Source organism: Homo sapiens, chromosome 6 (assembly GCF_000001405.40).
Source record: "Homo sapiens chromosome 6, GRCh38.p14 Primary Assembly".
Classification (NCBI taxonomy): Eukaryota; Metazoa; Chordata; class Mammalia; order Primates; family Hominidae; genus Homo; species Homo sapiens.
This window is the reverse complement of record NC_000006.12, coordinates 32,590,902-32,735,080: the sequence shown is the minus strand read 5'-3', so window position 1 is coordinate 32,735,080 and position 144,179 is coordinate 32,590,902. Positions and strand designations below refer to the sequence as shown.

The 144,179-nt window shown below is 39.8% G+C and overlaps 2 protein-coding genes, 3 long non-coding RNA genes and 1 pseudogene across 7 annotated transcripts, besides 9 other annotated features; 3 read left to right on the top strand and 3 right to left on the bottom strand.

Annotated features, from left to right (window-relative positions):
- Positions 3,798 to 3,942: an enhancer, noted in NCBI's record as "145 bp 6:32698988 sequence used in MPRA reporter constructs". NCBI's record gives its function as "activates a minimal TATA-containing promoter with rs7751856 allelic activity by MPRAs in C283T melanocytes {active_cell/tissue: C283T}" and the evidence as "EXISTENCE:reporter gene assay evidence [ECO:0000049][PMID:36423637]".
- Position 3,870: a transcriptional cis regulatory region, noted in NCBI's record as "rs7751856 or 6:32698988 MPRA-significant variant associated with a GWAS melanoma risk locus at 6p21.32". NCBI's record gives its function as "allelic transcriptional activity by MPRAs in C283T melanocytes {active_cell/tissue: C283T}" and the evidence as "EXISTENCE:reporter gene assay evidence [ECO:0000049][PMID:36423637]".
- Positions 16,254 to 17,062, bottom strand: LOC102725019 (uncharacterized). Its single transcript, NR_190902.1, has 2 exons — positions 16,934 to 17,062; positions 16,254 to 16,491 (listed from the first exon to the last, which is right to left on the bottom strand). It is a non-coding gene; the product is annotated as an uncharacterized LOC102725019 (long non-coding RNA).
- Positions 17,406 to 17,550: an enhancer, noted in NCBI's record as "145 bp 6:32685380 sequence used in MPRA reporter constructs". NCBI's record gives its function as "activates a minimal TATA-containing promoter with rs3998154 allelic activity by MPRAs in C283T melanocytes {active_cell/tissue: C283T}" and the evidence as "EXISTENCE:reporter gene assay evidence [ECO:0000049][PMID:36423637]".
- Position 17,478: a transcriptional cis regulatory region, noted in NCBI's record as "rs3998154 or 6:32685380 MPRA-significant variant associated with a GWAS melanoma risk locus at 6p21.32". NCBI's record gives its function as "allelic transcriptional activity by MPRAs in C283T melanocytes {active_cell/tissue: C283T}" and the evidence as "EXISTENCE:reporter gene assay evidence [ECO:0000049][PMID:36423637]".
- Positions 19,924 to 20,068: an enhancer, noted in NCBI's record as "145 bp 6:32682862 sequence used in MPRA reporter constructs". NCBI's record gives its function as "activates a minimal TATA-containing promoter with rs3892710 allelic activity by MPRAs in C283T melanocytes {active_cell/tissue: C283T}" and the evidence as "EXISTENCE:reporter gene assay evidence [ECO:0000049][PMID:36423637]".
- Position 19,996: a transcriptional cis regulatory region, noted in NCBI's record as "rs3892710 or 6:32682862 MPRA-significant variant associated with a GWAS melanoma risk locus at 6p21.32". NCBI's record gives its function as "allelic transcriptional activity by MPRAs in C283T melanocytes {active_cell/tissue: C283T}" and the evidence as "EXISTENCE:reporter gene assay evidence [ECO:0000049][PMID:36423637]".
- Positions 28,278 to 28,937, top strand: MTCO3P1 (MT-CO3 pseudogene 1; annotated as a pseudogene).
- HLA-DQB1 (major histocompatibility complex, class II, DQ beta 1) lies at positions 68,424 to 75,614 on the top strand. 2 transcript variants are annotated; one of them, NM_001243961.2, is made up of 6 exons: positions 68,424 to 68,582; positions 70,014 to 70,283; positions 72,833 to 73,114; positions 73,624 to 73,734; positions 74,199 to 74,222; positions 74,832 to 75,614. In NM_001243961.2, the coding sequence occupies exons 1-6, from the start codon at positions 68,474 to 68,476 to the stop codon at positions 74,843 to 74,845; spliced, it is 810 nt and encodes a 269-aa protein (NP_001230890.1). In that variant the 5' UTR covers positions 68,424 to 68,473; the 3' UTR covers positions 74,846 to 75,614. The 2 variants fall into 2 exon arrangements, with proteins under 2 accessions (NP_001230890.1, NP_002114.3); NM_002123.5 differs by lacking the exon at positions 74,199 to 74,222.
- Positions 70,134 to 70,661: an enhancer, noted in NCBI's record as "H3K4me1 hESC enhancer chr6:32632197-32632724 (GRCh37/hg19 assembly coordinates)". NCBI's record gives its function as "activates a minimal SCP1, AML or CMV promoter by ChIP-STARR-seq in primed H9 embryonic stem cells {active_cell/tissue: H9 hESC(primed)}" and the evidence as "EXISTENCE:reporter gene assay evidence [ECO:0000049][PMID:30033119]".
- Positions 74,352 to 75,201, bottom strand: HLA-DQB1-AS1 (HLA-DQB1 antisense RNA 1). The gene is made up of 2 exons (NR_133907.1): positions 75,025 to 75,201; positions 74,352 to 74,726 (listed from the first exon to the last, which is right to left on the bottom strand). It is a non-coding gene; the product is annotated as an HLA-DQB1 antisense RNA 1 (long non-coding RNA).
- Positions 78,564 to 79,252: an enhancer, noted in NCBI's record as "OCT4-NANOG hESC enhancer chr6:32623606-32624294 (GRCh37/hg19 assembly coordinates)". NCBI's record gives its function as "activates a minimal SCP1, AML or CMV promoter by ChIP-STARR-seq in naive H9 embryonic stem cells {active_cell/tissue: H9 hESC(naive)}" and the evidence as "EXISTENCE:reporter gene assay evidence [ECO:0000049][PMID:30033119]".
- On the bottom strand, positions 79,809 to 97,675 carry HLA-DQA1 (major histocompatibility complex, class II, DQ alpha 1). 2 transcript variants are annotated; one of them, NM_002122.5, is made up of 5 exons: positions 97,541 to 97,675; positions 93,523 to 93,771; positions 92,828 to 93,109; positions 92,297 to 92,471; positions 91,397 to 92,129 (listed from the first exon to the last, which is right to left on the bottom strand). In NM_002122.5, the coding sequence occupies exons 1-4, from the start codon at positions 97,620 to 97,622 to the stop codon at positions 92,317 to 92,319; spliced, it is 768 nt and encodes a 255-aa protein (NP_002113.2). In that variant the 5' UTR covers positions 97,623 to 97,675; the 3' UTR covers positions 91,397 to 92,129; positions 92,297 to 92,316. The 2 variants fall into 2 exon arrangements, with proteins under 2 accessions (XP_006715142.1, NP_002113.2); XM_006715079.5 differs by lacking the exons at positions 91,397 to 92,129; positions 92,297 to 92,471 and adding an exon at positions 79,809 to 80,414.
- On the top strand, positions 93,771 to 100,090 carry HLA-DQA1-AS1 (HLA-DQA1 antisense RNA 1). Its single transcript, XR_007059544.1, has 2 exons — positions 93,771 to 94,691; positions 95,840 to 100,090. It is a non-coding gene; the product is annotated as an HLA-DQA1 antisense RNA 1 (long non-coding RNA).
- Positions 97,722 to 97,871: an enhancer, noted in NCBI's record as "active region_24360". NCBI's record gives its function as "activates an Ori minimal core promoter by ATAC-STARR-seq in GM12878 lymphoblastoid cells {active_cell/tissue: GM12878}" and the evidence as "EXISTENCE:reporter gene assay evidence [ECO:0000049][PMID:35858748]".

Genomic DNA, 144,179 nt, shown 5'->3' with positions numbered 1-144,179 from the left:
TGTTACTGACAAAGAATTGGTGGGGATGATATTAAATAACAAACAGAATTGTCTTTGCAAGGTTACCTTATAGGTAACAGAGGGTCTACAGCAAAATTAGTAGCAATATATTTTGTGTTTATGGAATATAAAAAAGTATAATATATGATAACAATTGCACAATGAATGAGAGAGAGAGAAATTTGGAGCATACTGAGCTAAGGTATATTTGAAAGTATATTATACATATATGTAAAATCCTAGGGCAAAAACTAATCCAAAAGAAGGCAGAAAAACAATTTTGAAAATGAACAAATGTTTAATAGAATTAACAAAAAATATCTAGCAAAAGTAATCCAACCATGTTGATAATTTCATAGGTATAATTGGCCTAGACACACCAATTAAGTGATAAAGAAGATCAGACAGTAAAAATGGCACAATTGAACTATAATCCATCTACAAGAAACCCATTTTAAATATAAAGTCATACTTACATTAAAAGTAAAATGAATGAAACTGTATACCATGCAAACAAAATCAAAAGAAAATTAATAAAAACTTGCCTTAACTTCATCTCCCCACTTTTTAACTTTTTGTTGTTTCTATTTATATCTTATTGTACTATGTCTTGAAAAGTTGTTGTAGTTATTATTTTTTATTGGTTCATCACGTAGTCTTACTACTTAGAATAAGAGTAGTTTACACACCACAGTTGCAGTGTTATAATATTCTGTGTTTTTTTCTTGATGTTCTCCTCCCTGTGTCCATGTGTTCTCATTGTTCAACTCCCACTTACGAGTGAGAACATGTGGTGTTTGGTTTTCTGTTCCTGTGTTAGTTTGCTGAGAATGATCGTTTCCAGCTTCATTCATTTCCCTGCAAAGGACATGAACTCATTCTCCTTTATGGCTGCATAATATTCCATGGTGTATATGTGCCACATTTTCTTAATCCAGTCTATCATTGATGGGCATTTGCGTTGGTTCCAAGTCTTTTCTATTGTGAACAGTGCTGCAATAAACATACATATGCATGTATCTTTATAGTAGAATGATTTATAATCCTTTGGGTATATAACCAAAAATGGAATTGCTGGGTCAAATGATATTTCTGGTACTATATCCTTGAAGAATCGCCACACTGTCTTCCACAATGGTTGAACTAATTTACACCCCCACCAACAGTGTACAGCGTTCCTACTTCTCCACATCCTCTCCAGCATCTGTTGTTTCCTGACTTTTTAATGATCACCATTCTGACTGGCAAGAGATTGTATATTTAAAAAACCCCATCATCTCAGCCCAAAATCTCCTTAAGCTGACAAGCAATTTCAGCAGTCTCAGAATACAAAATCAATGTGCAAAAAGCACAAGCATTCTTATACACCAATAACAGACAAACAAAGAACCAAATCATGAGTGAACTCCCATTCATAATTGCTAGAAAGAGAATAAAATACCTAGGAATACAACTTACAAGGGATGTGAAGGACCTCTTCAAGGGGAACTACAAACCACTGCTCAAGGAAATAAGAGAGGACACAAACAAATGGAAAAATATTCCATGCTCATGGATAGGAAGAATCAGTATTGTGATAATGGCCATACTGGCCAAAGTAATTTACAGATTCAATGCTATCCTCATCAAGCTACCACTGACTTTCTTCACAGAATTAGAAAAAACTTCTTTAAATTTCACATGGAACCAAAAAAAGAGCCCGTATAGCCAAGACAATCCTAAGCAAAAATAACAAATCTGGAGGCATCACGTTATCTGAATTTGAACTATATTACAAGGCTGCAATAACCAAAACAGCATGGTACTGGCACCAAAACAGATATATAGACCAATGGAACATAACAGAGGCCCCAGAAATAACGCCACACATCTACAACCATCTGATCTTTGACAAACCTGACAAAAACAAGCAATGGGGAAAGGATTCCCTATTTAATAAATGGTGTTGGGAAAACTGGCTAGCCATATGCAGAAACTGAAATTGGACCACTTTCTTAAGTCAAAAGGACTTACTGAGAACTGACCTCCTTTTCTCCCAGGTTTTTATGGTGACCCCTTTGCATCACCTGACTCCCAGGCTGCAGGTCAGACTTGTCAGTGTGCCTTCTGAGGTGTTAAAGTTCTGGGCTTTGACCTTAGGGCTGATGTCTTGGAGGTAGTCTGTGGGGTTATAGAAAGACATACTCCTGAGGAGTTGCCGCCCCTTTTTCTCCTCCTCCTCATCCAAAAATTAACTCAAGATGGATTAAAGACTTACACATAAAACCTAAAACCATAAAAACCCTAGAAGAAAACCTAGGCAATACCAGTCAGGATATAGGCATGGGCAAAGACTTCATGATTACAACATCAAAAACAATGGCAACAGAAGCCAAAATTGACAAATGGGATCTAATTAGACTAAAGATCTTCTGCACAGCAAAAGAAACTATCATCAGAGTGAATAGGCAACCTACAGAATGGGAGAAAAATTTTGCAATCTATCCATTTGACAAAGGGTTAATATCCAGAATCTACAAGGAATTTAAACAAATTTACAAGAAAAAAAACAACCCCATCAAAAAGTGGTGAAAATATATGAACAGACACTTCTCAAAAGGAAGACATTTATGTGGCTAACAAACATATGAAAAAAAGCTCATCATCACTGGTCATTAGAGAAATGCAAATCAAAACCACAATGAGATAATTATGTCATCTAGACAAAGTAGATGTCAGAACAAGGAATATTACCAGGGATAAAGAGGGATATTATTTAATGATAAGGGGTTATTTCTCCAAAGACACAAAACAATCTTAAGTGTGTATGCACCTAAAAACAGAGCTTCGAAATACATGAGACAAAAGCCGATAGAAATGAAAGGAGAAATAGAAAAGTCAAAAATTTTTTGTATAAGGTGTAAGGAAGGGGTCCAGTTTCAGTTTTCTGCATATGGCTAGCCAGTTTTCCCTACAACCTGTGAATAATGGAGCTAAAGATTTATTTAAACATGAAGATCTTTGTTTTATAAAAAATCACACATAGTTACACATTGTCAGACCTTTTTTAATTATTATTTTTACCAGACATAAGAAGGCAAGTACATATACCTACACATATATGTATTTACGCATATTTGAAATATTATCAGTCTATGTTACGAAGAGCTTTCACATGAATGATCTGGTTTAATAAACAAGTGACCACTGAATAAAAATATTTCTTTTCTAAAGAGTAGGCTAACAAGTTAGCTAATTAAAACCTAGATCTGGGATTGGAGTAGAAGACTAATTAATATCTGCTATCTTCTCCACTTTAGTATCAAAGGAAGGATGTAAGCCCATGATGAGGATTTCTTTGCTGCCTTACCCTCTAAGTTTCTTTTCCTGTTGTCATTCCTCCTAGTGGAGCCTGCAGTGACCATCTCCCCAGCTAAGACAGAGGTCAGCCATCACAATTTGCTGGTCTGTTTGGTGACAAATTTCTTTCCTTGCCAAGTGAAACTCAGATGGTTCCAGAAAAAACAGGAGCAGACTGCTGGAGTTGTATCCATACCTATTCAGAATAGGGATTAGACCTACCAGATTCTTGTAATGCTAGAAATAATACCCGAGCATGGAGATGTCTACACCTACCATCTGGAGCACCCCAGCCTCCAGAGCCCCATCACGGTAGAATGACGTAAGGAGCACTTTATTTATATCATAGATTCAATGGAAAAAAGGAAGGGTGGCGGGGGGTCTGGGTCTTGTCGGGGTGAGATCACTACTAACCTCTGCTTGTTATACATTTTCATATCTTCTCTCCTACACAACAGTATCCCCATATAATTTCTGGACTAGTAGTCATGGAAGACTGAGATCCCATTGTCTCAAGTCAAAATGCACTTGCTGAGAACTGAACTCCTTTTCTCCCAGGTTATTATGGTGGCCCCTTTGCATCACCTGACTCCCAGACTATAGGTCAGCCTTGTCGGTGCGCCTTCTGAGGTGTTATAGTTCTAGGTTTTGACCTTAGGGCTGATGTCTTGGAGATGGTCTGTGGGGTTATAGAAGGACATATCCTTGAGGAGTTGTCGTCTCCTTTTTCCCCTCCTCCTCATCCATCCATGCTGCCCCTTGGGGTCTTTGCCTGCCTGTCATCTCCTTTGCTTGGTGACAGACTACCTCTGTCTCTTACATCCTGGATAGGTCTCCAGGCTTCCAGATGAGGACACTGTGGGGTGTGGGGACAGGCTCTGACACACAGGCTTTCACTTCCCAGGGACACTGTCTGAATCTGCCCAGAGGAAGATGCTGAGTGGCCTTCGGGGTCTTGTGCTGGGGCTGATCTCTCTTGGTTTGGGCCTTGTGGCCCAGCCATTTTTGGAATAAGAAAGGTAAGGCACCTTTGAAGAAGATGGAGAGACTGGTGCTGCGACCGAGGCTTTTTGTTGTAACTCGTCCTGTCTGACTCTATAACGGAAAGGCAGCTAAGGTGGGGATGGAAATAGATCACAGAAATTAGGAACACTGAGAGCTCCCTGGCCTGGGTCATGTCTGCATCATTACAGAAGTGAGTGGTGGAGGGTTATTCTTAAATAGACAGGGCTCTGGTCACAGATAAGATCCCTGCTCTCCTTGCCCAGAAATATGACACACATAAGGTGGAAAAAAGAGTTGAGTGGGTTTTTCTGGACACCTGAACATGCTTCAGTTATTTTGCTGTTCCTGAATGAATGTGGCATGAAACAAAATTCTGGAATATTCTGGAAAAAAAATTCTGGAAAAATTCTGGAACATTCTGAAAAGTCTCTGCTCTAAACTTCAGGGATTATTCCTCAGAATAAGATCCAACCTGTGGTATCAGTCATTCAGTGAGGCTTGGATGATGCCCCCATATCCCCAAATTGCAGAGAGTGCTGCTGAACTTGGCGGTAGGTGAGATGAGAGGCAGTTACAGTTGTTACCATTCCAGTTAGTCCACGACCTATGCATCACCAAAGCATTTCAACATCCTCTTCTGCCTTCCACAGGCCCCTTCAAGCTGATGTTTTGTGTTCACTTTAACAGAGTAAAGTGCACTTCAGATATATTGCGATTTTGGTTCCAGAGAGCACTGCAAGAAAGTTAAACGTATCTTTTGGTTTCCCAGTGCATGTAAAAGTCATGTTTACAATATACAGTTGTCTATTAAGTGTGAAATGGCATTATGTCTAAAAAAGTGCATACCTTAATTAAAATATTTTATGGCTAAAAATACTAACAATCCTCTGAGCCTTTAGTGAGTTATAATCTTTTTGCTGATAGAAGGTTCTTTCCTTGATGTTGATGGCTGCTGCTGCAGTTTGAGGTGGCTGTGATAATTTCTTAAAATGAAAGAACAATGAAGTTTGCTGCATAGATTGACTCTTCCTTTCATGAAATATTTTTTTGTAGCATGTGATGATGTTTGATAGCATTTTACCCACAGCAGACCTTCTTTCAAAATTGTAGTCAATCCTCTCAAACCCTGCTACTGCTTTCTCAACTAAGTTATGTAATATTCTAAATCCTTTGTTGCCACTTCAACAACATTCACAGCATCTTCACCAGGGGTAGATTCCATCTCAAGAAACCACTTTCTTTGCTCATCCATAAGCCACAGTTCCTCATCCATTCAAGTTTTATCATAAGATTGCAGCAATTTAGTTACATCTTCCAATTCCACTTCTAATTTGAGTTCTCTTGCTATTTCCATGACATCTACAGTTCCTTCCTCCACTGAAGTCTTAAACATCTCAAAGTCATTCATGAGGGTTGGAATCAGCTTCTCCCAATCTCCTGTTAATGTTGATATTTCGACCTTCTCCCATGAATCATGAATGTTCCCAATGACATCTAGAATGGTGAAGGCTTTTCAGAAGGCTTTCAATTTGCTTTCCCCAGATCCATCAGAGGAATCACTGTCTCTGACAGCAATAGCCTTACATAATGTATTAAATAATAAGACTTGAAAGTTAAAATTACCCCTTGATCCATGAGTTGCAGAATGGATGTTGCATTAGCAGACATGAAAACAACATTCATCTCCTTGTACATCTCCATCAGAGCTCTTGGATGACTAGGTACCTTGTCAATGAGCAGTAGCATTTTGAGAGGAATATTTTTGTCTGGGCAATGGGTCCCAACAATAGGCTTAAAATATTCAGCCAACCATATTTTAAACAGCTGTGCTCTTATCTGGCTTCGTTGTTTCATTTATAGAGCACAGGCAGAGTAGATTTAGTGTAATTCTTAAGGGCCCTAGTATTTTTGAAATGGTAAATTAGCACTAGCTTCAATCTAAAGCCACCAGCTGCATTAGTCCTTAGCAAGAGAGTCAGCCTGATCTTTGAAGTTTTGAAGCCAGCATTGACTTCTCTCTAACTCTGAAAATCCTAGAAGACACCTTCTTCCAATAGAAGGCTGTTTCATCTCTATTGAAAATCTATGATTTAATGTAGCCACCTTCATCAGTGATCTTAACTAGATCTTCTGGATAAATTGCTACAGCTTCTATATCAGCACTTGCTACATCATCTTGTACTTTGGTATTATGAAGGTGGCTTTTTTCCTTAAGCCTCATGAATCAACCTCTGCTAGATTCAGACTTTTTTTCTGCAGCTTCCTCACATCTCTTGGCCTTCATAGAACTAAAGAGAATGAGGGCCTTTCTCTGGATTAGACTTTGGCTTAAGGGAATGTTGTGGCTAGTTTGGTCTATCCAGATCACTCAAACTTTTTCCACATCAGCAATAAGACTGTTTTACTTTCTTATCATTTGTATGTTCACTTGAGTAGCACTTTTAATTTCTTTCCTTCAAGACCTTTTCCTTTGCATTCACAACTTGACTAATTGTTGAAAGCAAGAGACCTAGATTTTAGCCCATCTTGGCTTTTGACATGTCTTCTTCACTACGCTTAATGATGTCTAGCTTTTGATTTAAAGTGAGAGACAAGTGACTTTACTTAGATGCCATTGTAGGGTTACTAATTGGCCAATTTTAATGTTCTTGTGTTCTTAGGGAATAGGGAGGCCTGAGGAGAGGGAGAAAGAGAGGGAGGATGGCTGGTCAGTGGAGCAGTCTAAACATATACAACATCTAACAATAAAGTTCATTGTCTTATATGGGTTCAGCTCATGGTGCCCCAAAACAATTACAACAGTAACATCAAACATTACTGATCATAGATCGGCATGTAATAGTAATGAAAACGTGAAATATTACAAGAATTACCAAAATATGACACAAAGACACAAAGTGAGGACATGCTATTGGTGAAATGGTGCTGATAGACTTGCTTGGTGCAACCCTTCAATTTTTAAAAAACCACAATATTTGAGAAGCACAACAAAACATAGCACAATAAAATGAGGCATTCCTGTTGCCATCTCTACTCAGTTACCAGGAAAGGTAACGAGGAGCAGGTGTTGACATAAACTTAGCCTTAGTGTCCTGACAACTGCAGAGAGGCCGCAAGGGTGGGAGGGACTGTGTTTCTCCAGGGGTTGTTGTATCATGTGATTGTTTCTTCTGTCTCCCAGAGGGCTCACGCATTGGCTGCAAACATTTTTCTTTCTGGAATCTGTTACCTCTTTCTTGTCTTGTCTTGACTTTACTTTTGTCTGTAATTCCCAGCCCCTCTTCTGTCAGGCCTGTGAGCAAGCCATTTCTGCCAGCTGTGTCACCCATCAGGACATGACTCCCACGGTGACTGAGAAGTGGCTGCCAGGTTGTTGCTTGTTCTTGTCTTTCCTAAATTCCTGCCTGCAAGAAATTTCCTAAATGTTTGCTTACTACCATGATAATGAGAGCTCTGCTCTCTGCTGTCTGCTGTCCCTGTTTGGACCATAAATACTTTCATAAGCTTTTACTACCTTCTTCTGTTTCTGAAGACTGATCATGAACTAAATGTCAAACTTCTTATAATTCAATAATTAGTTTTTCAAAATTAAATAGATTTGTGAGTCACTTGTGTTTCTAATTCTGATTGAGTAGGGTAGTGGTGTTGGTGGGAAACATTGAGCTAAGAAAGGGATCAGATTCTAGAACTTTAGTTCAGTTATGACCCCCAAAGAAGACAATGTCCAGGCAAGGACACTCAAAAATCATGAGTCGCCATACTTGGTCTAAGTCAGATGCTACATAAGAAAGTGAAATGAGATACGAAATAAATTTAATTTTCCATCATCAGTGGGGCTTGGAAGTTGGGATTGTGTGCAGCAGTCTTTCCTGACTTCTGCGATAGTCTGATTAGTTTCACTTATTTGTGTAAGTAGAATTGTTTTGCACCACTCATGGTACCTAATACCGTAACTTAACCAAATGGCACCACAAATATCTTCTGGTGAGTACAATGTGTTCTTCAGGGCAAAAGACAATGATTGTTGATTCCATCCAACCTACCCAATTGTATAATTACCAGTGGAGGTTTTATTAGAAAGTAGTATTTTGGTTGCTTGTAATGGAAACTCTATTAGTACCATCTTAAGGGGAAAAATTAATTTTGGGGTTCATGCAATCAGAAAGTTTCTAGGTGAATTTAGCTTCTGAAAAATGCTTAGATACTGGACACAAATGAAACCTTTTTCTCTCTTCTCTTTCAGTTCCCTCCCTCTCTCTCTCTGACCCTTCCCTCCCCCTTCTGCCCTCATTCCCTTCTCTCAGTGCACTTCTGTTTCATTCTACTCTATATTTCTCTCTGTTTGTCTCTTCCTTTCTCTTCAAATCTCTTTTCTATCTCTGTCTGAAAGACCTCCTCCCCATTAATATATTTGATAGTTTTCTGTCTTTCTTCGATTTGCATTTTCCCTTATATCCATTTCTCTGAATTGCTGTTTCTTTTTCTCTCTGTGACTCTCTCTTACATATATATATGTGTGTGCGTATATATATATGTGTGTGTGTGTGTGTGCATATATAATTTATTATCTGTCTCTTGGGTTGTCTCTCTGTCCAACTCTTTTCCTCCCTGCCATCTCTCTACTGGCCTGTGTGCCTCACTGCCATTTTTTCCCTGTCATTCCTTCCGTCCATTGTCTTTTTCTTTGTCTATGTTTTATGTTTATGTTGTTTATTTCCCTGCATCTTTCAGTCTGTTTCTCTTTGTGTGTATGTATTTCTTGGTCTCTTGCTTGTGTTCTCTGTGTAGGTCTCTTTGAGTTCAGCTTTTTTCCTATTTATTACCCTTATTTTTTCCTATGGAAGTCAAACATTTCCTACATGGCTATGAAGATGGACATCTCATATTTTCAGCTCATCATCTGAATAGCAACAGATCAAACATGTCAGCTCCATTTTGATAATTTGAAGAAAGCTTAGCTTGAGTGGCATTCCAGTTTCTCAACCAATCACTTCAGCCATGGGATGTGGGACTCTGATTAGCCAGGCCTTAGATTTGAACCCACTTCTGTGTCAGGAATACAGATTTTCTTTTTCCTAAACAAAGGTGGAAAAAGAACAAGGCTGGATACGTAATAATAATAGTGGAAATAAAAATAATAACTATCATAATCTATTATACAAGGCTTTTATATATGAAGTCTCTCTCTCTCTCTCTCTCTGTTTCTCTGTTCCTTTTCACATTAAAAAATTCAGAAGATGCACCCTTTAAGTAGAATATGTGTAGTTCTTATACAACTGAAGCTTCATTTGTCCCATTCTAAAATGAGAAAATTCCAAATTATAAAAACCTTCAACTCCAGGAACTCTGGTGATATGAATTTCTCCTTAACTGCTTTGAACATGGCTCTCATTGGTCCTACAAACTATGATGAAATAATAGACGAATCTACCTTTAATACAGGTGGAAATAATAACATAACCACAATGAAACCACAATCAACTATCACTTCTGCCCAATGTGATGAGGTATTCGAAAGGCTAGGTGAAATCTGTTGCCCACTGCTCTTTCATGGGGATGTAATCTCTTATGGAGAAAGAACGAGTCACTAGGACACAAATGCAAAAGCAGCTGGAGTTATGTAATAGGGCACTCCTCACAAACCATCCCCAACATGTGTCTGCTACTACTGACTACTTTGGAGGGAGTCATCAAGGAAAATATGGTTGGCAAAATTAGGGCAGATATCAATGTCATTTGAGATTTGTCATGTCCATGTGAGTCTCTTTGGTTATGAACTTTTTCAGGTATAGATCCCCAAGAGGCTCTGTTATTAAGGTTTTCTAGTGAGGAGTCAATAGCAGCTTAGCTCTTGGAGTCCTGCCCCTATTTAAGGTTTAAATAATCAGATTGGACAATTATGAAATACTAGATCCTACCTATCTACAACTTCAAATGTGTGGGAGTATCTTGCCTTTAGCGTCTTCCACACTTTTTAGTTTACATCACTGGTTTTATTTAATAACAGAAATAACAGAAAGCCATCAGGGGAAGGAGGAATTATCCTTGATTTGTCACATTCTCAATTCCACATTCAGCCAGTTGGTGAATTCTATCAATTGAATGATAAAATACTTCTCAACTTAGTCCATTTTATTCATCTTCTTTGTAGCCACTTGACTTTAAGATACTGCCATTTTCCTCCTGAATTGTTGAAATAGCCTCCCACCTCATCACCCTACTTCCTTCTTGATTCCTACAGTTCATTTTCCACACAACTGCTAGAAATGTTTATAAAACTTAATCTATACCACATCTATATCATGATTAAACACCTCACATGTTTTCTTATAGCATCTAGAATTAAACCTAGATTTCTTACCTGGCTAATCAAATCTTCTGCCTGGCTAATGAAATCTTCTGTGATCTGCTCTTTGCCCATAATACTGAGTTCACTGTCTACCTTTTAACTGTTTCATTTTATTAGTTTGGGTAACACCAGCTGCTATACAGAATAAAGATAAAAATTTCAGGGTACTAGCTAAATAGACATTCTCTTCTTATTCACATAACAGTCCATTGCCAGATTGCTAATAGTCTAGGTATTTTTCTCCATATAGTGACTCAGGGACCCAGGCCCTTCACATGTTGTGATTCTGCTCTTTTACTGGACTTTCTGCCCTCTGCTTCCAATGATGAAAGGCAAAAGAGAGAGGGTGGAGAAGGCACACTTATTACTTAATTCCTTGGTGTGCCAGCAACACACTTTACTTTCAGTCACATTTCATGGTGAGCACTAGTGATGTGACCCCATCTAGATGAAAAAGCGTGAAAGTGGAGTCCTTACTTGGACTGCCATTTCTGAGCAATATTGCTAAGCAGGAGGAGGAGTGAACAAATTTTGGTGGAAATCCAGCCATCTCTGCCACTGACCTCATTTCTGTTTTTTTTTAACATTTCAGGTTTGGTCTACATTAGGGTGGTTTCTTCTGCCCGGAATATTTCTCTACCTGATTGTTATACGTACATTATCTTATTTCTAGCTCTTTATGTTATTTATGTTTCAGCTTAAATATAACCTAAGATTTTCCTGATGACCAAATTTGGAGTTGCCACTCAGTTACTCTTTATTAAATATTAATTTTCTTCATATCAGTTATCACATTTGTGAAAGCCATATATTTAATTGTAAGACCTGGTAGTTGAACAATTATTTTTAAAAGTCAGTTGCAGTTGAGAATAATTAGAATGATTTTTAAATATATAATATGGTAAACATTTTATTTTAACTTAAGTAAATACATGTACAAATGTATATTTGTTTGGCAATATGTTGACATAGAACCAAGGCTTCACTTGGTGAATGTGTCTGTTGTTTAGAGTTTTAGGTTATCTTAAATGCCTAAACAACACCCATAACAAACTTTCTATCATATCAAATTTTAGTTTTTTAAAAAGTTTATGAGAATTTAGAGTGAAACATTACAAAGAATTCTGAATTTAGAAACCTTTTAGATTTCACCCCATTTTCTCCATTTAAAAGTTATTTTACCAATTTCTAATTTAATAATTTTATTAAACAACTTATCTTTATTATTTCCAAAGCATTTATTTAAGAACTTAAAATTTCCCTTTTAAAATTCATACTTAATTCATAATGAAATATTTACTTTTTTAAATATATAATTACAATAACCAGTCAATAGAGATGAACAGGTTTGTGAGCAAATGCCAGCAACTTTTGGTAAACATTAAACTCAACTAATGGAAGCAGAAATATACAGGAAGGCCAAAGAACAGCTGTGAGCTATTGGCATGTCATGGGCATCAGCTTGTTTACTGAAGAAATGAAATATGCCAGTTGAACCAATAAATCAATTCAATGAAATTGTCTATTGTATCTGGTCATTTTGTTGTTCACTTAATTGATCATAATATAAACATATCTCTTATTTTTCTGGTTTCTGTCCATCTATTGATCTACAATTATCTATCATTATCATTTATTCATCTATTTATTTAGAGTATAAAATCAAAAGAGACACCTTGTCTATTTTGTTCAGCAATATTCTAAGTACCTAGAACACTGCTTAATAAATAAATATTAAGTAGGTGCTTAATAAATATTTGCTGGTTGACTACATGATGACTTTTGCTTCAGGAATTCACCTGTTTCTGAAATCTTTCCTCCTTTCTTGGGAATGTTTTGGTACTCCTGTGCCAATATCACACATTATTATTTTATAATATACTTTGATGTCTAGGGTGCCCTCTTCCTCGTTCGTGATTTTCCTTTGCAAAATTTTCTTGGCTATTTTTGTCCATTAACACATATATAGTGGTAGTGGTGGTAATATTTTCATAAGGCAGAATTCCATCATCATTATTCAGTATTAACTTTTGTGTTTTCCACATTTCCCTTTTATGAATATGAAATGATGTTATTTAAAATGGTATTTAAAAAATCTTCAATATCGTATTTTCTACAGAAATACAATGCTTTATCACACAAGACCTTCAAATCAACAATCTCGCTACACACTCTTATCAATTGCATAGTCTACCTTTGAAATTATTTTGTGTATTTCCTTTGTACATAGTTACAACATTTGCTAAAAATGATAGCTTTTCATTCTCTTCAAACTTTATAGCTTCTTCTTTTCCTGTCTCTACTGCATTGGAAGGGACATACAATAAACAGCTAGTAGATGTTATAGCTGCCGTTCTTGTTTTGTTTTTGAGCCTACCAGATCTGCCAATATTGAAGTTCTTATTCTAAGGCTTTGTCTTAGGTCTTTTTAAGCAGAAACAAGAGAAAATAATTACTATCTAATTTCTATGAACCAGAGAAAACATGTCAAGAAGACATGGGTTCTCTATGGTATCCTATTCATTACTCAAAATGTAAGTTTCATATGGATTTCAAATATAGCTAACTCTTTGATGTTGCTCAAGTCTTCCATTCTGTTCTGGTTCTCCATGAAAAAATAAAGAGGCAATCAGTTACCCATTGGGACTCAGTGTGCTGAACAAAAATTCCCAAGAAGAAGATCAATTTCAGGGGCAATTGGGAGGAGGGTCTTCATGTCTTGGCCTTGAGGGCAAAGATGCTGAGGACTCTCTCTGATCAAGGTAATAATGATCACTGAAAACAGACACCCAGAATCCATATTCCTACATATAGTGCCAACTAGAGTAGGAGTTCAAGTCTCAATTTATTTATTTATTACAGAAGAGGGTGTTGAGTTACCATCAAAAAGATTTTATATTCTGTCTGTTCAAGTGGTAGACATGGAGTATTGAATAGCTACAGAGAACAAAATTTACCTTAGTTTATTTTGAGCAGAAAGGAGTTTATTACAGACCTTAACATAGCCTAGAGAATCATGAGGACAATAGAAGGAACTGAATCGGGCAACCAAGGAAACCACCTCCTCTTCTACAATCAGGAACTCACGCTGCTCAGAACAGCCGTATTCGGGAAGCTCCTCCATTTAGTAAGCCCCCAAAATCATCTGCTAAAATCTGCACCAGTAACAGACACCCTGCATGCTGCCTCTTTATATCCATGAAGTCAGTTATCAGACATGAAAATCTCTCCTAATTCTGGCACAGAAAATAAGGCACCCCTACACTGGTGCCTTTTCAGGTCAAAAAAGCCCCTCAGCATGTCCAAACTTTACCAGAATGCCTCTGATTGGCTAAATCTAAATGACATCAAATGCTATCCGGGAAACGTTCTTTTCAGTTGCACATCTTTTGCAGTACAGGAGAAATGCACCGGAAGAGGTTGAGAGGTATGTTTCGTGACAATCCACTACATATGGGAATAGGGACACTCAAACCTTCTCCTGCATTTTTCTTAGTAACACAATTTCCAGATCCAATCCTCTGCAATGGAAACTAGGAGGGATGGCATCATTACAGAATAGATAATGTACATGTCAATAATTTTTAGGCCCAATAGACCTTTTCTACTTAATATACCACCACCACCAACAACAAATTTTTGTTAATCCAGTGCCAAGGAGAAATAATTGACATGCCTGTCGCTTATTCCATATTTTAAGCTATTTTTATGGCTTGCTTTCTTTAATGAGTAATAAGCTCATTATCTCTTTTTAATCTTTCAAGACATAGGCTTTGGTTCAGTCTAGAGAAGCCAGCATTACCACAATGTCCCTTTCAGTCTGCTGTGGCCAGGAAGTTTCCAGAAAATCACAGGGCAATCCAAGTAGCTCTTCTACAATGTGTTTTTCTCTATGGTTTTACTTATTCCACAATATAACATTCTTTTTGTCTCTCAATAAACTTAAGTACACTAACTCCCTATCTGTTTCTCTAACATGCAGATTTGTTCCTTCCTTAGCAATTTTCACTTATGTTCTTGCCGTGTGGAGTGGTTTGCTATGGATTTTGAATAGCTGGCTTTTTCTTAGCATTCAGGTCTCTTTTCAAATAGAGTATTTCTAGAATAACCATTTCTAGTCACTCAACCTAAAGAAGTTCCCTCAAATCACTCCCAATTACTTTTGTTTTTCTCCTCAGAGAGCACTCATTATTATATGATAATCTTTCTTCATTTATTTGATTTCTTTGATAGCAGCAACCTTATTTGTCTCATAAAACATTGTCTCTCTAACTTAGATTATTACATAGCTTATATTATATAATAATATAAACAAAACCCATATAAATTAATCATTAGTACATTAATCTCCATTTTAGTCAGATGACACTGAACTAATCATATAGTAATTAATACACATGCTAAATAAGTAACTACTTCTATTTCAAGCTCTATCTCTTCTTTGCCACACTATCATGCCCTAGTTTCAAATTGTGCAGCAGATTTAGCCTCCTTCCTTCCCCAACCATGATCCTAGCTTTCCACACAACCATGACTCAGCCCCAACTCTACCTAATCCTTAGTGCCAAGCAGCCTCGTATCATCCCTACTTGTCCTTCGAACCAACCACACTTGGATAAGAGTTACCTCCATACCAAAGTAAAACCCAGTGTAAATAAGCCCCTTTCAAACACACACACACACACACATACACACACACACACACACACACACACACACACACACACACTTGGCTTTACAAACAAGATCCCAAACCTTTTCCTTTCATGGTTGGAAGTTTGAAATAATGTAAATAAGCAATTCTGCTCTAATTTCCCTTCATCCTCAGTATCAAACGGAAACCAAACCAAAACAAGTCAAATTACCATAACAGACAAAAATCTTTACATTAAAAGAGTAATTAATAATAAACACTTTAATATATTCTTTAAATAAGAGAAATCTTCGTTTCATCATGTTGGCAATCCTAGTGAAAAGCTGTACTCAAAGTTTAAAGGAAAATTATTTTTTAAAAGACTTCTTGATTTCAGCATCAAGTGTAAAAGGCAAAACCTTGTAAAATCATAAGATTTTTATTTAAACATGAACAATTAGCCAATAAAAGAATCTTTTCCTTATGAATATGAAATGGGGTACAGATTATTGGAGCAACCCTTTTTCTTTATGATATGAGTCATAATTAAAAAATAAACTGCAGTTTATATGGTTTGGCTGTGTCCGCACCCAAATCTCATCTTGAACTGCAGTTCCCATAATTCCCACGTGACTTGGGAGGGTTCCAGTCAGAAGTAATTGAATCAGGGGAGTGGGACTTTCCCATGCTGTTCTTGTAATAGTCTCACAAGATCTGATGGTTTTGTAAATGGGAGTTCCCCTGAACAAGCTCTCTCTTGCCTGCTGTCATGTAAGATATACTTTTGCTTCTCCTTTGCCTCCCACCATGATTGTGAGGCCTCCCCAGCCATGTGGAACTATGCGTCCATTAAACCTCTTTCCTTTATAATTTACCCAGTATTGGATATGTCTTTATTAGAAGCGTGACAACAGACTAATACAGCAGTTATCTCATGGCAGTTTATTAGGAATATCTTATTAGAATATGTTAAACATCTTCTCACACTATTAGTTCCTGTGAGGTCTGATTGTTAAAAAGAGCCTGGAACCTTCCTCCTCTTTCTCTTCCTTCATCTCTCGCCGTGTGGTATCTGCACATGCTGGCTCCCCTTCTTCCGCCACAAGTGGAAGCACCCTGAGGTCCTCATCAGATGCAGATGCTGGTGCCATGCTTCTTGTACAACCTGAAAATCATTAGCCAAATAAACTTTTCTTTATTAAAAAAGAATATATTGAACATCTAAACTGATGCAATGTAATAAAACATATTTAATTTAATCCTATCATCATTTTTTCTTTTCAATGTGTTCTTTGGGGTTAGCCAATTCCTTACCTTGAATGAGCATTCAGGAAGGCTTCATAACCTCTCTGATAATGTTTAAGTAAAAAAAGAAAGGTATTCAATTAGTCCCATTCAATAGTCAAATTTCTATATTTTATTCAAAACGGAGGCCTCACACTCTTGCCTATTCAAGAGTGTTGCAGATGAGAAGCTCACAAACAGTGAAGGTGCAAAATTAGCTTCTTTTGTTTCTACAGCTTGTGCTTCTATTTCTTCTACCTGATATAGTTTCAGACCCCTGCGAGTTGAGGCATGGAGAGCAGAAGAGGACAGTTTTTACTTGCCTGATATTTCATGAGCTTGAATTGAATGCTCTAGGGAAAACAGATGCATAAGAAGACTCCATTGTGAACATTTTCATGAATTCTTTGAGAATCCACACTCCCCTAGTTCAGAGCCCGGTGAGGGCTACTGCATCTCCATTCTCATGGAATTCTCAGTCACTAGGCACTCTGGAATACTAGCAGCCTCTTTCTTCTATGATCTGTTTCTCTTGGAGGCTGCCTTGAGATACTAAGACAAGCAGACCCCAGACCTTTCCCTTACTTTTGGTCTACGTCGATTGCCAAGGAAAGATGAATCTCTTTCCTTCTGGAAGTCAGGCAAATCCTAGTGTAGCTACTTGTTCTTTTCTCTGCTTGAAAATGGTACGTGAGTGCTAGGAAGGCAAGAGTGTGGTCCCTTTAAATGATAGGGAAGCAGGGAGCAGAAGTGCTGGGTAGAGGAGGGTATGGTCCCTGGCTAGGGCTCCATCCCCACGGACCTAGGTGAGAACAGGCATTCCCTGTCCAAATGTTGCATTTCCCAAGACCACTCTGGCCTGCCATGCCCCATCCTCTGCCTATAAAAACCTGAGACCCTAGCAAGGCAGGGACAGAAGCTGCTGGACGTTGAGAGAGAGCACATCAGCAGAGGAACACACCCACTGGGGCTTCAGGAGCTGTAAACATTCACCCCCAGACACTGCTGTGGGATCAGAGCCTCACAGCCTGACCATCTGTATGCTCCCCTGGAGGTCTGAGCAGCGGGCACTGGAGAAGAGAGCCACATCGCACTCCCTGCAAGGGGAACAAGGGAATTTTTTCTGTTTCAAAAACATGTAGCTAAGTTGACTCTTGGACTTCAGCATTCTTCAGCATACCCCAGGTACCAATCTACTGAATTGTCCAAACTCTGGAATATGTATGTACATTAAACTCTCCAAGAGGTCTTTTCATAAGAAGGTTTTTAAAATTTGAAATTCATTATTCACTAAAAATATTTTTGGCTGGGCGTGGTGGCTCACACCTGTAATCCCAGCACTTTGGGAGGCTGAGGCAGGCAGATCACCTGAGGTCAGGAGTTCGAGACCAGCCTGGCCAACATGGTGAAACCCTGTCTCTACTAAAAATACAAAAATTAGCCAGGTGTTGTGGTGCATGCTTGTAATCCCAGCTACTTGGGAGGCTGAGGCAGGAGAATCACTTGAACCTGGGAGGCAGAGGTTGCAGTGAAATGAGATTGCACCACTGCACTCCAGCCTGGGCAGCAGAATGAGACTCTGTTTAAATATATATATACATATATACATATGTGTGTATATATATATTTGAGAAAACTGCTTTGTGCCAGAAAGTGTTGGAGGTACTAAAGATACAACAGAAATAAGGCAGAAAAAATTATTCCTGTCCTCATGGGACGTATATTTTAGTGGTGCAGGAACAGATCATAGACAACATTTTAAAAGGTACATTAGTTAGTGTATTAGTCATCTGTTGTCACAACAATGCTGCATTACAAACAACACAAATCACCAGTGGCAGATAACAATATGCTTATATGTCTGGGTCAGCTAGGTGGCACTGCTAACCTTGGCCAAGCTCACCTATGTATCCAAGGTGGACTCTTCTTCACATGCCTCTCATCCTCTTCTTAGGGCCGGTGGACTTGCCTAGAAATGTCCTTATGGCAATGCAGAAGCAAGCAAAATGTTAGCTCCAATACATACGCCAATTTCAAGGCCCAGAGTGTGTGACATTTGCTAATAACTCCTTGGCTGTAGAGGAACACATGGTTAGGCCTAATGTTGAGAGGCAATTCAAGTCACCCATCCATAATGGGAGAGCATAGTAAAGTTAGATTGCAAAGGGCGTGGATATAGGGAGGGATGATGAATTAGGATCATCATCATAATCTATTAGAGTCCACTTTTATTGCTACAATTTTTCATATTCTTCCAATATGAAAAATATGCTTACCCCTAATCTGGGATCACCAGAAGTCTCATGCAATCATGGCATCAGCCATCAAGTTCAAAATCTCACAATCAGGATGCAGGTCAGAATGCAGTTCTCCTTAATCCAGAAACATACTGATAGAGCTGGAGCCCTGTCATCTCGGACAAACACCGCCACTTTAAATTCCAGCTCCCTTTCTAGCCTCATGCATTTCAAGGAAATCACTTCTCTTCTAACTACAAATAGCCAGAAAGAGCAGACAGTAAAACACAGATAAGAGAGTTTGGGCACAGAGAAAGGTTGGGGGAAGGTCCCCTGGGTAACTGCCAAACTTCACCCCCATACAATGGGCCCTAAAACAGTGGGCCTTAATAAGCACATTCCTTTCCCTTCAGGTGCACTAAGATAGGGAAGCTAAAAGCAGACTCTGGGGATATGCCTGCAGCTGCAAAAAAGATGTATGGGAACAGACACACAACTCTCCCTCCTAGATAAGCACAACAAAGAGACACAGAAGCAGTCCAAGCCTTGGATAAACTCTCCCACTCTGAATCCTTAAAAAACTTAGTCTATAAGAGAGCGTGCCTCTGACCTAACTCGGCCAGAAGGCGCCTCTCAGGTTTGTTTTCTCTAAAATAAGTGTGCCGTGACTGGTGAGCCACCTTTTCGTGTGTTTCTTTCCTCTTTCTTTCTCTTTCTTTCTTTTTCTTTCTTTCTTTCTTTCTTTTTCTTTCTTTTTTTTTTTTTTTGTTTGTTTTGAGATGGAGTCTCACTCTGTCGACTGAGTGCAGTGGCGCCACCTCGGCTCACCACAACCTCTGCCTTCTGGGTTCAAGTGATTCTCCTGCCTCAGCCTCCTGAATAGCTGGGACTACAGGCGCGTGCCACCATACCTGGCTTATTTTTTGTATTTTTAGTAGAGACACACGGTTTCACCGTGTTAGCCAGGATGGTCTCCATCTCCTGACCTCATGATCCACCTGCCTCAGCCTCCCAAAGTGCTGGAATTACAGGCCTGAGCCACTGCGCCCGGCCTCCTCTTTCGTTAATTCTAAGACATACAAGCCACAACAATAGAAACAAAGTTGTCTTTCCATCAGCACTCAATACACAGTGCTGAAACTGGGTCAGGATAATGATAGTAAACATGCCCATTCAAAAACGGAAAGAATGGGGGACTGAACAGTCACTGATCCCTGGCAATTCTGAAATTCCACTGAACAAATGCTGCCTTGCACATCCCCTCTAGGGGTGGACAATATTCCTTGGTTAGCCCCTGACTCCTTTCCTTGGGAGTTTCTCATTAGTCTACCTGTCCTCAGAATTCTGTGCTCTTCCCTTTGAAAAGTACTTCCTTTTCTGTTTCCCTCCTTGGCCACCTTTAAAGAGCACATAGGATGATCGGCACTTTGAACAACTTTCTCAGCCTGTTTCTTTTACATAGAGAGTTGCAGATCCATTGCCCTTTTACATTTTAAACAACCTCAGTCTCTTTCAGTCCAGACTGGTGGCAGTTTTACCAATACAGCTGAATAAAAAACGTTGTGAGCTTTTTATATATTTGATCCCATGATACTCTGAATGCCAACAGCCTCACCAACAATTTTTTGGGAGACACAAAGCTCTTTCTAGACTTAATCACTTAGCACAAAAGAGCTTTAAATTAACTCTATTTAACCATATAGTCATAAATATCAAGGAATATATAGTAAAGAAAAAGATTTACAATCTAAAAAAGAATATGAATGTGGAATCTTTTAGATACGGAATCTAAATAAAAGAAATAAGAGTACATCATCTAAAATTAAAACTTAATGGGTGAATTTAACAGCAGACTGGTCACAGGCAAATGCAGTAGTAGTTAACTTGAAGACAGTTTAATAGAAAGCATCTACTCTGAAGCATAGCACAAGATAAAATGAAGAAGAAAGATATCAGCATCAGAGACATGTAGGCATTATCTAATGGTCAAATATACTTACAATTGTACATAAAAATAAAGGATAAAGAGTGCAGCAGAGAAAACAAAAAGATAATGGCAGAAAATTTTCCAAAACTGATTAACGATGTCAAAACACAGATACAAGAAACTTATCAACCTCAATCATAGACTAGTGAAATAAAACCATATGTAAAAAAAAATAATAAATTGCTCAAAACCAAAGATAAAGAGAAAATGTTTAAATCAGCCAGAGACGAAAGTGTCTTGTCTTTGGAAAAAAAGAACAAAAAAGGTTAAGGCTGACTTTCAATAGAAACTTTGGAATCTGGAGGAAAATGGAATGAAACCTTAAAATACGCTAAGAAAACTTCTACACCTAACACAAACCTAGAATTCTAAAATCAGAAAAACATCCTTCAGCAACAAAGCTGAAGAGGATCTTTCTGTGACGGCCAAGTTGGAATAAGCCCACTATAGTCTGTATCTTACACTAATTATAATGGGAAACATCAGGCAGAATATAAAAGGCAGCTATCTGTGGACCTTGAAAAGTACAAAATAGCATGAATATTAGGGAGGGAAGTCAGAACTTGGAGAAATAATAGTAAGGGAGTGAGTTCCTAGGGTTTTTCCTCTTTTGTCTCCTGGCTTTGACTTGAAGGTAACTCCAGACATGTAGTGTGCAGTGAGAGCAGAGAGAAGAAACTCCAAGAGACACCTCCTCTTTCTGTACAGATTGCAAAGGGGGTCTCCAGAGAGTGTGTGGAGCAATATTCCTTTTTTGGAACTTTACTTCTTTTTTCACTTCTAGTTCTTCCCTGAGTGTGGTCAGAATCAGGAAGCTGTACTAAGGCTGCTGTGGTGGAACCATCAAAAACTCTGAAAGAAACATCCCAAAAGAACTAGGGAAAAGGAACCCTGTGGCCTAAGGAATATGGGGTATTTCCCTTTATATTTTTGCTCAATTTTCTCTTCCCACTTTGCCTCAAGGGAAGCCCCAGTTGTGCAGAATCACATGACAATACTTTGAGAGAAACCAACCTTTCTGGCCAGAGGAACCGGTAAGAGGGACCTATGGGACCTGGAGAGTGTGGGAAAAATCTCAGAGGAGAGAGTGAGAGAAAGGGATCCCTAATTCTATACATGAACCATCATAACTCTCAGGGTCTTGGGCTCCCCAAGCCGCACGAGGGGGACAGTTTCACACCAGCATATCAAAGCCATTAGGAGCTGAACTATGATACAAATATCACAGTCCTAGTGCCAGACTAGTGGCTGAGAGGCCCAGGCACAGGGCAGGCACGAACAGCATGGCAAAGTCTTTGAAAACTATAATGACGTTAGAACTACGGCGCACAGAAAGCGAGATACAGCTTGCATTCTAAACTTGATGAGATTAGTTCTTGCTAAAACAAAAAATTCAACCTTCTCCTAGAATTTTAATGGGACCCAGAGCTCACAGTGTAATACAATCATGCACCACATAACGACAGTTCAGTCAAGGAAGGAACATATATAAGTTGGTCATCACGAGATTATAATGGAGCTGAAAATTTCCTATCCCTATATAATAGCCATTGTAACATTGTAGCATAATGCATTACTCACAAGTTTGTGGTGATGCTGGCGCAAACAAATCTCCTGTGCTGCCAGTCACATAAAAGTATAGCAATACAATTATGTACAGTACACAATACTCAATAATGACAACAAATGACTACGGTACTGGTATATGTATATACTATACTATACACTATATAGACGCCCTCTTTTTTCAACCATTATAAGATCTAGTCTTTGTTTCGGAGGACTGCACCAGCTAAGTGCATTTTATTGTTATTTTAGAGTGTACTCTTCCTTATAAAAAGAAAATTAACCATAAAACAGCCTCAGGTAGATCCCTAAGGAGGTATTCCTGAAGAAAACATCGTTATCATAGGAAGTGACAGCTCCATGTGTGTTTGTGTTATTGCCCCTAAAGGCCTTCCAATGGGACAAAATGGGAAAGTGCAAGACAATGATATTGATGATCCTGACCCTGTGTAGGCCTGAGCTAACGTGTGTGTTTGAACCTTAACTGTTTAGAAAAAAAAAAGTATAAAAAGTAAAAGGTTTAGAAAAAAGTTTAAACAATAAAGATATAGAGAAAGAAAATACATTTGTATAACTCTAAGTGTGTTTGTGTTTTAAGCTAAGTGTTATTACATGAGTCAAAAAGTTTATAATAATTCAGAAAGTTTATAAAGTAAAAAGGGTACACTAAACTAAGGTTAATTCATCATTGAAGAAAGACTTTTTTTCTGTAATTTAGTGTAGGCTGTGTACAGTGTTTACGAAATACTTAATGGTGTACAATAAAGGCCTAGACCTTCATTCACTCACCACTCACTCGCTGATTCACCCAGAGCAACTTCCAGTCCTGCAAGCTCCATTCATGATAAGGGCTCTATACAAGTGTACGAGTTTTTATCTTTGACAATTTCACAACACAATATAAAACAATTTGCTTAGATCCAGATTTGTTTTAGTCAATGTAAAATTCAAGAGAAAACAATTTTGATTAAGCTACTCAAAACCACACTTTCACATTCATGCCTTTTTCAATGCTTATCTGCAGGGGTGAAATCTGGACCAAACATATCCTTCTGAGCTGCAGGATACAAAAGCCTTATTTATTATTTTTAATTCTCTATTTTGCCACTTTCTGTAACTCACTATACCAATGATTCACTTCCCCTCTCTCTTTATTTTCTTCTCAGGGTATTTTGTTTTTCCATGAAATACCTACTTCTTCCTCATTGTCTTGCTTTGTGTCATACACAAGAGGCCTACCACATTCAATTTCCAATCTTTACTAACTTTGATATATATAACTTGCCACAAAACATCACTGGTGATGTTCTTGTTGAGGCTTTGCCACCATAAAACTTCTTCACAAAGAGTCCCATGGTTCAAAAGAAGATATTTTTGCTATTTTTCTCTATCCTGCTCATACACATATGCCTCATATAACCTTTTAATCTTGAACTTAGACTAGGTCCTTTAATGAAGTTGCTATGGAGCAGAATCACCATAATTCTTAACAACAATTAATTTTTTCCCTAAAGTCCACATCTTTGAAGGGAATTGGATCTTAAATTTATATTAGTAAAAAGGATCTTCACCTCTCTTAAATTTAAATACCTCATATGTCTTGAAAGATAAATTTCTCAGAGTAAATTCAATTTGTATTTCTTATCCTGGATTTCTATCCAGAAGAGCAATCAACAACTTGTATTGCTATTCTTCAGCTCATGATTGAAGAGTAAGATTTTCATAATTGAGGATTTAATAGTAGCGTTTCTTTTAGACTGACACATAACTTAAGCACAGAGTTGCATAAACATGTATATAGAGTTTAATAAATAATTAATGACACAGACTAAAAAGCTTATCCAGCTTCCCAGAAGCCCTGTGTGTGCACCTTCTACCTACCATCTTTCCCTTGGAGGAAAACATTACTCTGATTTTGTGCTAATTATTTACTTTTTAAAAATGTGTGTATGGTCTTAAATTTTATATAAATAAAATAATGTATTGGATTTGTTTCTTTCCTTTGATAAATATTGCTTTTACGAGATTCACCACTTTTTTTATGTGTAGTTGTGCATACACACGTTAGGATGGCTATTATTCAAAAGGAAAAAAGAGAATATAAGTGTTGCTGTGGATGTGGAGAAATTGGAACCCTTGTGCCTTGCTGGCGGGAATGTAAAATGATGCAGCTGTTGTGGAAAAAGGTAGAGTCATAACTCAAAAACTTTAAACATACAATTACCATATGATGCCATGATTCCACTTCTGGCCATATACCCAAAAAAACTGAAAGGAGAGACTTGAACATACATTAGTATACCCATGTTCATAGCACAAACGTTAATGGTAGCCAAAAGGTGAAACAAACAAACAAACAAATCTCCATCAATGGATGCCTGGAAAAGCAAAATGTGGTATAAACATACAATGGAATATTATTCAGTCTTAAAAAGGAAGGAAATTCTGAAAATATGCTATAACTCAGATGAAATGTAAAGACATTATGTGAAGTGAAATAAGCCAGTCACAAAAAAGGCAGATATTGTATGATTCTACCTTATGAGACCACCTTGAGTGATCAAACAGAGACAGAAAGTAGAATGGTGGTCACTAGTGGCTGGGAGGAGGAAGGAATAAGGAGTTGTTTATGGTTACAGAGTTCCAGTTTGGGATGAGGAAAAGTTCTGGAGATCTGTGGTGGTTATTGTGTACAATAGTGTGAATATATTTAATGCCACTGAACTGTACACTTAAAAAGGTGAAAATGATGAGTTTTAGTTTATTTATATTTTCCCACAATTAAGGAGAGAAGGAAGGAAGGAAGGAAGGAAGGAAGGAAGGAAGGAAGGAAGGAAGAAAGAAAGAGAAAGAAAGAAAGAGAGAGAGAGAAAGAAAGAAAGAGAGAGAGAGAGAAATAAAGAAGGAAAAGAAAGAAAGAAAATAAAGAAAAAGCTTAATGCTTAGAATTGGTGTAAAGATGTATAAGACTAACAAGTTTAAGCAAAAATGATGTTCAGTGTAAGCCACACTTGGTTCCCAGAGTTTGGGCATTGAAACTGGAGTCCCAAGTACAGATTATATAAGTCATACCCTTAGATAACATTATTTGAGGCCTATGTATGCCATAAAATAGGTCTAAGTGTTTTATATGTATTACATCATGGGTCCTCTCAACAACCTACTTTGTGGTTACTAAAGGATTACATTGCATGTAAATATAAAATACTATATTAATGAAATCTTAGTTAATCTACAAAGTTCCACAAAATAAAAACAGCCTAAATTGTAATGTTGTCAATAATCATAATTTATGAGCTTGAGCACGGAGTAAATTTAGATTGTGTTTTTACTACCACCAAATGATGCACATCCATTTACCTAGTTCACGGTCTCTATCTCTCCTTTCTCATTTATGTTAATCCAAATAGTGATACACACAGTGTTATGCAGCCATAAAAAGTGATGAGTTCATATCCTTTGTAGGGACATGGATGAAATTGGAAACCATCATTCTCAGTAAACTATCGCAAGAACAAAAAACCAAACACCGCGTATTCTCACTCATAGGTGGGAATTGAACAATGAGATCACATGGACACAGGAAGGGGAATATCACACTCTGGGGACTGTGGTGGGGTCGGGGGAGGGGGGAGGGATAGCATTGGGAGATATACCTAATGCTAGATGACACATTAGTGGGTGCAGCGCACCAGCATGGCACATGTATACATATGTAACTAACCTGCACAATGTGCACATGTACCCTAAAACTTAGAGTATAATTAAAAAAAAAAAAACAAAAAAAAAACAAAAAAAAAAAACAACCTGAAAAAAAAAAAATTACCTTCAGGCTGCTATATGTATAAAGTGTATATAAAACATAAATGCATAAAAAAAAAAAAAGAGTTAAAGAAAGAGGAAAGAAACACAAAAAGTGGCTCAACAGTCAAAGACAGGTTTATTTTGGAGAATAAACCTGAGAGGGCTTCTGGCTGATTTCAGTCAGGAGCCCTCTCTCTTACAGACTAAGAGTATTTAAGGGTTTGGGGCGAAAGGCTTGAATGTTTCTGTGTGGAGAAGAAGTTTATTGTGGGGTTGGAATGTCTCTGGTTGGAGGGGAGGTTATCTTGGGGTTGGCATCTCTCCGGTCAGAGGGGAGGTTATCTTGGGGCTGGTATGTCTCTGGTTGGAGAGGGGTTTATCTCAGGGTTGGAATGTTTCTGGGCAGAGGTATCATTTGTGGTTTAAGGTCATGCTGCCATTAGCCATTAGGCTGATGCCCTTTGGGTTGGATTTAGGTGGCTTTTGATCAAGGGGAACTTTAAAATGGTGGTGCATGTCCAAAATGGCGATGCTCCTGCTCTGTCAATCCAGATCCTATAGTTATAAAAGGATGAGGATGGTGTGTTCTTTCTGGCTAATTCCTGCTGAGGGGGGTGTGGAGAGTTTTCTGGTCTCAGATTGACTGTAGGAGTAATGCCGTCTGTAGATGTTTTTGGGTAGTTGTCTGTGAAATGGCCATGATCCTGTTGGTTAAAAATCTTTGGAAAAGATTAATTAGGCAGGGTAAGAAAGTTAGTCCTAGGCATATCATTAGGAGAGGGCCCAGGAATGGGGTGACTCATGCTATGATTTTGTTCCCAAACTAAGAATCTATTTGGTTGTGTTGGTATTCCCTTAGCTTTTCAGCCCTTTCTTTAAGTTTTTCGGCAGCATCTCTTACTACGCCCGACTGGTTGAGATAGAAACAACTTTCCTCACCCAGTTAGAGGCAGATGCCCTCTCTTTCAACCATTATAAGATCTAGTCTCTGTCTGTTCTGGAGGACTGCACCAGCTAAGGAGTCTAGTTGGTCTTGGACTCTTACAAGGCTTCAGGCTATATCTTCTAGAGATCCCTGTAGTTCTGTTGAAAGAACCTTAAAGTATGTGGCTAATCCACCTGCTCCCTCTCTAAGTCCAGAGGTTATACCCAAGGCAGCCATTAAGGAATGATGTGGATGGCTCTCCTTTTCCTAACATATTGGATGGATGGGATAGACAAAGGTTGATTAGGAGGAGCTAGTCCAATGGAAGGAGAAAGATAAACTAGAGAACAGGTTCCGGTCCGGTTGGTGGGGAGACAAAGATATGTGTTGGTGCCACACAAAAAGAACAAGCCTTCATCGTAAATACAGGCAGAGATATGGAAAGAGAATAAGTGTGTTAAAGATTGGATGTTGTTTCTTTCCTGCAGTTCCTTACTCCAGATGGACAAGGAGGAGGCCAGGGAGACATCCACTATAGTAGAGATATAGCAAGAGTTGTTTTTTACACGTTTAATGTGATCGGATGTTGCATCATTGATATTGAGCCATGGAAAAAGGTAGGAACCAGGGACAGCACAAGTTAGTTCAGAGGCATTGGTTAAGGGATAGGCTGTAAAACAAGCCAGATGCAGAAACGTTCCATTTGCTTCAGGTGATAACTTGGTAATCAGCTTGGTTAGTCTGATGGTTAGAGGGGTGTTTAATAATGATAGTGCAGTTGCATTGGTTAGGTGTGAAGGATCCTACAGGGAAATTTCCTTCAGAAGCTGAAAAGCAAAGTGAGGCTTATTGTAAAAGGGGGGTGTGTTTAGTTATAGGCCCTCCAATGCCGGGGCCTTGGGGCTTGAAGCATTGTAGGGAGTTGTAATAGGTTTGAAATAATTTGTTAGCCTGATTGGCCCTGGAAGTGGGATAATCGCCGACCACAGTCGCAGTGCAGTGCTAATATTATCAATTATTAGTGTCTCCGCAACTTCAGTATCTCTTATTATTCTAATTCTACTAACTATTCTCGAGTTTGCTGTTGCTCTTATTCAAGCTTATGTCTTCACACTATTAGTAAGTCTTTATTTGCATGATAATACATAATGACCCACCAAACACTTGCCTACCATATAGCTGTACCTAGCCCTTGACCACTAACAGGAGCTCTCTCGGCTCTCCTAATAACATCTGGCCTGGCCATATGATTTCACTTTAATTCTACCACTCTTTTAACTTTAGGCCTACTAACCAACACACTGACTATACATCAGTGATGACGTGATATTGTCCGAGAAAGTATATTCCAAGGCCACCACACAACAATTGTCCTAAAAGACCTCCGATACGGGATGCTCCTATTTATTACCTCAGAAGTATTCTTCTTCACTGGTTTTTTTCTGGGCATTCTATCACTCCAGTTTAGCACCGACCCCAGAATTAGGAGGACATTGACCCCCAACAGGTATTCTTCCCCTGAACCCTTTAGAAGTATCTCTCCTAAATACGTCTGTATTACTTGCATCAGGAGTTTCAATTACTTGAGCCCATCACAGCCTAATAGAAGGTAACCAAAAACAAATAATTCAAGCAGTACTTACCACGATCCTCTTAGGAGTCTATTTCATTCTTCTACAAGTCTCAGAATATTTCGAGGCCGCTTTATTATCTCTGATGGAATCTATGGCTCAACATTCTTTGTAGCCACAGGCTTTCATGGACTTCATGTTATTATTGGATCAACAATTCTCACCATCTGCCTTCTTGCCAATTAAAATTTCATTTTAGGCCCGGCATGGTGGCTCATCCCTGTAATCCCAGCACTTTGGGAGGCCAAGGTGGGCAGATCACCTGAGGTCGGGAGTTCGAGACCAGCCTGACCAACATGGAGAAACCCCGTCTCTACTAAAAATACAAAATTAGCCGGGCATGGTGGCGCATGCCTATAATCCCAGCTACTTGGGAAGGCTGAAGCAGGAGAATTGCTTCAAATGATCGTCCCTCTTCATCCTCCCAAAGTGCTGGGATTACAGGTGTGAGCCACCACACCCAGCCCAGCTTTGTTAATTTTTCTGTTTGCTGGTTTTCTGTTTCATTGTTGTCTGGTTTCATTTTTATTAATTCCTTCTTTCTTTTATTTGTCTTTGCCACATTTAATCATTTCTTTTTTTTATTTATTTTACTTTAAGTTCTGGGATACATGTGCTCAACATGCAGGTTTGTTACATAGGTATACATGCGCTATGGTGGTTTGCTGCACCTGTCAATCCATCATCTGGGTTTTAAGACCTGCATGCATTAGGTATTTGTCCAATGCTCACCCTTCTCTTTCCCTCCACTCCCCAACTGGCCCCGGTTTGTGATGTTCCCCTCCTTGTGTGTTCTCATTGTTGAGACATGTGAGACTTGGATATGTACTCTCATTGTTCAACTCCCACTTATGAGTGAGAACATGCGGTGTTTGATTTTCTGTTCCTGTGTTAGTTTGCTGAGGATGATGGTTTCCAGCTTCGTCCATGTCCCTGCAAAGGACATGAACTCATTCTTTTTTATGGCTGCATAGTATTCCATGGTGAATATGTGCCACATTTTCTTTATCCAGTCTATCACTGATGGGCATTTGGGTTGGTTCCACATCTTTGCTTTTTAATTCCTTCTTTCTACCTTCTATCTTCTTTAGATTTAGTTTGCTTTCCTTTTTCTACCTTCTTAAGGTAGAAGCTCACACCATTGATTTTAAACTTCTCTTCAGTTCTGATGTATACATTTAAAGAAACTAATTTCCCTTCAAGCACTCTTTCAGCTTTATCTCATACATTTTGATATAATGAACTTCATGATCATTCACTTAAAATATTCTCTAATTTTCTTTGTAATTTCCTCTTAGACCTATGGCTTATTTGGTAGTATGTTGATTAATTTCTGTATATTTAGGGGATTTCCAGGTTATCAGTTTGGTGCTGCTTTCTAATTTAGTTGAGGTATTTTTATTTTTATCTTTTTTGGTCAGAGAACATACCCTACCCAGTTTGCATACTGTTGAATTTCTTGAGACTAAATTTATGATCCAGTATGTTGTTCATCTTGATGGATATTTCATGTACACCTGAAATAATATGTATTTTGCCATTGCATATTCTAGTCTAATGTCTTATAAGTGTCAGTTAGGTTGATTTAATTATTAGTGCTATTCCACTGTTTAATATATTTTCCTGATTTTTTTGTTCATTTCTTTTACCAATTATTGAGAGAAGCATTTAAAAATCTCTAATTACGATTGCAAATTTATCTATATTTTCATTTCTGTCAATTTTTGTATCATTTATTTTTAAGTCATATTATTAGATGCATACATATTTAGAAAAGTTATGTTCTTCTTATGGTTTTTCCATCATTATGACTCAAGTTTTATTTTTATTCCTGGTAAAACATATTTTTAATGAAGATTTTTTTTGTTATTAATATGATCATACTGAATTTATTGTGATTTAGGTATTTGTGGTATGCATTCTTTCTTCTGGTTATTTTTTGCCTATCTGTGTAAAGAGCATGTATCTACCATTCTTTGAACATATTCTTATCTCTGACACCTGACACATATCCATCATTCTTTTTTTTTTTTTTTTTTTTTTTTTTTTTGAGACGGAATCTCGCTTCTGTCGCCCAGGCTGGAGTGCAGTGGCGCGATCTCGGCTCACGGCAAGCTCCGCCTTCAGGGTTCACCCCATTGTCCTGCCTCAGCCTCCCAAGTAGCTGGGACTACAGGCGCCCGCTACCACGCCCGGCAATTTTTTTTTTTGTATTTTTTAGTAGAGGCGGGGTTTCACCGTGTTAGCCAGGATGTTGTCGATCTCCTGACCTCGTGATCCGCCTGCCTCGGCCTCCCAAAGTGCTGGGATTACAGGCATGAGCCACCGCGCCTGGCCGTATCCACCATTCTTAAATATCCTTACTTTCTATGATCATCTTTTATTTTTTTTCTCAAGCTCTAGAATCTGTCATAGCTCTGGGTTCTTTTAGAAGAGTCTGGTTAAAAAGCTAGATCAAGATCTGTGTGTTAAGTGTGCTCATTGCTATGGGAATGTCAAAAGTCTAAGATCCTATTTGTGGACATACACATAAACATCTATACATTTATTTCTATAGCTACTTACTTATATTAAAAACCATATGTCTACGTCTAGCCTTTCTAGAAACAAAAATTATGAAATCTATAAAAATGACTTAAAAATTTGCAATCATTGGAGATCTTTTGAAGCATGCAGAATACATCAGGAGATAAATATTGAGAAAAGGAAAGTAACTAGGTGAGTTCAACGTTTACTGTGAGTTTCCCCTGAGAGTGCTTTTCAGTCTAAAGCAGTAGATGGTAGAACAAAGCTCAAGCAGAAAGATGCAGTCTTACCAGGAAGAGAAGACGGAGGTTGGAGTTTGGTGCCGAAAGAATTAGTTGCTATTGAGGAGAAAAATCCCCAAAAAACATGAAAACTCAAAGAGGGGCCCCTATTCTGCATGCAAATTTCTTTCAAATGCAGAATTTTGGGCTCTCCTCTGTGGTATTCTTATTTAGGATTTTCCACTCAAGTTCTACAAATAGTGCGCCACTGCACTCCAGTTTGGGCAACAGAGCAAGACTCTGCCTCAAATAAAATAAAATAAAAATTGTTTTAAAGTTCCACAAATCTTAAAGACCTAAGTTCTGACATCTTTCTACTCAGTTACCATTAGGAGGGAGAAAAATATACTAAGAAAGGCAAGTAAAGAGGAATAAGAGAAAAAGAACAGATGGACCAAAAACAAAAAGCAGCAAGGGGGTAGACTTAAATCCAGTACTTCAGTAATTACATTAAATGCATATTTCTAAACTGGATAAATAAGCAAGACTTTTGACCATACACTGTCCATAAGAAATGCATTTTAAGTATGAAGACACAGGTTAAAAATATAAGGATGAAAAAATATACACTGGGCAAGAAAGCTGGAGTGGCTACATTAATATCAGACAAAGAAAACTTTACAAATAAGGAATATTACTGGAGATAAATTTTTCATAATGAAAAAGAGTCAATACATCAAAAAGACATATAATCCTAAGTGTGTATGTACCAAATGCTATATACAGCTTATTTTCAAATTCACGTAGAAAATACATAAAAATATACCACATATATTGACATCAAAACATTTCAACGAATCTAAAAAGCAGTGAGAACATTGGACAACGTTGCCAAAAACAATCATTTAAAGACTCTGGAAATTGACCAAAGGATACGAACATTGAGAAGCATTTAGTTAAGAGAATCTAAACTGAATCCTAATAAAAACAGCAAAATCAGTATTATTTTGGCCAGAGTATGCTTTCACCAACTTCCTTCACCTCAACTTATGGTGCAGAATTTCTACCTGTGTGGGAGGACAGGCCATGGGATTAGACAGCTCTTCTTAACCTGCCAGAGGGAGCTCACACACATTTTTTGGAAAAGAGCTCACGCACATGCATGCACACACACACACACACACACACACACACCCTCAAAATAACGTCTTGGCATTTTGTAGAAAACAGCATAGACCTCAGGGCAAATAATTATGGAAGGCTAACATCTCAACTAGCTTGAAGTCATGATGGCAGGCCAGTCAGGAATTTTACCAGGGAGATCCAGAGAATGAGATAGTCAAAAATAGCCTTGCTAAAATCTCATTTATCCCCAGTGGTGTGGAAAGCTGTCTGCATCAGCTTGGTTAAGCCTGCTCAGGAGAGACCTGGCTGAATATAAGGACATGTGAAGGCAGAAAGTAAAAATTGGGACATACCTGTAAAGTCCCGGAACTTTGAAAGCATTTCCCACATCCCACTCAGTTCAATGGCAAAGTGTGGAAGCCTTACTGACTCAATTGTTTAAGCAGAATCTTTCATCAATCATAGGCTGACATTAAGCTATGATGACCAGGGGTGATTGTAGGAAATCAGGCTTAATAATGAAAACAAAAATTATTAAACAAACTTAGCAGAGACACCATAGGCTGCATACTAGGGGGAAACAGACTTGGAAGAACTAGCCCAAGCAAGTCACTAACACAAACAACAAACAGCAAGAGCACTTACTCCTAGGGATTGTGGAATCAGAATTTATGTAAAATATCAATATTAAACAAAAATTACAAGACATGCAAAGAAACTGGAAAATTTTACCAACACATAATACATAGGAAAAAAAGAAGCCAACAGAACTTGTCTCTGAGGAGACAGGTTAAAATGATTTCATTTTAAATTGCTCTCATTCTTGAGCATAATGAAGAAACACTCTTTAAGGCAGGTGAGAAATAACTAAGCAGTTATCAATTAGAGTGTTCAAGTAGTGGTTCTGAGTCTTAAAAAAAATAGGAGGGTGGGAAAGAAAGTACAAAAGAAATCAGATTCCTGTTTTAACTACCTTGGAACACATAAAATTGTGAAAATATGTTGAGAAAGTTCTATCTATACAGCCATCTCCAACTGCTGTATAATAGGTGTGCCGGAAAAATAGAAAAAATATAGGATACAATAAAAAATCGAAGATTTTTTTTTTCTGAAGGAAAGGAAGACTTTAGTCTCTGGCTAGATAAGATTCATGCAATTTAAAGGAATCAAGTGGAATCATGAAAATATACAAATAGTTCTGTAGCTGGAGGGATGAAAATTTTTACTACACAATCAGAAAATAAAATGGTAATAAAAATGATCTATTGGCTTCCAAGAAGGAAATAAACAGTTTACACATAAAAGGACGAGAACCAGACTGGAATCAAATTTCTTATCTGAAATATCAGAAGCCAGAAAACAATGAGAGGGAAAAAAGGCTGCCAACTTAACACATGGGGAAGCAGTGTGTTGGCAGGAAAGGCAGTGTAAGAGAGGAGGTTTGTACAGGGAGATGGAAGAGACAATGGAGAGAAGACAATCTGAGCAGAAGCTGTGAGGAGTAGATAGATAGTAGGGAATGGGAATGCTAACGATGGCGTTATTTTAAAACTAACCTTGTGCGGCATGTTTTAAAATTATCATTCCCACACCCTCATTGCATTGTAAAAATTTTGGATTAATATTTTGTTTATCTTTTGGTGTAGAACTGTGCTAAAGGACACGGATTCTATACTACTGGAAGAAGTTCAAGGTTCTTGTTTTAGGAGGACATGGACAGCTGTAGGGATGTTAACTGGGTCATGTTCACCAGTAGGTGGGGACATTGCACTTTAGAAATTCAAGGTAGCTGCCGCTTTCCCTTTTTTCCTTGCCCCTTGGCAGGTCTGGATTTGAGGGGTCAGGATTCCTTGAGGGTGGTAACACAGCCACTCTTATTTCCCGTACTCTTCCTTCCATGTGCTCAGAATATGATGCAATCTGAGATGCAGTTTTGGATGTTTGAGAAGCAAAGAAGCATGGCTGGAGCAGGAGTTAAAGTCTGCTTTTGTTTGAGAACTGAGGAGCTCAGTCTTTTACATGCTCTCACAGGTAAGAGATTGGTACTATAAAATTACATGCTTAAAACAAACTTCACTGCTGTCATTCTAGTGCAAGCCACTATCCTTTTTCACATTGAACATTCCGCCACCATCTGCAGCATTCTTGATATTTCAGTAAGAATGATATTTACTTTACAATTACTATTTTAAATTTATTGGGATATCAGTATATAGTTTGAAGATTAAACAATAGAGATGTATTTTAATGAAAACAAGAGCCCTTCATGCCATTCCTTTACTCCACTGTCATTATCCCCAGTTCAATGACTTTAACAGTAATATGCGTATGTTTTTGTATGTGGGGGTATTAATTTAGACATCCATTGACTTCCTGTTATGAAACCAGATAATTTAAACCACCAAAAATTAGGTCTCTGACATCTTTCTTGTGATTTTATTATCTTACTATGTTTAGTTCCTCTGTAGGTAATCCCTGCATTTTTTATTTATTTATTTATTTATTTATTTATTTATTTATTTATTTATTTATTTATTTTTGAGACAGAGTCTCGCTCTGTCCCCCAGGCTGGAGTGCAGTGGCGCGACTGGCTCACTGCAAGCTCCGCCTCCCGGGTTCACGCCATTCTCCTGCCTCAGCCTCCTGAGTAGCTGGGACTACAGGCGCCCGCCACCATGCCCGGCTAATTTTTTTTTTTGTATTTTCAGTAGAGATGGGGTTTCACCGTGTTAGCCAGGATGGTCTCGATCTCCTGACCTCGTGATCCGCCCGCCTTGGCCTCCCAAAGTGCTGGGATTACAGGCGTGAGCCACCGCGCCCGGCCAATCCCTGTATTTTTAAACACAGTACTCTATTATTCTGTCAGTTATATTCAAGATCTCTTGAGTTTTCTCCTTGTAGATGAAGCTACTGCTAACCCTATTCTTTCCTGCTCTACTTTTTTCTTTATTTCATATCCCAACTTCTGGCATTTATAATTTATCTTTAATATTTTCAAACCCGATAGTATTTATGGTTTGTTTGTAACCAGGTATTTTTTAAACACGTATGTGCTCATTATTGAGAATATATTTCCTTTGTTGGGCATCTTTTAATTTTTATGAAGATTCTATTTGCAATTTCTTTTCCCTCATATATGTAGTCTACTTTTTAATCATATCCTCAGATGTTTTGAATATCTCAACAATACTGTAAAATTTATGGGATCATACTTATCATGTTTATCCACTTCCTGGTGCCCTTAGTTCTCTAGTTTCAATCTAAAAGAAATGATTTCCAGGACTGCTGAGCAGATGTCATCTTGGGATTCTCTTCATTGTTTTCTTTGGTAGAAGATAATGTTTCAGGTATCTGATATCTTCCTCTTACTTGCTTTGACTACCTAATTTTGCTACGACACACCGTCTGTTAATATCCAAAAAAGGATATTCTGGAAGCAAATTTTTCTAATCTTTGCATGTCTGAGAATAATTTTTATTCTAGATTCGTGCCTGAATGAAATTTTATGGGTTTATAAGTATGGGTCTAGTCAGGAGAGAGAGGAAATCACACAGTAATGTAAAATGAGAAAGATCAATATAAAGAAATACGAATCTTAACAAGAGATCTGAGTAATAAGAGATTGGCTAGAAAGAAGTAAAGAGAACTCTAAATAATATAGCAGTGGCAGATATAATAGTGCATAATATAATATAATACGAAATGGCTACTTCCCTAGTGTATTAGTCAGGGTTATCTAGAGGGATAGAACTAATATGATAGATGTATGTATAAAGGGGAGTTTATTAAAGCGTGTTGACTCACATGATCACAAGGTGAAGTCCCACAGTAGACCGTCTGCAATCTGAGGAGCAAGGAAGCCAGTCCGAGTCCCAAAACCTCAAAAGTAGGGAAGCTGACAGTGCAGCCTTCAGTCTGTGGTTGAAGGTCTCAGAGCCCCTGGCAAGGGAGAAAAATGAAGGGTGGAAGACCGCTAGTCTAGTCCTTCTACGGTCCTCTGCCTGCTTTTATCCTAGTGGTGCTGGCAGCTGATTAGATGGTGCCCACCCAGATTGAGGGTGGGTCTTGCCTCTCCCAGTCCACTGACTCAAATGTTAATCTCCTTTGGCAACACCCTCACAGACACACCCAGGAACAATACTTTGCATCTTTCAATTCAATCAAGTTGACACTCGATATTAACCCATCACCTAGGTTAAGATAGAGCACCCAAGAAGGAGCCTTCTCCAGTTTTCTTTCCAAGGGTGAGGTCAGACCTTGTTAGGGAGGCACTTCCATGGCTCACTGAATGGCAGAGAGGTAGTTGTTGAACTGCTGCTCCAGCGGTAGTTTGCTGTAATCCACCCTCTGGGACTTGTCAGAAATCCTTCCTCTAGGGTGTTGGGAAAGCTGTTCCTGTAAGGTTCATGGAAGTGGGGTGGTGGTGGTCACTCTCTGCTGTAAAACTGCTAAAGGGGGTGTGCATGCCTGACGAAGCTGCTGGGTGTTGCTGGCTGCTCTACACTGCAAAAGCTGGGTGCTGAGGAAGCCGCAAGAGTCTGATGTTGTAGAAGCCAGGTGAGAACTTGCCAAAATTAATGACAGACAACGAATCACCGATTACAAATCTCGGAGAATACCAAGCAGGATTAAAAAAACAAAAACAACCTACACTTAAGTATATTATATTTAAACTTTAAAAAGTTGAAATACATAAATACTGTTTAGAAAAGCAAAGAAGGGTGAGAAAAGTACAAGTTATTACATTTTATGTATTTCTTAAAAATGGATATAACAGGTAGATATTTGTTGATATGTATTACAAAAGTTGGACAACATAGTCATGAAATATATTTAGATACTTTAAATACATATATTAAACAAGGGAAGAAATAAAGTACTACTCAAATCAATAAGAAAGAGTTAAATAACCTAATAGCAATGTTGGAAAGTAGGTGAACCGGCAATTCACAGAAGAACTCAAATGGCAAATAGCGTATGCAAAGATGGTCAACTTTCTCTACAATATTTGACACAGAAACATTATGTCATTTCAGTTTAAATATAATTACACATTCATAAAAATTGGGGAGCACACCTTTGAAGGGTTACTAATAAATTGTCTAGAAACATTGTTCTAAAAGCTGATGTGGTTTTGGAGGACCAAATGTGAATATTCAAAGGCACTTTCATTTGTTGAGCAAAACACCAAGTGGAGAAATTGAAGATCCCTGATTGCGAAAGGATCCAAGTGTTTAGAGCAGAACTGAAATCCTGAATAATGGTTCTCTCCATGTAGCAGGCAGAGAATGTGACTAGTGGAAAACAGAGGTTTATGTAAACAAAAGCAGCCTAGATTTGGACATAAAATTCATCAATTAATGTATCCATTCATTTGTCAAATAATTATTTAGCTCCTACTAAGTGCTATGTACTATTCCAGATAAAATAGTCAGCAAGGTAAAAATGTCCCTACCTTTATGAGTTTTAATTCTAGCAGGAAAGAAAAAATAATCACATAATATACAGATATGCAGTATTAGGTGGTGATTCTTGCTATGAAGATACAAATGAAGAAAGCTGAGTAAGGGGATAGAGAAACAAGGGCTTACCAGTAGTAAATTTCCATGCAAACAGTGGCAGGCTAATTTCAAAATCAGAAATATTTTATTATAGTTTTTCTTGGGTTATTAGTGTCAGACATAAGAAAAGTGCAGTAGATTTACTACCACAGATTTTTGCACTTGTACTTATTTTGAATGAAATGTACTGTCAAAGAACGAAGCAGATGGACTGGGCTTATATCCTGTCTCCTTGTAGTAGAGAATATTGAGTCTGATGTGCAGACCAGCAGATCCTTTGTGTATCACCTGCACCACTCCCTCATCCCCTCCATAAGCTCACATCAGGAGTAACTATGTTCATGTACTGTAATGTGAACTCATCCCCTGGCAACACTTTAGTGGTGTACAGTAAGCAACTGACTGGTCTAGGAAAAGAAGCCCTAGGGCAAAGGAGAGATGAATTGAGAACATCTTGGCAGGGACCATTTTGTACTATGTGAATCTGAAAGCAGAGATATATAAAATAATGAAGATGACAGGCAGAGAAAATTAGAGATAAGAAATATACAGAGGATTTCTTGTATAACACACAGTGTACTATCCTTAGATCAATCCTTTTACATATCTTCTTTGGCTTCTGTGAGTTAGCCCTTTGTTATGATAACAAATTTTATCTTTTTGATCAATCTAACTCAGGCACTTGTGTTCCCCATGATGACATGCTCTCACGATGGCTCTGATTTATTTAACATACAGAGGAAGATCATGAGTGTGGATTTCCGAAATGCAGTCAGTGGACTCAATTACTGTTTGTTGAGTCCATGAGCAGATGTGACTAACAAAGATCTGTGCATATGGGGATTGAAGGGTTTTTTTTGTTTTTGGATAGAGTTGGTGAAGAAATTAAATGAAAGTATACGATATTCCATGGCCAAGAATTTCAAATAATAAAGTGTTTATATGAGATGTTTGGGCTTTAATATGGGAAGTATGTATATGGGATGTGTGGGCTCTAATTTGTTTAAATTGTGTTTATTACTAATATTTGTGGACACATAGTAAGTGTATATATGTATCAGGTACATGAGATGTTTTGAAAAAAAGGATGCAATGTGAAATCAGTAAATCATGAAGAATGGGCATCCATACCCTCAAGCATTTATCCATTGAGTTGCAAACAATCCAGTTACACTCTTGAAGTTATTTTAAATGTATAGTTACTATTTACTATAGTCACCCTGTTGTGCTATCAAATAGTAGATCTTGTTCATTCTTTCCAATTTTTTCCCATTAACCATCCCCATATCCCTCCCTCCCTGATCCCCCACTACCTTTCCAACCTCTGGTAATCATCCTTCTACTCTCTATGTTCATAAATCCAATCATTTTAATTGTTAGATCCTACAAATAACTAAGAACATGCGATATTTGTCTTTCTGTGCCTAGCTTATTTCACTTATGGAACTGCCATGCCTGTTGTTGCAAATGACTGGATCTCATTCTTTTTTATGGCTGAATAGTACTCCATTATATATATGTACCACATTTTCTTTATCCATTCAACTGTTGATGGATACTTTGATATACTGACTTTTTTTTTCTTTTCAGTGTATACCCAGCAGTGGGATTGCTGGATCATATGAGAGCTCAATTTTTAGTTTTTTGAAGAACCTCCAAATTGTTCTCCATAGTAGTTGTACTAATTTACGTTCCCACCAATAGTGTCCAAGTGTTCTTTATTTCACATCCTTCCCAGCATTTGCTATTGCCTGTCTTTTCGATATCAGCCATTTTTAACTGGAGTGAGATGATACCTCATTGTAGTTTTGATTTGCATTTCTCTGATGATCAATGATGTTGAGCACCTTTTCATATGCCTGTTTGTCATTTGTATGTCTTATTTTGAGAAACATCTATTCAAATCTTTTGCCCAACTTTTGATTGGATTATTAGTTTTTTCCTATAGAGTTGTTTGAATCCTTATATATTCTGGTTATTCATCCCTCATCAGATGGGTAGTTTGGAGATATTTTCTTCCATTCTGTGGGTTGTCTCTTCACTTTGTTGATTGTATCCTTTGTGTTCAGAAGCTTTTTAACTTGATGTAATCCCATTTCTCCATTGGTGCTTTGGTTGCTTGTGTTTGTAGAGTATCACTCAGGAAATTTTTGCCTAGACCAATGTCCTGGAGATTTTCCCTAATGTTTTCTTGTAGTAGTTTCATGGTTTGAGGTCTTAGATTTAAGTCCTTAATCCATTTTGATTTGATTTTTGTATATGATGAGAGAAACGAGTCTAGTTTTATTCTTCTGCATATGAATATCCAGTTTTCCCAGCATCACTTATTGCAGAGACTGTCTTTTCCCCAGTGTATGTTTTTGGCACTTTTGTCAAAAATGAGTGCACTGTAGGCTTGTGGATTTGCTTCTGGGTTCTCTAGTCCATTCCACTGGTCTATACGTCTGTTTTTATGCCAGTACCATGCTGTTTTGGTTACCATAGCTCTGTAGCATAATTTGAAGTCAGTAATGTGATTCTTCTAGTTTTATTCTTTTTGCTTAGGATGGCTTTAGCTATTCTGAGTCTTGTGGTTCCATATAATTTTAAGATTTTTTTCCATTTCTGTGAGAAATGTCATTGGTTGTTTGATAGTGATTGTGTTGAATCTGTAGATTGCTTTGGGTAGTATGGACATTTTAACACTATTGATTCTTCCAAGCCATGAACATGGAACATGTTTCCTTTTTTTATTATAAAAAAATTTCTTGTATTATAGAGATTTCTTATTCTCAATTTCCTTTATTATAGAATTATAATAGAATACAGAATTTATTATAAAAAATTCTTTTATTATAGAGATTTCTTATTCCTCAATTTCTTTTATTATAGAGATTTTTCACTTCATTGGTCAAGTTAATTCCTAGGTATTTCATTTTGTGTGTGGCTATTTTAAATAGAATTACTTTTTAAATTTCTTTTTCACATTGTTCACTATTGGCATATAGAAATTCTACTGATTTTATGTGCTGATTTTCTATCCTGGAACTTTATTGAATTTATCAGTTCTAATAGTATTCTTGTGGAGTCTTTAAGTTTTTATAAATATAGGAGCATATCCTCTGCAAACAAGGATAATTTGACTTCTTCCTTTTAAATTTGGATGCCATTTATATCTTTCTCTTGTCTAATTGCTCTAGCTAGGACTTCCAGTACTATGTTGAATAACAGTGGTGACAGTGGCATCCTTGTCATGTTCCAGATCTTAGAAAAAAGACTTTCAGTTTTTCCCCATTCAGTATGATACTAGCTGTGGGTCTGTCATATATGGCTTTTATTATGTTGAAGTATGTTCTTTATATCCCCAGTTTTTGAGAATTTTTAACATGAAATGATGTTAAATTTTATCAAATGCTTTTTTCAGCATCAATTAAAATGAACATTTTATTTTTATCTTCATTGTGTTGATGTGATGTATCACGTTAATTTGTGTATGTTGAACCATCCTTGCATCCCAGCGATAAATCCCACTTGATTGTTATGAGTGATCTTTCTGATGTATTGTTTAATTCAGTTTACTAATATTTTGTTGAGGATTTTTGCATCAATATTCATCAGAGATATTGGCCTACAGGTTTTTTTTATGTGTCTTTGTCTGGTTTTGGTATCAAGGTAATACTGGGCTCATAGAATGAGTTTAGAAGTATTCCCTCATAAAATACTTGTAGAAGTATTCCCTCCTTCTCTATTTTTTGGAATAATTTGAGTAGGATTGGTATTAGTTCTTCTTTGAATGTTTGGTAGCATTCAGCAGTGAAGTCATCAGGTCCTGGAATTTATTTACTGGTAGACTGTTTATTGTGACTTTGATCTTGTTGTTATTGATCTTTTTAGGTTTTGAGTTATTTCCTGTTTTAATCTTGGTAGGTTGCATGTGTCTAGGACTTTGTCCATTTCTTCTAGGTTTTCCAATTTATAGCATATAGTTGCTCATAGTAGCCACTAATGATCCTTTGAATTTCTGCAGTATCAGTTGTAATGTCTCCTTTTCCATTTATGATTTTATTTATCTGGATCTTCTCTCTTTTTTTCTTAGTTTGTCTTGCTAAAGGTTTGTCAATTTTGTTTAACTTTTCAAAAAAGCAAATTTTTGTTTCATAGATCTTTTGTATTTTTTTCAATTTCATTTATTTCCACTCTGATCTTTACTTTTTCTTTTCTTCAACTAATTTTTGCTTTGGTTTCCTCTTGCTTTTCTAGTTTTTAAGATGCATCATTAGATTGCTAATTTAAAGTTTCTCCTTTTCTGATGTAGGCACTTATAGCTATAAACTTCCTCCTTATTACTGCTTTTGCTGTATCCCATGGGTTTTGGTATGTTGTGTTTTCATTGTCATTTGTTTCAATAAATGTTTCAATTTCCCTCTTAATTTCTTCATTGACCCACTGGTCATTCAGGAGCATATTGTTTAATTTCCATGTATTTTTATAGTTTCCCAAATTTCTCTTCTTATTAATTTCCAGTTTTATTCAACTGGGTTCAGAGAAGATGCTTGAGCAATTTGAGAGGCCAAGGTGGGAGGATTGCTTGAGCTCAGGAGTATGAAACCAGCCTAGGCAACATAGGGAGACCCAGAAGCAGTTCAAATGGGATTGAAAACCATGTACCTGTTGCCTGGACTGTAGAGGGCGTTGCAAGCCTGGTGGAGGTGAGCAAAGGGAGAGATTAGATAAAGCTGAGTACCCAACTTCCAGAGTTGCATATATCATTGAGACCAATAGTTCCACATACAGATTTCATTTAACATCTGTATTTTTAAAGTCAATCACAATAGACTTGTCAGACCATCTTAGAATTATAACCAAGAACAGAAGAAAACAAGATCACTTTTATTGTATTTTAGAACCTTGGGTGACAGTTGATATTGGGAGGGCTTCAAAGCTATAAATGTAGATATAAATAAAAACATAAACAGATTTAGAGGTTTTAGATCACAGTGAATGTGCTAATTTGTAACTCCTTTTAAATTTAACATATGGTAAACAACTCTATTTTGTCATTAAATATCTTTCTAAAACATTGTTTTGAAGGACTGTATATAATTGTGTCATAGTTTGTTACCTAATTATTTAAATTTTGAGGCCAGGTGCAGTGGCTCACACCTGTAATCCCAGCACTTTGGGAGGCCGAGGAGGGCAGATCACCTGAGGTCAGGAGTTCGAGACCAGCCTGGCCACATGGTGAAACCCCGTCTCTACTAAAAATACAAAAATTAGCCAAGCATGGTGGCAGGTGCCTGTAATCCTAGCTACTCGGGAGGCTGAGGAAGGAGAATCGCTTGAACCCAAGAGGCGGAGGTTGCAGTGAGCTGAGATCAAGCCATTGCACTCCAGCCTGGGGGACAAAAGCAAGACTTTGTCTCAAAAAAAAAAATTTTTTTTTTTTTTTGAGTACAGATGGGAATTGACTGAAAGCATTTTTACTGAATTGTTGGTTCTCAACTCCCCTCCTACTCCTACATCTTGGCTCTACTTCCCAACTACAAAATGGAAAGTTTCCTTTTTGGATATATGAGTACACAAAAAAGGAGAATCTTCACATTATGGTGTGTCCAGTCTCTTTTTACATTCCATTTTGTTTTTATTTTATAGAGGTAATATTTTTATAGCCTCATGTAGATTTTTTCATTTTAGTTTGTAAAAAAGAACAATGAGAACACTTGGACACAGGAAGGGGAACATCACACACATGGGGGCCTGTTGTGGGGAGGGGGGAGGAGGGAGGGATAGCATTAGGAGATATACTTAATGTAAATGATGAGTTAATGGGTGCAGCACACCAACATGGCACATGTATACATATGTAACAAACCTGCACGTTGTGTACATGTACCCTAGAACTTAAAGTATAATAAAACATATATATTAAAAAAATAATAAATAAATAAATAAGTCAGCCACTGCACCTGGACAACTATTCTGCTCAAAAAAAAAAAATAAAAAAGTAAACTTAAAGAAAACTTGCAATAAGAATAGTATTTTGTACTTATATATTTTTTTTCCTGAAATTGCACTCATCAGAACTCTTTATCCTTAAGTACTTCAGTGTGTATTTCCTAAGAAAAGGATACATTCTTGTACATAACCAGAATATAGCTACCAACTTCATTAAATTTAATTTTAATAATCTAAACTGTTTGAATTCTCATTGTCATATGAATTTTGTTTGAAAATACAAGCCCAAAATTACACTCCCATCTCTGAACATGTCATGTTTCTTAAATCATTTATGTCTTTATGCTGCATGGTAAATTTTTGTAATTAAAACACTGTATTTTTTTGTGGAATTTATTCCTTACAATTTTATATTTCTACCGGCAGTTTGAATGGTAATTTATCCTACATTCTCTCACCCTTCCCATCTCCCCCTGCTACTATATATTTTATTTGTGCTTCTTAGTAGCTTGGACTGCCAGAGACAAGTGACTCTGCCTCATCATATGCTTCTCATTGGTTGGAGAGATACATATTCATTACTATTAGTTATTTCTTCTAACCAGAGCTTCTGCAAAGCCCCTTTATCATTATCCTTTCTCTTCAATCACAATCTTGCCTAGTAACCTTTTCCATACCCAGATAGTTCCTTTCCTCCTGCAAGAACTAAGCGTATGTAAGTCTTCTCATTTGTTACCTAGTTCACTTTTCTTCACATGTGAGGATCCTGGATACTATTAAGATGCCTTCACTACTGACTGGATCTTGGAAAAATATGCTTTGTTTCCCTACAAAATATATTTTCTTTTAAGCTCTCAGAGTAAATTTTGAAACGAGCTACCCATAGATTAGTCCTCTGGTATTAACTAGTATTGTTATTCTGGCTGTAAAAGATAACTGTTCAAACTATTTACAGGTTAGATTATCCAGGGGATATAGTTTAGAGCACCCATATAATTTTTTTTTCAACAGATTACTTGATTTAAAAAGAACCTATCAAGTTAATGTTTTGAAGAAATTGATAATTTCTTTTAGAGGTTTCTCTGAAAAAATACAAGCAGTCCATATTAACAGGCTGGGTCTAGAGTTATATAGTCTGAGCGAGGACATGGGATGTTGAGTTGAGTCCAGAGACAGGCCATATGCAGCGAACCAGAACAATGTTTCAAAATCTGCAAATGGCTGAATCTGGGTATTTCCTGTGTGAAGGGGATGCCAGAAATGAGCAACCAAAACCTTAACAGAGACTGAAAACACATCCCAAAGTAGGAGGCAAAATACATCCACCTTCCAGGCAGCATACCCAGGCCTGATACACGTTAGAATGGGTTCTAGACATGTGACAACAGGATAAAAAAGTCAGTAAAATCATGGGAAAGATTAAAGTGAAAAATATTATAATATAAAGTCCACACATCTCATTAATTTTAGTAACTGCAAATAGACTAAACTTGTGACCAGAAGACAGAGACTGACAAATTGAATGCAAAAACATAAATTCAGGTTATACTGTTTACAAGACACATACCTAAAGCATAAAAGTCATTTCAGAGATTAAGTGTAAAACATAGAAAGGACATATTATGCAAAAACTAATTCTAAGAAATGGTGTTTATTTATTAATGTCAAAAACAAATTTTAAGGAAAAAGATATCGTAGGACAGAAAGACTGATATAATGATAAACATTCACCTAGTCAAGGAAAACAAAGGCTGGGCACAGGGGCTCACACCTGTAATCCCAGCACTTTGGGAGGCTGAGGCAGGTGGACCGCTTGAGCTTATGATTTCAAGACCAGTCTAGGCAACATGGCTAAAACCTGTCTCTGCAAAAAACAAAAATTAGCTGGGCATGGTGGCGCGTGTCTGTAATCCCAGCTACTTGGAAGGCAGAGGTGGGAGGATGGCTTGAGTCCAGGAGGTGTAGGTTGCAGTGAGCCGAGATTGCACCACTGCACTCCAGCCTGGGCGATAGAGCCAGACTTTGTCTAAAAAAAGAAAGAAAAGAAAAGGAAAACATAGCAACTATAAATATAGGTGCATCTAATAAAATATCCTCAAAGACATGAATCAAAATTGATATACTATTTAGGTAGAAAGCAATAAATCTACCATTTATAGTATGATATTTTAATATATGTTTCTGGGTTCTTTATAAGTCAAGAAGGCAAAAGTAGGATATAAAAGATCTAAACAACACAATTAGTAAGCTTGACCTAATAGACTTGAATATATTATAAAGTTATTGTCTATGTTCTCATCTATGTGAACTGGTAGATTCACCAGCACCTATTACATTAATTTTAATTTTAATTTTAATTTTTTTTGAAACAGAGTCTTGCTTAATAGCCCAGGCTGAAATGCAGTGGTGCGATCTCAGCTCACTGCAACCTCCACCTCTCAGGTTCAAGCGATTCTCCTGCCTCAGTCTCCTGAGTAGCTGGGACTAAGGTGCATACCACCATACCCTGGTAATTTTGTATTTTTTTAGTAGAGACAGGGTTTCACCATGTTGGCCAGGCTGGTCTCAAACTCCTGACTTCAGGTGATTCACCTGCCTTGCCTCCCAAAGTGCTGGGATTACAGTTGTGAGCCACCGCGCCCAGCCAGTTTATTATTTTTAATGTTTTTTAATGTAATGTAATGTAATTAATATAATAGGCACTGGTGAATAGGCACTGGTGAATCTACCACCTGGCACATAGATGAGAACATAGACAATAACTTTATAATATATTTGAGTCTATTAGGTTAAGCTTACTAATTGTGTTGTTTAGATCTTTTATATCCTACTTTTGCCTTCTTGACTTATAAAGAACCTAGAAACATATATTAAAATATCATACCATAAATGGTAGATTTATTGCTTTCTACCTAAATATTATATCAATTTTGATTCATGTCTTTGAGGATATTTTATTAGATGCACCTATATTTATAGTTGCTATGGACCTCAGTCATATGTGGAAATGAATTCTGCCAACAGGCAGTGAGCTTGGAAGAGGACCCCAAACTCAGATGAGAATTACAATGTCTCTGTGACTTGAGTCTTGTGACATCCTAAGCAGAAAGCCCAGGTGAGCTCTGCCTAGACTTCTGACTTAGAAAGCTGATGTAATAAATGGGTTTTGTTCTAAGCTTCTGCATTTGTACTAATTTTCTGTGACAGTGGCTAGAAAACTAATACAATATATTTTGCTCATTTAAGGTTCACGTACTGCACTATAAGCACTTTCTTTTAATATAGCGCAATGCTTAAAAATTGATATACATTTCACATATTAACTCTTGATTTTTCATTTAAGTTGTGGTTGTATTTATGATGATTTAAAAATATAGTCTAACAATATTTTTCTATATGGTTTCTTTCTTTTGTTTTATTTAAATCATTCCAACACTTTTTAATAAAATAAATATTAACATGTATCTTTTTCTGTATTTTGAGTTCCTTCTTGATTTACATTTAAACTTTTAATCTAACTCAATATCATCTCTGTATGTGTGTATGTATGAGCTCTTTTTATTTTCCTACTAAATAACCAATAGACCCAACATCATTTTTAGTAAATTTCCCTCATTCCACTGAATAAAAAGTCCACTTTTATTATGTACTACATTTTTAAAAATTTATCCAACATAAATTCAGGATAACTTGTTCTGTTCTTGAAAGCAGTTCTAATGTGGCATTCTTTAACAAGCAAGAGTAAACTTCCCAGTGCACCATTTAAAACACTCCAAACCATTATTGCAATCTCTTGAAAAACATTGAATTAGAATTGTGTTTCTAATACCAAGGAAAATGATTTAAAATTCTCTTAAAATAACTTTTTCTTCTAAAAATTTCACCTGAGAATGTCTTCACCCACCAGAATTTCCTCACCACTACGCTGCTTTCTCTTCCATTCCACATAGGTGCCATGTTGTTCAAGTATATTGCAAAAACTTGCCTCCTAACCCCTTATATCTCACGGACTTCCAATCCTCATCAGCTACAGTCCTTTACCCCACAAACCTGGATTGACTCCAAAAGAGTGAAATGGGTTCTTCTGTGCCTCAAAGAAATGAAGAATATAAACTATAACACTGGAAGCTTCTTCGAAATATGTTTATGTCCCATCCCAAAATTTTCTCAAAAGTTTAGTAACTTCTAGAAATAAAATACGGTAGCCCCACCTTATCCATGGTTTCACTTTCCATAGTTTCAGTTATCTGTGGTTAATCACAGTTTGAAAATAGGGGTGTATAGTACAGTAAGACATTTTGAGAAAGAGAGGGGACCCCATTTACTTAAGTTTTATTACCGTATATTGTTAAAATTGTTCTATTTTATTATTAGTTTTTGTTTATCTATGACTGTGAATAATTTATAAATTACACTTTATCATAGGTTTGTATGTGTATGAAAACATAGTACGTATAGGGTTTGGTACAATCCGTGGCTTCAGGCATCTACTGTGGGATCTTGCAGTGTATCCCCCATGAATAAGGGGAGACTACTATAAATACAATTTCGATCTCGTTAATCATAACATAAATTTGGATCTGCTTCTGTGCAGTCAATGTTGTTCCACAGTTGACTTTTTTTTTTAGTGGCAGTAGAAACATGTTTTAATTGTTTAGCTTTATAATTATTTGTAAGCATCTACTAGAGCAACACCCCCTCATTTTTATCAATAGCTATTTTTATATTTATTATTCTTGAAAAAAATTAGAAACATTTTGTTAACAAAACTATCTTATTGATATTTAGATTAAAGCATCACAAAGTCTATGTATTTTGTTTGGAAAATTGACACAAATTGTCTTGTTCAAGAATGTGGTACTTTTATTTATCAAACTTTTCTTCAGTAAACTTCTTCTATTCTTTTCTGTGGATTGCACACATGACTAGTAGACGCTTTGATATTTTCTATGTTTATTGCTCTTTTAAGTGATTTTTTTTTTTTCTGTAACAGACTTACTGGCTCAGTCAGCCAGAGACAAATGATGCTGCTTCACTTCTTCTCATTGGCTGGCAAGGAAAGTACTTAGTGGTTTAACTCAAGCACAACTTCTGTGAATCTTTTTTTTTTTTTTTTTTTTAAAGCAGCATCCCGTATTTGGTTACACTCTGGTCTAGTAACCACTTCCTTTGGGCAAGACAACCTTCTCCACCTGCAAGAGCCAGGCATGTGATTAAAAAAATTTCCTTTGTGGTCACTTAGTTATTATTCTTCTTGCTTTGAGTGTTTGGTTGCTAGTTTCATGTACACACTTTCCACTAAAGCTGTTCTTTACAACTTGTTATAGTAAGTTTTGATTCACAGAATATTTTAGGCTCATCTACAATATAATAATTTCCCACAAATGTAAAGAATATAAGTTTGTACAGTTCTAAATATCAGTAAAACAGCATGGAGCAGAGTGCTCGTATTTAACTTCAAAAAAGGTAGTATTTCCATAGGTGCTTTCAGGATAATAAAAATTGATTTGATTGATATAGACTTATGGGACAATATGTGAGAATCAGGCTCTGCTCTAAAGGATAGGAGAAAGGCGGGCAGGGAGTACTTAATATGGTTTGAATTCCAGACACACAACCTAGTTGCCTAATTTGGCCTCATCCACCAGCTTGAATATTTTCGTGAGATTCTGTCTTACATCTCTGGTAATACTAAAACAAAAAATGAGGACCATTTCAAGTAAGTCTAGCTCAGGAGAAACCATTAAAATTGTTATATTCTCTGTTTAATTTTTTCTACAATTATTATTTCTTCTTTTTATATTAATTAGAATAGGCCAGACTGCTACAATAACTAGACTTGAAAGTGTATGAAGGCTGAAATACAGTAGAATTTTATAACTCACTAATGTAACAGTAGGAAGATACTGATGATTTGTGAGTAGCTCTTCTCAAGCTGGTGATTCAGGGATCCAAGCTGCCATACTCTAATATGGTGCCTCTCATTTTTTTTCCTGTGAAAATTAACATACTTTAATTTTTCTTCAAATAGGGAGGTCAGGAAAAGTGGCCAATTGTGATCTAGAAGATTAAGGCAAGACGGTTAGTGAAATTTACAACAGTGTCCACTACGTTGTCATTATGGCTGTAACTAATATTCATCTCCCTCCATCACAAGCCGCTCCTGATTCCCCTCATCCTCTGAATTTAGTATAGTTTGTTTTTCTGTTTGAGTGACAGAGACAACTATTCCAGAAAGGTCTATACAGTTATTTACCCTGTCCTTGCTGGATTGATTGTTTTAGTGTCTACTGATGGTCATTACCATGCATAAAAGTACTAAAAGATATCGTTGTATTTCCTCTAATTTGTTCCTGAGGCATCTCTCGTAATAATGGCTATCAACTGTAGTCCTCCTCTAATGAAGGGAAAAGTAATATGCATGGTCTCAACAACCAGGACTACAGTCAACAAGGATTATCTTCTTAATAGCATTGCTGAGTTCCACCCTGCCAGCAGTAGAGGATAACACTGAACTCACCATATGGCCCCATTACTTGAGGAGATCAGCCAGCGAGTTGGTGTCAGGTTGACTGTATCAAAATCTTCCACCTTGGAGGGGAAGTGATTTATTCTTTCTGGAATTAGTATACACTTTGGATATGGATTTGCTATTCTCACCTACATTGCCTCCAAAACCATTGCCATTCAAACACTCATGGGATGCTATGTTTAATATTGCTCAAGACTACAAAACCCATTTAGTAACAAGACGTAGCAATGGGATAATGATATATACCCATTACCTAGATGTAGTCAGTCCAAAAGAATAATTGAATGGTGCTGGCTGGAAGACATTGCCCTCTAGGATGTTGTCTTTGACTGTTTGTGTTGCTATAACAAAACACCACAGACTGGATAAATTACAAAGACCAGAATTTTATTTTCTCACAGTCCTGGAGGCTGGAAAGTCCAAGATCAAGGTACTGGCATCTAGTAAGGGCCATCTTGCAGTGTCTTCACATGGCGGAAAGTGAATCACATGGTGGAAGGTGGAGGGGCAAGGGAGCATTCCCTTCAACCTTGAGTCCTTTTATAAGGGTCCTAATCCCATCTTTGAGGCTCATGTCCTCATGACTTAATCATCTCTTAAAATGATCACACTGAGGACAACAAGGTTAGGTTTTAATATACGAATTTTGGAATTTTGAGTCATGTGGTTTGTTGAATTGTCTTCTTTCTATCTTACCTGACACCTTCAAATTTAACTTCTTTCCCAGACAGAGCTGTCCCAGAGAGTGAAATTTTGGCAGGAATAAACTGGACACAGGTCAGACAAGAGCCACAAAAGTGTCTTCCAGTATAAACAAGTTTCCTGTGAGAGGGGCGCTTGGTTACAGGTCAGACACTTAGGCATTAGACCATCTTCCAGAATAAAGAAGCATCCCATGAAGATACATTGTAAACTCCACACCCAAATTCCCTAAAGCTCCAGCAGAGCAAAACTAGTTTATAGCTGTTCTCATGAGAGAGACCTCAAGACCAAATTAGATGAAAATTCAGTAGACACTAAAACAATTATACTCCATCAAGGAGAAGATAAACAAGAGCATAAACCCTTCTGGGATTGTAGTATCTATCACCAAACCAGAACAACCACCTAGTTTTTAAACCTGCTGAAGTCTGGTTTCAAATGTACTGCTTTAATTGCATGATGGATTGTGGTTGGTATGCCCAAACTTAAGAGTCTATGAATCTTATAACTCTCAGCATCATATGGACAATTTAAGTCATATGGTCACTTAGTGTGTTAAATGCCTATCAGGAAGAAATGCACACTTGGTTGTAGTTTTAGAACACATGAGTTCATGCAAAATTACTGTTAGAGAAGTTTTCCAGTGGTTATAATCTGGAACATGTAATATGAATGAAGTGATCAAGAGTTTGACTTGTGACTTACACTTTAGATCATGATATAATAATTGGTGTAGTCAGTACTTTGTATATCCCAGACAACTTTCTTGAGCTTTAGGGGACTGACTCACAATGGAGCTGAGGCTTCTTCTGTCCCTTGCTACTGATCTGTAAGTAATAAACCTGCTTTACATAACTTGTGTGTGGGCATGTTCTATTTCATCAGACTCAGATAATAGGTAACCAGTGTGTGGTGGACCTAAACAGTAGCTCAGGATGCAGTGGAAAGAAGTATCTGGACTTCTTTTCCTAGTGGTTGGCATAGTAGTGATCTTTGCTATTCTCCACACAGTGGGGGTCCTCCTTTGGGGTTGGTAATTAGTAAACCTGCTTCATAAACTATGATTAATATACTAAAATCTCTTATGAAAAAGTAGACAACATGCTAGATTAGATAGGTAATTTCGGCAGAGATAGAAAATCTGAGAAAGAGTAAAATTGAAATAAAATAAAAATACATTAACAGAAATTAAAAATACATTTGTCAAACTCATCAGCAAACTTGACACAGCCCTGGGAAGCATCAATGAATTTGAAATAGATCAATAAAAATTATTCAGAGTGAAACACAAAGAGAAACAAATAGTAAAAGTAAATTTTAAAAATAGGTCAAGTGTGGCAATCCCAACAGTTTGGGAGGCCAGGGCTGGAGGATTGCTTGAGCCCAGGAGTTTGAGACCAGTCTGGGTAACATGGGGAGACACCATCTTTACAAAAAATACAAAAATTAACTGAGTGTGGTGGTACAGACCTGTAGTCCCAGCTACTCGAGAGGATGAGGTGGGAGGATCACTTAAGCCCAGGAGGTCAAGGCTGCAGTGAGCCATGACTGCACCACTGCACTCTAGTCTGGGCAACAGAGTGAGACCTTGTTTAAAAACAAATAAATAAGTGTTTAACACTTTTCAGGCAAAAATATAGTACCATTTGATATGGTACTACAGCTCGTGGATGCTCTGTTTTGCTTTTATCCCCCACTCTTCTTTTCTCTTTGTATTTCACTTCGGATAATTTTTATTAGGTACCTTATTGAATTGGTTTTCTTTTTAAATAAACATATTATTTTGGTTGACTTTATTTTTCAATGTTGTATTTTGAAATCATTATAGATTCAGAGGAAGTTACCAAGATAGTACAGAAAGATTCTCTATACCCTTCATCCAGTTTTCCCCAATTGTCACATCTTATATAACTAAAGCACAATATCAAAACCAGGAAATTACCCTGACATATACTGTCAAACGATTTTCAACAAGGGTGCAAAGGCCATTAATTGAGGAAAGGACAGCCTTTTCAACAATGATGCTGGGAAAACTGAAGTCCACATACAAAAGAATGAAATTGGATTCTTACCTTAGATCGTAGACAATATGAACTCAAAATGAATCAAAAACCTAAATGTAAAACTTAAAACTACCAAACCATTAGAAAAAAACATAAAGGAAAATCTTCATGACATTTGATTAGGCTATGATTTCCTGGACATAACACCAAAGACATAGACAAGAAAAGAAAAAATAGATGAATTGGACTTCATCAAAATTTAAAACTTCTAACTCAGGAAAGGAAAAACAAATACCGTATGTTCTCACTTACAAGTGGGAGCTAGGCTATGGGTACACAAAGGCATGCAGAGTGGTAAAATGGACATTGGAGACTCAGAAGAGGGGAGGATGGGATGGGGGTGAAGGATAAAAAACTACATATTGAGTACAATTTATGCTACTTGGGTGACAGGTGCACTAAAATCTCAGGTTTCACAACTATACAATTTATCCATGTAACAAAAAGTCATTTGTACCCCAGAAACTATTGATATAAAAATATATTTAAAATATTTAAAAATAATTATTATTATCTACTATGTGTTCAACACTATTTTTGATGCTTTATATTTGCCATTTCATTTAATCCCCAGCATTACTCCATGGAATAGATATTCTCATTTTGCAGTTGAAGGAACTAACATTCAGAGAGATTAACTTGGATTTATGAGCAATGTCTACATTGTAAAGTAGAGGCAAGGAGACCAGTCAGGATGCCTTTGCAGTAATTTACCTGGGTGGAATTGTTGGTCTTTGAAAATAGAAAGTTAATCTCTTGGAAAGGTTCTACAATGTTATTGTTTTTGCCCCAAATGGCACATTACAGAAATCAATTAATTTAGTTGAATGGCAACTATATGTACATAACATGTTCCTATTACTCTTCTATATCATGTCTTGAACTTTCTCTTTAATAAATGTGACATAAAAACTTTAAAAGTTCTGTGCACGACAGGACAGTGCCAATAGAGTAAACATGGTAATCAACAGAATGAAAGAAGATGTTGACAAATAGTATATCTCATAAGAGATCAATATCCAAAATATGGTCAGGCATGGTGCCTCATACCTGTAATCCCAGCTACTTGGTAGGCTAAGGCAGGAGCATTACTTAGACCCAGGAGTTCAAGACCAGCCTAGGCAAGTAGGCAAGAAAGAAAGACACTGTCTCTTAAAAAAAATCCAGGATTTGTAAAGAAATTCTAAAACCCAACAATAAAAAAACAAGGGAGAGGCCAAGAATGTTGATTAGAAGTAGCTCTGGTCTGTGGCTCCCACTGAGGAGAATGGAAACAGCGAATGAACACTGTACCTTCTGCTGAGGTATCCAGGTTTTCTCATTGGTATTGACTAGGCAGTTGGCACAACTCACAGAGAGTGAAGAAAAGCAGAGTGGAGCAACAGCCCACCCAGGAGTCACAAGGGGTAAGGGGAACTCCCACCCCAAGCCAAGGGAGATGGTGAATGATTATGCTACCCCACCAGGGAAACCATGCTTTTTTCATGCATCTGTACAAGCTGATCTGTACTCCTGATCAGGAGATGTTCTTGTGAGCCCATGCCACCAGAGCCTTGGGTCCCAAGCACAGAACTGTGCACACTCTTAATGGCTGCTGGGATTGTGGCCAGTGGCAGCATGTTGGGGACTGATTAAAACAACTGAGTTTCTAGGGGGAGGGGTGGCTGCCGTTGCTGTGGCTCCAGTTGGCCATTTTCCCGTCCCACTGCTGGGGAGACTGAATGGTTTGGACAGGCAGGAACTCCCCACAGTGCAGCACAGCAGCTGTGGCAGATCGTGGCCAGACTGCTTCTGTAGGTGGGATCCGGATCCATCCTTCTTCGCTTGGTGGGGCCTCTCTGCAGGAATTTCAGCAACTCCAGCTAGGGGTTTATGGACAGAACTCTGCTCATAAACTGTGGAAACTGTGGCTGTCCATCCCCTAGAGGGAGGGGTGGCCACAATCTCCACAGTTCAGAAAACTTCCTCTTTCCTGCCTGTTGGCTCTGAAGAGCCTGGCAATCCAGAGGAGGGGGATTCCCCCCAGCACGGTGCACCTGCTCCACCAATGGGCAGCCAGAGTGCTTCCTTAAGCAGATCCTTGATCCCATGATCCCATGCCTCCTGACTAGGTGAGACCTTCCAACAGGGGTTGCTGGACAGTTCATACAGGACAGTTCTGACCAGCATCAGGTCAGTGCCCTGGGATGGAGCTGCCAGAGGAAGGAGCAGGCAGCCACCTTTGCTGTTCTGCAGCCTCCACTGGTGACACCTCCAGGTGCAGGAGGGACCCAGGTGAGTTGGATCTGGAGTGGACCCCCGGCAAGCCACAGCCACTCTGTAGAAGAGGGTCCTAGCTTTTAAAAGAAAAATAATCAGAAAGCAACAATGACAATAACAACAACAACAGCAAAAGACCCCACAAAACCCCCAACCAAAGGTTAGCATTTTCAAAGATTGAAGGTAGATAAACCCATGAAGATGCGAAAAAGTCAACAACAAATGCTGAAAATACAAAAATCCATAGTGTCTCTTCTCCTCCAAATGATTACAATACCTCTCCAGCAATGACACAGAACTGGGCTGAGGCTGAGATGGATGACTTGACAGAGGTAGGCTTCAGAAGGTGGGTAATAATAAACTTCACTGAGCAAAAGGAGTATGTTCCAACCCAATGCAAAGAAGCTAAGAGCCATGATAAGACATTACAGGAGCTGTTAACCAGTTAACCAGAATAACCAGTTTAGAGAGGAACATAAATAGGTTGATGGAGCTGAAAAACACAACACAAGAACTTTGCAATCCACCCACAAGTATCAGTAGCCAAATAGACCAAGCAGTAGAAAGAATCTCAGAACTTAAAGACCATCTTACCAAAATAAGACAGGCAGACAATATTACAGAAAAAAAGAATGAAAAGGAATGAACAAAACCTCCAAGAACTATGAGATTATGTAAAAGAGACTGAAGCTATGACTGATTGGGGTGCCTGAAAGAGACGGGGAAAATTACCTAAGTTGAGAAACATACTTCAGGATGTCACCAGCAAGACAGGCCAATATTCAAATTCAGGAAATTCAGAGAAACCAAGTAAGATACTCCATGAGAAGATCAACCCCAAGACACATAATCATCAGATTCTCCAAGGTCGAAATGAAGGAAAAAATGTTAAGGGTAGCCAGAGTGAAAGGCCAGGTCACCTGCAAAGGGAAGACCGTAAGAGTAACAGCAGACCTCTCAGCAGACACCCTACAAGCCAGAGGAGATTGGGGGCCAATATTCAACATTCTTAAAGAAAATAATTTCCAATCTAGAATTTCATATCTGGCCAAACTAAGCTTCATAAGCGAAGGAGAAATACAATCCTTTTCAGTCAAGCAAATGCTGAGGGAATTTGTCACCACCAGATCTACCTTGCAAGAGCTCCTGAAGGAAGCACTGGATGTGGAAAGGAAAAACCATTACCAGCCACTACAAAAACACACTAAAGTACACAGACCAATGACACTATGAAGCAACTACATAAACAAGTCTGCAAAACAACCAGCTAGCATCATGATGACAGGATCAAATTCACACATAACAATATTAACCTTAAATATAAATAGGCTAAATGCCCCAATTAAAAGACACAGAATGACAAGCTGGATAAAGAGTCAAGACTCATCAGTGTGTTGTATGCAAGAGACCCATCTCATGTGCGAAGACACGCATACATTCAAAATAAAGGAATGGAGGAAAATCTACCAAGCAAATGGACAGCAGAAAAAAAAGCAGGGGTTGCAATCCTAGTTACTGACAAAACAGACTTTAAACCAACAAAGATCATAAAAGACAAAGAAGAGCATTATATAATGGTAAAGGGTTCAATTCAACAAGAAGAGCTAACTAACCTAGATATACATCCGCCAACACAAGAGCACCCAGATTCATGAAACAAATTCTTAGAGACCTATAGAGACACTCAGATTCTCACACAATAATAGTGGGAGACTTTAACACCCCACTATCAATATTAGACAGATCATTGAGACAGGAAATTAACAAAGATATTCATAGGTGGGAATTGAACAATGAGAACACATGGACACAGGAAGGGGAACATCACACACCGGGGACTGTTGTGGGGTGGGGGAGAGAGGGGAGGGATAGCATTAGGAGATATACCTAATGCTAAATGACGAGTTAATGGGTGCAGCACACCAACATGGCACATGTATACATACATAACAAACCTGCACATTGTGCACATGTACCCTAAAACTTAAAGTATAATAATAATAAAATTAAAAAAAAAACAAAGATATTCAGGACTTGAACTCAGCACTGGATCAAGTGGACCTGAGAGATATCTACAGAACTCTCCGCCCAAAAAAACGGAATATACATTCTTCTTGGTGCCACATGGCACTTATTCTAAAATTGATCACATATTTGGAAGTAAAACACTCCTCAGCAAATGCAAAAGAACCGAAATCATAACAAACAGTCTCTCAAACCATAGTGAAATCAAATTAGAACTCAGGATTAAGAAATTCATTCAAAACCACACAACTACATGGAAATTGAACAACCTACTCCTGTATGACTCCTGGGTAAATAATGAAATTAATGCAGAAATCAGGAAGTTCTTTGAAACCAATGAGAAGAAAGAGACAATGTATCAGAATCTCTGGGATGCAGCTAAAGCAGTGTTAAGTGGGAAATTTATAGTACTAAATGCACACATCAAAAAGCTAGAAAGATTTCAAGTCGACATCGTAACATCACAACTGGAAGAACTACAGAACCAAGAACAAACAAACCCCAAAGCTAGCAGAAGACAAGAAATAACCAAAATCAGACTGGAACTGAAGAAGACAGAGACACCAAAAAACTCTTCAAAAAATCAACGAATCCAGGATCTGGTCTTTTGAAAATATTAATAATATAGACAGACTGCCAGCTAGACTAATAAAGAATAATAGAGAGAAAAATCAAATAGACACAATAAAAAATGATAAAGGGGATATCACCACTGACCCCATGGAAGTACAAACAACCATCAGAGAATACTATAAACACCTTTATGCACATAAACTAAAAAAATCTAAAAGAAATTCCTAGACACATACACCTTCCCAAGATTGAACCAGGAAGTTGAATCCCTCAATAGACGAATAACGAGTTCTGGAATTGAGGCATAATAAATAGCCTACCAACAAAAATAAAAGCCCAGGACCAGACAGATTTACAGCTGAATTCCACCAGAGGTACAAAGAAGAGCTGGTACCATTTCTTCTGAAGCTATTCCAAATAATTGAAAAGGAGGAACTCCTCCCTAACTTATTTTATGAGGCCAGCATCATCCTGATAACAAAACCTGACACAGATACAACAAAAAAAGAAAACTTCAGGCCAATATCTCTGATGGACACTAATAAAAAAAAATCCTCAATAAAATAATGGCAAGCCGAATCCACCAGCATATCAAAAAGTTTATCCACCACGATCAAGTTGGCTTCATCACCAGGATGCCAGGCTGTTTCAACATATGCAAATCAATAAACATAATTCATTAAATAAACAGAACTAAAGACAAAAACCACATGATTGTCTCAATAGACACAGGAAAGACCTTCAATAAAATTCAACATCCCTTCATGTTAAAAACTCTCAATAAACTAGGTATTGAAGGAACATACCTCATAATAATAAGAGTCACTTATGACAAGCCCACAGACAATATCATACTGAATGGGCAAAAGCCAAAAGCATTCCCCTTAAACACATGCACAAAACAACAATGCCCACTCTCACCACTCCTATTCAACATGGTATTGGAATTTCTGGCCAGGACAATCAGGCAAGAAAAAGAAATAAAGCATATTTAAATAGGAAGAGAAGAAGTCAAATTGTCTTTCTTTACAGATGACATGATCCTAGATCCTAGAAAATCCCATTGTCTCAGTCCAAAACTTCTTAAGCTCATAAGGAACTTCAGCAGTCTCAGGATGCAAAATCAATGTGCAGAAATCACAAGCATTCCTATACGCCAACAACAGACAAGCAGAGAGCCAAATCATGAATGAACTCCCATTCACAATTGCTACAAAGAGTAAATGCCTAGGAATACAGCCAACAAGGAAAGGGAAAACCCTCTTCAAAGAGATTTACAAACCACTGCTCAAGGAAATCAGAGAGGACACAAACAAATGGACAAATATCCCATGCTCATGAATACAAAAAATCAATATCATGAAAATGGCCATACTGCCCAAAGTAATTTGTGGATTCAATGCTATTCCCGTCAAACTACCACTGACATTCTTCACAGAATTAGAAGAAAACTATTTAAAAATTCACACGGAACCAAAAGCCCATTAGCCAAGACAATCATCCTAAGCAAAAAGAACAAAGTTGGAGACATCATGCTACCTGACTTCAAACTACACTACAAGGCTAAAGTAACCAAAACAGCATGGTACTGGTACGAAAACAGACCAGTGGAACAGAACACAGAACTCAGAAATAAGACCACACATCTACAACCAACTGATCTTCAAAAAACCTGATAAAAACAAGCAATGGGGAAAGGATTCCCTATTTAATAAATGGTGCTGGGAGAACTGGCTAGCCATATGCATAAAGTTGAAACTGGACCCCTTCCTTACACCTTATACAAAAATTAACTCAAGATGGATTAAAGACTTAAATGTAAAACCCAAAACTATAAAGACCCTAGAAGAAAATCTAGGCAACACCACTCAGGACATAGACATGGGCAAAGACTTCATGACAAGAACATCAAAAGCAATTGCAACAAAAGCAAATGCTGACAAATGGGATCTAATTAAACTGAAGAGCTTCTCTACAGCAAAATAAACTATTATCAGAGTGAGCAGACAACCCACAGAATGTGAGAAAAATTTTGTAACCTATCCATCTTACAAAGGTCTAATATCCAGAGTCTACAAGGAACTTAAACAAATTTGCAAGAAAAAAAGAACATTAAAAAGTGGGCAAAGGACATTAACAGACACTTCCAAAAGAAGACATTTATGTAGCACCCAAACATATGAAAAAAGCCTAACATCACTGATCATTAGAGAAATGCAAATTAAAATCACAATGAGATACCATCTCATGCCAGTCAGTATGGTGATTACTAAAAACTCAAGAAACCACAGATGCTGTCAAGGCTTCAGAGAAAAAAGAAACACTTTTATACTGTTGGCGGGAATGTAAATTAGTTCAACCATTGTGGAAGACAGTGTGGCAATTCTTCACAGACCTAGAACCAGAAATACCATTTGACCCAACTATTCTATTACTGAGTGTATTAGTTCGTTTTCATGCTGCTGATAAAGACATACCCGAGACTGGGAAGAAAAAGAGGTGTCATTGGACTTACAGTTCCACATGTCTGGGGAGGCCTCAGAATCATGGCGGGAGGCGAAAGGCACTTCTTACATGGCAGTGGCAGGAGAAAATGAGGAAGAAGCAAAAGCAGAAACCCCTGATAAACCCATCAGATCTCGTGCGACTTATCCACTATCATAAGAATAGCATGGGAAAGACTGGCTCCCATGATTCAGTTACCTCCCATTGGGTCCCTCCTACAACACGTGGGATTTCTGGGAGATATAATTCAAGTTGAGATTTGGGTGGGGACACAGACAAACCATACTGTTCTTCCCCTGGGCCACTCCAAATCTCATTTCCTCACATTTCAAAACCAATCATGCCTTCCCAACAGTTCCCCAAAGTCTTAACTCATTTCAGCATTAACCCAAAAGTCCATAGTCCAAAGTCTCATCTGAGACAAGGCAAGTCCCTTCCACCTATGAGCCTGTAAAATCAAAAGCAAGCTAGTTACTTTTTAGATACAATGGAGGTACAGGTATTGGGTAAATACAGCCATTCCAAATAGGAGAAATTGGCCAGAACAAAGGGGTTACAAGGCACACACAAGTCTGAAATCCAGCAGGGCAGTCAAATTTTTTTATTTTATTATTTTATTTATTTTTATTTTTATTTATTTATTTTTTGAGACAGAATCTCGCTCTGTCGTCCAGGCTGGAGTGCAGTGGCGCCATCTCTGCTCACTGCAAGCTCTGCCTCCTGGGTTCACGCCATTCTCCTGCCTCAGCCTTCCAAGTAGCTAGGACTGCAGGTGCCTGCCACCATGCCTGGCTAACTTTTTTGTATTTTTAGTAGAGACAGGGTTTCACTGTGTTAGCCAGGATGGTCTCAATCTCCTGACCTCGTGGTCCGCCCACCTTGGTCTTTCAAAGTGCTGGGATTACAGGCATGAGCCACCACACCCAGCTGCAGTCAATTTTAAAGCTCCAAAATGATCTCCTTTGACTCCAGGTCTCACATCTAGATCACGCCAATACAGGAGGTGTGTTCCCATGGTCTTGGGCAGCTCTGCCTCTGTGGCTGTGCAGGGTACAGCCTCTCTCCTGACTGCTTTCAAGGGCTGGCTTTGAGTGTCTGTGGCTTTTCCAGGCCCACAGTGCAAGCTGTCAGTGGATCTACCATTCTGGGGTCTGGAGGATGGTGGCCCTCTTCTCACAGCTCGACTAGGCAGTGTCTCAGTAGGGACTTTATTTGGGGGCTATGACCCCACATTTCCCTTCCACACTGCCCTATCAGAGGTTCTCCATGAGGTCCCTGTTCCTGAAGCAAACTTTTGCCCGGGCATTTGGGCGTTTCCCTACATCTCCTGAAATCTAGGTGGAGGTTTCCAAACCTCAATTCTTGACTTCTGTGCACCTGCAGGCTCAACACCACATGGAGGCTGCCAAGGCTTGGGGCTTCCACTCTCTGAAGCCACAGCCTGAGCTGTACATTGGCCTCTTTCAGCCATGGCTGGAGGAGCTGGAACACAGGGCACCAAGTCCCTAGGCTGCACACAGCAAGGGGACGCTGGGCCTGGTCCACAAAACCACTTTTTCCTCCTGGGCCTCTGGTTCCGTGATGGGAGGGGCTGCTGTGAAGGTCTCTGACATGGCCTGGAGACATTTTCCCATGGTCTTGGGGATTAATACTAGGCTCCTTGCTACTTATGCAGATTTCTGCAGCTGGCTTGAATTTTTCCTAAAAAATGGGTTTTTCTTTTCTACTGCATCACCAGACTGCAGTTTTTCTGAACTGTTATGCTCTGTTTCCCTTTTAAAACGGAATGCTTTTAACAGTACCCAAGTCACCTCTTGAATGTTTTGCTGCTTAGAAATTTCTTCTGCCAGATACTCTAAATCATCTCTCTCAAGTTCAAAGTTCCACGAATCTCTAGGGCAAGGGCAAAATGCCTCCAGTCTGTTTGCTGAAACATAGCAAGAGTCACCTTTGCTCCAGTTCCCAACAAGTTTCTTATCTCCATCTGAGACCACCTTGGCCTGGACCTTATTGTTCATATCACTATCAGCATTTTTGTCAAAGCTATTCAACAAATTTCTAGGAGGTTCCAAACTTTCCCACATTTTCCTGTCTTCTTTGGAGCCCTCCAAACTGCTCCAACCTCTGTCTGTTACCCAGTCCAAAGTTGCTTCCACATTTTTAGGTATCTTTTCAATAACACCCCACTCCTGGAACCAATTTACTATATGAGTTCGTTTTCACACTGCTGATAAAGACATACTGGAGACTGGGAAGAATAAGAGGTTTAATTGGACTTACAGTTCCACATGACTGGGGAGGCCTCAGAATCATTGTGGGAGGTGAAAGGCACTTTTTACATGGCTGCGGCAAGAGAAAATGAGGAAGAAGCAAAAGCAGAAACCCCTGATAAACCCATCAGATATTGTGAGGCTTATTCACTATTATGAGAATAGCATGGGAAAGACTGGCTCCCATGATCGAATTACCTCCCCCTGGGTCCCTCCCACAACATGTGGGAATTCTGGGAGATACAATTCAAGTTGAGATTTGGGTGGGGACACAGCCAAACCATATCATTGGGTATATACCCAAAGGAATATAAATCATTCTATTATAAAGATACATGCATGTGTATGTTTACTGAAGCATTATTCACAATACCAAAGGCATGGAACCAACCCAAATGTCCATCAGTGATAGGCTGGATAAAGAAAATATGGTTCATACACACCATGGAATACTATGCAGCCATAAAAAGGAATGAGATTATGTCTTTTGCAGGGACATGGATGGAGCTGGAAGCCATTGTCCTCAGCAAAATAATGAAGGAACAGAAAACCAAATACTGCATGTTCTCACTAATAATTGGGAGCTGAACAATGAGAACACATGGACACAGGGAGGGGAACAACACACACTGGGGCCTGTGAGGGGTAGGGGCAGGGACAGCATCAGGATAAATAGCTCATGCATGCTGGGCTTAATACCTAGGTGATGGGTTGATAGCTGCAGCAAACCGCCATGCCACACGTTTACCCATGTAACAAACCTGCATGTCCTACACATGTACGCTAGAACATAAAACAAAATAAAATAAAATAAACAATTCAATTCAAAAATGGGATTTTTTAGATTCCTCATATAAGTAAGATCATGCATTACTTGTCTTTCCATGTCTGGCTTATTTCACTTAGCTTAATGTCCTCTAGGTTCATGCATGTTGTCACAAATAACAGTGTGAAAGAAAAATAGAATCTTGGGACCCCAAACTCATTATGCCAAGGGAAAGTTAATCTTGAGGACTGAAGCACCAATACTGTCTTCCTTTTGTTCCCAAACAGATAACGGTAATTTCACAACCCCGTGTCATAACCTCGTTTCCTCTACTCCTTCCCCCTTTTCAAGTTCCCTTAATTTTATGTAAAATGTAGATTTACTGAGCATAAGATAATTTATAATTAACTTTTTCTTCTACTCTCTTTTCACAGGTAAAATGTAGATTTACTTAAGCTAATCAAAGACTCAGGAATGTAACCACTTGTATCATGGCCTACTCTTCCTCCTTTTTTTTCTCCTTCCCCTCCTGCTTGCTCTTTCTCTTTTAAATACTGAAGTTCTCAAAACCCTCTTTGGCAAAAGCATGGATCACAGATGCTCCTGTGTTTTGTGTTTTTCCCAGGTGTATTCCTCAACCTTGGCAAAATAAACCTTTAATTGATTGAGACCTACCTCAGTCACTTTTTGACTTACAACAGGATTTCCTTCTTTTTAAAGCCTGAATAGGATTTAATTGTGTATATATACCACATTTTCTTTATCTTTTCATCCACTGAATGACACAGGTTGATTCTATACCTTGACTATTGTGAATAATGCTGCAAGGAACATAGGAGTATAGGTATATTTTCAACATGCTAATTTTAAATACTTTGTCTACATCCTGCAAATGGGATTACTACATCATATGATAGTTCTATTTTTAACTTTTTGAGGAACTTCCATACTGTTTTCCATAATGGTTGTACTAATCTGCATCCCCACCAACAGTGTACAAATGTTTCCTTTTGTCTACATCCTTAACACTTGTTATCTTTTATCTTTTTGATAATAGCCATTCTGACTGATGTGAGGTGATATGTCATTGTGGTTTAAATGGAATATCTTAAGTTTTCCTATTTGATGATATAAGAGTACTCTCCCCAAAATATTACTGCTGATGTTGCTGTTTTGCATGAACCATGGCCTTGAGCTGAGTTCTTGGACACATGAGTTCTTGAGTACTTGGATATGGATTTAAGTACTCAAGAACTACATATATTTTTATGTGGCTGAACATTAGGGCCTCTCTTTACTGGTAAGAACTTACAGAAAAAGGAGACATTATAAAGATCTCACAGAGAAATATTTAAATTTTTTCTGGGAATGAAGGAGCATGGTGACTACTAATCTAGAGGCTGGGGGAAGAGCTGTCTCTGGAAATATCCCAGGCATCACTAGGGAACCAGAAGTAGAGACAGGCAGAGGTGTGTTGGAAAGAGTGACATGTGTAGGCTAGCTCTGGGAGGTTTAATCACCAGTGGTCCAACTGAGGCAATGCGTGGATGAGGAGACTGACAGGAAAAAGGAACCTGAAAAGATAGATCAGGAAACAAAGCTTCATTGTACAGCATACCCACAGCAGGCAGCTTGGGTTTTTGTCCCAGTCTTCTTCGGTCTTCAAGGGCTATTTTCATAGAGCATGAGGAGCCGTGGGACTGGTGAGGTCTGGGCTTCTGTGCCAAGATCACCCACGTTCCTCATTTGCCCTCAAATGTTCCAAATGCTTTGTATCACCTGATTTTCTACCTTCCTGCTAAAGCTTTTCCCATACTCCTACTCCTTCACGCTCCATCATCCTCCAATTCTGACATGACTTCCACCCTGGAGTTTCACCATGGCCACTTGCTTGTGGGAGGCACTGTCTGAACACAGCCCCTGAATGCTACTGATTTGGCTCTTTCTTCAGATTCTCTAGACTGAGATTTTAAAGAGATAACTTTGTGCCAAGAGAAAGGACCTAGTTTATATGTGCCATGAAAAATTCTTATATATAGCTGGTTACCTAGAAGTTGATATAAGAGAAATATGTAAGAAGCTTCACAAAGATTTTTAAAAATTTAAGGATAATTGCTTGATAAATTTTAATTAAAGGAAAACAATATTCTGGGGGCAGCATTTCTAGTTTTATTACCATTGGCATTAAGGAAGCCACAGAACCTTTCAGAATATACAGTGATTCTTGATTCCTGAAGTAAATGCAGGGTAGGGTCCTGGATGGTCCTTCTGGTGACAGAATGGCTCCTATGTTCACATTCAACTCCACTGACCAAGCACAGATTCCAAGAGATGTTGACCAGAGAAGATGATTTCTCCCTTGATTTTCACAAAGGAGTCCACAACTTTTTCTTCCAACCTGAAGGAAGAGAGGATGTCCCCTAAAGACAGTCTCCCTAATGTAATCCTGACCCTCCCTACTAATGGCAGTGACTTTTTAGCCCATTTACCCATATGGAGTAAATGCTTTAATTGCTCTGCCTCCACAGAGGCTGGGCAGGCAATTCAGGTGAGACACTCGGAATAAGGATGCTTGACCTAGTTTCTTTCTTCTCTGGCCTTTTTCTGCCTGAATGCCCTGAATAATGCAGCAGGGATAGGGCCAGGGTAGTCAACTGTAGAGAAGGCTGGGCCAGGCAGACACAACTGGCAGAAGCCCAAAGCAAAACCTTTCCAGTGAGGTTTTAGCCAATCAGAAAAAGGCTCTAAAGTGACACTTGTTGCTAGCTGAAAAGTCTGTGCAAAGAGGCCTGTGAGACTGGGGAATCCCCAGGTATGACGCAGCCTTTGCCTCAGAATAAACCTGCGGGAAGTTTTTCCCTTAGACAGGAAGGAGAGGATGGATTAGAGACCTCTATTTTGAGGCGCACTGATGTAGGGGCTGAGGAAGGACATTGAGGGCACCTTCAGGTCTCTCTGCCTATTCTTCCTTGCCCCAACTCCATTCCAGGTGTGCATTTGGTTCCTCCTTTATGCGTCCATCACAGCAGTGGAGACCCTCCTTAGACTGGGTTTACCCTGATCCTGAGTACACCACTGCTGCTGGACGCCCAGTGGCAACTTTCCCAGTCTCAGGTGCTCTAGAATTATGCACTGAATAATACAGAATATTGGAGTGGCTCAACGCTTTCATGTGCCACTATTGCAAACGTCTTGCTGTTGCCTCTTCCCTGCTTCTTTTTATCTGATAAACTTATATTCTGATTTTAGATTGTATTCTCTACTTTAAAAGCAGAACCTAACATTTTGGGAAAAGAAAGAGAGAAAGGGAGAGAAGAAGAGAAGTGGAGATATTTATTGTCTTGGTTGAGGTCAGAAGTAATGTTTGCCAGGCGTTGTTCTAATTGCTTTATAACCATTAGTATTGCCCCTAGTCACTGTCAAGAGGAGCCTGATAAGTTATGTTTATTTATAAAAACACATTGATGTAGATATGTCCATGAGGAACTGTTAAAAAAATAGAATTGAAAAAAAAACACATTGATACCTCTGCCATTTGGGATTTAATGTTTAGGGCTGGCACAGTACACTCTGTGACTCTAAACACTTTCTCCATCATTAGTACTATTCAGGACCCAGGAAATGCTTCTCCACAGGTTTTGTGCTCTCTCTTCAAAACGAAACATGACTGCATCCGAATACTGTAAAATTCTGTGTATTGTGCCTTTGCTGATATCAGATGCATCATTTCATGGTTCAGGGAGGATTTAAACAGCTGAAGAACTTAAAAAAGAAATGTCAACTTAATTAACTTTTCAAATACTTTCACTAGAAGAGCATAAATACAATATGTTCTTGCATAATGAAGAATCATTTACCAGCAGGGGTGGGTATCAATTTTTTTTTTTTGGCTTGTTTTCTTGTTCCACATATTAACCTGATAGTTACACATAACAGTTGAGGAGACTTTTGTAATATTAAACAAGACAAATTAATCTTAAATTTGTACATGTGAAGATCTAGATGTAAAATGCATGAAACATGACCCACATTTTATAAAGAGAAGCCTGGGGCAAAAATAAATTCAGTAATTTGTTGACTCTTCTAAAGCACATTAGTGGTGGAACTGCAACTTACCATTATTTCCTTCTAAGAACTTTGCTCTTCTCCCCAGGACTTAAGGCTCTTCAGCGTGTCTAAGACAACAGCAGTAAAAATTTCTGTGACAGCAATTTTCTCTCCCCTGAAATATGATCCCCACCTAATTTGCTTTATTAAAAATCCCAAGTATAATAACAACTGGTTTTTAACAATATTACAGAGATGTTTACTGTTGAATCGCATTTTTTTCTTTTGCCTCTCAAAATCCCCGAGGCATTCGTTCTTCAGCTCTTCTATAATCGAGAGGAAATTTTCACCTCAGATGTTCATCCAGTACAATTTGAAGACGTCACAGTGCCAGGCACTGGATTGAGAACCTTCACAAAAAAAATGTCTGCCCAGAGACAGATGAGGTCCTTCAGCTCCAGTGCTGATTGGTTCTTTTCCGAGGGACCATCCAATCCTGCCACTCACGGAAACATCCACAGGTTTTTATTCTTTCTGCCAGGTACATCAGATCCATCAGGTCCGAGCTGTGTTGACTACCACTGCTTTTCCCTTCGTCTCAGTTATGTCTTGGAAGAAGGCTTTGCGGATCCCCGGAGACCTTCGGGTAGCAACTGTCACCTTGATGCTGGCGATGCTGAGCTCCCTACTGGCTGAGGGCAGAGACTCTCCCGGTAAGTGCAGGGCAGCTGCTCTCCAGAGCCGCCACTCTGGGAACAGGCTCTCCTTGGGCTGGGGTATGGGGGATGGTGATCTCTATGATCTTGGACACAATCTTTCATCAACATTTCCTCTCTCTTGGGAAAGAAAGCTATGTTGCATTCCCATTTATCTTTTAGTGATGAGATGAGGACAATCCAATCCCCATCCTACAGGCTTAAGCCTGGAAGAGGAGGAGAGAGGAGAGAAAGAGGAGATAAAGTGTACATTTACTACCAGCGATAGGACAAAGTGAGCATGGGGTTATTTTTGAAGATATGAATTTCTCCAAAGACACAGCAGGATTTGTCATTTAGGCGTGCCCCAAGACTGCCTGGACTTAGGATTATGAGATCCTGCATTGGAAAATGTGAGGCAGCAATGGTGTCTGTAGTCTCTGTATTTGAGGAAAATTTGTCTCTATTCCTGACCGAGTGGAGCATTTGTGGAGGCAAAATCTTGGTGCTGAGGGAAGCTGACTGGCTGACCACAGAGAGGGAGTCTTCGGGTTTCACTGATTTATGGGCAAATGGTGACTTGAGTGGGATTCAGAGACCCGAGTTAATGGTGGACTGAATTTAGTAGGAAGGAGGATGTAAAGAAGGGAAATAACACATATTGTGAAACCACTCACTTCAGACAGAACAATACTTTATATAACTTCTCTCTCACTCCTTCTAACATCCTGTGTGTAGATATCATGATTTTCTTTTACACAATTATACTTGTGATATGGATATTCTGTTACATAACCTGCCCAAACTGGTGACTGCCACAGTTTAATTGGAATCTAGTTTATCAAATTCAAAAGCTTGTGCTCTTTCCATGAATAAATGTCTCTATCTAGGACTCAGAGGTGTAGGTCCTTTCCAACATAGAAGGGAGTGAACCTCAACGGGACTTGGGAGGGTAAATCTAGGCATGGGAAGGAAGGTATTTTACCCAGGGACCAAGAGAATACGCGTGTCAGAACGAGGCCAGGCTTAATTCCTGGACCTATCTCGTCATTCCGTTGAACTCTCAGATTTATGTGGATAACTTTATCTCTGAGGTATCCAGGAGCTTCATGAAAAATGGGATTTCATGCGAGAACGCCCTGATCCCTCTAAGTGCAGAGGTGCATGTAAAATCAGCCCGACTGCCTCTTCGCTGGGTTCACAGGCTCAGGCAGGGACAGGGCTTTCCTCCCTTTCCTGGATGTAGGAAGGCAGATTCCAGAAGCCCGCAAAGAAGGCGGGCAGAGCTGGGCAGAGCCGCCGGGAGGATCCCAGGTCTGGAGCGCCAGGCACGGGCGGGCGGGAACTGGAGGTCGCGCGGGCGGTTCCACAGCTCCAGGCCGGGTCAGGGCGGCGGCTGCGGGGGCGGCCGGGCTGGGGCCTGACTGACCGGCCGGTGATTCCCCGCAGAGGATTTCGTGTTCCAGTTTAAGGGCATGTGCTACTTCACCAACGGGACGGAGCGCGTGCGTCTTGTGACCAGATACATCTATAACCGAGAGGAGTACGCGCGCTTCGACAGCGACGTGGGGGTGTACCGCGCGGTGACGCCGCAGGGGCGGCCTGATGCCGAGTACTGGAACAGCCAGAAGGAAGTCCTGGAGGGGACCCGGGCGGAGTTGGACACGGTGTGCAGACACAACTACGAGGTGGCGTTCCGCGGGATCTTGCAGAGGAGAGGTGAGCGTCGTCGCCCCTCCGTGAGGCCCACCCTTGGCCGAGACCCCGAGTTTCTGTGCCGGGAGGGGCGATGGGGGCGAGGTCTCTGAAATCTGAGCCCAGTTCATTCCACCCCAGGGGAAAGGAGGCGGCGGCGGGGTGGTGGGGGCAGGTGCATCGGAGGGGCGGGGACCTAGGGCAGAGCAGGGGGACAAGCAGAGTTGGCCAGGCTGCCTAGTGTCCCCCCCAGCCTCCCCGTCCGTCGGCCTCGTCCTCCGCTCTGCACGTTTCTCGCCTCGTGCCTTATGTGTTTGCCTCCTCGTACCTTACCTTCGCTAAGCAGTTCTCTCTGCCCCCAGTGCCCACCCTCTTCCCCTGCCCGCCGGCCTCGCTAGCACTGCCCCACCCAGCAAGGCCCACGTGCGCAGCTTGCGCCGCAGGAAGCTTCAGGCTTGGCCTGGTGGAGTTAGGGCTGCCCCACAGCTGCGCGCAGGGCATCCAGCAATTACAGTTGCGAAATAAGATATTTTGACTTTTTGGCTTCAAATCATTATTCATCGTAATTCTGTTTTCTTAAATGGCTACCACTAATGGCGGAGATCTTTGAGGCGAGAGACTGTTTAATTATTGCATGCCTGGTACCTGACACATTGACTGGTATGTGGTGTGAGCTCAATGATCTTCTGTTAAATTCATGAATAAATGTACTCAGCTGCCAATCCAGTTAGGTTCAAGAAAAAAACAGAGGCTTACAAATGAACTTTATCAATTATTTTCTAACATTTTGCTTAATGCTTTCAAGTAAACTCTTACTGACTTGGATCTTAATAGAATTTGTGAATACAAAGTCTGAGGAAAATGTGTTTGCTAAAAATAAAAACAATGCTTGAATGATGTTGTAAGGCAGAGTTTTAATTTCTTAGAAAAGCTGAACAAATAGCACTATGCAAAGATCAGAAGTTTGGGAATAAATAGGTTGAAGCTATTAAATTATTGGATAAAAATAGTTTCAGGTTGCTTTTGGCCTAGGTTATCCCCTCCCCCCCATCACTATCCACTTCAGGAATAAACATTCTGAAAGTCAATTTTACCCATTCAGGAAGCACTTATTTCTAGACAGTTGCCTTATCAAATACCATCTATGTTATGTCATTTAATCTCACAGCTACCTGTGCATTAGAGATTAGCATCACCACTTTATATATCCTAATATTGGTACATGATAAACACTTTAAGTAATCAGCCCACAATTACTCACCAAGATCTTAAGCCTCCCAAAGTACACAACATTCTTATGTTCCTCACTACACATATGTAGAGTCTAAGGGATGTAAGGCCTTGTTAAAGCCAGTTTTGACCAGAAGCAGCAATGAGTCTATTCCTGTTTGTTCTGTGTGTTAATGCGGCATTGAAAATTCATGATTAATCAATCCCTAGTCTGACCCCGGTGTTATCTATGCAGGTTCACAAAACTTTTAGTTTGCTTTACACTCCCTTGCCTTCTTTTGACTCACATCCTAATGCCAGCAAGTACTTATATTTTTGCTATTTCAGTTTTATTTCCATAAAATTTATTTTATCATCTTTTCTCATAAATTTGTGCCCTCTATTTTTACTCCCAGTCTGTTGAAGATGAACAAATCTTATAAGGCCACATAGCTGACTCTGATTTCAGTTGGCCTCCAGGAAGGAGAACCTAAAGAAAAGTTCAAGTCCAAGCAGAAACCATGATTCCTTCCGGATGATGGCTCAAGAGTGCCATTTAATTGGGGTGCCACCTGCTGACCTCAGCAAATCCCAGTTATATGTATATGTTCACATTACAGGCTCATTAGCCCAGGCCGACCTCTGCACGGATCTCAGAATATTTTCTGTGGAGAACATACACGATAATGTCTGATTTCAGAACAAGAAAGTAATTGTCAATAGCAAGGAAATGGAGTAGGGTAGACAGCTAGTAATTAAACTCACTTGTGCGTTAAAAAGAAATTAAGGAAAAAAAGAAAATGAGAGAACATATTACTAAATAAAGAAAGCACACATTAAATATTTGCTATAGTTTCACACTAAGAGAATAAAGGAAATGTGATAAAGTGGCCTAAAAGGAAAGGATGAGATGTGTAAAAGAGGCGGGGAAAGATGTGTCATTTTTTTTACTATGAGCAGCAATCTGAGAAGATAAAGGAATTGAGTTGTGGACAAACATGATGTTTGATCAAGGGTTATTTGTTTTGAAGGCCTGCCTACTTTTTTTTCAAATATTACAAACTTTTGAAATAACATTCTACTTTTTTTTCAAATATTACAAACTTTTGAAATAACATTCTTTTTGTTTTTTGCTGTCTGTTACTAGATTGCACATTCTATAAATGCAGGGACCATAGTATGTTATTTATCTTTGAATTCTCAGTGATTGTCAAATTTATATTTGTTGAATGAACCTTAATCCAAGACTTCGACTCCAGGTATCTTTCCACTCTGGTCCAAGGAGGGATCCTTCCTCATGGTAGACGTGGTGTGTGTTCTCACATCTCACTCCTATGTCTTTTCCTGTCTGTTACTGCCCTCAGTGGAGCCCACAGTGACCATCTCCCCATCCAGGACAGAGGCCCTCAACCACCACAACCTGCTGGTCTGCTCGGTGACAGATTTCTATCCAGGCCAGATCAAAGTCCGGTGGTTTCGGAATGATCAGGAGGAGACAGCCGGCGTTGTGTCCACCCCCCTTATTAGGAATGGTGACTGGACTTTCCAGATCCTGGTGATGCTGGAAATGACTCCCCAGCGTGGAGATGTCTACACCTGCCACGTGGAGCACCCCAGCCTCCAGAGCCCCATCACCGTGGAGTGGCGTAAGGGGATATTGAGTTTCTGTTACTATGGGCCCACAAGACAAAGAGCTCCTTCTGACCCATTCCTTCCCATCTCTTATCCCTGATGTCACTACTGAGCTGGGAATCACAGGAGACTAGAGCACCTCTTGCTCCATGGCAAGTGCATCAGAAGAATCCTGGTCTCATCACCTTTCCAGATGCTAGGGAAATTACTCTACATACTGTTGCTCTGAATCCCAGTCCTGATAGCTCTGAGGGACTGATTCTTAGGGCTGGTGACTGGGATCTTAGGGTCTAAGGTTATGGATGAGTTCTTGAAGAGCAGAGATTTGCTTCCCCACTCTCTCACCTATTCACTGTATCCAAGGACCTATTGGCTGGTCTTTCCCCTCCTTAGGGGTGGTCTGAATGGAGAACTAGGTTCCTTTGATGCCTTCACCTTCTGCACCTCAGACTGGACTTCAACTCCTCAGCAGGGATGCTATGGGGTGTGGGGACAAACACAGACACTCAGTTCTGCTCTTTAGGGGCTCAGTCTGAATCTGCCCAGAGCAAGATGCTGAGTGGCGTTGGAGGCTTCGTGCTGGGGCTGATCTTCCTTGGGCTGGGCCTTATCATCCGTCAAAGGAGTCAGAAAGGTGAGGAACCCCAGGGGAAAAGGGGAAGATGGGCTGTGACCCAGACCCTCTGTTCAGAGTGGTCCTGTCTGTAGATTAGCTCTTTCCTCCTGACCCTGAGAAGAAGTGCGAGGAGACAGGACAAGATGGGAGGAGGCATTGGAATCTGATTTTACTGGTTGAAAGGTAGCGCTGTCACAGAGCTGACTGATAGAGCTTATTCCAGGGCATCCTTACCATTCATCATTGTCTCACTGGCTCCTTTCCAAAAGCTTCCTCCATTAAGAGGGTCAGAGCCTCAGCTTCCTTTCTTTCTAGTGACAATTTCCTTTGTTTTAGGGGATTTTAAATTAGGGTGCTGAAGGCCTGGAAGAACATGGGTGGGAAGAGAATGTAACTCTAAGTCATGTGTGTCATTTTCCTTTGGGGTGAGAGAGTGGCTGTTTGTGTAATGAGACCTTTCTCTGCATAACTTCCTTTTGTAAGACCTCAAGGGCCTCCACCAGCAGGTAATATTTCAGCCATGATCCAGTGTGGGGAGGCACAGGTATAAGAGGGAAGAGCATGAGCTGAGTGTACCTGACCACAGTGGTCCATGTTCATGGCCTATTTGCTGCTATGAGGATCAAGACTTAGGGGAGAAGTTTGCCAGTTTCTAGGAATCTCCAGACATTGTTCCCCAGAACCAAGCCTTAACTTTGGTGGCATCTTCTTGTGAAATGTGGAGCCAGAACCACAGCTTAAATGTTAGACACTAGGATGATGCCCACTTTGTGCCACATGATGGTGGCTACTGCCTGTAAGCATTTTCCAGTGACTGAAAGAGGCTGCTAGTGGTCGGGAAGAGATATCATCCAATTTCCTAAAAAGACTGAACCCTTCATATTCCCCAGAAGAATAACAGCTGTTCCCCACCTCCCACACATCTGCATCAAGCTGAAGTTCTGTGTCCTCATGAGCTGATTTCACCTTTGCACAGATCTTGGGGGAGGTGATGACAATACACCCTGGACCTCAACTTTCTCTGTCTGAAGCTGCAGGGGGCCCCTGAAGGGTGGGGGAGATGGCAGGCCCACCAGGATACCCTGTGCTGATCAATGCTCTTCTCTCTTCTCCAGGGCTTCTGCACTGACTCCTGAGACTATTTTAACTAGGATTGGTTATCACTCTTCTGTGATGCCTGCTTATGCCTGCCCAGAATTCCCAGCTGCCTGTGTCAGCTTGTCCCCCTGAGATCAAAGTCCTACAGTGGCTGTCACGCAGCCACCAGGTCATCTCCTTTCATCCCCACCCCAAGGCGCTGGCTGTGACTCTGCTTCCTGCACTGACCCAGAGCCTCTGCCTGTGCATGGCCAGCTGCGTCTACTCAGGTCCCAAGGGGTTTCTGTTTCTATTCTTTCCTCAGACTGCTCAAGAGAAGCACATGAAAAACATTACCTGACTTTAGAGCTTTTTTACATAATTAAACATGATCCTGAGTTATCTGTATTCTGAACTTTCTTAATTGAGAAGAGGCAGGAAATCACTGCAGAATGAAGGAACATCCCTTGAGGTGACCCAGCAAACCTGTGGCCAGAAGGAGGATTGTACCTTGAAAAGACACTGAAAGCATTTTGGGGTGTGAAGTAAGGGTGGGCAGAGGAGGTAGAAAATAATTCAATTGTCGCATCATTCATGGTTCTTTAATACTGATGCTCAGTGCATTGGCCTTAGAATATCCCAGCCTCTCTTCTGGTTTGGTGAGTGCTGTGTAAATAAGCATGGTAGAATTGTTTGGAGACATATATAGTGATCCTTGGTCACTGGTGTTTCAAACATTCTGGAAAGTCACATCGATCAAGAATATTTTTTATTTTTAAGAAAGCATAACCAGCAATAAAAATACTATTTTTGAGTCTAAATGATAGAAGCCCAAATATATTTTGTTCATGGTACAAAGGAAGCCTAGAGTCAAGTTGATTTCACAAGTTACTAGTTCCAGATATTCAACGAGATCTTCACCTCTCTTTCTGTTATGTCTCTATCTGGGCATCTGTCTCACTTTCTCTGTGTCTCTTTGTCCTTGTATAGTTCTTTCTGCGTGTCTCTCTGCATCTTTGTCTCTGTGCCCTTGTTGTCTTTCACTACATTGTTGCCTTTCTTTCTATTTTTCTAATCCATTGTCACTATTTATCTGCATTTTTTCTATCTTCATGTTTCTTTTTGCATCTATTTTTCTGTATTTGTCTTCCTTATCACTTCATATCTTACCTCATCTCTCTCTGTGTGTGTGTGTGTGTTTGTGTGTGTGTCTGTTTGTCTGTCTCTGTTATATATGTTTCTAGACTTGTCTACCAGAGTTTTGACAACTTTAGGAAACATTCTGATTGGCCAAGCCTGGGTAACATGCACACCTCTCAAACACATTGTCCTGTGCACGGGATGCTGACAGCCAGCATTGTGTCCATCGCTCTTATTAGGAAGGAGGACTGGATTTTCCAGATCCTTGTGGTCCTGGAAATGACTTCCAGTGTGCAGATGTCTACACCAGTCATGTGGAGCACTTCAGCCTCCAGAGCCTGTCCTCACAGTGGAGGGGTGTAAGGGGCAGTTTGTTTCTTGTGGAGCCCACAGGACAAATGGCAGAGCTCCCTCTGGTTCTAGGGTCCCTCACTGGGGGTACCTGTTCACAGTCATTCCACTCCTTGTCTGAGCTCCCTTTGTCATTGACGTTGTAACCTGTTGATTCCTGATGACACTCTTTTCCCGGTTATGAGGGAGGTCACTACACACTGTGGCCCCTTTGATGTGGGCCCAGCCCTGAAGCTGGTCTACATCTCAGTCTCTGAGTTTCATCATGAAGACAGAGTCTGGGAGCTTCTGCGAGGTTATGGAAGGCCATGACCCTGAAAGCAGACATCCCATCTTCCTTTCTCCCTCACCCACACACTGGGCGTGAGGAGTCTTTGGCAGGCTCTTCCTTCTTATGGATGAGGTCAGAGTGGAGAACTAGGTCTCCTTGGGACGTTCATCTCCTGTACTCCAGGCTGTCATGCAGGTCCTCAGACAGGGACACTGGCGCACAAAGAGGCACCAACACTTGAGATTCTGCTCCCCAGGGTTATGGTCTGAATTTTCCCCAAGCAGAATGCTGAATGGAGTCAAAAGTTTTGTGCTGATTTTGTCCTCTTCCTCAGGGTGGGCATTGTCATTGACCATAGGGATCAAAAGGGAGTGCCACTTTTGGGGAAATGGGGAAAGCATGTGCTGGGTTGTCCAGGGTGTCCTCAGTCTCTATGTGTAGCTGTGGGGAAAAGAAAGAGAGATCAGACTGTTACTGTGTCTATGTAGAAAGAAGTAGACATAAGAGACTCCATTTTGTTCTGTAGTAAGAAAAATTCTTCTGCCTTGAGATGCTGTTAATCTGTATCCCTATCCCCAACCCTGTGCTTGCAGAAACATATGCTGTGTCAACTCAAGGTTTAACAAAGCAGGATGTGCTTTGTTAAACAAATGCTTGAAGGCAGCATGCTTGTTAAAAGTCATCACCACTCCCTAATCTCAAGTACCCAGGGACACAAAACACTGCGGAAGTCCACAGGGACCTCTGCCTAGGAAAGCCGGATATTGTCCAAGGTTTCTCCCCATGTGATAGTCTGAAATATGGCCTCGTGGGAAGGGAAAGACCTGACTGTCCCCCAGCCTGACACCCGTAAAGGGTCTGTGCTGAGGAGGATTAGTAAAAGAGGAAGGCCTTTTTGCAGTTGAGATAAGAGGAAGGCATCTGTCTCCTGCTCGTCCCTGGGCAATGGAATGTCTCGGTTTAAAACCCGATTGTATATTCTATCTACTGAGATAGGAGAAAACTGCCTTAGGGCTGGAAATGAGACATGCTGGTGGCAATACTGCTCTTTAATGCATTGAGATGTTTATGTATGTGCACAAAAAAGCACAGCGCCTTTTTCTTTACCTCATTTATGATGCAGAGACATTTGTTCACATGTTTTCCTGCTGACTCTCTCCCCACTATTACCCTATTGTCCTGCCACATCTCCCTCTCCGAGAGGGTAGAGATAATGATCAATAAATACTGAGGGAACTCAGAGACTGGGGCCGGCGTGAGTCCTCAGTATGCTGAGCGCCGGTCCCCTGGGCCCACTTTTCTTTCTCTATACTTTGTCTCTGTGTCTCTTTCTTTTCTCAGTTTCTCATCCCACCCGACAAGAAACACCCACAGGTGTGGAGGGGCAGGCCACCCCTTCATGTGGCTTCTTGCTTTTGACCCTGCAAAGGGAAGAGGCAGGGCTGGGGATTGAACCAGACTCAAAGTTTAGGGAGACATCGAGATCTGATTTTTCTAGTTGAAGCATAAGCCCTATAATTCTTACAGTTCAACATCGTCACACTGAGCACATGCTGGAGATTCTTTATTAATGAGAGGGTCAAAATCTTCTTCTCTTTCTTCCATTGACAGTTTCATAGAAACAACTATTTTTTTGCACCCAAATTTCACTGGATAATATGATCTTTAATGGATAATTTCATTAGAATTACAAGTACATCCTGTATAAATTGTTGCGGGAAGTCAGGGACCCCAAACGGAGGGACCGGCTGAAGCCATGGCAGAAGAACGTGGATTGTGAAGATTTCATGGACATTTATTAGTTCTCCAAATTAATACTTTTATAATTTCTTATGCCAGTCTTTACTGCAATCTCTAAACATAAGTTGTGAAGATTTCATGGACACTTATCACTTTCCCAATCAATACCCTTGTGATTTCCTATGCCTGTCTTTACTTTAATCTCTTAATCCTGTCAGCTGAGGAGGATGTATGTCGCCTCAGGACCATGTGATAATTGCAATAACTGCACAAATTGTAGAGCATGTGTGTTTAAACAATATGAAATCTGGGCACCTTGAAAAAAGAACAAGATAACAGCAACGTTCAGGGAATAAGAGAGATAACCTTAAACTCTGACTGCCAGTGAGCCAGGTGGAACAGAGTCATATTTCTCTTCTTTCAAAAGCAAATGGGAGAAATATCATTGAATTCTTTTTCTCAGCATGGAACATCCCTGAGAAAGAGAATGCGCAGCTAGGGGTAGGCCTCTGAACTGGACCCCCGAGGTGTAGCCGTCTCTTATGGTCGAGGCTGCAGAGATGAAATAAACTCCAGTCTCCCGTAGTGCTCCCAGGCTTATTAGGAAGAGGAAATTCCCGCCTAATAAATTTTGATCAGACCGGTTGATCTCAAAACCCTGTCTCCTGATAAGATGTTATCAATGACAATGGTGCCTGAAACTTCATTAGCAATTTTAATTTCGCCTCAGTCCCGTGGTCCTGTGATCTCGCCCTGCCTCCACTTGCCTTGTGATATTCTATTACCCTGTTAAGTACTTGATGTCTGTCACCTACACCTATTCGCACACTCCCTCCCCTTTTGAAAATCCCTAATAAAAACTTGCTGGTTTTTGTGGCTTGTGGGGCATCACGGATCCTACCAATGTGTGATGTCTCCCCCAGATGCCCAGCTTTAAAATTTCTCTCTTTTGTACTCTGTCTCTTTATTTCTCAAGCCGACCGACTCTTAGGAAAAATAAAAAAGAACCTACTTGATTATCAGGGCAGGTTCCCCGATAATAAATAAGTTTGCTAACACAAAGAACTGAGTCTTAATCATCATATAAGTTGGAGGAAAGTGTGTAGGTGTTCTAGAGAAAAACCTACCAGTCCTGAGCATTTGTCCTTACCTTAGATAATAACAGTATATCTTTTGGAGACAGTGGTGCTTGCCAGTATTCCAAAGCTCCTGTATATTTCCGTCTTTTCTGCTGTTAAGTTGGGGTCATTTGACTGACAGTAGCCAATGGAACTTGCAAGTAGGTGCATGGTGGTGTATGAGATGCTGGAAACTCCATAACCTGAGTCACTTGAATAACTGTGAAATTAAGTCTCCTTATTGAGTTAAGCCACTGAGATCTACTTTTTACTGTGGGTTAAGATCTTGTTGCAACATAACCTTGCCCTTCCTGATTATCATGAAATGTTTAACTTAAGGAACAGAGTTCTTAAGTTAATAGGGTGAATCAATTGAGTTAATGGAAGTTAAGAGGTGATTTTAAAAAACAGAAAACTTTATTTGAACAAGAAAAAGTTAAAAATGTTACACTTCGAAAAAATTTTAAACTCGTTAATCATTTTTAATTGACAAATAACTGCATTTACAGGGTACTACATGACTTTTTGATACATGTGATTAAACCAGGCTAATTAACATATCCATCACTTCACTTTTTTTGTGGTATGAATATTTAAAATCTCTCTTAGCAATTTCCTTTTTTTTTTTTTTTTTTGGGACAGAGTCTTGCTCTGTCACTTAGACTGGAGTGCATTGGTGCTGTCTCCACTCACTGCAACCTCCGCCTCTGGGATTCAAGCAATTCTCCTGCCTCAGCCTCCCAAATAGCTGGGACTACAGGCATGCACTACCATGCCCAGATAATTTTTGTATTTTTAGTAGAGACAGGGGTTTCCCGAGACAGGGTTTCACCATGTTGGCCAGGCTGATCTTGAACTCCTGACCTCAGGTGATCCACCCACCTTGGCCTCCCAAAGTGCTGGAATTACAGGCGTGAACCACCATGCCCAGTGCAATTTTCAAATAGGCAATACAGTTGGCTCTCTGTATCTGTGGGTTCCACATCCTCTGATTCATTCAACTGTGGATTGAAAATACATAGAAAAAAATGAAAAATAACAATATAACAATAAAAAAATTCCAATTCCAAAACAATACAGTATAATAACTATTTACATAGCATTTACATTGCATTGGGTATTATAAGTAATCTAGAGATGGCTTAAAGTATATGGGAGGATAAGCTTAGGTTATATGCAAAAACTAAGCCATTTTTAATAAGGGACTTGAGCATTCTCAGATTTTGGTATACAGAGAGGATCCTGGAACCAATCTCTCATGGATGCTGAGAAATGACAGTGCATTATTATTAACCGTAGTCACCATGCTGTACAGTCGATCTCCAGTACTTATTCCTCCTGTCTAACTGAAACTTTGTACTTTTTTTTTTTTGAGACAGGGCCTAGTTCTGGCTGGAATGCAGTGGTATGATCACAGCTCACTGCAGCCTTGACTTCCTGGGCTCAGTCCATCCTCCCACCTCAATCTCTGGAGTAGCTGGGACTACTGGCATGCCCCACCATGCCTGGCTAATTTCTGTATTTTTGTAAAGACAGAGTTTCAGCATGCTGTCCAGTTGGTCTTGAACGAGGCTCAACCAATCCACCTGCCTCAGCCTCCCAAAGTGGTGGGATTACAGGCATGAGCCACCACAACCTGCCCTTCTTTGTACCTTTTGACCAACATTTTCTCATTCCTCCTTGTCGCCCTCCCTACTACCCCCATTTCCCCACCTGCTGTGATTTTGACTTTTTTAGATTCCACATGTAAGTGAGGTCATGTGGTATTTGTCTTTCTGTGCCTGGCTTATTTCCCTTAACATAATGTCCCCCAGGTTCTTTAACATAATGATGTAAAAGATTTCCTTCTTTTATAAGACTGAATAGTATTCCATTGTGTATATAGACCAGTTTCTTTATCCACTCATCTGCTGATGGACACTTAGGTTGATTCCATCTCTTGCCCATTGTGAGTAGTGCTGCGATGAACATGGGAGTGCAGATATCTCTTTGATATACTGATTGCATTTTCTTTGCAGATGTACCCAGGAGTGGAATTGCCAGATCATGTGGTAGTTCTATTTTTAATTTTTAAAGAGATGATGAATTTAAAAAAAACATTTATCTGGGCCGGCCACAGTGGTTCACGCCTGTAATCCCAGCACGTGGGAGGCCGAGGTGGGTGGATCATGAGGTCAAGAGTTTGAGACCAGCCTGGCCAACATAGTGAAGCCCCATCTCTACTAGAAATACAAAAATTAGCTGGGTGTGGTGGCACACACCTGTAGTCCCAGCTACTCAGGTGGCTGAGGTGGGAGAATCACCTGGGAGGCAGAGGTTGCAGTGAGCTGAGACCACACCATTGCACTGCAGCCTGGGTGACAGAGTGAGACTCTGTCTCAAACAACAACAACAACAACAACAAACATACATTTATTTGTTTGTTTTCTTCCACATGAATATATATGTATTCTCAGGAACTAGAACACTGTTTCTGTTGTGGATGCTGTTCTGTTCTACCTGCCTCCCTTTGGGACTGAAGGATTTATTCTCTCATTGCTGGGAATGTTGCTGGCTGACTGCCCTTAGCTGTCAGCCATCCCCTGGAATTGCCTTAGGTGATGAAACCTGCCTCATCGGATTTTACTCCACTTCCCAGGAAGAATCCACCTATAATGACTGGTCAGTGTGGGGGTATAAATGTCCTAAACCCTTTCCCTAATTTGGGCCAACTCTGAAAGGCTCTTACAGCTTCAGAACTCCCTGGGGGTTAGGCTGAAGACTTTTTGTGACTGAATAATAATACAGTTTCTAAAACCCTGCTTTAATTCATGAGCCATCTTTCATAATTCTTTTGGTTACAAATGTAATTTAAATGTAGTGATCTTTGTGACTTCTTCCTTAACTATGGGCAATGTCTCTTTCCTCCGTCTTAGAAGATGAAAGTTATTGACATTGTTACCCTTCCTTTCCCCTCCACTTTATGCTTCCACTTGACAAAATGAGGTACATGCACCCTTTTTTCAATATCGTCAAAGCTGACCATTTTGACATTCTGCTGTAACACTAAGCATCCTTGGGCTTTGCTCGTAGCTTAATTCTAAAAGTTGAAAAAATTGTTCATCATTTTCTAAATATCACTCATGTATCAGACATTCTTTGCTTGCCAAGGAACTGCTATAGTAGGATCCCTTTTCAGTGAGGTCCTGCATTAAATTCAGTTTCCTGGATTCTTTACCTTCCCATTTCCTGATTAACAGTTTCACTTTACTAAGTAATATCCTTAGTCAATTTCTAATAAAACTGTGTGGTAGGTAAAATTTATGTCCTTTCATATCCAACAGTATTTTTATTCTTTCTCTGTGCCTGATTGTGATTTTGAAAAGGTCTACATTTTTTTTTTTTTTTTGAGATGGAGTCTCCCTCTGTCCCCAGGCTGGAGTGCAGTGGCATGATCTCGGCTCACTGCAAACTCCGCCTCCCGGGTTCAGCCTTTCTCCTGCCTCAGTCTCCCGAGTAGCTGGGACTACAGGCACCCGCCACCGTGCCCAGCTAATTTTTTTTGTATTTTTAGTAGAGACGGGGTTTCACCATGGTCTCGATCTCCTGAGCTCATGATCCGCAAGCCTCGGCCTCCCAAAGTGCTGGGATTACAGGCGTGAGCCACCGTGCCAGGCCGAAAAGGTCTACATTTATTAATAAAAATAATTTTCCATTAGAACTTCAAGGCCTTTCTTATTATCTTAATAGAAGCATCTAGGAGTCCGACTTTCTGTCTGTTGTCAGTTTCATTTTGGTTTCCCTTACTGGAATATTTTATGATGTTTCTTTAACCCTTGAGGCTCTGAAATTTTGAAAATGATATATTTCAAGATGAGTATTAATTTTGATGAATACCTGGCAATATCTTTCTATTTAAAGAATTGGGTCCTTCATATTTGGAAATTTTTCCCTTATTATTTGTTTTGATAATTTTCTCCCTTCATCTTCTCTGTTGGTCTCTCTAGCTCTGTAACCTGAGGTTGGACTTCCTTGGTCTATTCTCTGTTTTAGCTTTTCTACCACATATTACATTTCATTGTCTTTTTTTTTTTTTTTTTGCTTTGAGACGGAATCGCGCTCTGACACCCAGGCTGGAGTGCAGTGGCTCGATCTCGGCTCACTGCAAGCTCCACCTCCCGCGTTCACGCCATTCTCCTGCCTCAGCCTCCCGAGCAGCTGGGACTACAGGCGCCCGCCACCATGCCCGGCTAATTTTTTGTACTTTTAGTAGAGACAGGGTTTCACCGTGTTAGCCAGGATGGTCTTGATCTCCTGACCTAATGATCTGCCCGCCTTGGCCTCCCAAAGTGCTGGGATTACAGGCTTGGGCCACCACGCCTGGCCATGTCTTTTTAAATGTCAGTGAGATTTTCTTGATTACATTTTTCAACCTTTCTATTAAATTTTCCAATTTTTTGTACCATTCTATTATTACTTTTACAGATTAAGAATTCTTTTTTGGCCGGGTGTGGTGGCTCAGGCCTGTAATCCCAACACTTTGGGAGGCCGAGCAGGGAGACCACGAGGTCAGGAGGCAGAGACCATCCTGGCTAACATGGTGAAACCCCGTCTCTACTAAAAATACAAAAAATTAGCCAGACGTGATGGCGGGCGCCTATAGGCCCAGCTACTTGGGAGGCTGAGGCAGGAGAATGGCATGAACCCAGGGAGCTTGCAGTGAGCCAAGATCGCACCACTGCACTACAGCCTGGGCAACAAAGCGAGACTCTGTCTCAAAAAAAAAAAAAAGAATTCTTTATTATTATTATTATTATTATTATTATTATTATTATTATTATTATACTTTAAGCTCTAGGGTACATGTGCACAACGTGCAGGTTTGTTACATAGGTATACATGTGCCATATTGGTTTGCTGCACCCATCAACTCGTAATTTACATTAGGTATTTCTCCTAATGCTATCCCTCCCCCAACCCCCGACTCCCCGACAGGCCCCTGTGTGTAATGTTCACCTCCCTGTGTCCATGTGTTCTCATTGTTCAACTCCCACTTATGAGCGAGAACATGCGGTGTTTGGTTTTCTGTCCTTGTGATAGTTTGCTCAGAATGATGGTTTCCAGCTTCATCCATGTCCCTGCAAAGGACATGAACTCATCCTTTTATATGGCTGCATAGTATTCCATGGTGTATATGTGCCACATTTTCTTTATCCAGTCTATTATTGATGGACATCTGGGTTGGATCCAAGTCTTTGCTATTGTGAATAGTGCCGCAATAAACATACATGTGCATGTGTCTTTATAGTAGCATGATGTATAATCCTTTGGGTATATACCCAGGAATGGGATCGCTGGGTGAAATGGTATTTCTAGAACTAAAAATTCCTTGAGGAATCGCCACATTGTTTTCCACAATGGTTGAACTAATTTACACTCCCACCAACAGTGTAAAAGCATTCCTATTTCTCCACATCCTCTCCAGCATCTGTTGTTTCCTGACTTTTTAATGATCACTGTTCTAACTGGTGTGAGATGGTATGTCATTGTGATTTTGATTTGCATTTCTCTGGTGACCAGTGATGATGAGCATTTTTTATGTGTCTGTTGGCTGCATAGATGTCTTCTTTTGAGAAGTGTCTGTTCACATCCTTTGTCCACCTTTTGATGAGGGTTTTTTGATGATGTTTGTTTTTTCTTGTAAATTTGTTTAAGTTCTTTGTAGGTTCTGGATATTAGCCCTTTGTCAGATGGGTAGATTGCAAAAATTTTCTCCCATTCTGTAGGTTGCCTGTTGACTCTGATGATAGTTTCTTTTGCTGTGCAGAAGCTCTTTCATTTAATTAGATCCCATTTGTCAATTTTGGCTTTTGTTGCCATTGCTTTTGGTGTTTTAGTCATGAAGTCTTTGCCCATGCCTATGTCCTGAATGGTATTGCCTAGGTTTTCTTCTGGGGTTTTTATGGTTTTAGGTTTTATGTTTAAGTCTTTAATGCATCTTGAGTTCATGTTTATATAAGGTGTAAGGAAGGGATCGAGTTTCAGCTTTCTACATATGGCTAGCCAGTTTTCCCAGCACCATTTATTAAATAGGGAATCCTTTCCCCAGTGCTTGTTTTTGTCAGGTTTGTCAAAAATCAGATGTTCGTAGATGTCTGGTGTTATTTCTGAGGACTCTGTTCTGTTCCATCAGTCTATATATCTGTTTTGGTACCAGTACCATGCTGTTTTGGTTACTGTAGCCTTGTAGTATAGTTTGAAGTCAGGTAGCGTGATGCCTCCAGCTTTGTTCTTTTTGCTTAGGTTTCTTTGCTTTGTTCTTTTTGCTTTGTTCTTTTTGCTAAGCTTTAAGCTTAGGCTTGTCTTGGCTATGTGGGCTCTTTTTTAGTTCCATGTGAAATTTAAAGTAGTTTTTTCCAATTCTGTGAAGAAAGTCACTGGTAGCTTGATGGGGATAGCATTGAATCCATAAATTACCTTGGGCAGTATGGCCATTTTCATGATATTGATTCTTCCTATCCACGAGCATTGAATGTTCTTCTGTTTGTTTGTGTCCTCTTTTATTTCATTGAGCAGTGGTTTGTAGTTCTCCTTGAAGAGGTCCTTCACATCCCTTGTAAGTTGGATTCCTAGGTATTTTATTCTCTTTGTAGTAATTGAGAATGGGAGTTCACTCATGATTTGGTTCTCTTTTTGTCTATTATTGCTGTATAGGAATGCTTGTGATTTTTTCACTTTGATTTTGTATCCTGAGACTTTGCTGAAGTTGCTTATCAGCTAAAGGAGATTTTGGGCTGAGACGATGGGCTTTTCTAAATATACAATCATGTCATCTGCAAACAGTGACAATTTGACTTCCTCTTTTCCTAATTGAATACCCTTTATTTCTTTCTTTTGCCTGATTGCCCTGGCCAGAACTTCCAATAATATGTTGAATAAGAGTGGTGAGAGAGGGCATCCTTGTCTCGTGCTGGTTTTCAAAGGCAATGCTTCCAGTTTTTGCCCATTCAGTAAGATATTGGCTGTGGGTTTGTCATAAATAGCTCTTATTATTTTGAGATATGTTCCATCAATACCTAGTTTATTGAGAGTTTTTAGCATGAAGGGCTGTTGAATTTTTTCGAAGTCCTTTTCTGCATCTATTGAGATAATCATGTGGTTTTTGTCATTGGTTCTGTTTATGTGGTGGATTACATTTATTGATTTGCGTATGTTGAACCAGCCTTGCATCCCAGGGATGAAGCCAACTTGATCGTGGTGGATAAGCTTTTTGATGTGCTGCTGGATTTGGTTTGCCAGTATTTTATTGAGGATTTTCACATTGATGTTCATCAGGCATATTGGCCTAAAATGCTCTTTTTTTTGTTGTGTCTCTGCCAGGCTTTGGTATCAGGGTGATGTTGGCCTCATAAAATTCTAATTAGAAAGATTTTAAACTTGTTTGCTGTTACATGAGCTTTCTCTATTAAATCTGTAATAATTTTCATGTTATTAAATTCTCATCTTCTCTTTCATATTGTTAGAGTTTCTCAAACATTGCTCTGCCCTCCTCAACCTTGTCCTTTACCTACTGTATACCATCTTATTTTATCTCAAGATACATTTCTTCAAGCCATCTCTAAACGCCCCCAAATTATACCTGGTTCCTGCGTGACACTTTCTCGTTTTACCTCATTCTTTTCCTTTATAAATTATTCAGAGTTTGTAATTACATGTTTGTGGAATTATGTAATATATGTATATTTCTTCCCACTACAGTGTAATTTCTATGAAGACAATGAATGTATCTCTTTTCACCTTATTTTAATGATACTCATAACAAAGTATTGTACTTATTGCTATAATGGTACTCCATGACCATTTTTGCATTTTTGATGAATTAATGAACATATAAACAAGTCTGGGGGCTTAGTATAGCCAATAATAAAGGAAAAAGTAATTTGCTCTCCTTTGCTGTTATTAGTTCTTGCATACACATTCTTTAGAGTTGCATTTCTGAGAGGTTCCCATAGACTTAGGAAGGATTTGGATACTCAGGGTTTCCTAACTGTGATAAAAATGAGAAGAGCCTAAAAACTAACATAACTTCAAACAGAATGCTTCTCTGCCTATGTTTATGGGACTTTCCTGGAATGCATTTTTAAAAAACTTTGCATTGTAGAAAACTTCAACTGTGTACAGTAGTAGAGAGAAGAGTACCATGGTTTTTTTGTTTGTTTTTTCACAGAGTCTTGCCCTGTTGCCCAGGCTGGAGTGCAACAGCATGATCTCAGTTCACTGCAACCTCTGCCTCCTGGGTTCAAGCAATTATCCTGCCTCAGCCTCCCAAGTAGCTGGCATTACAGGTGCCCACCACCACGCCCAGCTAATTTTTTATATTTTTAGAAGAGACAGGGTTTCGCCATGTTGGCCAGGATGGTCTCGAACTCCTGACCTCAGGCGTTCTGCCCGCCTTGGCCTCCCAAAGTGCTGGGATTACAGGCATGAGGCACCGCGCCTGGCTGAGTACCATGTTTTAAAAGGCCAGCTTTAACAATACTCAATTCATGGGCAATTTTGTAAACCCACCCAATTAATCATACGTGCACACTGGCTTATTTTGAAGATACTTTCAGATCTCATATTTCATTCATAATTATTTTATTATGAAAATCTAAAGTATAATGACTTTTTAGAAAACATAACAGCAATCTCATTACCACACTAAAATTAGATAATTCCTTAATACAGTCGGTGTCAGTTTTTCTGATTGCCTCATACAAATTTGGTTCATATATTTCTTCAGCCTTTTAAAATGTATAGCTTCTCTTCTCTCTCTCTCTTGAATTGTTGCTGAAGAAATGGAGTTGTTTATCTAGTAGAAGTTTCCATATTCTGGATCTTGTTGGTTGCATCCCTGTGATGTCATTCACTGTGGGATTTGTTAGTTGGACTCCAGAAAATAACAATAACACAAATTGTTAACACCTATCGACTACTTACTATGTGCCAGTCTGTGCATGAAGTGCTTCATTTGTAATAAAATGTTTAATTCTTCAAGTCCCTAGTTTAAATGTGGTAGGTACAAACCTGACATATTTCATTTGATTTTTAAAATTTTGTAAGTTTTATTTATTTATTTACTTTTAGAGATGGAGTCCTGCTCTGCTGCCTAGGCTGGAGTGAGCACAGTGGCACAATCTTAGCCCACTGAAGTATTGAACTCCTGGGCTCAAGCACTCCTCTTGCCTCAGCCTCTAGAGTAGCTGGGACTACAGGAGTGCCGCCATGCATTAATTTATTTTTGTGTTGTAGAGACAAGGTCTTGCTTTGTTGCCCAGGCAGCTGTTGAACTCCTGGCTTCAAGCAATCCTCCCCTATTGGCCTCCAAAGTGCTAAGATCACAAGCACGAGCCTCTGTGACCCACTAATTTTGTAAATTTTAAATAGTGTGATATTAAGTATTAATGAAGTCACACTTTATGTGTGTAATCTGAAATAATTCAAATAGCTCAAATAATTGTTTAAGAATTGCATGATTTTAAATCAGGCAGGTAGATCTGTAACCCTATTGATAGTAGGCCCTACATTTTTAGCTGATAAAAAGAACTATTTACTCTTATTTTTTAGAATTAGTTTTAATTCTGCTATTTTAACATTACGTAAATATTTTTTGAATACATCCTTTTAATAAAATACTGCTATCATTAAATTTGCTTTCCACAGTGCTGCTTGAGGAAGGAGTCTGAGTTGGGCAGCATTTGTAGATTTCTGCATGACTCTGGTCATTATGCCATTCAGTATACCCCTTATATTACAGACACACACACACACACACACACACACACACAAATGCACACAACTCCAAAATGCTGGGTTCTTGCCTCACGAATCATTGAAATGTATATGAAATATATTTGAAACCCTATTGCTAAAAGCTTCTTAGCACGTTGTGCATTTTAATGTGACTGTTTTTCATACTAAAATTTTTATTTTACACATTTAGGATCATAATTGGTTACCTTCTCTTTTCCTTTTTAAAAATAGACCTTATTTTAAAGCGGTTGTAGGTTCACAGAAAAACTGAGCAGAAGGTGCAGAGGTATCCCAGAGGTCCCCAACCCCCGGGCCATGGACCAGTACCAGTTGGTGGCCTGTTAGAAACTGGACCACGCAGTGGGTGAGCCAGCATTACCAACTGAGCCCCGCCTTCCGTCAGATCAGTGGTGGCATTAGATTCTCATAGGAGTGCGAACCCTATTTTTAACTGTGCATGCAAGAGATCTAGGTTGCATGTTCCTTATGAGAATCTAACTAATGCTTGTTGATCTGAGGTGGAATAGTTTCACAGTTTCATCCCCAGATCATACCCCCATTCCCCCAACTATCTGTGGAAAAATTGTCTTCCATAAAACTGGTCCCTGCTGCCAAAAAGGCTGGGGACTGCTGCCAGATACACTCTGCTCCCACACATGCATAGCCTCCCCCATTAGCAACATCTCCCATCTGAGTGGTACATTTGCTATAATTTATGAACTTACATTGGCACATCATTATCACCCAAAGTCCATAGTTTACATTAAGTCTAACTCTTGGTGTTATATATTCTGTGGATTTGAGCAAATGTATAATGACATTTTTCACCATTGTGGTATCAAACAGAATAGTTTTATTGCCCTGAAAATCATCTGTGCTCTGTGATGGACATTTTCATGATCATCACTGGTTCAGATTTCCTGTGCTTACTGATTCCCAGTCTGTGTTTTAAATTATTTTCTCCTTGAACTATCTTCACTTCTTCCCCAAAGTAAACAGGCATAAAGATCTGTTGTATATGATATACCTTGAATAAACACTTATGGGCCATAAGGAGGGAATATATTCCCTCTTAGAGAGTTGAAAACCAAAGTCAAATATTACAACTTCTAGTGCTAAGAGTTCTCTTACCAATCCAATCTCAGCCTCTCTCATTCTGGAAAAAGAAAAATATCCTTCAATTATCATATGAAAAGAAATTCACCCATAGCTCTACATTTGAATCTCCTAAATCATTAAGAGGCTGAGAAAAACAAAAGTGCTTTTCATATAATATGATCCATTCTTTTAAATAAATTAATTATAAATATAACCACAATGTTTTCTTATGTGTTCATGTACTATGTGTAAGGCATTGACTAAATATCAAAATTATTCAAATTTTATCAATAACTCTGCAAGGAAAGTATTATTACTCCTACATTGTGGATGAGAAAAGTAAGGCCAGAAATGTTAGAGACTTCACACATTTATAAAGTTTAAAATACTAGCTTCAAAGTACTGAGTCCTGGATTTGGATTTAGGGTTCTTTGCACCAAACTATACTGTATCAATTATTGCATTAATGTTTTGTATTTTTTCTCCAATTAAAATTTAAACTCACTGATGCAGGTAGCATGGTTAGAAATATCCTCATGGATTTCATAGCTGTTTAGAGCCATGAGGTCGCTGCTGACCCATTTCCTCTGTGAGAGTTTCTCCTCGGAGATGGCGAATCCAGTGGAGGACACAGCACCCACTGCTGCTGCTACATTGTCTCAACTGTGTTGTTCTTCCTAGGGTTTCTCTCATAAGCTCATGCTTTCCTTAGTCAGGAGGGGTTAGGGGAAAGGGCTGGGGATTTCTGAAGATATTGGCATGTTTCCAAGAAACATCCTGTAGCCATATTCACTATACTGTCTCCTTCATGCCAGAGTGGCACAGGGAAAGCTACATGGTTATCTAGTACAGCTTCATTCAGGAGGTGAGGCAGACTGCGCCTCTATTCAGGGCTCCTAGATATGTCTGTGGCTTCTACTCCCGTCCCTTTTCCCATTGTCACTAACCCTATGTGAGGAATAAGTATTTGTTCCTTTTCAGACACCCACATTATTGTCTTATTCTAATGTTTTTCTGACTTCCATTTCTTTTCCTGCCTAAAGAATTTTTATCTCAAGGTGACAAGGGAAGAGGAAGGCTTCTACTGTCATCATTCTTCATAAATTTAAAGTTTTGAGAATACATTTTTACTTTTGATATTTTTGAGATTCAAATTTCCTTTATCCTAACTTATTTCTCTGTCATACTTTTAAAAGCCACATTGAAATTAGTACAGACTTATTTTTTGGTTCTAAAATTTTTGCTATAACAATTCTGGGCCAAGGGCAGACGGTATCCATTAATTTCATTGTTGCCTGAATTGAGGGGTGGGTGGCAGTGCCAAGGGTGGGAACACAAGGAAGCAAGAAATATTAATGTCAGCTAAGAAATCAACATATTATCAGGCTATACTGTACTTGGTGGCTTCTGTGTTACTGGACATGAAAAATGATCTGGGAAATGAGGTTAAATTGGATTGAAACATAAGAGTACCCCAATTATTAGCCATAGTTTCAGTCAGCCCTGGATGAAAGATGGAAAAATTTGACATAGATCTCATAAAAGGAATTTATTGCTTCCTTGGAGATTTTAGATGGAGGTTACTGAGGAATTAGGTAGCCGGGTGGCTTACCCCAGGCATGTCTTTGTAGGTAACATTTGAGAAAAGAAAAAAAAAATCAGGAGGTCAGGGAAAGAATGTAAAGGCATTTGTGAGCTCTGAGGGGATATAGCAGCTTAAGTCCCAGAGAAAAGGTGAGAGGAGAAATATTTGGAGGAGAAAAGGGATATGATAAATCGGGCCAGAGAATAGTGCTAGGTCATTTAGCAAGTCCATTCTTCTGCTCCTGTAGATGGCGATGCACCTGCAACAGGGCAGACATGAGATCAATGGGTCCGAGGGGGCTCCTGTGTCATCATCATGCCACTTCCCAATTCCCCTACAACTTTCAACCACATTCATGTCCACAACGCCCTCCCACTTTCCTTCCTTTCATACTGCCGCTTCAACTGTAACCAGTCTCAATCTTACCTTCCCTTCCAGGATGGGATTCACAATGGCCCTTGGTGTCTGGAAGCACCAACTGAACGCAGGCCTTGGATGATGAAGACAGTGCCCACCACAATGCCCATGAGGCCCACAGACAACCCCAGGGCACAGACCACAGTCTCTGTGAGCTCTGACATAGGGGCTGGAATCTCAGGCTCTGTGGAAGTGAAGTTGTTGAGGTCAGAATGCAGAGTGTGCTCATGTGCATGTGTGTGGGATGGGATGGGGTAGAGGGTTGGCTCTGCAAAGACTCAAGGCCCCAGGCTTAGGGAGAAGAGTGAAGTCTATCATTAGAAAACCATGAAGTGGCAGGCCCACTCCCATCCTGTAGAGTGTACTTTCATTTTCAATAAATCTCTGCTTTTTTTGCTTTATTCTTTCAAAAAAAAAAGAGAGACAGAAAAGAAACCCATGAAGTGTGGAAAACAAGTTTTTGGATATAGGAGTAAAAGGCAGGAAGTTCTGAACTTGACAGACAAGAAAGAATCAAAAAATGATGAAACTCATCCTTACCCCAGTGTTTCAGAAGAGGCTGGTCCAGGCCCCAGTGCTCCACCTTGCAGTCATAAATCTCATCAGCAGAAGGGAGGAAGGTGAGGTAACTGATCTTGAAGAAGGAATGATCACTCTTGGAGAGGAAGCTGGTCTCAGAAACACCTTCTGTGACTGACTGCCCATTGCTCAGCCATGTGATGTTGACCACAGGAGGAAAGATGTTGTCCACAAGACAAATGAGGGTGTTGGGCTGACCCAGTGTCACGGGAGACTTGGAAAACACTGTGACCTCAGGAACCTCTGTGGTGAGGAAACAGCACTGGTGTGAAGTGTGAATAGCTCTGCCCTGAAGTTCTGCATTACATCCTGGAAGAGCCCTCCTACCAGCATTTCACCACCTGATAGTCAAAGAGGTCTTATTTACCTTCTGCTTGGGAGCAACGACACATTGCCTCTGCTTTATTCCTGTGCCCTTCTCTCTGTGGGCATGTTTAATAAAGTAGGAGGTTGATGAGACCTCTCCTAGAAGGATTTGCTGAATGCATAATGGAAAGACCCTTGTATTACATGGGAATATGTGATTTTAGAGATGGGAGATGATAAAATTTCAGCAATTGCCATAAGAAGATCTGGGGACCTCTTGGGAAGAAAATAATGAACCCTGGTATGGAGGGATAACTTAAGTAAAGAGAGGCAGAATGGTGGACGCATACCATTGGTAGCAGCGGTAGAGTTGTAGCGTTTAATCATGATGTTCAAGTTGTGTTTTGCCACAGCCATGTTTCTCAGTGCACCCTGCGGGTCAAAACCTCCAAATTTGCTGAACTCAGGCCACCGCCAGGCAGTCTCCTTCCTCTCCAGGTCCACGTAGAACTGCTCATCTCCATCAAATTCATGGGTGTACTGGCCAGAGGGACCGTAAAACTGGTACAAGTTTACACCACAAGAGGCAACGTGGTCAGCTGATGAGTGAAGATGACAAGCAGGAAGGCGGAGAACAGGGGAAGAAAGAACCTTAATACACAAAATGATGGAAGAAACTGACTTTCAAATATTATGGGCTTCATTTTTTGGCACAGTCTGTGGACATTTCCAGCCCCTGCTTCCTCCCCTCTTCATGTTGGTAGTTGTCCAGTTAAAAGTGCACTTTCTTTCCCACTCTAGTGTGCGCTACACAAGGGCAGAATATCGCATGTCCAATTTTTACTATTTCCTGAGTGCCTGGCATGTCATGGACTTATGATTAAATAATGTAATTGAACAAAAGAAGGAATGAATGAGTTATCATAGTATTTAGCTTTCTTAGTCAGAAATTAGGTTTACTTCCCTCTGCTTCCTGAGATTTATCTTTCACTTAATTCTTTCATTGGTTAATAACAAATTGATTATACTTCCTTTCCTCTCAGGACTGGCTCAGAATAGGACACTCTACACAGAGATCTTTCTTTTTTTTTTTTTTAAAGGAAAAGCATGCAGGATCTTATTAATTTAAAATAATTTCTGCTAACAATTGTAGGGTATAAGAAAGAGTATAACAAGATTGGTAATAACATTACAAAATATATAATAAATAAACAATGCCTCCTTCTAAGGTCTCTGTTTTGTTAATAGTAATGGTCCTTAGAGGAGAGCAACTGATTTCTTCTGAAATGAAAAGTGGAAGCTCTACTAGTTTTTGGATTTCTGTCATTCCCCCCACCTTTTTTTTTTTTTTCCTGTGAAGGAGATTACTAAATGTCTACAGCATTCTGACTCAACACTTATATCACACTTTTTCCTCTAATGGGCAGTGTGCTTGTCTGAGGATGCCAGAGCAGAATGGCAGCCATGCAGTACGACTCCAGCCAAATGAGCCAAACTGGACTTTTTTGTCAAGACATGTGTAAGCCTTTTACCATCGTATCTTTCCTTCCTTCCCCACTTTCTGAGCATCCACAAGTGTCAGACATAGCCGGAGATGTGTAAAACACCAATCAGGCATGGTCTACTATTAAGGAACAAACTGAATAGTGGAAGAGTCAGGTAGGTAAGGGAACAGATACAATGTACTGTAGTAAGTTCTCTGAGGAGGATATCGACAGCCTTACAGTCCAACATCCTTCAAAAGTATCTGCCAAGCAAGACAAACTACATTATCCTTTCATGTTCCCTGGTCTTTGCAGTGGTCTGTTGTTTTTCTCCCTGAAATGGAATTATCTTTTAGGACTTCCTGGAGAAATTCTAAAATCCATCCTTGAGGTTTCTGCTTAAGTTAACAACTTTGTAGCTGAGTCCTCTCATCAACATGTTTTTGACCACATTATGACCTCCAACCCCTCCGTCTCAACATCTGGCTGTCCAAGTTGTCTGTTCCTCTTCCAGCTCACCTTCTTCCCTATCCAGCATGACTGCCCTGGTTGGTCTTAACAGGTCACCAACAAAGCCTCCTTATCCTTGCCATAAATCTTGACTCCTTGTTCAAACATGAATATATGTGGAATACATGCAGTCTTTCTTTTCTTCTGGTACTTGTCTTGGGTGCCAAATTTTGCTAGAGGACGTCACCCTGCTGGCCCACCTGGAACCAAGTCACTTGTATTGTTTCAGCCTCTGCTGGGTCCACTGCCCTGCTCAGCAATGGCCTTCTGCTTTCCTGCACCCCATACTGTTTCCATCACTAATCTGAGCACCCTCTGCAGGGAAGACAGCATGACTTTTCATCTTTGAATCCTTAAAACTTAGCTCACTGTGTGCTCAAACATGTGTATTGAATGACAGTTGCTATATTCGAGGACCACATAGATTTTGGGGAAGACGGGCAGGCACACAGGTAGCAGAACCATACGAAGGCCAGGATCAGTCATGACCAAGGCTGCATTCTGACATGTGAGCCCCGAGCATTCTTGCTTGTATGGGCCTCTTCCTCCACAAAAATATGGAAAATTATATTTTATGACTGAATTGGTATAAAGACAATATAATCTAGGCTGAATTAAAAGTTAAAACATTTTCTTAGGCTCTAATATTCCATTATTTTTCTAATTTTAAAAGGAGTTAAAACCTTCTCATGTGGCTTTACAGTATGGAGGGTCCCCTGCACTGCCCACATTGTGCCTAATGAATGAGCCAAGCCTGACCAGGGCACTCTGGTGTGAGGTTGAAGAAAGGAAATTTGGAACAAAGACGCCAAGCGCTCTGGAGAAGCAGGTGAAACTTCCACTGCCGAACAAAATCATAATGGGAGCAGCCACGGTTAATAAAGTTGTGAAAGTTTAAAGTACCTTCCAGTTCACTTCCCCTTTTAACTATCTGACTTTTCAACTTTTGTTTTACAAACCCACTGTCCATCTCTATAAAGGAGCAGGGAGTCAGAGATGGATCCTGAAAGGGAAGAGGGAGAAAGGGATGCATGAAGAGAGGTGGAAAGAGATGGACGACAAAGGCAGAGGAGAGTAAGAGACCAAATAATTAATCTGTGCTTCCTTTCTTCCTTCCTTCCTCTTTCTTTCTGTCTTTCTTTTTCCCTTCCTTCCTCCCTTCCCTTTTCTTTTCTTTTCCTTCCTTCCTTCCTTCTCCTTCCTTCCTTCCTTCCTCGCTTTCTTTCCTCTTTCTTTTTGAGACAGCGCCTCTCTCTGTTGCCCTGGCTGGAGTGTAGTGGTGCCACCATGGCTCACTGCAGCTTCCGCCTCATGGACTCAAGTGGTCCTCCCACGGCAGCCTTCTGAGTAGCTGGCACCACAGGCACACACCACCATGCCTGGCTAATTTTTATTTTTCTTTTTTTGTAGAGATGAGGTCTTGCTATGTTGCCCAGGCTGGTCTCAAGCTCCCAGGCTCAAATGATCCTCCTGCCTCGGCCTCCCAAAGTGCTGGGATTACAGGCATGAGCCACCTTGTCTGGCCCACTTTTCTTTTTATAGGACTTTATTAGATGAGGTGAAGAACAGGTAATTTGGGTTGATAATTTGAGAATAAAATGATTTATTTTACCAATTTTTTCTACTTCTCAATTTTAAAATAAAATGATCCCTTATTTTGCTAAAGAAAAGAAATGTGAAGCTATATCTGTAATAGAAATATGTAAAAAAAATTGACATTCATGTTTTCACTATTTACAAAGCTTAGCCACATGCCCATTTTATTTGATTACTTGTGAGGTGACACATATGAGGCAGCTGAGAGTAAGTGAGGACCATGTGGTAAAATGATTGTTGAAGGCATTCAGCCTGCTGGACTCCTTTACCCACTCCCCACCTGTGCCAGTTCCCATGTGGAAATGTGAGTAAGTCTGAGAGAAAGAAACGGGCAACATTTTAAATATCTATAGAGTACATAATTGATGGAATGACCCCAAGATCTACCACCGGAGACATCCGAAAAGCTTCAAAAGTTGTTCAGGGAAATTTGAGAATGACACTTCATAAATTTTTAATAATAAAAAATTATCCACTGATGGAAACCTCACTAATTTTTGAGGCAATCATGATGGAACGACATAGAGACCTCCAGGCCGTAGTCACTGAATATAATATAAACAGAATAGCGTCCTTAGTGAACACAACAGCATAGATAACAAAAAGAGTAGGTTGGGGCTCTGGTTTCCTGAAGGAGGAACAGCTATAATTTTTAATTGTCTTAATACTGAAAGGGCCCTTAGGAAATCTCTACAGTTTCTCTGCAAATCGCTTTATCTCTTTTCCTTCAATTTACTGTTTTTCAGCTCCAGAGAACATCCCTCACTCATGCACTCACCCACAATGTCTTCACCTCCACAGGGGCTCATCACGGTGGTCAGAGCGAGGGCCCCCAGCAGCAGAGCTTTGTTTAGGATCATCCTCTTCCCAAGGCAGCCTCAGCAGTTGGTGTTCTGAGCTGTAGAGTAATTGTGAGGACCTCAAGACAAGGAAATCTGAAGACACCCAAACCAAACCCTGCCAAGTCAGGTTTTGGCCAATTAGAAAAATCCCCTATGGTGACATCTCAGTTACTAGTTGAAGAGTTTGTATTAAGAGCCCTGGAAGGAGACGGGGCAATCCCCTTGTGATGCAGCCTCTACTCAGAGTGGACTTGAGGAATTGTTCTATGAATAAAGGGAGGACATTAAATTGGAATCTTCTCTGGTGTGTGCATGTCTGCCAGTCGCAAGAGGGATGGGTGTTTTTCTTTTTTTTCCTTTTTCTTTTCTTTTTCTTTTTTTTTGAGACGTAGTCTCACTCTGTCACCCAGGCTGAGGTACAATGGCAAGGTCTCGGCTCACTGCAACCTTTGCCTCCCGGATTCAAGCGATTCTCCTCCCTCACCCTCCCAAGTAGCTGGGACTGCAGGCACCTGCCACCACGCCCAGCTAATTTTTGTATTTTTAGTAGAGACGGGGTTTCACTATGTTGGCCACGCTGGTCTTGAACTCCTGACCTCATGATCTGCCCGTCTCAGCCTCCCAAAGTACTCAGATTACAGGCATGAGCCACCGCGCCTGGCCAGGGGTGGGCATTTCTGAGCAGCCTCGTGGATAGATGAGGTCATCAGTTATACGGCATCCTTCAGGATGTTCTGGCTTACAACCTCCAGGAATTTTTCCCTGAGTTGATTTCCCTCCCTGGCAGTCCCCATCCCCTGCCCTTTCTCTGGCTTCTGTATGTGGGTTAGCTGTTTTTCTTTTAGCTTCCACAGTGCGTATGGAATTCTCCAAATGTTAAGCTGACCCCACCTACCTAGGGATCTCTGCTGGTGGTAGCCCAAGCAATACCTTTGCCTTTTCTACTTGTATAAATCCAGCTGGGTAAGTTCTTCTCAAGTGCTCAAAAGCTCCAGGTGGTTTTGGCCAGGGCAATAAAAAGGGGTTATAATGTCAGATGGGGCTGTCTATAGTAACTATATGAGACTTTATACAGTTTTTCTTTGCATTGAGTAATCCTTATGTTCTGTGTTTTGGTGCTTCTTGAGTACGTTTAAAGGAAATTTAGGGACATTGATTACATTTAAAATTTGGCTGGCTCAATTACTCTAAGAATTTTTTTTTTAATTAAGAATATGAAGTCAAAAGTTGAGGGTAGAATAAGAATTGCACTGCCTTAGAAAAATGGTTTTCTTTTCTTAAACTATCAGATCTTTTAAAACTTGTTATCCTACCCCATTAAAATTCCAAATATTTGCAAGGGACTAGAGATTGAGCTAAAGTTAGTCCTTAGAGGGAAACTTATTATGTTTTTTCAGATGCATCTATTTTCTGTATGTGATAGAAACCGTAAGTTAATGGAGCTTCTATTTAGAATCACTCTGTCCTTGATAAATGGCCTTCTGAGATTCTCAGCACTATGTTTTACCTCCTACTGGCAGAGACTGTAAAAAAAAAAAGTAAAACAAAAAAAAAAATGTCCTGACACCTGAGAGCTGTCTGGATGTAATTAACAAAGGCTTGGGGTTGCTAGCAGCTAGCCTGGCACTCCCAGGTGGTTTTGGTTCTCCTGTTGGAGATAAAGGATTTCATAGAACATCAGAATCAGACAGGTACTCTGTGAGCACAGTGGATTGAGACAGAACACCTGAATGCTCAGTCATCATGTCTGAACCCAGACAAAACATAAATATTGTCCAAACCACAAAAATGACCAGGCACATCTCTCTCTTGGGAGTGATTACTGCTTCTTTACCAACCACGTCTGTAGCCTCAGGATAGTCTTCTGTCCCTCTAGGTAGGATTTATGAAGCTACCCAATCATAACATTGCCACCCCAACCCTCCACTTTCTGTCAGAATCCAATTAAAAGCAAAATCCCTCTTTCTTAAATCCTCCCCAAAATCACCTAAAACAAGCACAAACCTTACAACTGATTAATGGTCAATTTTATGTGTCAGCTAGACTGTGATCCCCAGTTATTCAGTCAAACACTAATAATCTAGATGTTGCTGTGAAGATATTTTGTAGATGTCATTGAAGTTCATAATCAGTTGACTTTAAGAATTTATCCTAGGAAAACTGGGTGAGCTTAATCTAAGCTGTTGAAAAGCCTTAAGAGCAGAGCTGAGGTTTCTCTGAGGAAACAGAAATTCCACTCTGGACAGTGTGTCAGCCTGTGCTGAGAGTTCCAGCCTGCCCTTCCTGATAACTACCTCCCAGAGGATCTCTGACTTGCCTAGCCCACCCCCACAGATGCAAAAATTAATTCCTTGCATCATTCTCTTAATATATGTATTCTCGTGGTTCTACTTCTTTGGTTCCAACAATCTCTTACTGAGGGGCTGCATGATTCTCATGGTGAGTTTTATCCATCATTGCAATAAACAATAAAGCTGACTTGTTCATTGCTTGTATGCTCCTGCTGGTCTTTGGCTGGAGGCATTGAGGTACCTCATTAGGCAGTTGTGAGAAATGTACATACACTGCACTTGGAATGAAAAATTCCTGGACTCTTTACATATACTTGTCATATTTTAATATCGTTCTCATTTTCCGAGGAGGACATTAAAGCCCAGAGAGTTGAAGGACTTTTCCCAGGGTCACGCAGCTGGTAAGCAGCACAGATGTGATGCTATGGGGCAAGCCATGAGTCCTTGTGAGGAGTGATGGGTGAGAGTCTCCTTCTGTGCAAATTCAGAATCCAGTGCCTTAACATGATTAGGAGAGATATTTGACCCTATAGGTGGCTTTATTCTTTCTAGCTCCTGCCATTGTGGATGAAGAGGGTTTTTGAGGTCCCCTTTGAGATGTGCTCCCTTTGCCACTCAATACCCTTCTGGCTGTGTAGCAAATAACATGTTTTTATCTTTTTTCCTGTATCCAGACTTACCTGCTTTGTATCTCATGGAAATTCCTTAGGACTTTGGCAAATGAGCAAAATGTTTTGGGATGGTAGTCCAGAATTTCACCTATTAAAATTACAGTTTAAATAACTCAACTCCAGTTAAGAAGTTAGGGTGTTAAATGTAGGATTAGAATTGTATCTTGGATGGGAAGTTGAGGGTGCCGTTTCAGACCTCACATCCTGTGGGGTGAAGGGAAAGTCCAAGCAAGGCAAAGTCATTGAAGAGATAATAGACGCCATTTCTTTTTTTCTTTTTTTGAGACAGTCTTGCTCTGTCGCCCAGGCTGGAGTGCAGTGGCGTAATCTCGGCTCACTGCAAGTAGCTGGGACTACAGGCACCTGCCACCACGCCCGGCTAATTTTTTGTATTTTTAGTAGAGATGGGGTTTCACTGTGTTAACCAGGATGGTCTCGATCTCCTGACCTCGTGATCTGCCTGCCTTGGCCTCCCAAAGTGCTGGAATTACAGGCGTGAGGCCACGACTGGCCCAATAGATGCCATTTCTATCTTTAACCTAGTTTTGTCTCTTTCCTCTTCCTGCTTCATCCGGCCATAACACAGTGAACGTTGTTCCAGTTGCTTATGTCTTCAGGTCATAATTTTAATGTAAGGTAAAGTAATAAGTAAATGAGACTCAGAAGAACAGCATACCATTTTAACAAGAGCTAATTTGTTACCTTTGTCTAGTAGAAAGAGAAAAGGCCCTCTTCATAAATTAATAGTGGGAATAAAATTTGGAGTTCAAAATAGTACTTTGTCCAACAATTTTCTCAGAAAGCACTTATTGACATGCCATTGATTCCATGACTAAAATAACAATGGGATGTGCCATTATAATTGACATCATTAAGAGCCCTCTAAGAAATTAGGTAGAATTTATGTTAGTTCTAATAAACAGTTATAACATTCTCTAAGACTGTATATTTTCAAATTGCTTTAGTCTGACTTTATGCACTGGTGAAGTTTTACTCTGAAGGCCAAGACTTCTGTCTTGCAGTAGTTAAAGCTGCTTCACAATAATAAGAGAGTCTAGAGTAGCAAAGTAAAAAGAATACAGATTTTGTAATAAGATAAATATGTATTCCATGCTGCTTTTCATTTTATCAGCTGCATCACCTTGGGCAAGCTACTCAAAACTCCTGAGCCTTAAGGTTATTTTCTATAAAACAGAAGGAAAATTATTAGATGATAGTTAATATGGTAAAATGAAATGATAGATAAGTACAATTATAAAGTTAAATACAATCCAGTGTCTGACACATAGCAACTATTCCCAAGTGGTAGCTCCTATATAAAGACAAATATTAATAATGATAATGATAATAACATCATGCTTTGGGCTGGGAAAGCCTATCAATTTTTCCTCATTCATTTAACCTTCTCCCTGTAGCACTCCAGGCATGTGGGAGCCTGTGAGCCACAGAAGCACTAAGACATTGCTGAAAAACAAAATTTTTTTGAAGACTCTTGTATCTGTCAGATTTTTTTATGTAACAAAGTACTCCAAAACTTAATGACTTCAAATAATTGTTTAGTGTCTCCTCATGATTCTGTAAGACAGGAAATTGTGCTCAACCCACCTGAGTGGTTTTTATGTACTGGGCAGGTTCAGCTTTTCTCAGGTGGGCTCCCTCACATCTCTGTAGCATCAATAGGTTTGGCAGGGATAGGAGGCCTCTCTCAATCCATGTGGGCTCATTATCCGGCAGGCGGGCTGAGGCTTATCACAGGTGCTGGAAAGCTCTCCTGTGCAAGATAGAAACAGTAGGTGTCTTGAGCTGAAACTTAAAACTCACAACATCACTTCCATTACATTCTGTTATTCAAAGCAAGTCATAGTACTAGCTCACATCAAGAGGTGGATTAATAGATTGCATTTCTTGACAGAATGAGCTACAAAGAATTTGTAGCTATTTTTGCAACTTATCATAAATATCCTCTGGCTTTTGACAATATGTAAATGAATTTGGTGTGCAAGGATTGGAGAGCCCCCATATTTGAAATAAATTCCACCCACTCACCTACCAGTCAAGATCTTATCTTTACTAATCTGCACTAAAAACACAGTGAAGCTTTCTCAAGGGAGACTTGAACTAAGAACTGTTGAATTCCAGTATGAATAAGGTGCTACAATTTATTCTTATAAAAAACTTTATGGAGTTTTACAAATGAAAATACAGAATTGTGAAGAATTGTAAGTAATCTCTTATGACTGCCAAGCTCATATTCTGATACAAAGTCCTGTATGCTGATATCCAGTCACATGGCCTCTCACAATCATAAAATTAATGAAGCAGAGGAAACTTATAAAAACAATTGTTATTTAATATCATTTCCACCAATTCTTTATCAGCAACAACTCCTATGTGTGTGAACTAGTTGTTTTAAATAACTCACTTGAATAAACTGCACAATAAAAAATAATATGAGGAGGCCAGGCGCGGTGGCTCACGACTGTAATCCCAGCACTTTGGGAGGCAGAAGCAGGCGGATCACGAGGTCAGGAGATCAAGACCATCCTCGCTAACACAGTGAAACCCCATCTCTACTAAAAATACAAAAACAAAATTAGCCAGGGGTGATGGCGGGCGCCTGTAGTCCCAGCTACTCAAGAGGCTGAGGCAGGAGAATGGTGTAAACCTGGGAGACAGAGCTTGCAGTGAGCCGAAATCGTGCCACTGCACTCCAGCCTGGGTGACAGAGTGAGACTTCGTCTCAAAATAATAATAATAATAATAATAATAATAATAATAATATGAGGAAAGATTGCTTTGTAATGCTATTCTACTGAAAAACATGCAAAATTACCTCCATGTCCAGATCTACCTTCTCCATAGCTCCAGAGTATTCTACAGCTAAACCTAAGAGGTTATTTCATGAAGACTTTGCAGAGACTATGGTATGTAATCAATAAATACTTGTTGACTTGGACTGAAATTCTTAATCATCTGAATCAGTTTACAGAGCTGACTGTCTGGAGACTGATATTCCTCATGTCCAGCAGTGATTGATTCTCCTCCCAGGAACTCCCCAGTCCTAATGTACATATTGTAAACATTCTTTGTATAGATCTTTTAATTTACTTACTTAATTTTAGAGATGGGGTCTCACTGTGTTGCTCAGGCTGGCCTCAAACTCCCAGGCCCCACCTCCGTCTTCCAAGTAGCTGGGACTACAGGGGCACACCACCCCACCCGGCTATACAGATACCTTTCCTTAGCATTCATCATTAAACAAATGACAAATAATTTTTAATAAAAGCTTTAAAAGCAAGTGCTGCCCAAAGCAATTTATAGATTCAATGCTATTCCTATTAAAAAATACCATTGAGATTCTTCACAGAACTAGATAGAGCCTGAACAGTCAAGGCAATCCTAACCAAAAAGAACAAAGCTGGAGGCATCACACTACCCAACTTCAAACTACACTACAGGGCTACAGTAACCAGAACAGCATGGTACTGGTACAAGAACAGACACATACAGCAATGGAGCAGAATAGAGAACCCACCAGAAATAAGACCTCATACCTACAACTATCTGATCTTCAACAAGCCTGAGGAAAACAAGCAATGGGGAAAGGATTTCCTATTCAATAAATGGTGCTGGGAGAACTGGCTAGCCATATGCAGAAGGTTGAAACTGGAACTCTTCCTTACACCATATACAAAAATTAACTTAAGATGGATTAAAGACTTAAATGTAAAATGCAAAACTATAAAAACCCTGGAAGACAACTTAGGCAATACTACTCAGGACATAGGCATCGGCAAAAGTAATTGCAACAAAAGCAAAAATTGACAAATGAGATCTAATTAAACTAAAGAGCTTCTGCACAGCAAAAGAAACTATCAGCAGAGTGGACAGACAACATACAGAATGGGAGAAAAGTTTTGTAAACTATGCATCCAACAAAGGTCTGATATCCAGCATCTATAAGAAACTTAAACAAATGTACAAGAAAAAAACGAACAACTCCATAAAAAAGTGGGCAAAGGGCATGAACGGACACTTCTCAAAAGAAGACATACATGTAGCCAACAGTCATATGAAAAACAGCTCAACATCACTGATCATTAGAGAAATGCAAATCAAGACCACAATGACCATCCCACACCAGTCAGAATGGCTATTATTAAAAAGTCAAAAACTAACAGATGCTGATGAGGTTGTGGAGAAAAAGGAACGTTTATACACTGTTGGCGGGAGTGTAAATTAGTTCAACCATTGTGGAAGACAGTGTGGCAATACCTCAAAGACCCAAAGGCAGACATGTCATTTGACCCAGCAATCCAATTACTGGCTATATACCCAAAGGAATGTAAATTGTTCTATTATAAAGATACGTGTACACGTATGCTCATTGTAGCACTATTCACAATAGCAAAGACATGGAATCAACCTAAATACCCATCAATGATAGACTGGATAAAGAAAATTTGGTACATATACACCATGGAATACTACGCAGCCATTAAAAAGAATGAGATCGGCCGGCACGGTGGCTCACGCCTGTAATCGCAGCACTTTGGGAGGCCGAGGCGGGCAGATTATGAGGTCAGGAGATCAAGACCATCCTGGCTAACACGGTGAAACCCTGTCTCTACTAAAAATACAAAACATTAGCCAGGCATGATGGCTACTCGGGAGACTGAGGCAGGAGAATGGTGTGAACCCAGGAGGCGGAGCTTGCAGTGAGCCGAGATCGTGCCACTGCACTCCAGCCTGGGCGACAGAGAGAGACTCTGTCTCAAAAAAAAGAAAAAAGAATGAGATCATGTTCTTTGCAGGGACATGGATGGAACTAGAGACCACTATCCTTAGCAGACTAATACAGGAACAGAAAACCAAATACCGCATGTTCTCACTTATGAGTGGGAGCGAAATTATAATAACACATACATGGACACATAGAGGGGAACCACACACACTAGGACCTATTGAAGAGTGGAGGATGGGAGGAGGGAGAGGATCAGGAAAAATTACCATTGGTTACTAAGCTTAATACCTGGGTGATGAAATAATCTATAAAACAAACCCCTATGACACATATTTACATGTTTATCTAACAGACCTGAACATGTACCCTTGAACTCAAAAGTTTAAAAAATGCTCTAAAATGAGGTTTCTCAACCTGAGAACTATTAATATTTTGAGCCAGAGGATAATGTTTTTTTTTTGTGGGAGGCTGTCATGTGTGTTACAGGACTTTTAACAGCACCCCTGGCCTCTACCCAATACATGCCGGTAGCAGCCTCCCCATTAGTGACAACAAAAACTATCTCCAGACATTGTCAAATGTCACTTGAGGGGAAAATTGCCCCCATTTACGAATCATTGCTTTATAAGGTAACAGACTCTCTAAAATAAAAATAGTAGCAATGTATTGTGTGTTTATGGAATATGAGAAAGAAATTATATGACAACAATTGCACAATGAATAAGAGAGAAATCTGGAGTATGCTAATCTAAGGTAGATTTGAAGATAGATTATTCATATATGTAAAATTCTAGGGCAACAACTAATCCAAAAGAAAGCAAAAAATGATTATAAAAATAAATATTTCATAGAATTAATAGAAATATCTAGTAAAAATAATTCAACCATATTAATAAGTACATTAAATATAATTGGTCCAGACAGACCAATTAAATGATAGAGAAGAACAGATTGAATAAAAATGGAATATTGAACTATAACCTATCAGCAACCCATTTTAAATATAAAGACATACCTTCATTAAAAGTAAAAAGAAGGGAAATATATACCATGCAAAAGAAATCAAAAGAAAGTCAGAATGATTATGTCAATACTAGACAAAGCAGAAATTGGAGCGAGAAATGTTAATAGGGATAAAGACAGACATCACTTAATGATAAAGGGTTATTTCTCTAAAGAGACATAACAATCTTAAGTGCATATGCACCTAAAAACAGAGCTTCAAAATACAGGAGACAGAGTTGACATAAAAGAAAGGAGAAATAGAAAAATCCAAAATTATCATTGGAGATTTTATACTCATTTCTTAATATTTCATAGAAAAAATAAGCAGAAAGTCAGTAAGGATATAGAATAACTGAACAATGCTATCAAGTAACTTGACTAAGTTACATTTACAGAACACTCCACCCAACAGCAGGAAAGTACATAATTTGAAACTGTATTAATTCTATCTACTATATTTCTCTCTCTGTGAACACCATGTTCTTCTCCACTTACTCATCTCTTGTGGTCTCAAAGAAGTTTTATAACATTTTCTTTGATGATTCTTTATATTCCTTGTTAAATACTTTTCATATTATTTTGCTCTTGCTAATGGATACTTTTTTCCTTCCTCCATCACTAAATATTTTTTCTTACAGTCTTCATGGCTTAGTCTGCCAGAGACAGATGATGCTGCTTCCCACCGGGTTCTGATTTGCTGAAGAGGAAAATATTTAATGTCTTATTTTGCTTTCACTTAAACCCAGCTTCTGCAAGGGCCAATGGTCACCAAAACCTGACTAGAAGGGAGTGAGGCTGTGGAGATTGGGGATTGGGGTGAGGAATTGTAAATAACACATGATACATGGGTGTCCTTTCAGCGCCCTCTGTCTGGAAAATTAACTAACCAGAGAAGTGAAGGGTTCAACAGTCAGATTAAAGAACAGGTAGGCCGGGCGCGGTGGCTCATGCCTGTAATCCCAGCACTTTGGGAGGCCAAGGTGGGTGGATCACCTGAGGTCAGGAGTTCAAGACCAGCCTGACCAACATGGTGAAACCCCATCTCTACTAAAAGTACAAAATGAGCTGAGTGTAGTGGCACATGCCTGTAATCCTAGCTACTTGGGAGGCTGAAGCAGAAGAATTGCTTGAACCTGGGAGGTGGAGGTTGCAGTGAGCCAAGATCGCACCACTGTGCTCCAGCCTGGGCAACAAGAGCGAAACTCTGTCTCAAAAAGGAAAAAAAAGAAAAAAGAAAAAAGAAAAAAAAAAAAAGGAAAGAACAGGCATTACCCTGTGCTTTGTGCTTTGAGTCACTATCAAGTGACTTAAACCAAGGATGGCTCATGCCCACAGGTCTACAGGGAAAGAGTAACTGTAAATAGCAGCATCTTAATGTGTTTGCACTTGTGAAAAGGTAGAGGATGCTTCATTTCTTTAGTCCACGCAGTCTCCAGTGAGTTTCAGGATGTGCCAGTTGCATCTTATGATCTAGGCACTGTTTACTAAATTGACAATGAACCTCCAAATCATCTATGAGTTTGGCTTACTGGTATGAACCTGATGTTTGTAGTTTTAAAGTCAGCCACAAATCCTGGGATGTGTACATTGTGGGAAAAAAATCAGAATTAAAGTGAAGGAATGGACTTGGTTGTTTCCCCAAATGTGTGAGAATAGGTTAATTTCCTGGAGGTAGTTAAAATAAAACCAAAAACAAATTGCCTGTTCCTCTCATATTCCTTCCCTCCTTATTCCCACCCAATATAAAGAAAGCCAGGCCTCTTTTTGCTTTTGACTCTGAAACTTTCTCTTCAGATATACTGGATGTTTATCAGCCAGGCTGGTAAGAAAATGTCGACAAATTGCCATGTTACCTCCCAGTCATGATGATGATAATAATAATTGATAGTAATGATGATAATAGTGCCTGATATGTATTGAGTACTTACCACATGCCAGATGTTCTAATTGCTTTTACCATACTCGTATTAACTGACTTAACTTTTAGAATGATACCATTAAGTAGGTATATTATTATATCTCCCTCCCCCATTTTACCAATTAGGAAATTGTAGCATGGAAGGGTTGGATACCTGACTAAAGCTATACCAATAGTAAGAAATGGAGCCAGAATTCAAGCCCATGCAGTCTAACTTCAGAGTGATACCATAGAGAGAGGGCAATTGTGCTACACTGTAGCCCAGAAGGGAATTTATGCCACAACTCCTATCACAGGCAAGGGACCATTTGTCAATCCACAACTTAATTCTTCTAAAGAAGTAATTGCACATGGATCTGGCCACTTACACATCCAACTGTCTTCATCTAGAGGTGTTTCTCCAGGGCCAGCCCTGAGGTGGAAATTTGCATTAATGTAGCTGATTAAGCCCTCCTTTGTAGATGCCTTATGGACAGAAATGGGCCCTTCCTCTTCTCTTTGTTTCTCATACTTGACTGTGGCTCTGCACCCCCAGGAGATTGGTTCCAGGACCCCAGCTGATATCAAAATCTGTGGATGCTCAGTCTCTTCTATAAAATGCTGTAATAGGCCGGGCGCGGTGGCTCACGCCTGTAATCCCAGCACTTTGGGAGGCCGAGGCGGGCGGATCACGAGGTCAGGAGATCGAGACTGAGACCATCCTGACTAACAGGGTGAAACCCCATCTCTACTAAAAATACAAAAAATTAGCCAGGCATGGTGGTGGGCGCCTGTAGTCCCAGCTACTTGGGAGGTTGAGGCAGGAGAATGACGTGAACCCAGGAGGCAGAGCTTGCAGTGAGCCGAGATCACGCCACTGCACTCCAGCCCGGGGGACTGAGTGAGACTCCGTCTCAAAAAAAAAAAAAAAAAAGCTGTAATAACCCATATCCGTAGATTTAAATCCATGGTAGGTTGAATCCACAGATGTGGAACCTTGGATAGGGAAAGTCGACTGCATTTGATTTATGCATAGACAAACACTCTTGGTCAAGTCCAGCATAATTCATCTACAGGTGATTTAAATAGTGAATGCACTTTGAAGTCTTCATGGTCAGCTGAAGAACCTGAAATTTTACTGTCAGACTTACTTAGAAATCTTACAGGTTCAAACATGTTATGGCTAATAAAATTTTGCAGCTTTGTCAAAAACCATAGAAATGTCCCTGAGCTTAGACCAGGCTACATGGCACCGAAGAGTCAGGGCTTGCTCCCAACCCCAGAAGAGGGGGACCAGAAATTTCCAGTCTGGGAGGGTCCCACACAAAAGTTGCTCTAAAACTACAGACTGGAGTTTTTTTCTGAGTTTTTCCTTCTTCAGGGAAAAGAGTGTGAACCTGCGTAGTGCTCTTCTATCTCTGCTCAACTGAGTACCACAGGGTTCATACGTTTCAAGTTTAAGACATTAGATTTAGGGAGGATTCACATCTTTCTTCTTCTGTTTATTTGTGAGGTATGGTGAGGTCATTGTTTTACTTCCATGAGGACAGCGGATAAAAAAGAACTCTTTGGAGGGAAGGGAGAGGTAGAGATGAGTAAAGTTATGTAAAAGGATTGAAAAGTAGACCTGAGAGCGCAATTGAGAAGAGAAACTTTGTGGTTATGATCCCAGAGGACCATGAAGACCTGCAGGAGGGGAAAAAAGACACTACAGGGACAGTATAGGCGAACTTCTATGCAATGTCCACATTAAAATGTTCCATACAAATTTCCCTGAACAGAGATTTTTCAAGGCCACTCACCTTAGACCTGGAGGCCCTATTAAGACTGTTGGGAGGAGAAAAATGTAGTCGTTCTTCTATCATCTAATTCTAGTCTTCTGAGTGTCATTAAGATCCTTCCTGTTTTTATAAATATAAATATCACAGTATAGATACATTTACAGAATTGTAATATTAGTCTTTGTAGTCTTTTTTTTTTACTTAATCTATGGATAATTTCCCACAGATCAGACAATCTTCTACATCACTAAACAGTTTCATAAAATCTTATCTTTAATGGCTATAAAAACATCACCACACACTTGAAATAGTATTTATTTAAACATTTTTTACGAGTTAGTGGGTGCAGCGCACCAGCATGGCACATGTATACATATGTAACTAACCTACACAATGTGCACATGTACCCTAAAACTTAAAGTATAATAAAAAAAAAAGACAAATCCAAAAAAAAAAAAAAAAAAACCTTGGGGACACTTCAAGAGATTAATTGAAAGATTATATGGGGAATAGTTAACCGCACCTCTCTTCCACTCTGACCTCTGCCACATAGGTGGCTGGCATCTATCCCTCAAACAAAATACATGAAGTTTCCTCTCAGAAGAAATTGAATGGGCCCAGAGAAAATAATTCCACGCTATGGCCTTCATGGTCCTCCAGTGAAAGAATCAGACCCTGAAACATTAGCCCCAAATTCCTACCAAATTTCATCTGATTTCTTTGAACTCATGACCATTTTTTAGTCCCTGTTATATGTAAAATAATATGAAGAAACAGAAAACATTTTAAGAGAGCAATAAGGATAAACAAAAAGAAAAAAACTTAAAACAGATAGATTAGAAATTCAAGACAGCTTTAAATATATACATAAAACAAAGCCAAACAAAAGTTTAATTATTATTTTCACAAACATTGGAGAAGGTAGTCCCTTTGTAAAACAAACCAAATTGCTATTAATCTTTTCTCCATAGGTAAAACAACAAAAACACTTTGAAAATTAACAATATAGCCATAATATTCATAAGACATTCTTTTTTAAATAACCCAAACACACATAAATAAAGATAAAGCATTTGCTATGCAAGCACATCCAGCTTCAAGACAAGCCACAGCTCCTACCCACCATGCAGAATTCTGGGCCTAAGCTCCTTCTGCATAGATTGATGTAGAAATTGCACTACCATAGATGCAAAACAAGGCCTGTCTAAAATCAGATTGTGGTTGCTGAGGAGGAAGTGGGAATGGGGAGTGACTGTTTAATGGGTACAAGGTCTCCTTTGGAGGTGATGAAAATGTTATGGAACTACATAGAAGTGATGGTTGTACAACATGGTGAATGCACTAAATGCTACTGAGTTGTGCACCTTAAAATGGGTTAATTTTGTTATGTGAATTTTACCTCAACAAACAAAAAGACTGCCTAACTCAGGCCCATGTCTTTATATAATATGCTATATAATACACTCTACTACTCTTTAAAAAATCAACAATACAGGACAGTATACTTATCCTAGACTTTCAGAACATTTATTATTTTTTAAAATCTCATTATTTTGAATAAAAACAGTTTTAAATCTATAGATTATATCTCCATCCAACTTCATGATTCATTTATAGTTTGTTTTCTTTTCAGTAAAGTACATTTTTTACTTTCTGTTGAGTCTATGTATTTCTTACAAAACTTATTCTTTGATATTTTCTATTATTCCTAATGCTAATGAAGCTCCCCCTGCCACCAACCTTGGGTATGCCTTCTTGACAGTTTAGTCTGCCAGAGACAAATGATGCTGACTTCTCTACTTTGCCTTATTAGATAAAAAGAAAAGTATGTAATGATAATATCAAGGTTTCATGTTAATGTGGTTTATGCAAAGATTTATGTCATCATCCTTCCCCTTCAACCACAACCCTATTCTAATAACCACATCCTGTGACCAAACAGCTCTTCTTTTCCTACAAGCATCACACTTATTATTAGTTACTCTGAGGTTCTCAATGTGAATTTTAGATAGTGACATATCCTTTGGCCAATACTTGAACAATCTTCACACAAGATGTGAAGAACATGACAACAAACTGTAACTAAGGGTATCAAAGAACATAGTTAAGGACTCCTGGCTGTGATGGCCGTTTTCAGTAAGACATTATTCTACAGGACACTTTCTGGAGTATGAATTCAACATATTAGAAACTACATTGTGGAGGTTTCCCCTGAAGAAAAAAAAGTAGTTGGGAAACCCATGACAATAAGGATCTGAAATTAATGTGGTATGAAAGTGAGGGTAGGTGCACAGCTCTGGGCCAGCCACACAGAGTTAGGGCCACTGTCTCAACATCTGAAAGAGACTGGGCTTGAACAGTGATGAATACATTAACCAGGGGGCTGGATCTACATTGCTCACACTTGAGCAGAGATTGGAATCCAGCTGACTGTGAATGAGTGTGGAAGAGCCCCCTGCTGGAGGCAAATGACTGGAGCCCTGTGCATATGCTGGGCCATGGAGGAAGAGCACAAGTATATTCTCTGGAACAGAGCTCTTAAGGGACTGGGCTAAGTCAGCCAGCATCCTCCTCCTCCTCACCCCACCCAATGGTAAATCTGATAAATCAGTGCTAATTTGCTTTGTATGTTAGAATTTACTAAATGTGATGGCTGATATTTTGAGCCAGGGTGGCAAATGCAGCTACTGACTCAAGAGCAATGTGTAGTAGTAACTTGGGTATGAGAATAGGATTGTGAATTGGTATGCAACTTTACCAGTGACAGTTGTGTATCACTACCCATTGGCATATATGTTCTAGTCTAGTGCTGAGAAAGATACACAAAATATTAAGACTTTTACAGCAAGATTGGTACCACAAAATGCTCATTTTTAGCTCTCGTGGTTTTTCTGTCTTGTAGTTTGTTGTAGCTTTCTCACTCTTTTCGAGGCATCACCAAGTCAACTTGTAAATTCTGTAATCACTTTCTTTCAGTAGATTTCTTAATTAAGACTAGGAATCCTTTTTGACACTTGGACACCGAAAGGAAGCATCTCTCAATTTCCTCCTTTACTCATGCATCTTCTTATCAACTGGGGAGTCTGGGGGTCATAAGACTGAAGTAGTAGGTGAGGCTCGGACATCAGATCAAATTGAGAATTAACTAAAACAGGGATGGGGCAGAAGCACCTCTCCATAAGACATGCCTACCAGTGTGCCATGTCAGTTTACCATTGCTATGGCAACACCCAGAGGTTACCACTTCTTTCTATGGCAATAATGACCCACTGGGGTCATTGAAGTGGTAATTGGAGTTACCATCTATAAATTAAGGGGTGGATTATGCAGAAATTTCTACCGTATTTCTAGAAATTTCTGCATAGTCCACCTCTTAATTTGCATATAATTAAAAGTGAGTATAAATATGACTGCAGAACTGCCTCTGAGCTACTATTCTGGGCACACTGCCTATGGGGTAACCCTGCTCTGCAAGGAGTAGCTTGGTTCAATAAAAGTTGCTGTCTAACACCACTGTCTCATCCTTGGAATCTTTCCCGAGTGAAGCCAAGAACACTCTCGGGTGAAGCCCCAGTTTTGAGGCTTGCTGGCCCTGCATCAAGACCACCCTTGCAATGGATGAGTTTATCTGCTAGTTATCTCAGTACTGAGGGCTTCTTAATGTGGGAGTCCTCACTTTGGGGAAAATGAAGAATTTGACTGGTTTTGGGGGGTTGGTCAAGGGAGATCTGCTGCAGTCTATTAAGTGATTCTGTGAAAGACAATGATATCTTACTCCACTTTGAGCATTTGATCTGAATGCCTTCTTCACATGAAGCCTCTGTGGATCCATAACCAAGGGTGCAGGAATTTTGCTTCTGAGAACCTTTCCATGATAGACTTCTGGTTATTTCTTTTCTTTCTGTTTGCTATTATGACCTACACCTCTGTTAACATCCCTGTGCATGCTTCCTTGTCCACATACCTAATGTTTCTTTAGAACCAGTGTCTAAGACTAGAAGTTCTATGCACTATATTTGTGTTTACAACTTTACCATAACTAGTTGTATGAATTTATACCCCCACTAGAAGTGTTTAATTGTTCACACTAATGAATTTTCTTGCCAATAAATTATTGTCAGACTTCATTTTGCCCATCTCTTGAGAATTAAATGATACTTCCTAGTGATTTGAAATGTGTTTATCTGATTACTAATAAGGGTGGAAATCTTTTCACATTATGTATTGACCTGCTATGCTTCCTTTTCACAAACTAGCTGTCATCCCTGGAGTGGCACTGAATTTCTTATTATTTTTATAAATATAAAAATGTCATATGTATAGATAGATTTAAGCTTATAAGACTTAAATTTTAGTTTTTACAACTTAATTTTCCTATATTATATGTATTAAAAATAACTTCTTCCAATTTGTGTCATGTTTTTAAAGTGTATTTTGATTAAGTTTTTTAAAATATGTATTAAAGTATATTTATTAAAAATTTTAAATTTTTTTTGCTATTTCATCCCTGTTAAGAAATATTTCCCTACTTCAGTTCATAAAATAATCTTCTAAATTTTCTATTTTAAAAATTTAAAAATTACTTTTCCTTTGGCTAAATATTCAGTAATGGGATTGCTAGATGGTATGATAGCTCTATTTTTAGTTTTTTGAGAAACCTCCATACAGTTTTCCATAATGGCTGTACTAATTTACATTCCTACTAATGGTGTATAAAAGTTCCCTTTTACCCTCCTCCTTACCAGCATTTTTTTGTTTTTGCCTTTTTGATAGTAGGCATTCCAACTGGGATAAGGTGATAGTTCACTGTGGTTCCTGTTCACATTTGATTAGCCTGAATTGAATTGATTTTTGTGGATACTATGTTGTATGAATCCAATGTTGAGTTTTCCGTCTGGATAACAAATTCTCTCAGGATGACTTACTGCACTATTTCATAAGTAAATTCCAATGCCAACTCCAACATACATATGATTTTACATATGAGTGAGTTGGTTCTGGGCCCACTGTTTTTGTTCGTTTGTCTATAGGTTTATCCATGCATCAATACAACTCTCCTATTTATACTTAAGTCTGATGATAGATTGAGGACTAGCCGGGCAAAATCTTACCAACCTGTTTCTTTCTATGTATAACTAGTAAAGAAACCAAACTGTTTATTTGCATGTGTAACTAACTTGTAGGCTAGTCTTAAACAATTGCTCTTCTATAATTATTTATAATCAGCATAGTGATTCCACAATATTATGTTGGGATTTTGAGTAGAACTGCATTGGTTCTATAGATTAACTCAGAGAAAAATTGTGTTTATATTTTGGATATTTTATTTATGAATATAGTATATCTTTCCATTTGCATAGGTATCTCTAATGTCTTTTTTTTTTTTTTTTTGACAGAATCTCACACTCTCTGGAGGCTGGAGCATAGTGGCACAATCTTGGCTCACTGAAACCTCTGACTCCCAGGTTCCAGCGAGTCTTGTGTCTCACCCACCTGAGTAGCTGGGATTACAGGCTCACACCATCATGCCCGGCTAATTTTTGTAATTTTAGTAGAGACAAGGTTTCACTATGTTGGCCAGGCTGGTCTTGAACTCCTGGCCTCAAGTGATCCACCGCCTTGGCCTCCCGAAGTGCTGGGATTACAGGCATAAGCCACCATGCCCAGTCTCTAATGTCTTTTAATGAAGTGTTAAATTAAATTAAACTACCTAAAATTACCAACAATCATCTGTTTTTGATCAAAAAGAATCTTGATCAATTTCATTTAGTTCAGTGTAAAACCCTGATGTAACAGACCTCTATAACTTGTTAGATTTATAGACAGCATACCTAACTTTAATTTTAATGTTGTTCAATTATTTGTTGATGTACGACTTGCTTAACATATTGTGTAGGTTAAAATGTTGAGATTCAGAGAGACCATTAAAACTGCCCAAAGTCAGACATCCAGGATACAGCAGAGTAAAATTTAAACTAAGTTCTGCCTAATTCCAAAGCCCTGGTACCCTCCTTTTGCAACCATTTATATTACGTGATAAGTTGACTTATCTACATGTGATTGAGCTTATAGACAAATGGGCGAGGAAGTATACATTTGCATCTTGACTGAAGACAATGCTAGTCTTGGCCACACAAGAATTAAGAGGCAGTCTCTATCATTAGAGAATTCCAGCTTCTAAATTTCCAGATGCAATTCCTTGTGTTTGAATTAATCTCTAGAAATTTGTACCTGAAAAAGCACACATGAGAATGAGGTAATATAGGAAGCAGTGGTTATTTTTGTTTGTTCGTTTGTTTGTTTTTTGAGATGGAGTCTTGCTCTGTCACCCAGGCTGGAGTGCAGTGGCGCGATCTCGGCTCACTGCAAGCTCCACCTCCCAGGTTCATGCCATTATCCTGCCTCAGCCTCCCGAGTAGCTGGGACTACAGGCGCCCGCCACCATGCCTGGCTAATTTTTTGTATGTTTAGTAAAGACAGGGTTTCACTGTGTTAGCCAGGATGGTCTCAATCTCCTGACATTATGATCCACCCACCTCGGCCTTCCAAAGTACTGGGATTACAGTTGTGAGCCACCACGCCTGGCCAGTTATTGTTTTTATATAATTCATTTGTTAGTTGTAACTTAGGACTGAAGAAGAGCGAGACCAGGAACAAATAAATGTGTTGGAGGTAAGTGTAATATGAAAACACTAGAGAATGTAGGGTCAGTGTAGAGTTGTAGAGAAACGCCCCTCTGTGTTGAATTCAACTCAATTTGTTTAAAGACACAAGAAATATTTTTTGAATCAAGGCCATTTTCTAGGCATGGTGGGAGATGCAGACTTGTGGAAAACAGGCTTAAATTTAAGGGGCTTATGGTCTAATGGAACACAAAAGAAGCACCTATTTATAATGTTAAGTAGTAGGTGGTTTCTTAGAAAAAAAATAATGTACATTTGGAGAATAATGCGTACTTTCAAGGGAAATGTTACAATTAAATATACTTTGAAAATGTCTTTGGATTTTAAAAGGCAGAGATGATGAGGAAGAAGCATGGCATAGACCTACCAAAATCTTTTTTTGAAATATAGTTTAAACTTTATTCTACATTTCTTTCTTCTGCTAGGACAAACCTATGGTTAAGCCTCTCTAGTGAATTTTTATTTCAATTATTGTACTTTTCAACTCCATAATTTCTATTTGGTTCCTTTTTATTATACTATTGTCTAAATATTTGTGTCCCCTGCCCCCAGATTTATATTTTGAAGCTCAATTCCCATTTTCTAGTGTGTGGTATTAAGAGGTGGGGTCTTTGGGAGGTGATTAGGTTATGAGGGTAGAGTCCTCATTAATGGAATTAGTACTCTTGTAAAAGAAGCTGAGGGAGCTTATTCACCACTTCCACTGTATGAAAACAGAAAAATGATGAGTTCATGCCCTTTGTAGGGACATGGATGAAGCTGGAAACCATCACTCTCAGCAAACTATCGCAAGCACAAAAAACCAAACACCGCATGTTGTCACTCATAGGTGGGAATTGAACAATGAGAACACATGGACACAGGAAGGGGAACATCACACACAGGGGACTGTTGTGGGGTGGGGTGAGGGGGGAGGGATAGCATTTGGAGATATACCTAATGTTAAATGACGAGTTACTGGGTGCAGCACACCAACACGGCATATGTATACATATGTAACTAACCTGCACATTGTGCACATGTACCCTAAAACTTAAAGTATAATAATAATAAAAAAAAAGGAAAACACAGGTGGAAGGCACTGTCTGGGAAACAGACAGTAAGCCCTTGCCAAACACTGAATCTGTTTGTTCTTCGATCTTGGATTTCCTAGCCTCCAGAACTGAGAGGAATACATTTCTGTTGTTTATAAATTACCTAGTCTAAGGCATTTTGTTATAGCAGCTGAATGGACTAAGACAACTACTATCGCTGTTGTTGTAATGCCAAAGGTTCTTGCCTTAGCCACGCCAAAGAATTGGTGTGGCGGCTGCCTGCCGCGAGTGATAGAGACACGGACCAATAGAGAGAAAAAGCTGTAGGCTTTATTGAGCAGAGTGAAAGTACAAAGCTTCCACAGTGTGGAAGGGGTCTCGAACGGGTAGCCACTGCTGGTTTTGGGTAATTGCCTTTTAAACTCTTTAAGGGGGGAAATACATGCGGTGGGAAGATGTTACCAGAGTGAGAAACAAAGGCAGTAAATTATTTTGTTCCATGTCTTAGATCTTGAGGAAAACTGGAATTGCAACCTAGTTTTTATTTACTTTATGACCTTGTAGAGGCATAGCAAAAGAGACAGGATCTTACCAGGACTTTATAAAGTATGTTCACAAGGAACTGGAATTGGGAAGTTAGATAAGGTTTGCTGGTCACAGAAAAACGGACAGTTAACATTCCTTTCATCTTTAGTTTTGGGGAGGGGGAAGGGAGAGAGGGAGAGAAAGACACAGGGAAACTTACAGCAAAATTTTCGCTGTTTATAGCTTTCTTGGGGAAGAAAACACATATACAAATCCGGGTGTTAGGAATATTGTAAGTATATAGCTTCAGTGTTATTCATCCAGGACTGAAGTAAGTCCTGATGCAGGAAATGAGTGAGTTTCACAGCTTTCTGAGCCCCTACTCGACCCAGGAAGCCCAGCTGCACCTCCTCTTATTGTTATTCTCTCTGATGAAACATTGCCATCACACCTTCCTTCACTTCTTTAGCCATCCTTTCCTTTAGGTCTATGAATGTAATGGATAATGTTATGTGTCAACTTGGGTTGGCTGAGAGATGCCCAGATAGCTGGTAAAGCATTGTTTCTGAGTGTGACTGTGAGGGTGTTTCCAGAATATTTTAGTATTTAAATCAGAAGACTGAATAAAGAAGATATCCCTCACTAATATGGGTGGGCATCATTCAGTCCATTGAGGACCCAAATAGAACAAAAAGGTGGAGGAAGGGTGAATTCTCTTTCTCTTTGAGCTGGGACATCTACTTCTACCCCTGGACACCAGAGGTCCTTCTTCCCCTCCTCCTGCCATGACTCTAGCCCATGTCCTGGTTCTCAGGCCTTTGGCCTCAGACTGGGAGTTGTACCATTGGCTCCCTTGATCCTCAACCCTTCTGACTCTCACCGAATTACACCACCTGCTTTCCTGGGTCTCCTACTTGCAGATGGCATATTGTGGCACTTCTTGGCATCCATAATTGAGCGAGTCAATCATCATACATATCTTTTTGTCTCTGTTTCTCTGGAGAATCCTGATGAAAATACTGAATATATTTAAACATATGTATAGTAGCTACTTTAAATATTTTTGTGTTAAATTTGTTTTCTCAAGCAATTTCTTCTGCCTTCTATTTTTCTGGTGTATTGGTCACACTTTTTTGTTTCTTTGCGTAGCTCATGATTTTTGTTGAAAAATGAACATTTTAGGAACTATATTATAGAAACTCTGGGTACTACCCCCACATTGTGCTTGTTATTCTTATTTGCTTGTTTGTTTATGTGATTAACAATGATTGTCTGGATTATTTTAATAAAGTCTATCTTCATCTCCTCATCCCACAGTGTTAAGCTTTTGATGTTACCTCAAGGAGGCCCAGCTTTGAGTATATCCAGGGTTACCCTGGAATGACAGTGGTCCTGTAGGACTCTTTTTCATTCTTTCCCTCACCAACCCAGCCACTGAAGTCCATTAATTACCACTCTTTTCAATAATGCCCTGGGGCAAAATTCCTCTACAAAGTAATCCAATAAAATAGTGAGTCCTTCTATGAAATAGTTTCTGAGGTCAGTGTTTGATATTTGTTTTACTTTGGGAGGGCTCTTCCCACCTATTTTATTCTCTAGTTCTCTTCTGTAAACTAAGCAGCCTACAGTCTAAGCTGTACCTGCATTAGATGCACAAATCTCCCAACTGCTTTTCACCACAACCTCTACTATAATTGAGAGTGCCCTTAGGTTTAAACTTCTCCATGCTCTATTCCAAATGGAGTCACTTCCTTTGGGAATACATTAGGATATCTATTCTATTTTATATAGAATAGATATAAAATATATTCTATGTTCCTAAAATATATTCCTAATATATTGCCTTTCCTCCCAGGCAAACTCTCTAAGTCAGGGCTCTGGAGCTGGGTGTAACTGTGGCAAGCTTCTCTCTGAGTGACTCCTCAATTCTAGGAGCTGAGCACTGAGTAGGGGGTGTGGCCAGCAGCCTGCTGTCCTATTGGCTTGCTTCTCCTGCAGTGGAGCCATTCCCTCATGAGCCAGGTAAAGGGTTATTAGGGCCCCAGTAGTCTTAGCATACCACACCCAAGGCAGATTCTCCATTCCACAACTGGGAGTTGGGCAGAAGAAGGGTCCTCTCACTTCTCAACTGCACTTGTCTGGGACATAGTCTCAGCAACAGGTAGCTGTGGGCAGGATGAGGGATTCCGAATTCCTGCCCTTCCTAGAAATAAAGCCCTCTCATATGGAGCTGTGGGGAGAGGGAGGCCTGTGCTCTGGGCTGTAGCAGTCTAGAGTGGAGTCTATGCCTCACTGACCTCACTGAGCTGGCATGCAGGAGAGAGGGAGGGTATAGTCTTGGTTCAAACACCACAGACTCTTGCTTTTCTTGCCAATTTTCAGAGATTTTCTTGAACAGATGTCTCATTATTGCTGTTTGTCCTTAAGAGGCTCTTCAGAGGCTTTAATTTTTTAAAAATCAGTTGCATTGGAGAGTGGATCCCATAGTGATTATCTCACAATGAAGAAATGACAGATTAATTTGTCTCTATTAATTTTGTAGACTTCCAATCTTTCCTTATTGGGCAGGTGTTACTAGTATTATAAGAAAAGTAGTGTGTTAATTTTTATTTTTTTAAACAAAAAAGAATATGACTCACTATACTTTTTCTTCACTTGGATTTTGGAAGTCCTGTACCTGCTCCAACAACCAGTAGCCCCGCTGAAAGATAGCTGGGTATTGACACCAATGAGGCAGTGTTGCAGTTAAAATATTCTCTTGTACTTGAGAATTCACCGAGAAAGTATTGACCAATCCCTACTTACATTGCATGTATATGGAGGTTTCCTTTTGGACCAAGGCTTGACTCATAAAGTAGACCTCTTTTAAATGAATACTGATATTTTTTTTCCAACAATGAAAATGGCAGATCACTTGGTTATTCCTCTCCTCCCTTGAAGTGAATTTCTATATTCTAGGGAGATTTATAGGACGCTTCAATAAACCCTACTTAGGTCTATAACTTCCTGCATGAGGTGTGACACACTTTTCCAACTACTGGTTCATACAAAAGACAAGGAGTTTCAACTTTTTCACCCTTACTTACGAATTGGCAAGCACAGAATATCAGGAAGTTGTGCGTTGGAAGCACGGGGACCATGCCAGGCTTTCAGCAAAGTATTCCCATGGAGTTACCAAGGGGGTGACAAATAATTGTAGCTATGTGGCCAGTTTTTCAGGAAGTGAGTTGGAAAGTTCATGAGTATATAATGATGAAAAACTAAGCTACAATATTTCTTGCCTAATTCGCGAGACTTATATTTCTTAGTCAAAGAGTGAAGATCCCATTCCATAATTCTATGTTAAGTGCAAATGGTACTATTAATGTATTGGCTAATTGAATTTCACTAAGCATAATTACCCCCAAAATGGTTTCAACAAATAATGTTTTTATCTTGCCTCTAAGGAGTACTTGAAAAAGAATCCACAAAGGACTGTTTTTATTAGTTAACATTGTTTAGTCATATTGGGGAATTATTTTTCTTTAGGAAAATTAAAATATTTTATCTTTATTTTTGTTAAAGTCAGTTTCAGAAAATTATTTTCTCCTTTTTGTAATTACAGTTTACTTTTGAACAACACAGATTTGAATTGCATGGGTCCTCTTATGGTTTGATTTTTTAAAATAAATATATTTGAAATTTTTTTGAGATATATGACAGTTTGCAAAAACCCACAGACGAATCATATAGCCTAGAAATACTGAAAACTTTGTTAAAGTTAGGTATGTCATGAACTCATAAAACATATGTAGATACTAGTCTGTTTTTATAATTCACTACCATAAAATATACACAAATCTGTTATAAAAAATTAAAACTTATGAAAAGTTATGCACTTATAGACCATACATAATGCCCTTCACAGTGGAGAGACATGTAAACAAACATAAAGATACAGTATTGAGTCACAACTGCATTGAATAACTATAATACATAGGACATTGCTGTAATAACTTCATAGCCACCTTCTGTTGCTGCTGTGGTAAGTCCGAGTGTTGCAAGTATGTGCGTAAAATGCCTCCTGATGCTAATCATCATAAATTGTGTATTGCAGTAAAAAGTGATCTCTTATGTTTCTCGTATATTTTTCATGTTTAGCGTTATGTTGTAAACCTTGAATAACACCATGGGATCCACACAAAGTGCCACTAGTGATGCTGAAGTGCTCCTAAGGAGCAGAGAAAAGTCCTGGCATTACAGGAAAAAGTTGAATTCTTTGATATGTACCATAGAGTGGGTCTGCAGCTGCGGTTCTTCATGATTTTAGACACATGGTTTGTCTTGTAAACCAGGTCATGTAAACTTACAGTATCGATAAACACAGTACAGTACTGTAAATGTATTTTCTTTTCTTTATTATTTTCTTAATATTTCCTTTTTGCTAGCTCATTTTATTATAAGAATATAGTATATAATAAATATAGCATACAAATATGTATGACTAGACTGTTTATGTTATTGGTAAAACTTCTGGTCAACAGTAGGCTATTGGTAGTTTTTAGGGAGTCAAAAGTTATATGAAGATTTTTGACTGTGTTGGGCATTGGTGTCCCTAACCCCCGCATTAAGTTGTCGACAAAAAGAGTCAAACTCTGTAAAATATTTGAAGAGATTTATTTTGAGCCAAATGTGAGTGACCAATGGCCTCTGGCACAGTTCTAGAAGATCCTGAGAACGTGCCCAAGGTGGTTGGGCTACAGCTTGGTTTTACACATTTTAGGGAGACATAAGACATCAATCAATACATATAAGATGTACATTGGTTTGGTCCAGAAAGGAGACAACTTGAAGTAGGGGCTTCCAGGTCACAGATGGATTCAAAGATTTTCTGGTTGGCAATTGTTTGAGAATTTATCTAAAGATGTGGATTCAATAGAAGGAAGTGTCTAGGTTAAGATAAGAGGTTGTGGAGACTAAGGTTGTTATTTATCATGCGGATGAAGCCTCCAAGTAGCAGGCTTCAGACAGACTAGATTGTAAATGTTTCTTATCAAACTTAAAAAGGTGCCAGATGGGCCAGGCGTGGTGGCTCACGCCTGTAATCCCAGAATTGGGAGGCCAGGGCTGTGGATCACCTGAGGTCAGGAGTTCAAGACCAGTTTGGCCAACAAGGTGAAACCCCCATCTCTCCTAAAAATACAAAATTAGCCGGGCATGGTGGTGAGCGCCTGTAATTCCAGCTACTAGGGAGGCTGAGGCAGGAGAATCATTTAGAGCCCAGGAGGTGGCAGAGGTTGCAGTGAGCCGAGATTGCGCCACTGCACTCCAGCCTGGGCGACAGAGTGAGACTCTGTCTCAAAAAAGAAAGAAAGAAAGAAAGAAAGTGCCAGATGCTTAGATAATTCTCTCCTGGATCAAGGGAAAGACCTCGAAAGGAAAGAAGATTTTCTACAGAATGTAGATTTTCCCCACAAGAGACAGCTTTGCAGGGCCATTTCAAAATATGTCAAATTATATTTTGTGATAAAATACTTTGATTTCTTTCAGGGCATGCTATCTGTTGCGTTGGTGTCTTATTGCTACAAAGAGTCTGTTTTGTCAGTCTCAAGGTCTTTGTTCTAGTGTTAATGAGGGTCAAATGTGCCTCGATTCTAGAGGGAGGAAGGTATAATGATGCAAGTCCAACCTCCCCTTCCCATCGTGACCTGAACTAGTGTTTCAAGTTTACTTTAAAATGTCCTTGGCCAAGCAGAAGAGCCCATTTAGTTGGTTGAAGGGCTTAAATTTTATTTTTGGTTTACAGTGTGAACTGTATTTTCAGTGACTGAAATGACTAATGACAGTGAAATAAAAATGAAATGTTTTTTAGTATTTATCATGGTCCGGGAATGAGTTAAGTATTAACTTGAGAGATCATGCAATTCAACCCTTTAATTTTAGTGATGAAGAAACAGACACTCAAAAGAGTAAATTACTTGACCAAGGTGTGGGTTGGGTGCCAGAATTCTGACCTCATGACCATGAATACAGTGTTTTTATTCCCATTCTACTATGTAACTATATTCACTAACTGAACCCCAAGGAGCTCTGATAAAGTAAAATATGACTTTGTATGAGAGGGGTATTGGAATTTTACTTTAGATACCCTGCTGATCTCAAATAAACTAATAATTTTAATTCCTGGGCTTTGAATTTAGGCAGAACGGGATTTTAATCCTCATAATTATCTCTTAAATCACTACAATTTCTTAAAATCACTCTTTAAAATCACGAATTCTTAGTGGTCTCTTAAAATTGCTAATTCTTAGTAACCTACTTATGTATTTATTAATTTTACAAATATTTATTGAGTGCCTGGAACTGAACATTCAGCAGTTAACAAAAATAATGATTAATTGAGATAATACACCTGGAAGTACTACTTTGCTAGAGCAAAATAATCAGCACATGATAATGTGACTTTCCCTCAAATTGTCCTATGACAATCAGCAGGTGGGATCATGGGCTTCTTCATCATTTCCATCTCGTTCACCACAGGTGCTCATGCATCACTAGCAGGGAGAATCCAGCGTCATAGTCATGCCCTTCCCTTTTAAAACTGACCAGGGACTTCCCACAGAGGCATGAAAAATATCAGGTAACCTCTTCTCCCCCACCAATACTAAGTACTAAGAGTCTCAGTCTTTACTCTGCTTCACAACTACAAAATATGGTATCTTGTCTCTCCACATGGGGTATCTTATTTCTTTCCATGAAACTACATCGTCAGCCATTCTTCTCACCACTCATGAGTCATCCTGCTCCTTCCCTGCCTCCTCCCCAAGACCTGGGATCAGATCAGACCTTCTTAGCAGATGTATCTGCTGGAGACAAGTGATGCTGCCTCATTCTCTATTCCTATTGGTTGGAGAAACATGCCTGTGACCGATTGGGGATTTCCAGGAATGCTTTTCTTTCTTGAAATGCCTAGTGCAAGAAGCTGGAATGCCTTCCCTGAAACGAAGTAACCTGAACTGAGACTGATGAGGCAGATTCTGGGTTTGAGAACTGCCTGCGGGTACTGCCTCTGAAAAGAGACATGTATTCCTTCTTAAACGACTCATCTTTCTATCTTTATCAAGTGATATTTCCTAGCATGATTATGAGAATATTAGTGCTCAGTAAATACAAACTCTTCATTCTAACTATTACTTCCTAGACTTGTAACTACACTGGGATTTCCAAAATAATTTCCTGGTTGATTTCCCTTCCATCTATAGCTATACAAGTCTTGTTTTTGTTGGGTGGCTTCACTCTGTGCATCCCCTTCCATTCCTGAAGGAAGAATCTTCACTCCCATCAGACAGTACTCCTCTCCCTGCCTGCATCTTTCATCCTTCGTTTCCCTTACATATCGTTTCATTATATTTTCTCTACGCCTCCTACTGTCTTAATTAACCAAAACTTGCCCTTTTTAATGAGTGTTACTATCTCATACACATAGCTCCAATCTTTAATTTTTAAGGTTCATGTAGGTGTGTAAAACATTTTTTTATTATTATTATTATTTTAGAGACAGAGTCTCGCTCTGTCACCCAGGCTGGAGTGCAGTGGCGAGATCTCAGCCCACTGCAACATCTGCCTCCCGGGTTCAAGCAATTCTCCTGCCTTAGCCTCCCAAGTAGCTGGGACTACAGGCATGTGCCACCACACCCAGCTAATTTTTGTATTTTTAGTAAAGACTGGGTTTCGCCATGTTGGCCAGGCTGGTCTTGAACTCCTGACCTCCGGTGATCCACCTGTCTCTGCCTCCCAGAGTGCCGGGATTACAGTCGTGAGCCACCGTGCCCGGCCAGTGTGTAAACTGTTTTAACAATTTGGCTCATGTTTGAAAACCAACAAATTTGTGCTCTTATTGTATTTTATAAACGAATCGATTGCAGCACTTGTTGCAGTGTATTACAGCAAGTTTACATTGGCTTTGAACTCCTAGGAAACAAGATCTGCAGATCCTATTTATCCTAATAACGCATAACCTTGAAGAATGATTTGCACAATTGCAGCAGCATTAACTTTTTAATGTTACCCCAAAGGAATAAACGTTATCTTTTTCAAGTCAGGATATAATTCCCATGTTTCTACCATCACCTCCAAAAGGGGTACAAAAGGTTATTTTCAGAGTTATTATAAAGATTAAATGAGATAATTGAAAAATGGCTAAAGAGACCCTGGAACTATTGATTCTCTTTTCCATCATTGTCCCTGCACGTTCTTCTTATAACCAGCAGGTGGGGAGATGACCCTTAATCAATCTCTTTCTCCTTTCCTTTCAATTTTGTCCCTACCACAGATTTTAGTTTTCTACTAGTGATGAGATCCAGCATTACAGCAATTTTCTTTTCATTTAGTCCTGGACAGGGACTTTCCACCTATGTCTGAAAAAGAACAAGTATCCTGATTCACGCTCTACATTCATTAAGCATGATTGATCGTACTAGAAAAGGGGAGAATTCTTGGCAATCCACACAGCTATCACCTGTTTCTTTCTACAAATTTCAGATATTATATCTTTCTCACATCACATAGCTAATAATTTGCCCCTACTCCACCTTTTCACAGGGTCTCGAAACCAGACTAATGCTAGGACTATTGAAGTAGTGTTATTTGCTGGAGACAAATGATGTTACTTCACTCAGTGGTTGCATAGGAAGAAAACTGATAAGTAATGGAGGTTTTCATAAAGTCCCTTTGTCCAGAAAACTGACCTGCTTCATCTTAAAGCACAGAGCCTGGGAACCAGGATAGATAATCACCCTGGGGGTTTGAGAACTCAGTCTTTGGATGCTATCTCTGAAAGACGAAAAGAGGTCTAAAAAAATTCCACATTTTCTCTTTCTACCCATTAGATAGTAGTACTTTGCACAAGTTTGGAAGGACACAAGGCACTCAGTAAAACCAGTCTCCTAGTCTCACTGTCACCTCCCCAGGCTTGATGCTCCTCCTCTACCTATATGACACTTGCCTTACCAATAGATGATTTTGGTGTTTTACATTTGCACATTTCAGTTCATCACCTTTCTAAGAAGAGACTGCTCAGCTTCTAAGGCCTCTCATAAATACAGGTCCTCTCTGTGCATCTTCTCTTATCGTATACTATTCTTTAATCTAGATGTTCACTCCAGTCAATCTGGGCTTTTCCCTAAATCAACCCACTCCCTGTCCCACCCCCGCTGCCAGTACTGCTCTCACTCATGCTGTTCATGATGGTTCCTTTCCCACTGCTATTCCTCGGCATCATTTCCTCCTCTTCTCTGCTTCAAGTCTTACTTCTGCAAATGAACTGTATTTTCAAATTTTCTCCAAATACTCCAATCTGTATGAATATACCCTTTATCTACTATTCTTGAATTTTGTTACTTTTAAATTATACCCACTCTTTCTTTCTTTCCTTCCTTCCTTCTTTCTTTTCTTTTCCTTTCTCTTTTTTTCTGTTTTTCTCTCTCTCTTTCTTTTTTTTTTTTTTTTTTTTTTTTTTTTTTTCAGAGATAGCCTCACTCTGTTGCCCAGGCTGGAGGGCAGTGGCGTGATCTCAGTTCACAACAACCTCTGCCTTTCAGGTTCAAGCGATTCTTATGCCTCAGCCTCCCAAGTAGCTGGGATTTCAGGCATGCACCACCACGCCTGGCTAATTTTTTGTATTTTTAGTAAAGATGGGATTTCACCATGTTGCCCAGGGTGGTCTTGAACTCCTGAGCTCAGGCAATCCACCTGCCTTGGCCTTCTAAAGTGCTAGGATTACAGGTGTGAGCCACCACCCCCAAACCCCATTTGTATTTTCATTGCAATTTATAAACATTTATATTTATACTTAATACATTGTTTATTAATTCAACAGCTATTAAATAACTATCTATTTTGAACCAGGCATTTTTCTAGGAACTGAGGAGAGAATAGTGCACAAAGTTTCTGGTGTATGGAGTGTATGTTGTATATGTGTCTTTTTTTCCTGATAGATATTGATCTTCATGAGATCCTCATCCTGGAACCTTAGCTCCTACCACACTCTTTGAAATGGTAGACGTCCAATAAGCATTTGCTCTTTGAATATCATCAGTTATACTTTGTGCTTCTTATAGAAGTATGTGCATGTTTTAGACGATGGGTATTTTTCACTCTGTGAAGCCCTCTACCAACTTATTCTAAAGTCAGAAAGGAGGTGAAACCTGCCTTAACATATAGAAAGGAACAGTTTAGTGACCAAAAAGTTTGACAAGAACTGGAATTATACACAAGAAATACCAGCCGAATCACAGGACTATTCCTGGAGCCCCCGCTTCCAGTGTCCTTCACTCCGTCCTCTCCTTCAACTTCAATTTAACTACAACAAACATTCATTAACATGTGTGCCGATATTTCCGATTTTCCTGCCCTTTTCCCTTCTGTGACTTCCAAAGTACCTGACGGTGCATTCTGCTGTTGTTCTTATTTCTCTTTTCCTAACCACAAACACTGAAGCCCCTGGTGAGAGGCTTCTAGCACGAGTGTGATAGGCTCATGGTAGGTCGTCATGAGAAGCTTTCCAGGCACATCCCATGGCACCTTCTAGTTATGCCCAGTAATTTCTTACTGTCCCTATTTTAGATACATTATATTTGTGACCACTGATGAACATTTTTTTATGATTCTGAATTTTGGATTCTATTTTAAAAATCTTTTTCTATTTCAAGGTTAGGAAGATATTCTCTAATATCGGCTTCTAGAAGTTTTATTGTATTGATTTTTATAGATAGATATGTTTTCTACTGGAATTAATTTTGTGTATAAAGTGAGATAGGTGTCAAATTTCTTTCTTTTTTTTTTCAGTAAGGATATACAACTGATTCAGCAGCATTTATTGACAGGCTGATACTTTCTGGGTCACTAAATTGACAATTATTAGATCACAAAAGAGGCACAAAAGAGAACATACTGTATAGTTTAATTTGTATAATGTTACTAAGCATGTTTAGGAATAAATATTAGATTTTGAAGGTGTATTGAGAAGCAATGAAGGGATTGCTATGAAAGTCTGATGGTGAGTTGTCTTGGTGGGAAGGGAGAGTAATGTGGACAGGAGGAGGCACGGGAGAGCTTCTGGTGCTGGCCTCATGCTGTTTCTTGATTTGGGTGGTGGGTTCATGGATGTTGGCATTGTAATGATTGATTAAGTTGTACATTTAATCTTTACGTGTCTTACTATATGTGTGTTCTATGTCACTATACAATGTTAAAAATGTAACACATTTGGTTTCCTAATCATATCCCAGTAATAAACAAATAAATATTTATTTATTTATTTATTTGTATTTATTTGAGACAGAGTCTTGCTCTGTCACCCAGGCTGGAGTGCAGTGGCGCAATCTCAGCTCGCTGCACCCTCCACCTCCTGGGTTCAAGGGATTCTGCTGCCTCAGCCTCCTGAGTAGCTGGGACTACAGGTGCCCGCCACCACACCCAGCTAATTTTTGTATTTTTAGTAGAGACGGGGTTTCACCATATTGGTCAGGCTGGTCTCGAACTCCTGACCTTGTGATCTGCCTGCTTCAGCCTTCCAAAGTGTTGGGGTTACAGGTGTGAGCCACTGCACCCAGTCATAATCAATATTTATTAAATACTATAAGTGATGGACATTATTGAATGTGTTGGGAATGTAGCAGTTAACTGAAAACACAGTTTGATACATACATCCACTGCAGGGTTATGATGAGAATTAAATGAAACAAAGTGAAGGTAGAAAATTCAGTGCCTGGTGTAAAATAAACAATAACTCACTATTTTATTTTCCCTTCATTTGTCTGTGCATAAACCTATGGCAACCAGAGTTGGCATAATAGATCTCTCTGACAGTCTCCATCTCTTCTATAATATGAATAGCAGGCAGATAGCAGCAGGATAGCTTTTTATTTGTGCTTTTAATACTATCCAGGCACAGGAATGGAAAACCAGGCATTATGTCTCTATCAGTCTAAATGCCCAGCTCCTCCAATCCTCACTGCACATTTTGCTTTACTCTGCAAATATTCTTTATTTGCTAACCACCTATGTCATGTCCTAATTTATTCCACAAAGGAAGTTTTCAGCCTTTCTTATCAACACCTAATTTAGTCATCCTGTTCTCCTGCAACTTTTCTCCAAGACTTTATATAAGACCTTCTGGTCAGCTGTATCTGCTGGAGATAAGTGATGTGGTTTCAGTCTTTATCCCTATTGGTTACAGGAAAAACAGCAACAACTATTTGTGAAGGGATGGGGATTTCCAGTAAATTTCTCTCTTTTTTCTACAAAATGTCTCAACCGGAAGGAAAGAACCAACACACCGACGGATAGGCATACTGATCCCTTTGGGTGTTACCTACAAAAGGAAAGAAAATATTTTCCTTCTAAAAGACCTTCTGTTCTTCCCTTATTCATCAAATACCAGTTCTAATGCACATCTGGAAATCTAAAAGGAGCATGGTATTCCCATCATCCATTCCTGTTGTCACCACACTGATCTCTGTGTCCAATCCCTCATAACTAACCTTGGATTGTAAAAGTTTTGCTACTCGATATTTTTTCCTGCATCCATCCACATCTTTCTAAAAGATGTAACATCTTTGCCAAATTTTCAATGCCTTTCTTAGTGTACTTCAGCTCTGCACATCCACTCTGATCTCCCAGTATTATTTAAGGGAGCCTTTCAATTCTAGGTTAGCAGACTCCCCTCTATCTCTATTTCCATTTCCTGACTCCCCCTGCTTCCTGCATACGTGTTATTCATGATAGTTCCTGTTCCCCGGCGAGTCTCTAGCCTAACTGAATCATAACCCTTCCTCTGTGTTTTGAGTTTCACTGCCTCTGGAACTCACATCCATACAAATGCTTCCTTCTTGTTGTAAATATAAGTTTATACTTAACTATTTTGTTTTAAAATTTTTCTCTTAAAAATTAATGACACCAAATTGTGTTTGATTGTTTTTATAGCTATGTCTGTTGGAGATCTTGTGACATTTTTATATGAATTTTTTTTTTTTTTGAGACCGAGTCTTGCTGTGTCGCCCAGGCTGGAGTGCAGTGGCGTGATCTCTGCAACCTCCGCCTCCCGGGTTCACGACATTCTCCTGCCTCAGCCTCCCGAGTAGCTGGGACTACAGGCATGCCCCACCACTCTATTTTTAGTAGAGATAGGTTTCACCATGTTAGCTAGGATGGTCTCCATCTCCTGACCTCGTGATCCACCTGCCTCGGCCTCCCAAAGTGCTAGGATTACAGGCGTGAGCCACCATGCCTGGCCCCATTTTTATATGAATTTTATATGTCTGTCATTACAATGTGCTCTTTTGTCTGTGTAGGATCTACTTAAAAGTAGGATCTAATTCATGTGAATCTTTGTATCCCCAGCATTAGAAGAATCTTCTGCACAAAGGAAGCACTGAACACACCTTTTGTGATTGAATATCCCCACCTAGATTGCATGTGTATGTGCACATGCATATGGTGGATCCTCAGTTAAAATTTACCGAATTTAAAGTGCGGCAAAAGATATGAGATAGATATTAAGAATATTTTTTCTGACTGTGAGGATTTATATATGGAAATACGTGAAGGAGGGACAATCCCTTCTACAAAATTCTTTTCACCAAATTACCGCTGACTGTTACCACCCTGTGTGGCTCCCACAACAGCTTCTCCTATGAGAAGCAGATAACTACATTTTTGTAGAAAACAAGAGGATGAACTGACTAGTGAACAAGGGGTTAAACGGCTCCCAAATCATGTTCTCAGTGATGCCCACCAGTCCTCATTTCATAATTTAATTACCAGTTACAAAAGATCTTCTGGACGCCGGATGTTTGGGTCTTCTGGAGCTCTCTCCTGCTCTTCTGGTATATCCACAAACAGTCTTGTCAAAACTGGATCCTGATACTTCATACAATTACTTGCTTCGGGACCTCTTGAGATTCATTTCTCGTTTCTTCATTTCCTCACCAAATGCTGGAGTCCATTGAGTGAGAAGGGGCTAGCCTCAGCCATGTGTTTACTTTGGAGGCCTAGTCAAGAGCTTTTCTAGAACATCCTGTGGGAATCAGTGGACTTGCCCCAATATTTTCTCATTATTTTCACACTATTCACTGTTCCCATTCAATGCGGCTGCTGAGCTATTATTTTGCTTTCTGTCTAGGCACTGGTAACCCTGGCTGGAGCGCCATCTTGGCTGATTCTCCATATCTTATTGTCCTTCCATGACTCACATGTGCTACTGTCCGTTAACCATGCTCTTTGTCACAAAGCACAATTCTCAGCTTCCCCCCAGCTCCTACTCCTTCTCCCCAACACTTGCACTTACAGAAATGTTTCCTTCCCATTTCCCTTTTCTGTATCTACCATCTTTTATCTGCCCTAATATCTACAAAAATATCCTCAGTTCTCTTGAAGTAAAAATGGACACTTTTAAAATTGTTCATGTAAGTATGGATGTATATATCTATAAATTTATGTATACATATTTATGTATTCATGGATATTGGTGAATAAATGTCAGGGTAGCCCTACTTTTTACACCCGCTTCTCTGGTCACAATACAGATGAACTGTCTGCATTTGGGTGGGAGGCAGTGAGAGAAGCATCGATTGATTGGCATGATTGGTGAATAGACACATGCACAGGAAATACCAAGGTTTTAGTTCCCAGCCTCCATTTTTGCTTTCAGTACATATCTCACCTCAACTATATCTCTAGAAGGTATTTGAAGATTTATCCTGATACTCCCATAAATATAAGAACTTTGTTCCATCCTATGATTTTTTAAATTATTGTAATTTTTTTTGGCAAATTATAATTGCATATAATTATGGGGTACAAAGTAATGTTATGATATATATACACAATGTGGAGTAGTTGACTCAAGCTAATTAATATATCTATCACCTTAAAAACTTTTCATTTATTCCTCCTGTCTGTCTGCTACTTTATACTCTTTGACTAATGTCTTCCTATTCCTCCCAATCTGCAGCCTCTGATAATCACTATTCTACCCTCTGCTTCTATGAATTTGATTGTTTTTGATTCCACATATAAATGAGAATAAGCAGTATTTGTCTTATTTCACTTAGAAACGTCTAGCTTATTTCACTTAGCATACTGTCCTCTAGGTTCATTCATGTTGTTACACATGGCAGAACAGCGTTTATTTTTTGTTTTTTTTTTTGAGATGGAGTCTCTCACTGTCGCCTGGGCTGGAGTGCAGTGGCACTATTTTGGCTCACTGCAACCTCCGCCTCCTGGGTTCACACCATTCTCCTGCCTCAAGCTCCTGAGTAGCTGGGACTACAGGCGCCTGCCACCATGCCCGGCTAATTTTTTGTATTTTTAGTAGAGACGGGATTTCACCGTGTTAGCCAGGATGGTCTTGACCTCCTGACCTCGTGATCCGCCCGCCTCGGCCTCCCAAAGTGCTGGGATCACAGGCGTGAGCCACCGCACCCAGCCCAGAGCAGCCTTTTTTTTTAAAAGGCTGTATGTTATTCTGTTATACGGAATATATTCTGTATATATACCACATTAAAAAAATTTGTCAGTTGATGGACACTTAATATCTTGGCTATAATAAGTAACACTGCAATGAACATGACAGTGCAGATATCTCTTCAACATACTGATTTTAAGTCCTTAGTCCATACACCTAGAAGTGGGATTGCTGAGTCATATAGTAGTTCTACTTTTAATTTTTTCAAGAACTTCCATACAGTTTTTTATAATGGCTATACCAATTTACATTCCCACCAACAGTGTACAAGTGTTTCCTCTTTTTTTTTTTTTTTTTTTTTTTTCAGATGGCATCTCACTCTGTCACCCAGGCTGGAGTGCAATGGTACGATCTCGGCTCACTGCAACTTCTGCCTCCCAGGTTCAAGCTATTCTCCTGCCTCAGACTCCCAAATAGCTGGGGCTTACAGGTGCATGCTGCCATGCCCAGCTAATTTTTTTTTTCCTTTTTTTCTATTTTTTAGTAGAGACAGGGTTTCACCATGTTGCCCAGGCTGGTCTCAAACTCGAGCTCAGGCAATCTGCCCACCTCAGCCTCCCAAAGTGCTAGGATTACAGGTGTGAGCCACCACACCCGGCCAAGTGTTCCCTTTTCTCCACATCCTCACCAACACTTATCTTTTACCCTTTCAATAAGAACCATTCTTTCCGGTGTGAGGTGATATCTCGTTGTGGCTTTAATTTGCATTTCCCTAATGATTAGTGATGTTAAGCATTTTTTTTTTTTTTTTGAGACAGAGTCTTGCTCTGTCGCCCAGGCTGGAGTACAATGGTGCAATCTTGGCTCACTGCAACCTCTGCTTCCTGGGCCCAGGTAATTCTCCTGCCTCAGCCTCCCAAGTAGCTGGGACTACATGCGTGTGCCACCATGCCCAGCTAATTTTTGCATTTTTTGTACAGACGGTGTTTCACTGTGTTAGCCAGGATAGTCTCAATCTCTTGACCTCGTGATCCACCCGCCTCAGCCTCCCAAAGTGCTAGGATTACAGGTGTGAGCCACCACACCCAGCCAATGTTAAGCATTTTTTCATATGCCTGTTGGCCACTTCAATGTCTTCTTTTGAGAAATGTTTATTCATGTTCTTTGCTTATTTTTAAATCTTATTTTTTATTTTTATTTTTTTGCTATTGAGAGTTCCTAATATATTTTGGATGTTAACCCTTCATCAGATGTATTGCTTGAAAATATTTTCTCCCAGCCGATAGGTTGTCTCTTCGTTCTGTTGTTTTCTTTGTTGTGCAGAAGCTTTTTAATGTGATGTAATCCCACTTGTCTATTTTTAAATTTTGTTGCCTAAGCTTTTGGGGTCAAATAAAATAAAAATCATTGTCCAGACCAACGTTGTATAGGTTCTCTCTGTTTTCTTCTAGTATTTTTACAGTTTCAGGTCTTATATTTAAGTCTCCAATCCATTTTTAGTTGATTTTTGTATATGGTGTGAGATAAAGATCCAATTTTATTCTCTGCATATGAATATCCAGTTTTCTCAGCACTGTTAATTGAAGAGATTTTCCTTTTCCCATTGTGTGTTCTTGGTAACTTTATTGAAAATAACTTGGTCATAAATAAGTAGATTCATTTCTGGGCTCTGTATTCTGTTTCATCCGTTGATGTGTCTACTGTTATGCCAGTACCATGCTGGGTTTTGTTGTTGTTGTTGTTGTTATTGTTTTTAGATGGAGTCATGCTCTGTTTCCCAGGCTGGAGTGCAGTGGCATGATTTTGGCTGACTGCAACCTCTGCTTTCCGGGTTCAAGCAGTTCTCTACCTTATCCTCCTGAGTAGCTGGAGTTACAGGCACCTGCCACCATGCCCAGCTAATTTTTGTATTTTTAGTAGTGATGGGGTTTCACCATCTTGGCCAGGCTGGTCTTGAAGTCCTGACCTTGTGATCCACCTGCCTCAGCCTCCCAAAGTGCTGGGATTACAAGCATGAGCCACCTTGCCCAGCCATGCTGTTTTAAGTACTATAGCTTTGTAATATAGTTTGAAGTCAAGTGGTGTAATGTCTCCAGTTTTGCTCTTTTTGCTCAAGATTGTCTTAGCTATTCAGGCTTTTTGTGTGGTTCCATGTGAATTTTATATTGTTTGTAGATATTGTAAATGGGATTGTTTTCTTGATTTCTTTTTTGAATAGTTCATTGTTAGCGTATAGAAATACTACTGATTTTTGTGTGTTGATTTTATTTGCTGCAACTTTACTGTATTCATTTATTCTAATAGCACTTTGGTGAATTTTTTTAGCATGTTTTAGATATAATACACATTCTTCTCAAGCACACATTGAACTTTCTCCAGGACAGATGAGATGTTAGGCCACAAAACAACTCTAAACAAATTTTGAAGTGCACAGTATTATTTTGTTAACTATAGGCACTATGTTAAATAGCAGATCTCTAGAACTTATTCAACCAGCATAACTAACACTTTATACCCTTTTAATGACAACTCTCCATTTCCCCCAGCCCCCAACTCTTGTTAACTATACTATTGTATTCGCTGCTTCTATGAGCTTGAGTGTTTTAGTTACCTCATATAACAGGAATTATGCAATATTTGTCTTTCTGTAACTGGCTTATTTCACTCAGCATAAGCGAAACTAAAAAGCTTTTGCATAGCAAAGAAAACAATAAACAGAATGAAAAGATAACCTGCAGAATGGAAGAAAATATTTGCAAACCATATATTTGATAAGGGGCTAATTTCAAAAATGTATAAGGAACTCATACAACTCAAGAGCAAAACAACCAACCAAACAAACAAATAACCTGATTAAAAAATGGGCAAATGACTTGAACAGATATGTCTCCGAAAAAGATGTTATAGACTAAATGTTTGTGTTCCCTCCTAATCATATGTTAAATCCTAAGCCCCAATATTATAGGATTAGAAGGTGGGCCCTTTGGAAGGAATTAGGTCTAGAGTCTATCTAGATAAACACTCCAATCAATTGCCCATATGGGAACACAAATTGGTTTCTGATGGTGTAAAGTTATTAAGGAAAAATAATAACAATAAATGGATAAACAGGATCAATTTCTTCTTACCATGGAGGATATGTATCCTCAACAGAAGACTGTGCCATGTAAAGGCCATATTAGTATTCATCAGAGTTGATAGGACCCTTTCCTGTAAGATTTCAGCAATGTCATCCATCGAGGAACTTTGGGTGGAGCCAGTCTTTGCACCATGGCACTATCTAGGTCATGGCTGTAAGTCTACAAGTGAAAAAACCATGGTCAGTATTAATGATATTGCAATTAGTATCAGCAATACCACTGAAGGAAACTTTGACAGTTAAAATAATTTAGGAGGCTTGGCACAGTGGCTCACGCCTGTAATCCCAGCACTCTGGGAGGCCGAGGTCAAGAGATCAAGACCATCCTAGCCAACATGGTGAAACCCCATCTCCACTAAAAATACAAAAAATTAGCCGGGCATGGTGGTGTGCACCTGTAGTCCCAGCTACTTGGGAGGCTGAGGCAGGAGAATAGCTTGAACCCAGGAGACAGAGGTTGCAGTTAGACAAGATCATGCCACTGCACTCCAGCCTGGCAACAGAGCGAGACTCTGTCTCAAAAAAAAAGAATTTAGTGTTTAACTCCTGTTCTGGAGAGAAAATAAACCCATGCCTATGTATTTTGCCTCGATGGCAGAAGCAGTTGCTTTTAGAACTGATTCTTCTTATGCTTTTTTGTTTTTCATAGCTTTAGAACTTGTAATAGCAATAAAGATTCCTCACTTCTGGAAAAACTCAAAAATTTCTAGTAATCCTTATATTATCTTCTGCTGTGGTTATTATAAAGTATTTTCCTCTGGTTAATAATATAGCTATGGCTTAGATTATTTTTTATTAGCTGGTACCTTTTTTCTTATTCTAACAATTGACTAGACACCTCCTTAAAGTCAAATCCAAAATTCTGAACTGTGGATACTGACAGGGTATTGTTTGCACCCAGATCATCTTTAGCATCTCTAGATGGATACATAATAGTACCAAGTTTTCCACCTTTATCTTGCTGGTGTAACCCCTTGAATGAACAGATGACCAAAATAGGGATGCTAGCAATAGTTAGTGTGGTTCTTATGCTTTATTTTTCTCAAAACTGCTGTATGATACTGAGAGTTGCTTTGTTTGACAGGCACACAGGGTAGGAAGAGATGTCATGACAAAAGGAATCATTAATTTTTTTGCACATATATAAGTTGATTTTATTTAGGTAAAATGTTGTTAATATAAATAAGTACTAGTAAGTTTACTTTTTCAAGATAATAAATTGTCTACAAGGATGAACTATTAGAAAAATAACTGCTAAAAGATTTTATTATTTATTTTAAATAAAATAAGCAACAAACCAGGCACACACTTTATAGGACAGATTGAGAAGTTGGTACAGTTCAACAGGTTCATCAATTTCTTCACTGTCCACACTGCAGTCACTGGGGAGTGGGCTAGTGGAGCACCAAAATGAAATTTTGAAAAATAATACCTCTACCCCTACCCCTACCCCTACCCCTACTCCTACCCCTACCTCTACCTCTCCACGGTCTCCCTCTCATGCGGAGCCGAAGCTGGACTGTACTGCTGCCATCTCGGCTCACTGCAACCGCCCTGCCTGATTCTCCTGCCTCAGTCTGCCAAATGCCTGCGATTGCAGGCACGCGCCGCCACGCCTGACTGGTTTTGGTGGAGACGGGGTTTCGCTGTGTTGGCCGGGCCGGTCTCCAGCCCCTAACCGCGAGTGATCCGCCAACCTCGGCCTCCCGAGGTGCCGGGATTGCAGACGGAGTCTCGTTCACTCAGTGCTCAATGGTGCCCAGGCTGGAGTGCAGTGGTGTGATCTCGGCTCACTACAACCTACACCTCCCAGCCGCCTGCCTTGGCCTCCCAAAGTGCCGAGATTGCAGCCTCTGCCCGGCCGCCACCCCGTCTGGGAAGTGAGGAGCGTCTCTGCCTGGCCGCCCATCGTCTGAGATGTGGGGAGCGCCTCTGCCCCGCCGCCCCATCTGGGATGTGAGGAGCGCCTCAGCCCGGCCGAGACCCCGTCTGGGAGGTGAGGAGCGTCTCTGCCCGGCCGCCCCGTCTGAGAAGTGAGGAGACCCTCTGCCTGGCAACCACCCAGTCTGAGAAGTGAGGAGCCCCTCCGCCCGGCAGCTGCCCCGTCTGAGAAGTGAGGAGCCTCTCCGCCCGGCAGCCACCCCATCTGGGAAGTGAGGAGCGTCTCCGCCCGGCAGCCACCCCGTCCGGGAGGGAGATGGGGGGGTCAGCCCCCCCGCCCGGCCAGCCGCCCCATCCGAGAGGGAGGTGGGGGGGCCAGCCCCCCGCCCGGCCAGCCGCCCCGTCCGGGAGGGAGGTGGGGGGGTCAGCCCCCCGCCCGGCCAGCCGCCCCGTCTGGGAGGGAGGTAGGGGGGGTCAGCCCCCCTGCCCGGCCAGCCGCCCCGTCCGGGAGGTGAGGGGTGCCTCTGCCCGGCCGCCCCTACTGGGAAGTGAGGAGCCCCTCTGCCCGGCCAGCCGCCCCGTCTGGGAGGGAGGTGGGGGGGTCAGCCCCCCGCCCGGCCAGCCGCCCCGTCCGGGAGGTGAGGGGCACCTCTGCCTGGCCGCCCCTACTGGGAAGTGAGGAGCCCCTCTGCCCGGCCAGCCGCCCCGTCCGGGAGGGAGGTGGGGGGGTCAGCCCCCCGCCCGGCCAGCCGCCCCGTCCGGGAGGGAAGTGGGGGGGGTCAGCCCCCCGCCCGGCCAGCCGCCCCGTCCGGGAGGGAGGTGGGGGGGTCAGCCCCCCGCCCGGCCAGCCGCCCCGTCCGGGAGGGAGGTGGGGGGGTCAGCCCCCCGCCCGGCCAGCCTCCCCGTCCGGGAGGGAGGTAGGGGGGGTCAGCCCCCCTGCCCGGCCAGCCGCCCCGTCCGGGAGGTGAGGGGTGCCTCTGCCCGGCCGCCCCTACTGGGAAGTGAGGAGCCCCTCTGCCCGGCCAGCCGCCCCGTCCGGGAGGGAGGTGGGGGGGGGGTCAGCCCCCCGCCCGGCCAGCCGCCCCGTCCGGGAGGGAGGTGGGGGGGTCAGCCTCCCGCCCGGCCAGCCGCCCCGTCCGGGAGGGAGGTGGGGGGGTCAGCCCCCCGCCCGGCCAGCCTCCCCGTCCGGGAGGGAGGTAGGGGGGGTCAGCCCCCCTGCCCGGCCAGCCGCCCCGTCCGGGAGGTGAGGGGTGCCTCTGCCCGGCCGCCCCTACTGGGAAGTGAGGAGCCCCTCTGCCCGGCCAGCCGCCCCGTCTGGGAGGGAGGTGGGGGGGTCAGCCCCCCGCCCGGCCAGCCGCCCCGTCCGGGAGGGAGGTGGGGGGGGGTCAGCCCCCCCGCCCGGCCAGCCGCCCCGTCCGGGAGGTGAGGGGCACCTCTGCCCGGCCGCCCCTACTAGGAAGTGAGGAGCCCCTCTGCCCGGCCAGCCGCCCCGTCCGGGAGGGAGGTGGGGGGGTCAGCCCCCCGCCCGGCCAGCCGCCCCGTCCGGGAGGGAGGTGGGGGGGGGTCAGCCCCCCTGCCCGGCCAGCCGCCCCGTCCGGGAGGTGAGGGGCGCCTCTGCCCGGCCGCCCCTGCTGGGAGGTGAGGAGCCCCTCTGCCCGGACACCACCCCGTCTGGGAGGTGTGCCCAACAGCTCATTGAGAACGGGCCAGGATGACAGTGGCGGCTTTGTGGAATAGAAAGGCGGGAAAGGTGGGGAAAAGATTGAGAAATCGGATGGTTGCCGTGTCTGTGTAGAAAGAAGTAGACATGGGAGACTTTTCATTTTGTTCTGCGCTAAGAAAAATTCCTCTGCCTTGGGATCCTTACCCCCAACCCTGTGCTCTCTGAAACATGTGCTGTGTCCACTCAGGGTTAAATGGATTAAGGGCGGTGCAAGATGTGCTTTGTTAAACAGATGCTTGAAGGCAGTATGCTCGTTAAGAGTCATCACCACTCCCTAATCTCAAGTAATCAGGGACACAAACACTGCGGAAGGCCGCAGGGTCCTCTGCCTAGGAAAACCAGAGACCTTTGTTCACTTGTTTATCTGCTGACCTTCCCTCCACTATTGTCCCATGACCCTGCCAAATCCTCCTCTGTGAGAAACACCCAAGAATTATCAATAAAAAAATAAATTAAAAAAAAAAAAAAAGAAAAATAATCTGGCCTATTTTGGACTGGATAGATAGGTGGATACTTACCACAGTACAATTAACATAAGATCTAGAAACAGAAATAAAAAGAAAATTCTTTGTACTTACAATATTAGTACAAAGGCCTATGGGAATTCTAGTTGTTCTCTCTATAACTATGCAATGGCAAGGATTCTGTTATAAAACAGCTAAGTTGAGTCAAAGAATGACATTTGGAAGTTCAAGAAGTCCTGTCAACTGACCTAGATAGTGTCATGGTGTAATGATTGGCGCTACCAAAGTTCCTCAATGGAGGACATTGCTGAAATCTTACTGGAAAGGGTCCTGTCAAGTGTGATGAATACTAATAAGGCCTTTAAATGGCACAGTTTTCTGTTCAGGAAACGTATCTTCCATGCTAAGAAGAAACTGGTCCTGTTTATCCATTTATTGTTATTAGCATTTTTTCTTTAGATATAAGGATTAGTAACCTGCTTTTTACTTTAAATTCCAGATTAGTGGTGGTTGCTTTCTGAAAACTCCTGAGAACATTTTGTGACTGCTTGGACAAGTGGCAGACATTCTATGATAACCAGGGCTTGCTGATAGCCAAAAGAGCCTATTTTTCCAAAATGTGTTGCAAGCTTTCAGGCTTACTGCAAGTGAGCCCCATTCTGTGAAAACCGGTAGGACTCAAGACATGCTGTAGTCCTACCAATGTCAACCTGCCTGTTGTTCAACAAAAGTCTGTGCTTCTGATTTTACCTGTTTAGTCCTGGGAATGTTGGGATTTATTTCCCGTAAAACCAAACCTATGGTTTCATACATCAAGACCAGAGACCGTGGAAGTTCCGTACTGAAAACCACTTTCTTCCAGAAACCAATTTTATTGCCATTTCCTCAGGAAATAATCTCTCGTATTTGACACCTCTCACATCCAGCTGAGTTGAGAGGATTCTTCTCTTGTTTTCAGTGCAAAAGTTCAGCCTATTAGACCACCTGTGTGATTGATGGTTTGGTGAGAGTTGCTACATTGTTTAGCCTGAACTATCCTTATATTGAATATTGAAGGAAAGTGTGAGATATGTAATTTAAAGAAGCACATCTGTTGTAGTATAAGTGTGTCTCCTTTAAAATTCAGGTAGGGCTCCTCACTCATGAATGGGATTAAGGCCCTCGTAAAAAACGCTTCACACAGTTTTTAGCCTCTTGCCCTTCCACATTCTACCATGTGAGTACACAGCATTCATCCCCTCTGGAGGATGCAAGACGCCATCTTGGAAGTGGAGACCATGCCCTTTGCCAGACATTGAACCTGCTGGTGCCTTAATCTTGGACTTTTCAGCCTCCATGTGTTCTTTATAAATTACCCAGTCTACCGTATTTTATCACAGCACAAATGAACTAAGACAACATCTTTGTTACTCATAAATGTATAAGACATACAGAATTTAGTTCATTGTCACTGGCCATCTTTTTAAATACAAATTTGTATGATTTATAAATAGTGTGTCAAATTTATATAAACAAGTTTTGAAAGTTTCTCTTTAACTGTATTTTAGTACATTCTTGATGTAGAATTACTTATTTTTGCCTCCACTTTTATCCTGTAATACTAAGGTGAACCTTAGCTTCCTTTCCTAGATTACCACACCACAGTTAGTTAATTAGTAAATTACAATTTCCTATTATCAAATTAAATGTGATATTCTCCTGGTTACAATTGCACAATTGTCAATAGTACTGAATTATCACTGTAGTGTGGGAACACAGTTTATTCTCAAATCCAGGGACAATAGTGACTTCTAACCAACCTCTCCAAGAAATCTTCAACTTTCCACATTAACAGAAATATATTTTTCCAAAGTAAACGAGACACTATTTTTATTCTATTCTGAAATGATCAAACTTGCACTACTTCGTGCTGAGAAATTGGAAATGATGATTGAGAGTAATAGAATGGAGTTAGGAATGTTGAGGCTGTTGTTATCTTTAATAAGAAGGAGATTTGTGCAGGAGCTATGGGTGTCCTTATGTAACATAAACGCAAATTGTGTCATTTCCAGAGAGGAGTAACCATGGTGATGAGGGGAATCTTTTGAAGGAACCAGAATTGCTACACAGTATCTACCCCCAAAGTCTATAAAATGTTGCCATTCATTAAAAGAAGTAGTCTTACTGATTTGCACAGCCATGAATTAAAGTGATAAAAATAATTTTAATATAAGGGACATAATTCTCTTTAGAAATTGAATGTGAGATAGTGTAATACAATGGCAGAGCTTGAGGTATTTGGAATCACATATATAATAACTTGGTTCAATAGAGTTGACAGAACAACTCTGCTTTAAAATAATTAATATTTTATGTGAAGAGTGTTCAATCCCTCATTCCTGGCTCCAATTATGATTTCCTCATTTGTTTGAGGCTATGGCCCTTTACTAATCCACTTCTCTTGTTTTATCGTAAGGGAAGATATAAGAAGATTTTGCTGGCCAGACGTGGTGGCTCACACCTATAATCCCAGCACTTTGGGAGGCCGAGTTACTGTTTACTAGCCTTGCATCCTTGCAAAAGTTGTTTAAACTCCATCATTTTATTCTCTCCACTTGTAAGGATGAAAAGGGTATTTCCCTCACTCAGCTAATGTGAGAATTGAATAAAAATATGATGTATGGAAAGCTCTTCATACAATTCTGAGTACAAAGCAAAATGCTCAAAAATTGCTCAAGAAATTTTAGTCATTTTTATTGCAGCATGGTGAGTATCTCATTCCTAGAAACACTAAGGCACATAAGGAAGGAGTGCCTGTCAGAACTGTGGTAGGGTGTGAATTAATGCAGAACTTTATTTGCATAGTTATACTTTGAAGTCCATTCTGAATCTTAGATGCTACATTTATATAAATGTAAAGCATAATAATTATCTAAATGTAGAATTATATGTTTAAAATTAGATGATTACATCAACTGATGTAATTCATAGATTTTCCCTAGGGTTCTGTTTCCTGAACATTCTGTAACGTACTAGTTAGCAAAGCCTTTTTGTTTGTTTTTGAAACTGAGTCTCACTCTGTCGACTAGACTGGAGTGCAGTGGTGTGCTCCTGACTCACTGCAACCTCCACCTCCCAGGTTCAAGCAATTCTCATGCCTCAGCCTCACGAGTAGCTGGGATTACAGGCATGCACCACCAAGCCCAGCTGATTTTTGTATTTTTTTAGTAGAGATGGGATTTCACCGTGTCGGCCAGGCTGGTCTGGTACTCCTGACCTCAAGTGATCCGCCCACCTTGGCCTCCTAAAGTGC

Excerpts from the sequence above, each read along its gene's own strand:
- HLA-DQB1 (NM_001243961.2), top strand. The coding sequence starts at position 68,474 with ATGTCTTGGAAGAAGGCTTTGCGGATCCCCGGAGACCTTCGGGTAGCA. Across the intron at positions 68,583-70,013 it reads TGAGGGCAGAGACTCTCCCG|AGGATTTCGTGTTCCAGTTT; the intron begins GTAAGTGCAGGG and ends GATTCCCCGCAG. Across the intron at positions 73,115-73,623 it reads CCCCATCACCGTGGAGTGGC|GGGCTCAGTCTGAATCTGCC; the intron begins GTAAGGGGATAT and ends TCTGCTCTTTAG.
- HLA-DQA1 (NM_002122.5), bottom strand. The coding sequence starts at position 97,622 with ATGATCCTAAACAAAGCTCTGCTGCTGGGGGCCCTCGCTCTGACCACC. Across the intron at positions 93,110-93,522 it reads CTCTACCGCTGCTACCAATG|AGGTTCCTGAGGTCACAGTG; the intron begins GTATGCGTCCAC and ends TCCTCACCACAG. Across the intron at positions 92,472-92,827 it reads GCCTCTTCTGAAACACTGGG|AGCCTGAGATTCCAGCCCCT; the intron begins GTAAGGATGAGT and ends TCACTTCCACAG.